Source organism: Pantherophis guttatus, chromosome 9 (assembly GCF_059756535.1).
Source record: "Pantherophis guttatus breed Tessera chromosome 9, ASM5975653v1, whole genome shotgun sequence".
In the NCBI taxonomy this organism is placed as follows: Eukaryota; Metazoa; Chordata; class Lepidosauria; order Squamata; family Colubridae; genus Pantherophis; species Pantherophis guttatus.
Genome location: NC_142071.1, coordinates 4414145 through 4558323, shown reverse-complemented (window position 1 = coordinate 4558323; position 144179 = coordinate 4414145). Strand labels below are relative to the sequence as shown.

Below are 144179 nucleotides of genomic sequence, written 5' to 3'. Positions count from 1 at the left end.
GGACACTATCTCCTATTTGCAGGAGACACTGGACAGGACTCGGAGAGGTTATATATGTTGCAGCCACGCTGGGCCAGATTGCACCCTTTATCTTCTTTATCCTCAAACTGTCTAGACTTCAGAGTCCGAGCACATGTTCAGTTAGATTACATTCCTTTTTGCGCCCGATTTCTGGGATCGCAGCATTTGCAAGAAAGGAGCAGCAGATTATCTGCTTCAAAGCTTCCCCAGCTCCAGGAAGAAGATTTGACAGGGTGAACGATTTGCTGTCATTTCCCGCCCCCCCCCCCGTCTTTCATGGTTAAAAATAATGGAGGGGGGGAAAAGGGAAATTGCTTTGCTTTCCGAAGTCTCCCGCTGAAAAAAAGTTGTTACGGGTAGAACTTGAAAATGTCTTGGGTAAAGCAGTACAGGGCCAAACAGTAATGAAATTATTTCTATTTCGTAGGAAAGCAACGGAAGGGAAGTTTTGCAATTTTTCCTTAACCAACTCCAGGTCTGAATGAATGAACTTTCCTATTTTTAAAGAAATATCCGCGAAATGATATATTAACCCTGTTGTTATTGTTGTTGTTAGTCGTGTCCAACCCATCGTGACCCCATGGACGACGTCCCTCCAGGCCTTCCTGTCCTCTACCATCCTCTGGAGTCCATTTAAGCTCATGCCAACTGCTTCAGTGACTCCATCCATCCACCTCATTCTCTGCCATCCCCTTCTTCTTTTGCCCTCCATCGTTCCCAGCATTAGACTCTTCCTTCCAGGGAGTCCTTCCTTCTCATTAGGTGGCCAAAGTATTTGAGTTTCCTCTTCAGGATCTGGCCTTCTAAAGAGCAGTCGGGGTTGATCTCCTCTAGGACTGACCAGTTGGATCACCTTGCAGCCCAAGGGACTCTCAAGAGTCTTCTCCAGCACCAGACTTCAAAGGCCTCCATTCTTAATATTAATAATATTAATCCTGTACTACAATATTTTATGGATTTTAATAGCAAGAGTCATTAGGAACATCGGACAGATTTCACCTTTACTCCTAGATATAACTACCAATTTCCCTCATGAGTAAATGGCTAGCCATAATTCCTGTAGAGACTCTCTTTATCTATCCATCCATTCTCACTTTATTTATTTATTTATTTATTAATTATTTTTATTTGATTTATATGCCGCCCTTCTCCGGAGACTCAGGGCGGCTTACAATGCGTTAAGCAATAGCCTTCATACTTTTGTATATTTATACAAAGTCAGTTTATTGCCCCCACAATCCGGGTCCTCATTTAACCTACCTTAGAAAGGATGGAAGGCTGAGTCAACCTTGAGCCTGGTAAGATTCGAACCTGCAGAAATTGCAGGCAGCTGTGTTAATTACAGGGTGCGTTAAACCACTGTACTACCAAGGCTCCTCTTATTTTTGTCTTTCTTCCAATTATCTTTCAATAGACGAAATGGATTTAAACGGTGAATTGTGTTATCTCTTTTATTCGCCGCAAGGTTATTGTTATTCCCTGTTATCCCTGGCAATTCTTCAAATTATAAGGAAACAGACGAAAAGCCTTTTGAGATAACGATTGTGACAGAGCCCCAAAGCCAACAAAAACGAAGAAACCAGTGCGTAGACGGGTTCCTCAGAATCTCTCCAGATAAGGAGAGGATTGTCCATATATATATATATATATATATTGGACATCTGTTCCTCATGAGGAGACCCCACAATAGCAGTTGAAGTGCCAAGATAGGATGGGTTTGGTCATCTTGTTTGCAACGGTGGTGGAGACATTGAAAAGACTCTTAAGTTTGCAAACCTCACTTCGCAATCACTTTACAAAATTGCCTATCAGAATAACAGAGTTGGAAGGGACCTTGGAGGTCTTCTAGTCCAACCCCCTGCTTAGGCAGGAAACCCTACACCATTTCAGACAAATGGTTATCCAACATCTTCTTAAAAACTTCCAGTATTGGACCATTCACAACTTCTGGAGGCAAGTTGTTTCGCTGATTAATTGTTCTCACTGTCAGGAAATTTCTCCTTAGTTCTAAGTTGCTTCTCTCCTGGATTAGTTTCCACCCATTGCTTCTTCTCCTGCCTTCAGGTGCTTTGAAGAATAGCTTGACTCCCTCTTCTTTGGGGCAGCCCCTGAGATATTGGAAGACTGCTATCATGTCTCCCCTGGTCCTTCTTTTCATCAAACTAGACATACCCAGTTCCTGCAACCGTTCTTCATATCTTTTGGCCTCCAGGCCCCTAGACCACCTTAAAGCTTTTAGAGACCATTCAATGACAAGTCATCGGGTGAGCTTATCTTCAACTCCGAAAAAAAGAAAAAAAATAATTAATTGCAAGCTTAAGAACGCGGAGAACTTGAAGTAACTGTCAGATGTTCTGGTAACCTGTAATGCTAGGTAGAAATGACATTGGGAAACAGGAGAATGAGATGGAACTAAAGAAACAGTCAGATAAAAAATCAGATTAGAATGGAATGGAATGGAATGGAATGGAATGGAATAGAATAGAATAGAATAGAATAGAATAGAATAGAATAGGGGAGGGGAGAAAAAGAGGGAAGAGAAGGAGAGAAGGGGGAAGAGAGGAGAGGAGAGGAGTGGGAGAGGAGGGGAAAGAGAGGAGAGGATAGGGGAGGGGTGGAGAGAATGTAGAATAGAATAGAATAGAATAGAATAGAATAGAATAGAATAGAATAGAATAGAATAGAATAGAATAGAATAACAGAGTTGGAAGGGACCTTGGAGGTCTTCTAGTCCAACCCCCTGCTTAGGCAGGAAACCCTACACCACTTCAGACAAATGGTTACCCAACACCTTCTTAAAAACTTCCAGTTTTGGAGCATTCCCAACTTCTGCAGGCAAGTTGTTCCACTGATTAATTGGAATTATTAGCCCACAGCAGTGATGGGGGTAAGTGGGGGGCAAGAGGCTCAAAAATGACCCTCCCTATTTTGGGGTTATAAAAAATGTGGGCTGAGGCAGAGAAATGCTCCCAGACTTGCAAGATTCTGTTAATATTACTTGACAATAAAACAGAATTAGCTCAACTGCTCATGTTTACTGTCCAGTTTATCTCATAAGGCAGACACAACCCATTAAGGATTTCTTTTTATTGAAAAGGATTGAAAAGTTGATATTTTATGGATTTGCTAAAAGATCAGGGATGGGTTACAGGGATGAAGAGATAGCTATTTAACCATATAGGGATGAAGAGTTGTTAAATTTGTTTATACTCCTTGTGATAAAGGTTGGGAGTCCCTTCCTGATATATTTTCGTTTTCTTTTCTCCTTGGAGAAAAAAAATTCCAACAAAATACCCACAAGAACAGGAGTGAAATCCAGCAGGTTCTAACAGGTTCTGGAGAACTGGTAGCGGAAATTTTGAGTAGTTCAGAGAACCGGTAGCGGAAATTTTGAGTAGTTCGGAGAACTGGCAAATACTACTTCTGGCTGGTCCCAGAGTGGGGTGGGAATGGAGATTTTGCAGTATCCTTCCCCTGCCACACCCTCCAAGCCATGCCCACCAAGCCACACCACGCCCACCAAGCCATGCCCACAGAACCGGTAGTAAAAAAAATTGGATTTCACCACTGCACGAGAAGGTAGAAAAAGGGGAAAAAAACCCACTCCTCTTTTGTAAGGAAAGAAAATTGTTGGGAATACAGGCAAGATGCAAATTCAAAATGTAATCTTATGTGCAATATTCACTTTTATTTATTTTATTTTTTATTTTATTATTCATATTTCTATGCCGCCCACTCTCCGAGGACTCTGGGCGGCTTACACCAAAGACAGTATACTAAATAGCATATTGCCCCCAACAATCTGGGTCCTCATTTTACCCACCTCGGAAGGACGGAAGGCTGAGTCAACCTTGAGCCGGTGAGATTTGATCCGCTGATCTGCTGAACTAGCAGTCAGCTGAAGTAGCTGCAGTACTGCACTCTAACCACTGCGCCACCTCGGCTCTTTTATTGCTTTTTGCTGGCTAATGGATCTTCTTTGCAGTAAAGTTTTGCATTTATGATTCAGGTTATTTGGATCCAGAATATTAAATAAGCCGCCTTCTTCCTCTCGCATATTAAAATCCAGTCCGTATTGATTTTTTTTTTTTGTCCCTTTCAATGACTTCTGAATCCTTTCGGTTAATTTCAAAGATGTTGAGAAGGCAATTCCCCAAACGGCATTAAAAAAAAAAAAAAGCGACTACCAGAAAGACCCCCTGGAAAAACAAACTTTATTACGCAACGATAACAACAGTATTGAAATGCAGCCAAACAGTAAAGCCGCCAGCAGTGACAAATTGAATGCACACTGTTTACATTAGGGCTATAATGTAAACCATGCATATTTTAATAAACTTATGATACGTTCAGATATACAAATATTTTAACTTATAAGGCCTGCTTTTTTCTTTCCTCTGGGCAATCCAGAACTACTGTTGACAGACATGGTAGCTTCCCTCCCTCCCTTCCTTCTTCCCCCTCCCTCCCTTCTTCCCTCCCTCCCTTCCTTCTTCCCTTCTTCCCTCCCTCCCTTCTTCCCTCCCTCCCTTCCTTCTTCCCTCCCTCCCTTCCTTCTTCCCTCCCTCCCTTCCTTCTTCCCTCCCTCCTCTCTTCCTTCTTCCCTCCCTCTCTTCTCTCCCTTCTTCCCTCTCTTCCCCTTCCCTCCCTCCCCTCCCTCCCTCCCTTCTTCCCTCCCTTCTCCCTCCCTCCCTCCCTTCTTCCCTCCCTCCCTCCCTCCCTCCCTTCTTCCGCCCTCCCCTCCTTCTTCCCTCCCTCCTTCCCTCCTTCTTCCCTCCCTCCCTTCCTTCTTCCCTCCCTTCCTCCCTCTCTTCTCCCTCCCTTTTTCCCTCCCTTCCATCCCTCCCTCCCGTCCTTCTTCCACCCTCCCGTCCTTCTTCCCTCCCTCCCTCCTTCCTTCTTCTCTCCCTCCCTTCCTTCTTTCCTCCCTCCCTCCCTTCCTTCTCTCCCTTCTCTTTGCTATAATAACCTGAGTTGGCTTAGCATTAAATTGTTTTTATTCTGTTGTTATTTTGTGGATTATTTATGATGGTCCAATGGATCGTATGAAACTAGAAAAGTATGTTAATTTAGGAATCAGGTAAATGTGTGGTGAAATTATAACCATGGTTACCCAACATCTTCTTAAAAATCTCCAATTGTGATATCGGAATGCTGCTATCATGTCTCCCCAAGTCCTTCTTTTCATTAAACTAGACATTCCCAGTTCCTGCAACCGTTCTTCGTATGTTTTATCCTCCAGTCCCCTAATCATCTTGGTTGCTCTTCTCTGCACTCTTTCCAGAGTCTCAACGTATTTTTTACATCGTGGCGACCAAAACTGAATGCACAATTACATGCACAATTATTTATCTTTTAATTGTACCTTTGTAGATATATTTTTATGACTGTAAGCCGCCCGGAGTTACCCTATGGTAAGATGGGCGGCCAATAAATAAATAAATAAAATTAATTAATTAATTAATTAATTAATTAATTAATTAATTAAATAAATAAATAAATGGCCCTCAGGAAGCATCTAGTGGTCAACCTTCCTTGATTTTAAAAAAAAAATGATACAAATCATGCACGGGTGAAATTCAATTTTTTTTTACTACCATTCTGTGGGCCTGGTTTGGTGGGCGTGGCTTGGTGGGCGAGGCCGGGGGAGGATACTGCAAAATCCCCATTCCCTCCCCACTCCTGGAGGAAGGATACTGCAAAATCCCCATTCCCACCCCAGTGCAGGGGAAGGATATTGCAAAATCTCCATTCCCACCCCATTCCTGGAGGAAAGATATTGCAAAATCCCCATACCCACCCCACTCTGGGGCCAGCCAGAAGTGGTATTTGCCGGTTCTCTGAACTATTCAAAATTTCCGCTACCGGTTCTCCAGAACCTGTCAGAACCTGCTGGATTTCACCCCTGCAATCATGTCACTGTGATAAGTATCCTGAAGCAGAACTATGACTTCAGGGTTCCTGACATGGCACAGATGGGCTCGAACCATCTGAAGACTCCCTGCTCAGTGTCAAACATCACCATATGTTTGTCATCCCTTTTATCATATGCATTAAGTGAGAGCAGAGAGCAGACAAAGCACTTTACACAGATAAAGAGCGATAGGCCGTGGCCTGAGGTTTATCATCTGAGAAAAGCTAGGCCTCAAAATAGAGTAAATAGATAAATAAATAAATAAAGGAGATGGAGAAAGGGAAAAGTTCTCCCCCTGGAAATAGATCCAGAAGGAGCTGGATACAGCATATAGCCTGAGAATTCAGATTAACCGAGTTGGAAGGGACCTTGTAGGTCATCTAGTCCAATCCTCCTCCACCCAAGCAGGAGACCCTACACCATTTCTGACCGATGGCAGTCCAGTCTCTTCTTGCAAGCTTCCAGTGATGAAGCTCCCACAACTTCCGAAGGCAACTTTGTTCCATGGGTTGATTGTTCTCACTGTCAGAAAATTCCTTATTTCCAGGTTGAATCTCTCCTTGTTCAGGTTCCATCCATTGTTCCTTGTCTGGCCTTGGGGTGCTTTGGATAATAGCTTGACCCCCTTCTTCCTCTCTGTGGCAGCCCCTCAAATATTGGAAGACTTGCTCTCCTGTCTCCCCTGGTCCTTCTCTTCACTAGCCATGCCCAGTTCCTGCAACCGTTCATCATATGTTTTAGCCTCCAGACCTTTGATCATCTTAGACTGGTTCAGATTAACAGAGTTGGAAGGGACCTTGTTGGTCATCTAGTCCAACCCCCTGCCCAAGCAGGAGACCCTACACCATTTTTGACAAATGGCAGCCCAGTCTCTTCTTGAAAGCTTCCAGTGATGAAGCTCCCACAACTTCTGAAGGCAACTTTTGTTCTATTGGTTGATTGATCTTACTCTCAGATAATTTTATTTCCAGGTTGAATCTCTCCTTGTTCAGTTTCCATCCATTATTCCTTGTCTGGCCTTCGGGTGCCTTGGAAAATAGCTTGACCCCCTTCCTCCTCTCTGTGGCAGCCCCTCAAATATTGGAAGATGCTCTCCTGTCTCCCCTGGTCCTTCTCTTCACTAGACCAGCCAGGCCCAGTTCCTGCAACCGTTCTTCATATGTTTTAGGAATGAGAAGTGAGAAATATTCTTAGCTCAGAAGGACAGTTCCAGGGAACGGGAAAAAAAGAAACAAAGCATAGCAACTTCAGTACAACAGCAACAACAAAGCTTCACTATTCGGTAGATAAAGATTAAATTACTCTTGACGTTATTCGTACAATTTAGCAACCAAGTAGATATAACAGATCCAGAATGAGATCTGTTGGAAGAAATATCCATCTGGTTCAGTTCCAAGCCAGGAAAAAGACACTGGAAACATGGAGGCTGATTGGAAAGATGGTTTAATGGAGTGGTGAAATGTAAAATTTGTTACTACCGGTTCTGTGGGCGTGGCTTGACTGAGTGGGCGTGGTCAACTTTTTTTTTTTTTAACTTTTATAACCATTTTTTCTACAACCTCTTTGGCTGAAGAGGTTGTTTAAAAAATGCTTTTAAAAGCCTCTGATGATCCCAGCTGAGCTGTGCAATCATCAGAGGCTTTTATTTTTTACATTTAAAAGCATTTTTTTGGCCGAAGGTTTTTTGTCTTGTAGATAGGCTGGGCCAGGCTTTCTTAATGGACACCAAATATCTTACTGGGGGGCAGGGAGTTGGAGCTTTGAGTTTCTGTCTCCCTTAGGATTTTTATTTTATTTCTCTTTTAGGGGAAATATAATATTCTGGCTTTTAAAATATTTCTCAAAATATGTCATTCTTCTGGGAGAGGGGTGGATTCTAACTTGTAGAAAGACAGAAAGAAAGAAGGGAAGGAGGGAGGGAGGGAGGGAGGAAGAAAAGAAAGAAAGAGGGAGGGAGGGAGGAAGGAAAAGAAAAGAAAGAAAGAAGGCAAGAAGAAAAAGAAAAAGAAAGAAGGGAGGGAGGGAGGAAGAAAAAGAAAAAAGAAGAAAGAAAGGGAGGGAGGGAGGGAGGAGGGAGGGAGGAAGAAAAAGAAAAAAGAGAAGAAAAGAAGAAAAAGAAAGAGAAAGAAAGAAGGGAGGAAGAAAAAGAAGAAAGAAGAAAGGGAGGAAGGGAGGGAGGAATAAAAAGAAAAAAAGAAAGAAGGAAAGAAGAAAAAGAAAGAAAGAAAGAAAGAAGGGAGGGAGGAAGAAAAAAAAGAAAGAAACCGAGAGATAGGGAGGAAGGAGGGAGGGAGGAAGAAAAAGAAAAAAAGAAAGAAGAAAAGAAGAAAAAGAAAGAGAAAGAAAGAAGGGAGGGAGGGAGGGAGGGAGGAAGAAAAAGAAAAAAAGGCGAAAGAAAGAAGGAAAGAAAGAAAGAAGGAAAGAAGGAAAGAAAGAAAAGAAAGAAAGAAAGAGAGGGAGGGAGGAAGAAAGAAAGAAAAAAGAAGAAAGAAGGAAACAAGAAAGAAAGAAAAAGAAAGAAAGAAAGAAAGAAGGAAGGAAGGAAGGAAAGAAAGAAAGAAAAAGAAAGAAAGAAAGAAGGAAGGAAGGAAGGAAAGAAAGAAAGAAAGAAAGAAAGAAAGAAAGAAAGAAAGAAAGAAAGAAAGAAAGAAAGAAAGAAAGAAAGAACGACTTCTATTCAGGAACATATCTCTTCAGTTTGCATGCAAATGTCTCAATATTTCAACCCAAATTTCTGCTAGTTCTCAAAATGTGCTAATGGATCCTAGAAAAACAAACATCTGTGACTCCTCCAGCTGCGAGTGTTTCCCCCCCCCCAGAGGTCATCGTCGTAAGTCTGACAACAAGAACAATTTCTCCCGACACAATTAGAAGCGAAATGCTTTGCTGCAGAAGTCAGGCCATCACATCTCTCCTGAAAACATCAGAACTATGCTTTGATTGTCCTCTCGGTTATATACAGGAGCTTCCTTTCCAATATGCCTCTTTGGGTTTTTTTCTTTTCTTCCAGAGCTCAGTTGCAGAACGCAGGACTCGCCTCTTCCACCGCTGTGAGGATTCTTTTGAAGGGGAAAAAAAAAAAAGTTTCTAGTCCTTGTGGTTGCACACGAAGGCTTCAAAGAGTGGGAACTGTGCCCTGATGGAAGGAAGCATTGTGAAATTCCAGAAAAAAACGGGGCGGGGGGTGAGGTAGGGTGGAGAAGCAGGGAGGACATAGAAGCATTCCAGAGAAACATGGGTAATTCATTCCTGATTTTAGAGTCGGCTTCTTCCTACTGTGACCTGGCAGAAAGAGATGCGGTGAACCAATGGAAGGAAGGAAAGTATTTGTTTCATGCATAAATCAATCCTTGATTCCCCAGATAGAAATATCTTCTTCCTAACTGATATTTCTTCTCTACCTTCCATCCAGATTCTAGGCATTGGCATCAACCTGGAAGTTGAAGACTCCTTCCCTCCCTCCCTCCCTCCCTCCCTCCCTCCCTCCCTTCCTTCCTTCCTCCCTCCCTCCCTCCCTCCCATCCTCCCTTCCTTCCTTCCTTCCTCCCTCCCTCCCTCCCTCCCTCCCTCCCTCCCATCCTCCCTCCCTTCCTTCCTTCCTCCCTCCCTCCCTCCCATCCTTCCTTCCTCCCTCCCTCCCTCCCTCCCATCCTTCCTTCCTTCCTTCCTTCCTTCCTCCCTCCCTCCCTCCCATCCTCCCTTCCTTCCTTCCTTCCTTCCTCTCTCCCTCCCTCCCTCCCATCCTTCCTTCCTTCCTTCCTCCCTTCCTTCCTCCCTCCCTCCCTCCCTCCCATCCTCCCTTCCTTCCTTCCTTCCTCCCTCCCTCCCATCCTTCCTTCCTCCCTCCCTCCCTCCCATCCTTCCTTCCTTCCTTCCTTCCTTCCTTCCTCCCTCCCTCCCTCCCTCCCATCCTCCCTTCCTTCCTTCCTTCCTCCCTCCCTCCCATCCTTCCTTCCTCCCTCCCTCCCTCCCATCCTTCCTTCCTTCCTTCCTTCCTTCCTTCCTCCCTCCCTCCCTCCCATCCTTCCTTCCTTCCTTCCTTCCTCCCTCCCTCCCTCCCTCCCTCCCTCCCATCCTTCCTTCCTTCCTTCCTTCCTTCCTTCCTCCCTCCCTCCCTCCCTCCCATCCTTCCTTCCTTCCTTCCTTCCTCCCTCCCTCCCTCCCTCCCTCCCTCCCTCCCATCCTTCCTTCCTTCCTTCCTTCCTTCCTCCCTCCCTCCGTCCCTCCCATCCTTCCTTCCTTCCTTCCTTTCTTCCTTCCTTCCTTCCTCCCGTCCTCCCTCCCATCCTTTCTCCCTCCCTCCCTCCCTCCCTCCCTCCCTCCTGTCCTTCCTTCCTCCCTCCCTCCCTTCCTTCCTTCTCATTGTTGATTCTTAGAGACCACATATCTACAGACCCTTCACATCCTGGGCATAACTTGTTTCAACTTCTACCCCCAAAACAACAGGCACTGCACACCAGAACAACTAGACACAAGGACAGTTTTTCCCCTCATGCCATCCCTCTGCTAAACAACTAATTCCCACAACACTGTGAAACCATTTGCATTGCTATTATTTTTCTCATCCTTCCTATTAACTATCTCCTACCACTTATGACTATAACCTTGTTGCTTGTATCTTTACAATTTATATTGTTTTGTTTAGTTTCCTAGTACGATTTATGTTGATTGCTTATTTAGTATCCTATTTTAGAATAACAGAGTTAGAGGGCACCTTGGAGGTCTTCTAGTCCAACCCCCTGCTCAGGAAGGAAACCCTACACCACTTCAGACAAATGGTTATCCAATCTCTTCTTAAAAACTTCCAGTGTTGGAGCATTCACAGCCTCTGGAGGCAGGTTGCATTCTTTATATGCAACCATATAAAGAACGGTTGCAGGAACTGGATATGTCTAGTTTAATGAAGAGAAGGACCAGAGGAGACATGATAGCAGTCTTCCAATATCTCAGGGGCTGCCCCAAAGAAGAGGGAGTCAAGCTATTCTCCAAAGCACCTGAGGGCAGGACAAGAAGCAATACTAGTAAGGAAGAGAAGAATAATAGTAATACAGTCTTAGTAAATTGTTTGACAGTATTGTGGGAATTAATTGTTAAACAGAGCGATGGCGTTGGGTAAAAAACTGTCCTTGTGTCTAGTTGTTCTGGTGTGCAGTGCTCTATAGCATCGTTTTGAGGGTAGGAGTTGAAACAATTTATGTCCAAGATGTGAGGGGTCTGTAAATATTTTCCCAGCCCTCTTTTTGACTCGTGCAAAAACTCGTGACTGTTTTTTCTGCAGTTCTAATTATCCCTTGAAGTCTGTGTCTGTCTTGTTGGGTTGCAGAGCCAAAACCAGACAGTTATGGAGGAACATACTCTTCCATCAGTATATGGCTTTGAAAAGTTGCAGTCTTTTCCCTTTCTCTTGCTTTTCGTTAGCCTTTCTCACTGCATCGCTACATATGGTTTATACGAACGGCTGTATTCTTCCCAACTATTCCATTACGCTCAAAGGAGCATTTACTGGTTTGGCAAGCACGTCACATACTCGGGAGAGCCGGTGCGTTCGACGAGTTCCATTTGGCGAATGAACTAATTCATTATCAGAGTTTTCGCAATAAACACCAAATGAACCACCAGGGTTTTTTTTCTTACACCAAACGCTAAGTCACAAAAGAGATAACTGCCAATTCAGGTAAACCCAGCTTTTGCATTTTGTAGAAAAACAGCAATTTGGTGAGAGATCAAGGCAGTGGTGAAATGTAAAATTTGCTACTACCGGTTCAGTGGCCGTGGCTTGGTGGGGGGGGGTAATGTGACTGGGTGGCCGTGGCCAACTTTTTTTTTTTTTAACTTTTAAAAGCATTTTTTCTACAACCTCTTCGTTTTTTAAAAAAATGCTTTTAAAAGGCTCTGACGATCAGGCAACTCAGCTGGGATCGTCAGAGCCTTTTAAAAGCATTTTTTCTACAACCTCTTCATTTTTTAAAAAAATGCTTTTAAAAGGCTCTGACGATCCCAGCTGAGCTGCGCGATCATCAGAGGCCTTTTTTTTAAAGCATTTTTTCAGCCAAAGAAAAAATGCTTTTTTAAAAAAAATTAATTTGATTTATATGCCGCCCTTCTCCGGAGACTCAGGGCGGCTTACAATGCGCTAAGCAATAGCCTTCATTCTTTTTAAAAGTAAAAGTAAAAAAAAAAAAAAACCTCTGATGATCGCACAGCTCAGCTGGGCATGGGGGGGGAGGGATTTTTGCTACTGGTTCTCCGAACCAACCGCTGCCATCGTTACCGGATCGGGCGATCCGGTCCTAACCGGGATCATTTCACCCCTGGATCAAGGGTATTGGGAGAATACTGTCCCAAACAAGGATCACATTTTTATGTTGAGCCAAACTGGGTTTTAGTTAAATTAGGCTTAGGGTAATATCTAAGCCTAATTTAACTGGGATGCGGTGGTTCAGTGGCTAAAATGCTGAGCTTGTCGATGAGAAGGTCGGCAGTTCAGCGGTTCGAATCCCTAGTGCCGCGTAACGGGGTGAGCTCCCGTGACTTGTCCCAGCTTCTGCCAATCTAGCAGTTCGAAAGCAGGTAAAAAATGCAAGTAGAAAAATAGGGACCACCTTTGTTGGGAAGGTCACAGTGTTCCGTGCGCCTTTGACGTTGAGTCATGCCGGCCACATGACCACGGAGACGTCTTCGGACAGCGCTGATTTCACCACTGGTATTATAACCACAGTTGTCCCTAGACTCCACTGCCTAGTAAAAAAATTAGGCCAGGTAGGAGCTTCCCTCCCTTCTCCATCCCTCCCCAAGCCTAACCCTCATCCTGGGTTTTCTTGTGAGGTTCTCTTCGTTGGATCAGCTCCGCCAAAGCAAATTAACACCTGCAGCCCAAGGCTTGAAGCAACGAAGCCGAGTGAAAACTGCTGGCAAAACAGCGCGGCAACATTTGGAGTTTCTCAGGGCCTGCCTGATCTACAACCGTTAAATCTCCAGCTGGTTCAGCTTTAACAAATGAAAACTTGTTCTGTTGGCTTCTCACCGATACCGGTTCAGGTTACTGGGGTGAGGAGGCCTTGATCGGCTCATGGCTGAGTTGGGGGTAAATACACCATGAAGGAAGGAAAAACAGGACTTGGAAAAAAGAAAAGCAGAACGGACAACTTTTCCTGGCAGTTAGATTTGCTGCATTTGTTTTTACTTGGCGGGTTGGATTTACACATCGCCCTAATCCAGAGCATGGTTGATTTGGGTAACGGATTGAAGAAAGATACTGTTGAAACTCAGTCATTGCGAGTGTTAAGGATATTGTTGTTGTGTTACCAACCAGCAGAGCATAGAGCACAGAGAAACGTTGCTGAGAGCAATGAATAAGAGATGTGCAAACTGGTTTATCAAAAGTTTACTTTATAGTGAAAAAACAATCTCATAGTCTTTAAATCAATTCCAAGTCTTTGCCAGTTAAATCAGTCCAGTGATATAAAAACTCTTCTTACCACACAAACAGTAGTTGGTTAGAATAACAAACTCACTCTGGGTCACAAACCACGATGGTAGCAGATCCATCCAACGATGATAGCACAATGGTAGCAACTCCACACACTACGGTAGCATATCATCAACTGAATACGTTACAGTACCTTACTTAAATACGTTTACAACTAGTGATTATCTAATTACAGCATGACTCAGCATTACAATGAATCAGCAGGAAAACTTTAAAGTCACACAATACATATCCATATTAAAGTTACAGAACACATATATTGCCTGGACAACTTGTTAGGCTCAAACCATATCCTAACAGCGAGTTTGATCCACGCTATGTGGATTAAGTGTGTATCGAGAAGCCAACCAAGTGCATTTGTCAGAAATGGTGTAGTAGGGTCTCCTGCTTAGGCAGGGGTGCGAGAGGGGGTTGGACTAAATGACCTTCAGAGGTCCCTTCCAACTCTGTAAATCTGTAAATCTGCATTTTATTCACAAAGTGGCTTGTGAACTAGGATCTGTTGCCTAGTATGCTGAATGAACTAAGTGTCAGGTTTCGATGTCGTCTCAAATAAAATAAATTGCATTTCCAAACAAATAGTCTTTGAAGAAATCTTTCATTTTATTAAGCACGACAACCTGTCCCTGATTGTGGTGTAGCCAACACTGACTTCCTGACCCCAAACCTTCCCTTTCCGTTCCCCAATTCTCTGCATCTCATTGGCCCTCTTCCAAATCACTCTCCCCATATCTACTACTTCAGCTCCCAGGAATGTCCCCCCTCCCATCTCATCCCCTAGGGGATATTATCTTCAGGGAAAATAAGTAGGTGAGAAGTCAAGCGTCCTCTTGCCAGCTGCCCCCTCTTCTTCTTCTTATGTCAGCACTAGAGTAAATGCAGGTTGAAGTGCTGACACTAAGTTTATGACGGTACAGTAAAAAAATATCTGAAGGCAGATACCTGGTAGATTAATCTTTGAGATAACAACAGACTCGGTCTGTTGATGTTGGGAGTGATCGAAAAAGTTAAGATCCTAGGGGTTCAAGGGTGACTAACTATGACAACTTTAGAATAGAATAGAATTGAATAGAATAACAGAGTTGGAAGGGACCTTGGAGGTCTTCTAGTCCAACCTCCTGTTTAGGCAGGAAACCCTACACCACTTCAGACAAATGGTTATCCAACATCTTCTTAAAAACTTCCAGTGCTGGAGAATTCACAACTTCTGGAGGCAGGTTTCTCCACTGGTTAATTGTTCTCACTGTCAGGAAATTTCTCCTTAGTTCTAGGTTGCTTCTCTCCTTGATTTACAACCTATGGAATTCAGCTCCCAGAATTCCTGAGCCAGCCGTCTATAATTCTTCTAAATAATTCTGTTCCGTTGCAGTTCACCACTGCAACGGTGAATGCGTTATCCCATTCCCTTTTTGAAATGGCAAAGTCTATTTTAGACTTGCAGATTTATCATTTCACAAATGTGGAAGATTCTGAGGTAAAACTGGACTGCAAGCTATGTGCTTCTGGATAATCACATGATAAGAGGACAGAACATTATTTGATCTGACACTTTAGTGAGATGAATGATTTCTTGACTCGACTCAGAGAAAAAATTAAATTTGTACTTAACATGGAAGAGCATCTGTCTTCTTGGTTAGGTCACACTGATTTCTACTGCTCCACAAGTCTCAAGTCTTTGCATGAAGGGCCCAATCTCAAGACCTAAAATGGACACCTAACATCAAAAAACGTCATCAAAAAAGCACAACAAAGAATGTTCTTTCTGCGCCAACTCAAGAAGCTCAAACTGCCCAAGGATGTGCTGATTCAGTTTTACAGAGGAATGACTGAGTCTCTCATCTGCACCTCTAACTGTCTGGTTTGGTTCTGCAACCCAACAAGACAGACAAAGACTTCAGAGGATAATTAGGACTGCAGAAAAAACCATGGCTACCAACCTGCCTTCCATTGAGGACCTGTATACGAGTCAAAAAGAGGGCTGGGAAAATATCTACAGACCCCTCACATCCTGGACATAAATTATTTCAACTTCTACCCTCAAAACGATGCTATAGAGTACTGCACACCAAGACAATTAGACACAAGGACAGTTTTTTCCCGAATGCCATCACTCTGCTAAACAAATAATTCCCTCAACACTGTCAAACTATTCACTAAGTCTGCATTACTATTAATCTTCTCATCATTCCTATCATCCCATCTCCTCCCTACATCAACTCGTTGCTGTATCCTTACGATTTATACTGATTGTTTCCTAGTATGATTTGATTGCTTATTTGTTCCCTATGACTATCATTAAGTGTTGTACCTTATGATTCTTGTCTTTTTATGTACACTGAGAGCACGTGCACCAAAGACAAATTCCTTGTGTGTCCAATCACACTTGGCCAATTAAGAATTCTATTCTATTCTATATTCTGTTCAATCCTTGTACCCAAAGAGCCTTGATAGTACAGTGGTCTAAGCACCCTGTTATTAACACAGCTGCCTGCAATTACTGCTGGTTCGAATCTCTCCAAGGCTCAAGGTTGACTCAGCCTTCCATCCTTTCTAAGGTAGGTAAATTGAGGACCCAGTTTGTGGGGGCAATAAGCTGACTTTGTATAAATATTCAGAAGTATGAAGGCTATTGCTTAACGCATTGTAAGCCGCCCTGAGTCTCCGGAGAAGGGCGGCATATAAATCAAATAAAAAAAAAATAGCACAAAGGCACTCCAGTCTCAAAAAAACCTCCCTTCTGGCTTTTGTTTCAGTCTTTAGGATTGAAAGGACAAGCCTGAGCCTCTTTCCAGTGGCATCTGTTGAAAGAGAAGCTGGGTTCTGTTTTTGCAGGGTGTCACTCCTCCCTCAAGGTGATGTTGGGATTTTGCTGGGGCCTTGTTTTCGCAACCTCCTAATGAGAGGCAGGGAAGGAGGCTGGGACTGAGCTGCTGGTTTCCAAATTAGGCCTCCTCTTATACCAGCAGGAGATCCAGCTGACGGCCGCTTCACTTTTCTTGCAAAATATTGGTGTTTCGGGGTTGAAGAGCTGCTGCATTGGAGCTCATAAAATCCAGACCGGGTTGCTTTAAAAAAGGAAGGATGAGGCACATCAAGATGACTGTTCCTCACTCTAGGGACCTCTAGATCAGGGGTCTCCAACCCTGGCCAGTTTAAGCCTGGTGGACTTCAACTCTCAGAATTCCCAGCCAGTTGGCGCCTTTTGCGACCTTCTAACCAGCAACGTCAACGGGGAAGCGAGATTCACTTAACAAACGTGAGACTCACTTAACAATTTCAACGATTCGCTTAACAACCCGTGTGACTCGCTTAACAATTTCAATGATTTGCTTAAACCACCAAGATTGTAAAACGGGATGGAACTCACTTAACAAGTGAAATGTGGGGCTCCATGGTGGCCGTACATTGAGGACTACCTATACTGAATCTTGGGAAACTGCCAGATGAATTTCCCTTCCTCGTTTATAGTGACTTTGTTAAGGATATTCTTGGCTCATAACCGATGTTATGGTTAATTGAGCAGAGTACCCCTTGAGTATGCACATGAAAGCGGCTGAGAGTGAATAACCACAGTTAATATACTGACACACTGAGTTGTGGTAGTCTTTTACTTTTTAGAAAAAAGTAAAGCAAAGTCCAATAACAATCCAAGTCATACACAGATAAGGCGATAGTTAAAGTATCAATTCAGGGATATTCCAAGTACAAAGTCTTCTTACCAGTTGTTGTCATTACACAATAAAAGAGTTCTTGAGTTTCAAACAGGAACAAGTTCAGTATTAAAACATTCAATAAATAGTAGAAAGCAACAAGTAGCAATGATCAAACAGTCATCATACAGAGAGAACAGGTAGAGAGTAACAACAAATAAGCAGATAAAATGGTGTAGTGTCCCCAAGCCATGATTCAGGCTTCCCCTTAAGTACATTGGCTACAGAACTTAGCCAATCAGGATACAGGATGATGCAATACAGTCTTAAAGCAATATAATACCTTTTGAAAATATGTATTGATAGTTTATATATTGCCTGACCAACTAGTTAGACAATAGCCATTTCCTAACAGACTTTATTAAGGTGGGACTTTCATGGAGTGATCTGAAATGTTTCTTTCCAGATTTCTCCCCACCTGGGCTAAATTGCCTTTCGTGTAAAATAGGCTGCCAACAGACTCCCCATTTTATCTCTTGGTTATTTATGTCTGCTACATCTGGAGGCCCTTTGATCCAGATCCTGAACGAGACGGAGAATTTGCTTGTGCAGCCAAATGAGAATTCTCTAGATTGGAGGACATATTTTCGCTTCCCCAAAATGTGCCATCCATCAACCATTATCAGGCCTACCTTGTGCTGCAAAGTTTTACGAGACTTTTCTTCAGGCTGCATGTTGTTAAACCAAAAAAGAAGAAGAAGAAGAAGAAGAAGAAAAAAGAGAAACGGGAGATTAAAAGAAAAAAAGGTCAGATAAGAGGGCACCGATGTAATTTCAGACAAGTTTTTTTTTTTTTTTTAAAGTATCATTAGACGTGTTTATCTCATCGCTGGTGAGATTTTATATATGGAGTGGGTGGATGGCAAGAGACATGTGAGATTACGCTGAGGTTCCAGAGATATGAAAAAAAAAAAAATCCTGTCATCTATTCCAGCAGAAGAGAAAAAACAGAGATATTTTTCTTAATGGGGTGGGTGGGCTTCATAACAGCAGGTACTCATTTGTCTCAGATCAAGCAAGGAAGAGGAAGGGAGGGGAGGAGAGGAAGGAGGGAGGGAGGAAGGAAAGGAAAAAGAGGAGGATCAGTAGTAAGGACATTTTTTGAAAGAATTTACGTGGGGGAATACGCGTTCCAAATGTGCTTCAGAGAGATGGTTTGTCAAAGGACACAATCAGAGTGATGGGAAGGCTGAAGTGGTTTAATCCAGGGGTCTCCAACCTTGGCAACATTAATCTTGGGGGATTTCAACTCTCAGAACATACTCAAAACCGTAGAAATGGTGGTGGACTTTAGGAGAAACCCTCCCATACTACCACCTCTTGCAATACTAGACAACACAGTATCAACAGTAGAGACCTTCAAGTTTCTAGGTTGTACCATATCTCAAGATCTAAAATGGACACCCAACATCAAAAACATCATCAAAAAAGCACAACAAAGAATGTTCTTTCTGCGCCAACTCAAGAAGCTCAAACTGCCCAAGGAGCTGCTGATCCAGTTCTACGGAGGAATGATTGAATCTGTCATCTGCACCTCCATAACTGTCTGGTTTGGTTCTGCAACCCAACAAGACAGACACGGACTTCGGAGGATAATTAGAACCGCAGAAAAAACAATGCCTACCTGCCTTCCATTGAGGACCTGTATGCATGAGTCAAAAAGAGGGCTGGGAAAATATTTACAGACCCCTCGCATCCTGGACATAAACTGTTTCAACTCCTACCCTCAAAACTATAGAGCACCGCACACCAGAACAACTAGACACAAGGACAGTTTTCCCCCGAACGCCATCACTCTGCTAAACCAATAATTTCCTCAACACTGTCAAACTAGTTACTAAGCCTGCATTACTATTAGTCTTCTCATCATTCCTATCATTCATCTCCTCCCACTTATGACTGCATGACTGTAACCTTGTTGCTGGTATCCTTACGATTTATATTGACTGTTTCCTAATATGATTTGATTGCTTATTTGGACCCCATGACTATCATTAAGTGTTGTACCTTACGATTCTTGACGAATGTATCTTTTCTTTTTATGTACACTGAGAGCGTATGCACCAAAGACAAATTCCTTGTGTTTCCAATCACACTTGGCCAATAAGGAATTTATAAAGAATTCCCCAGCCAGCAAAGCAAAGCTGGCTGGGGAATTCTGGGATTTGAAGTCTTCCAGGCTTAACGTTGCCAAGGTTGGAGACCTCTGGTTAAATCCACATGCCTACTCTTGGTGGGGTCAGTAACAATCAACCCACTGGTTGATTGTTCTCACTGTTAGAAAGTTTCTCCTTAATTCCAGGTTGTGTCACTCCTTGATTTGGTTTCCATCCATTGTTTCTTGTCCTGCCTTCTGGGGCTTTGGAGAATCATTTGACCCCCTCTTCTTTGTGGCAACCCCTCAATACTACTGTCACGTCCCCCCGGTCCTTCTTTTCTCTAGAGTAGCCACACCTAAATCCTGCAACTGTTCTTCATATGTTTGGGTTTCCAGGCCCTTCATCATCTTTCTTGCTCTTCTCTGTACGTCTTCCAAAAAGGGAGCCTGGATAGCTCAACAGACAGAGCTCTGTAATTTAACACCAGCTGTCTGCAATTAAAGTAAGATCGAATCTCGCCAGGCTCAAGGTCGACTCAGCCTTCCATCCTTTCTAAGGTAGGTAAATTGAGGACCCAGTTTGTGGGGGCAATAAGCTGACTTTGTATAAATATACAAAAGGATGAAGGCTATTGATTAATGCATTGTAAGCCGCCCTGAGTCTCTGGAGAAGGGCGGCATATAAATCAAAATTAAAAAAAAAATCTCAATATGTTTTTTGCGATGCTATGATAGAACTGGATGTAATATTCCAGGTGCGGTCTTACTAAGGCTTTATAAAGTGGTACTCTCACACTTCGTGTGATTTTGATTCTGTGTCTCTGTTTATGCAACCAAGGATCGTATTGCTTGCTTCAATATCCTGCCAAACCCTAAATGCAACCTCGAGCCATCAATGTGTCCTGAGTTACAGCTCCCATCATCCCTGGTCAGCAGCCAGCCTAGTATATAGTATGTAGCAGTGGTGAAATCCAATTTTTTTTACTACTGGTTCTGTGAGTGTGGCTTGGTGGGCGTGGTGTGGCTTGGTGGGCATGGCAGGGGAAGGATATTGCAAAATCTCCATTCTCACCCCACTCTGGGGCCAGCCAGAGGTGGTATTTGCCAGTTCTCCAAACTACTTAAAATTTCCGCTACCGGTTCTCCAAACTGCTCAAAATTTCCGCTACCAGTTCTCCAGAACCTGCTGGATTTCACCTCTGGTATGTAGTCCAAATGCCTTTGAAGGGCACTAGGTTGGAAACCTCAATCTGGAGGCCTTGGCTGTCAATTCTGTCTGTTTCAGCTCCAGGTTGATCCAGACCAACATTGCAGCCCTCTTGTCATCCAAGGGTCATCTCAGCAACCTTTTAATAGCCAATGTTTCCTGCAGACAGACATTCAGACTCCAGCCGAAGAAGCTCTAGGGAATAAGAGAAGAGGGTTCTACAGAAGGTTTGGATCATATTACACAGTGAATTTTGGCTGGGGGGGGGGGGGAAGAGATCTGCAATTGTTTGGTACAACAAGACGAAGGGAGAGTAGGAAAACTCCACCAAGAGCAGAGTGCCTGAATGTTAACCTTCTCTGCAGGCCGGGATAATGATGGGTGCATCCGATGATGGGTGCTTGATATGACAAATATATCTGCAAAACAGCTGTGTTTAAAAATCCAGGGAGGAAAAATGAAATATGGCCTCTTATTTCCATGTCAATATCTGGAGCCTACAGAATAAGTCCAGAGATCCATCTACCTTCTCAGGTGTGCTAACCAAAAGCACTGGAGAACTCATGATCACGGTCTCTTTCCCTCTTGCTACCTAATAGGTAAAGGTTCCCCTTGCACATATGTGCTAGTCGTTCCTGACTCTAGGGGGCGGTGCTCATCTCTGTTTCAAAGCCGAAGAGCCAGCGCTGTCCAAAGACGTCTCCGTGGTCATGTGGCCAGCATGACTCAACGCCAAAGGCGCACGGAACGCTGTTACCTTCCCACCAAAGGTGGTCCCTATTTTTCTACTTGCATTTTTTTTTTTTATGTGCTTTCGAACTGCTGGGTTGGCAGAAGCTGGGACAAGTCACGGGAGCTCACCCCGTTACGCGGCGCTAGGGATTCGAACCGCTGAACTGCCGACCTTTCGATGGACAAGCTCAGTGTCTTAGCCACTGAGCCACCACGTCCCTCTACCTTGCTACCTAATAGATGGTGGTATTTAAGGAACGGTGCCTAGAGATCAAGAGGAAGAAGGGAAAAATAAAACCCCAACAAAAGTTAACAGCTGTTGATTCTTTTTGGATTTGCATAATCCCCTTTACAAACCATCTAAATTAGAAGATAACCCCCACTTTGGGTGCCTGCAGATTTCACACTTTAACTAGGTGTTGGGTTAACAAAGGCCTTCCTTTCCCCCTGCCCCCTTCTCTCTTTCCTGAATGTCCCTGCCTTTGGTCATAATGGATATACAGATCTCTAACATTGAAGGAGAAGGAAAAGAAAAGAATTTTCTAACCATACTGCACCAGGCAGGCTTCGATAGGTTAGAGATTTACAGATTAACAGAGTTGGAAGGGACCTTGTAGGTCATCTAGTCCAACCCCCCGTCCAAGCAGGAGACCCCACACCATTTCTGACAGATGACAGTCCAGTCACTTCTGGAAAGCTTCCAGTGATGAAGCTCCTACCACTTCCGAAGGCAGCTTCTGTTCCATGGGTTGATGGTTCTCACTGTCAGAAAATTCCTCCTTATTTCCAGGTTGAATCTCTCCTTGGTCAGTTTCCATCCATTATTCCTTGTCTGGCCTTTGGTGGCTTTGGAAAATAGGTTGACCCCCTTCCTCTCTGTGGCAGCCCCTCAAATATTGGAAGACTTCTATCCTGTCTCCCCTGGTCCTTCTCTTCACTCGACTAGCCATGCCCAGTTCTTGCCATCACGTCCCCCCTAATTCTTCTTTTCTTTAGACTAGCATTGCAAGCATGAAATAAACACAAAAATCATTTTGATCATTGATAAAATGCAGTCATGGCAGACACTGCAATGCAATGTGGCCTTTTTGCACACATGCTGTTTGCCACATCAAGATTCGGAAAATTGATATTTCGTTGTAGCGGAGCGAGGAGATAACCAAAGATTGTGCATTTTCCATTCTTCCCTTCAATGATGAATTGCCTTCCAAGGGAAGCCTGAGGGAAAACTTGTAGCACACCTTCCATTCCCAGCCATGGGGGAAAAAAAAGCAGAAAAAGAAAGAACATTTCAAAAGGAATGCTCCAAAACACTCAAAAGAGAAAAGCAGCTTGGGAACAATACAGAGGAACAAAGCTCCCAAGAGAAAGACAGATAAATTTAGGCAGATGTGGAGTAATCATTTCCCTTAATACCTTCAAATATGATCTGTTCGTCAGGATTGGCTTGCAGCTTTGTGGCATTTATTTATTATATTTGTATCCTGCTGCAAGGCCAAGGATTCTCTTTTTATATATATATATCATTTTCTTATTTATTTTCCATTTTTTTAAAAAAATATATAAATATTTCATCTCTCCTTAAGCAGTCTGTCGTCTGGATACCAATATTTCTGTGCAACATCCTTCCACATATCATATACACTGAACAATTATACCTGGTGTAACTCTTCATTTCCTTCATAACATATCTTCTAATAAAAGTACAATAATAACATTAAACATAGCTATTCTCATCATACACACATTATCAATTACCATTTTAGTCTTCTCTCTATCTTAATATATTTTCTATTCTTATTGTCTTCTTCCTTTATTTCCAATTTCCTTTTCTCCCCTCTAACCATTGATAAAATGCTTCCCATATCATATAACAATCAGTTTGTTCTTTCTCTTCAATTGCTAGCGTTAGTCTATTCATTTCTGCACATTCTAATATTTTCCTAATCACCTTCTCTTCAGTAGGAACCTCTTCACCTTTCCAATATTGTGCAAATACAATTCTAGCTGCTGTTAATACATGAATAATTATATATATATATATATATATATATATATATATATATATATATATATATATATATATATATATATATATATATATTTTCTTTGTTATAAGTTTCAGGTAAGATCCCCAACAAGAATATTTCTGGTTTAAACTCAATATGTTGTTTTATCATCTTTTCCAACCATCTTTTCCAAGGCAAAGGATTCTTTTGGGCAACGGTGACCTAGTGTAGGAAGAAATATCCTTCTGGGTTCAGCTCCAAGTGGAGAAAAAGACACTGGAAACATGGAAACTGCTTGGAAAGATGGTTTAATGGTGGACAGGATCACATGGCTTGAGTTCCTGAACAGAAAAGGGCCGAGATACAGCGAGTCCCCGGGTTTTATGCCCTCTCTGGCTTTGAACTTCCTGGGGCCCCAAAAGAATATCCTGATTGGTTGTCAGACTCCCAGGGGGTGGGGGTCTTAGCTAGCCTTGTTGGCTGATGTAATCTTCCCAGGTGCCATGTGATGAGTTTCTGTCCTAGATGGGTCCCATTGTGTTAGTTTCTGTTGCTATTGTGTTGCAGATGGATCCTATTGTCAAAGATTGAGTTTCTGCTTCTGGCCCATTAACAAAGGGGGTGGGGAGGCAGGAAGGAAGGTGGGAGTTACTTTGTCTTTAAAACATGTTTCTCCATTTCTCAACCAGGGAAACATAATATTCTGCCTTTTTAATATTTCCTAAAATATTTCATTCCTCCAGGAAAGGGGTGGGTGCTAACTTCCTACAATAGGAAAACACTTGAAAAACATTCATCGGAAGCCCGTCTCCTCAAACTCTTGACTCTTGGGATAAGACCCTATCGGCACAAAATTATTGGCAAAAATTCACCAGAATGATAAGACCCATTTTTCTGCTCAAAATGATCTTCTTTGTGTTTATTTCTGCACAACGATTCTGCGTGCAATCATTTCTTAGTGCCAAGTGGCATTTTTTGTGTGATTGCCAGGATGAACTGTCAACTCACACAACCAACCCCCCAAACTCCGCTGAAAATTTGGCAAGAAAATTCCTCTGGAACAAAGTCTAATTTTTGTTTAATAGTTGGTGTCAAAAGAGAAAAGGAACGATTCTAAGAAAAGCTTCGAGAATGATTAGCTGGGGACCTTATGTAGAAGCTAAATAAATGCAAAGCAGCCCCTCTGGGATCTTTTGCGCCCTTCCATAATGTAATCTCATTTGGGCACACACAATTATGGGGATGAGAAAAGAGAGAAGGGGAGGAGGAGGAGAGAAAAAAAAAGCAAGCCAAAGAAAAGAATAATTAATTTCTGCTTCCTCATGCAAATCCTTTGACCAATCGTTTAAGGATCAGGAAACGATTCAAGACTGAACACTGAAGGCCCCGGAGAGAGAGAGAGAAAAAAAAAAATAGAAGAATGGGAGAATGGGAGAGAGGTGGTGTTGGCGAGAGGATAAAGTGAATGAATTTACTCTTTCTAAAAAGGAGAATTAACAAAGCGTCCATTTTCCACGGTTATGGTGTCTGGCTAGACAGGTCTTGCTGACAAGTCCTCAAAAAAAAAAACCATGCGTTGAGCCCATTGAAAAGGGGCTCCACTGTTGACTGATGGACAATTGAAGTGACAAATTGTTTCATTGTCCCGGGGAACGGTGAAGAGCTGCTGCAGAAGATAATTATGGAGACCAGGGAGGCAGAAGGTCGGAGGTCAAAAGACATGCCTGACCCTATTTTCTAAAAGGCCTGAATGGAGCCAGCTCTTGGAGCCCAGAATGTGACACAACCGCATTTTCCCATTCTAATGATTAAGAGCTAAAGAATATGGAGTCCCACACCTAACTCAGTCCGCCAGAAGCCCTGCCCATGCTTGGCTTCGACTCGTCTAGAAACTTGCTTTCTTGAAAATGTCATTTCCTCAGTTCCAATATTAAAAGTCTGATGTTCAGGATAAGGCAGTTTGAGGGGATCAAGCTGATGAATCTTTGGTTCATGTTGCGAGGGAGAAAGTCCATCAGAACGTTTTTAATTGAATCCGCAAATGTCCCTTCTGGGAGGGATGCTGGCTTTTGCAATTTCTCCTCAGAAGAAAGGAACAAAAAAGACCAAGAGATATCCTCAACCATTAGCCCACGCTCAGATAAGCGAGGATTAACACCAGATAAACGATCGAGCAGAAGACAATACCCTAATCAAAAGGACCCACCATGGAGAAAATCACATCGCCACTAACAATGGCAGGGCAAGCTACTGCATGTAAACAGGGAGCAAATCCCACACTCTTCCACCCCCCCCCCCAAAAAAAAAGTGGAAAGAAGAGCAAGTAAGATGGTTAAAGACCTGGAGACCAAACCATATGAAGAACGGTTGCAGGAATCAGGCATGACCAGTTTAGAGAAAAGAAGGACCAGGGGAGACATGATAGCAGTGTTCCAATATCTCAGGGGCTTCCACAAAGAAGAGGGAGTCAAGCTATTCTCCAAAGCACCCGAGGGCAGGACAAGAAGCAACGGGTGGAAACTAATCCAGAAGAGAAGCAACTTAGAACTAGAGTTGCCTAGAGTAGACTAGAAGATCTCCAAGGTTTCTTATAGCCCTATTCTGACTGATAATAGCACTGATAATGTTACCAACTCAGGTAATGAAATGTCTGTAAGCAAACACCCAAGCTCAGAGAGCACCAAAGACATTCTCTCTCTCTTTCTTTCTCTCTCTCTCTCCCTCCCTCTCATAGTGAAATGAGTCGCATAAATATTTAATAAATAATAATATGTACATACATACATTCCTTTCTCACCACTATCGGTGGTACAGTAGTGGCCAAAATTGTGGAAACCTTTTGGGGAAAGTGTATTTTCTAAAACTAGCTAATAATACCACTTTTTTTTTGGAGTAGTACCATAAAATTATATATCAATGGAAAGATAATTTAATCAAGAATGTCAGCTTGGTGGGCGTGGCAGGGGAAGGATACTGCAAAATCTCCATTCCCACCCCACCCCAGAGGAAGGATACTGCAAAATCTCCATTCCCACCCCATCCCAGAGGAAGGATATTGCAAAATCTCCATTCCCACCCCACTCTGGGGCCAGTCAAGAGGTGGTATTTGCCGGTTCTCTGAACTACTCAAAATTTCCGCTACCGGTTCTCCAGAACCTGCTGGATTTCACCCCTGTTCTTAGCCATGAAATCTGTATGACTCCTAGAAGAGTTAGCGTTAATATTGATAATCATAGCAGAGTCTGAGAGATTATTATTACCAGTTTTATGGACCCCTTGCATCAAGAAGGCCATTTCATTTAACGCCAGGATGAAGAGGTTGAACCAACGTCTTTTGCAACTTTTTGTCCTGAGAAGATACGTAAAACCCCCGAAGATGGATTCTCCCGATCTCTCAAATTTTTGCCCCCGTGATTTGGGCACTGTGTGAAGCACCTATTTCTCTGGGGAGAGCCTCCCTATAGATTTTATACCGACCCCGTTCTCCAACTTTAGAGTTACTCCGAGAGCACAATAAACAAACAGCTCAGAAAGGCTTCCTTTGTGTCGGGCTTAGGTTGCTATTTTTTTAACCCCATCTCATTAAGATGGATGAGGGCTATTTGCCGATTAGTAATTTGGCAAGTCCTTCTTTGTATAACTCCCCTGTGCTTTTGCCTAATGACACTGTGCTCCAGTGATTTCCAAAAGAACTTTGCTGCCTGGCCCCAGGAAAACACAGCCATTCACTTCAGGGGCACTCAGATGGAAATCTCATGTCCCGGGAGGCAAATTTCCCCCCAAGATAAGGAACAGCAGGGAATCCAGGGTGGGTGAAAAAGGGAGAGAGGAGAAAAACAATGGCCATCTTAAAATCTACTTTGGGAATTCAAATCTCTTCCACCCACACAGCTAAAATCTGGGCAGATTTCCTACGGGGTAGCAATCTATTATGAACCTATGAAGAAGGAAGTTCTTTGGTGTTACATTTTGGAAGTCTGCTGCTGTTATAAGGACAGCTGCTTAGATTTATATCTGGCCATTAGAAGATGTTTACAGTAGAAACCTTTAGCATTTAAGGAGTATTTGAGAAATTGTTGGTGGAATAGATTAATTTTCTCACGTTCCCCTCCTCCACTCCTCCGAGGTATTTCTAGCTCCCGGTATTATTTATTTGTTGTGAGTGAAATCGCCCGATAAGAAGCCAAGTTGGAGCTTCAGGTACAACACACACCTGGAAAGTTGGACATCTGTCTCCAGCGTCATTAGACTGGGGATGGAGATAATGGGTCATTTTTTAAAGTCATGGTTTGTATTTGCATTTTCAGATTGGGCCCCGAGGAACTAGTGACTAGTGACTAGTTGTGGCTGTCACTTTCTTTGCATGCTTAGCCTAGGTCTAAAGTTCACAATGAGATATAATAATAAAGAGGAGGAGGAGGAGAGGAGGAGGACGATGACGACAAGTAGTTGGAAGACCATCTAGTCCAGGGGTGCCCTATCTTGGCAACTTTAAGTAAGCCTGTGGACTTCAACTCTCAGAATTCCCTGGCCACATTGATGTCCACCAATATTAAAGTTGCCAAGAATTGGACACCCTGATCTTGTATGGTCAGTAAGCCACTGGAAAACACTCACAGAATAACAGAGTTGGAAGGGACCTTGGAGGTCTCCTAGTCCAACTCCCTGCTCAAGCATGTTATTTCATGTTTCAAGAGCCGAAAGAGACTGGCACTGAAAAAAAAAAAGATTATGAGTCTTAAGCTTGTACTAGGACTAATCTGTAATAAACAGAAACATGCCAAGCTTTGAATTCTTTGAAAATGGAAGAATTCCTCCATCTGCAAATTCAATGCTTGCTCCTTTTCCCCTATCTCTTATTAATTGATCCCCAAAGTCTAGTTTGGATTTAAGTTGGAGAGCGACCAAAATTTTTATATCCCAAGAAATGCACAAGAATGATTCCATGGAGTCTCATCACTTTAATATAGTATCGTCCTTAATACGGTGCATAAAATGTTCATACGGAGTTATCTTGTAAAGAAGTATATAACATCCAGGTCCATTGCAAAGTTGAAACAGCTCACAAGCTCTTGGGTTGAACTGAGAGAAGGAGGAGGAGGAGGAGGAGGAGGAGGAGGAGGAGGAGGAGGAGGAGGAGGAGGAGGAGGAGGAGGAGGAGGAGGAGGGAGAAGAAGAAGAAGAGGAGGAGGAGGAAGAAGAGGAGGAGGAAGGAGGGAGAAGAAGAAGAAGAGGAGGAGGAGGAGGAGGAGGAGGAAGAGGAGGAGAAGGAAGGAGGGAGAAGAAGAAGAGGAGGAAGGACGAGAAAGAGGAGAAGGAAGGAGGGAGAAGAAGAAGAGGAGGAAGAGGAGGAAGAAGAGGAGGAGGAGGAGGAGGAGGAGGAGAAGAAGAAGAAGAAGAAGAAGAAGAAGAAGTAGTAGTAGTAGTAGTAGTAGTGGAGGAGGAGGAGGAGGAAGAGGAGGAGAAGGAAGGAGGGAGAAGAAGAAGAGGAGGAGGAGGAAGGAGGAGGAAGGAGGAGGAAGAGGAGGAGGAAGGAGGGAGAAGAAGAAGAAGAAGAAGAAGAAGAAGAAGAAGAAGAAGAAGAAGAAGAAGAAGAAGACAATCAACAAGTATAAATTCTTTGATGACTCTCCTTTAAATTCAAGTGAAATAATGGAATCAATAGGTAAACTGATAGAAAAGCTAGAAAATGAATTATTAACTTTGCTGAGTTTTCGAACAGCTGCATTTCATTCTCTATAAAGATCAGAATGAATGGTTACCTCTGGCAGAAGGAGAAGCCTTATAAAATAAATATTATCAGTTACTTGGCACACATTAAAGGCAATGTATAGGAAAGATGTTTATTTTAATCATCCAGGTGGGTGGGTGACTTGGAAAGTTAGCGAAGGCTTCAAAATTTTATCCTTGGATGCTTTATCTTCCAGGCAAAGAAAATGCAATACAGAGACGATCCTTCTTTAAAAAAACAAAACAAAACCTTTCTACATTTTCCCTACTATTTTTCATTACATTTGAAGAGCGTTGGCTTTTGAAGTATCTCCTCGAGGAGAGTTTAACATTATATATATATATATATATATAATGTAATAGAGCTACCACTTATTTTGCAAAACAGCCACAGGGTGGTAAACAGAGCATTAAAAAAATAGATAACAGAGCATAGTGTTTTTAAAATACAGGACTATTGTTGCAACGTATTCTTGAGGCTTTAAAAATTGGCCAAATTCACAATCTAGAAATTGTGGAGAAATTTCCTGACAGTAAGAACAATGAATCAGTGGAACGGCTTATGGGGGCTTCAACACTGGAGGTTTTTAGAAGAGACTTGGACAGCCATTTGTCTGAAATAGAATAGAATAGAAGAACAGAGTTGGAAGGGACCTTGGAGGTCTTCTAGTCCAACCTCCTGCTTAGGCAGGAAACCCTACACCACTACAGACAAATTGTTATCCAACATCTTCTTAAAAACTCCCAGTGTTGGAGCATTCACAACTTCTGCAGAAAAGTTGTTCCACATATTAATTGTTCTAACTATCAGGAAATTTCTCCTTAGTTCTAGGTTGCTTCTCTCCTTGATGAGTTTCCACCCATTGCTTCTTGTCCTGCCTTCAGGTGCTTTGGAGAATAGCTTGACTCCCTCTTCTTTGGGGCAGCCCTTGAGATATTGGAAGACTTCTATCATGTCTCCCCTAGTCCTTCTTTTCATTAAACTAGACATACCCAGTTCCTGCAACCGTTCTTCATATGTTTTAGCCTCCAGTCCTCTAATCCTCTTTGTTGCTCTTCTCTGCACTCTTTCTAGAGTCTCAACATCTTTTTTACATCGTGGCTACTAAAACTGGATGCAGGATTCCAAGGGTGGCCTTACCAAGGCCTTATAAAGTAGTATTAACACTTCACGTGATCTTGATTCTATCCCTCTGTTGATGCAGCCTAGAACTGTGTTGGCTTTTTTGGCAGCTGCTGCACATGGCTGGCTCCTATTTAAATGGTTGTCCACTAGGACTCCAAGATCCCTCTCACAGTTACTACTATTGAGCCAGGTATCACATATACGGTACCTGTGCATTTTGTTTTTCTTCCCTAAATGTAGAACCTTACCTTACCTTTTTTCACTATTCAATTTCATTTCGTTAGATAGCACCCAATGTTCAAGTCTGTCAAGATCCTTCTGAATCTTGAGCCTTTCTTCTGGAGTGTTGGCTATTCCTGCCAAATGGCACAAGGTTTCTTGCTTGAGCAGGGGGTAGGATTAGAACAGGGATCTCCAACCTTGTCAACTTTAAGACTTGTGGACTTCAAGTCCCAGAGTTGGCTTCACTGTGCTTTGCAGCCTTCTCTAAGTGGTTTACAATGTCAGCCTCTTGCCCCCCAACAATCTGGGTCCTCATTTTACCCACCTTGGAAGGATGGAAGGCTGAGTCAATCTTCAACCGGTCAGGATTGAACTCCTGGCAATGGGCAGAGTCAGCCTGCAATGCTGCCTTCTAACCACTGTGCACCATGGAGGGAGGGAGGGAGGGACGGAGGGAAGGAAGGAAGGAAGGAATAGCACTTAGACTTATATACTGCTTTGCAGCCCTCTCTAAGCGGTTTAGAGAGTCAGCCTCTTGCCCCCAACAATCTGAGTCCTCATTTTACCCACCTCGGAAGGATGGAAGGCTGAGTCAACCTTGAATCTGGTGAGATTCGATCTGCCAAATTGCAGGCAGCCGGCAGCAGAATTAGCCTGCAGTACTGCACTCTAACCACTGCGCCACCGTGGCTCAATGATATTAATATCATTGTTTAACTTTTTGGGCATTGGTGGTGACAAAAGTTACAGTGAAAAACTGTTTAAAAAGGTACTTAGGTATATATAAGCAAAAGGAGTTTGGCATTGGTGACAAAAATTACATAGAAACATATAGCAATAGCATCTAGACTTACATACTGCCCCATAGCGCATTCACAGCACTCTCTGGGTGGTTTACAATGTAAGCATTATTTGCATATCACCCCCAACAATCTGAGTCCTCATTTGACCTATCTTGGAAGAATGGAAAGCTGAGTCAACCTTGAACCCTGTCAGGATTGAATTCCAGGCTGTGGACAGAGTTTGCCTGCAATACTGCATTTTACCCACTGTGCAACCACGGCTCCTGTAGACAAAATATACGTACATTTTTTTCCCCACCCAATGCCGAAAAAGTTAAACAATTAATGTGGCCTCCTTCTTCCTATTTCTCCTCCTTTCCAATTGTCTGCGTCCTCCTTTGCTTGTCCCTCAGCACTGTCAAACTATTTACTAAGTCTGCACTACTATTAATCTTCTCATCGTTCCCACTACCCATCTCCTCCAACTTATGACTGTATGGCTGTAACTTTGTTGCTTGAATCCTTACAATTTATATTGATATTGTTTTCTGATTGCTTATTTGTATCCTATGACTATCATTAAGTGTTGTACCTTATGATTCTTGATGACGTATCTTTTCTTTTACGTACACCGAGAGCATATGCACCAAGACAAATTCCTTGTGTGTCCAATCACACTTGGCCAATAAAAAATTCTATTCTACTCTATTTACAAGTGAATAGTCAGTATAAATCGTAAGGTTACAGTCATAAGTGGGAGGAGATGGGTGATAGGAACGATGAGAAGATTCATAGTAGTGCAGACTTAGTGAATAGTTTGACAGTGTTGATGGAATTATGTGTTTAGCAGAGTGATGGCGTTCGGGAAAAAACTCTCCTTGTGTCTAGTTGTTCTGGTGTGCAGTGCTCTATAGCGTCGTTTTGAGGGTAGGAGTTGAAACATTTGATGTCCAGGATGTGAGGGGTCTGTAAATACTTTCACAACCCTCTTTTTGATTCATGCAGTCAAAAAGATGCTGGAAACATGGAGGCTGATTGGAAAGATGGTTTATTGATAAAGCAGAACCATATGGGTTTGTGGTTCTGGACAGCTGGCAAAATGGAGTTGAGAGTGGGTGGGTTTTATACCCTCTTTGGGCTTTACATTTGAGCTTCCTGTTCCTATGCAAGAATGTGTCCCTTAATATTCTATTGGCTGTTGTCAGATTCCTATGGTGTCATGTAGGGGTTATATAGGGGTCATAGCTGGCTCTATAGGCAAAAGGGGAAACGCAAATCCCAGGAGCTTGTCTGAGCTAATTTTGTCAGTCTTTTGTTTGTTGCTTATCTGGAGTTTCTGTCTTGACCCAATCTTCCTGAATGGATTACCAAATCTGCATTTCTAAAAGCTGGCCTCCTCAGTTTCTGCTTCGGGGGGCAGGGAAACTGGGGCTGGTTTCTGAATAGGCTTTCTCAATGGGCACAAAAAATCTGCTGGGGACTATTAAGAAAGATTGAATCTGTTTTCTGTCTTTTTTTTAAAAAAAGCATGTTTCTCCAACAAGGAAATATAATATTCTGTCTTTTTAATATTTCCCAAAATATTTCATTCTTCTGCGGGAGGGTTTCCTGACTTTCTGCACTGCAACTGTGTAAAAACTCTGCCTTTTAAATATCTATATGTGAAGATGGGGACGAATTTCAATTACATGCTCACCGCTGCCGTTTTGACTTTTTTTTTTTGGAGACGTCTCCCAGATCCCCCTGTAATGGTGGCCACTCTGAACTGGTCAAGAGTTGCAGATCAAGAGTTTTGCTTAAAAGTGCCCTTAGTCCAGATTAATTTCCTGGACATGCAGCAGATGTTAAGGAAATTAAACTATTTACTCCAGATTATTTCAGGAGCATAATTAGCTGCAGCTTTCCAGTGGCTCCTTTTCAGAAATCTTCATTTTTTCCAACCAGACTAATAAGTCATCTTAGAGAGTAAGAGAAGAGGACATCCAACTGAATTAATGCTTCCTCTTTCAAATGAAACTTGCGTTCTTCCTTTTATAGAAAAGACAGAAAGTTTAAGTGAAGGCAGGAAAACCTTTTCTTTTTACTGCATATAAATGCTAAGTAGAAATTCACAAAAATACACACACAAAGGCTAGAGAGCAAAAGTAATATTGCCCTCCCCGTTGTTGTTAGTTGCAAAGTTGTGTCCGAATTATCGCAACCCCATGGACAATGTTCCCCCAGTCCTTCCTGTCCTCTACCATCCTCTGGAGTCCATTTAAGATCACGCCGACTGCTTCCGTGACTTCATCCAGCCATCTCCTTCTCTGTCGTCCCCTTCTTCTTTTGCCCTCCATCGTTCCCAGCATTGGGCTCTTCTTCCTTCTCATTAGGTGGCCAAAGGATTTGAGTTTCCTCTTCAGGATCTGGCCTTCTGAAGAGCAGTCAGGGTTGATCTCCTCTAGGACTGACCGGTTGGATCGCCTTGCAGTCCAAGGGACTCGCAGGAGTCTTCTCCAGCACCATCGTTCAAAGGCCTCCATTCTTTGATGCTCAGTCTTCCTTATGGTCCAACTTTCACAGCCATACATTGCAACTGGGAAAACCGTAGCCTTGACTATATGCACTTTTGTTGGCAGGGTGATGTCTCTGCTTTTTAGTATGCTGTCTAGATTTGCCATAGCTTTCCTCCCCAGGAGCAAGCGTCATTCATTCATTCATTCATTCATTCATTCATTCATTCATTCATTCATTTATTGGTTCGATTTATATGCCGCCCTTCTCCGGAGACTCAGGGCAGCTTACAATGCGTTAAGCAATAGCCTTCATACTTTTGTATAAACCTGCTTAGTAGGGCTTTTGGCCCCCCCAAGCGGTGTTCTTTTTTATACAAAGTCAGCCTATTGCCCCCACAATCCGGGTCCTCATTTTACCTACCTCGGAAGGATGGAAGGCTGAGTCAACCTTGAGCCTGGTGAGATTTGAACTCGCAGAAATTGCAGGCATCTGGCAGCTAAGTGCTACCTAACAGCACTTTAGTCCGCTGCGCCACCAAGGCTTGTTAATTTCTTGGCTGCAGTCCCCATCTGCGGTGATCTTGGAGCCCAGGAAAATAAAATCTGGCACTACCTCCCTTTCTTCCCCATCTCTTTGCCAGGAATTGAGAAGGCCGGATGCCATGATCTTAGTTTTCTTAATGTTTCCCTCCCTGTAAAGAAGATTGAAACATTCTGTAGATGGGCCGTACTGTATTTATACAAGCAGCTCAATGGAAGATGGGTACTAGCAAAAAATTCTAATAATATCCTCCCCTTCCCCAGATTACGTCTGCCCGACATTCAAACACGCTTTGCCCCTTGCTAAATCTAATTCATATGTAAGGTTGGCAGAGAAAACCTCCGGCAACCAATATTATTTATGGACCTGCCCTAAATCAATCTTAAACCTTTACAGAAGTTGCAATTCTTCTGGTAAATTTCAGCAAGTTGCAAAGGTCAGGTCAATTGGTGCTATGGGTTTGTAAGGCTCAAGGCTCATCTGTTTTGAATTATTGGTGATATTTAGTGTAACTGTTTTCCATGGCCAGTCACGGAGTGGATCTTATTTCGAGGGCAGAAGGCAATTTCTGCTTGTTCTTATGTGGAGCTGGATGCAGGCTGGGGCTCTGGAGGCTTTCCTTGAGCCTCCGGGAGGGTGAAAATGGCCTCCCCAGTCTCCGCGTGTGCCCTGCGCTTACCTGCATCCAAAACGGGCCACGTGGGGACTCCTGGGAGGGGAGGGGTGGGGTGGGCGGGGCCAGCCAGGAGTGGGATTTGGGGGTTCTCCGAACTGCACAGAATCTTAGCTAGAGGTTCTCCCGAAGTTCCAAAAGTGCTTTTTCAGATGGCAACTGGAGTTTCTTGTTTTTTTCTTTTTGTTAAGGAATATGCGCAGAGTAATCCTTGAGTAGCAAGGTTGTGCACATAAGAAAACGGCTGAGAGTGATTGTGAATAAGCACTGTCAATACAGACACACTAAGTTGTGATATTCTTTTACTTTTAGGAAAAAGCAAAGCAAAGTCCAATAAACAATCCAGGTCATACACAAGATAAAGATAGTTAAATTGTCAATCCAGGGATATTCCAAGAACAAAGTCTTCTTACCAGTTGTTGTAGTCATATGCAATAAAACCGTTCTTTTTGGAGTTGCAAAGAGGAACAAGTACAGCAGTAAAACTATCAGTAAAACAGTAGAAAACAACAAGTAGCAATGATCAAGCAGTGATCATGCAGAGAGAACAGGCAGAGAGGAGCAGAGGTAGCAATAATAATGTAATCAGAAAAATAAGCCATGATTCAAGCTTCCTCTTAAGGACATTGGCTACAGAGCTAGCCAATCAGAATACAGTATGATGCAATACAGCATTACAGTCTTAAAGCTATACATTACATGTTGACTGCAAACATGCATTGATGGTTTATATATATTGCCAACCCAACCAGTTAGGCAATAGCCATTCCCTAACACTTTTGAAGATGTTTCGCTTCTTATCCAAGAACCCTGTGACCCCGAGCACACAGATAAAACCTCCAAGTGCTTCACCGACCCTCTAAAAGAATGCAGATGACCAGCAGTCTTGCGAGGAACATAAATCCGTCCATTTCCCCACCATCCAGTCAGAGCTGAAGAAGCTTCTTGGACGAGAAGCAAAACGTCTCCAAAAGAAAAAAAACAAGGAAGTCCAGTTAACTCCTGAAAAAAGCACATCCCCATCTTAAGAGCCTTCTGAAAATCTGCAAGGCTTGGGGCCAATCAAACCTTGAGTTTGCAAAAGGGCAGGCAATGCAACAGCAAAGGACCACTTCTTGGGTTTTCACTCTTTGACCGAGAGGCCCGCTCTCCATGCTTCTCTAACGGGACGGATGAATGCAACGGGACAGTTAGCTATTTTGGATTCCCTTTCCAATCCCTTGCCAAAGGAAATGCTGGTAGAAGCTGACGGAAGACGATGTCCCAAAAGCTTGGAACTCAACTGTATACCCCGATTGAAGCTCAGGGATGGAATGCATGTTGGCATGCAAGAAGTCCACAAGTTCCAACCTTTGTATTTCCAGAGGACTGGAAAATTCCTGCATAAATTCTGGAGGATCGCTACGGCCAGCCAGATGGGACCCAAACTCCTCCATCGCGCTAAGCCTGGATTTGTCTTAGCAGCTGGGTACGTACAGCGTGCCAAGCTATAAATTCTTTAACCGCATTCTATTGAATAAGCCAGAGTTGGCTGGGTACATGTCAGCTAGCTAAGCTCCCTTGCCCTTTCCCTCTGTTGGAAAAAGATGAATTCAAACGCTAGCCAATTGGAAACGACTGACGAACTGCTGCTGCTGCTGTAGATTTACCCTCGCAAAATAACACAGCAATATTTGCACGCGCATACACACACACACACACATGCGCGCATGGTGGCTCAGTGGCTAAGATGCTGCGCTTGTCGATCGAAAGGTCAGCAGTTCGGCGGTTCGAGTCCCTAGCGCTGCATAACGGGGTGAGCTCCCGTGACTTGTCCCAGCTTCTGCCAACCTAGCAGTTCGAAAGCATGTGAAAAAATGCAAGTAGAGGAAGAAATAGCTACTATTGAAGAATGATCATTAAAAGTAGCTAATCTGGCGGAGATGGCTAAAATTTCTGCATATTCGAAGGACCGTTCGAATGAAAGATATGTACTGGCATGGAGAAGATGGATTGACTATACACAAAACAAATACGGGACTGAAAAGTTGCAAATAGCTTATGAATGAAATATTTAGATGTTTTTTTTTTTCCTACTTTGATATTTTAGTACCTATGGCGGAGTTAAAGAGTAAGGGGAAGTTAAGAGTTTATCGTTAGTTTGCTTATGTTAGATTATGTTTGTTAAATGCAATACCCTGTATTTTGCTCTGGGAAGTCGGGGAGGGGGGGGAGGGAGAGAGGAAGGGGTGGGGGAAGGGGGCAATTTGTTTGTAAAACGTTTTAAAACTTTTCAATAAAAAGAAAAAAAGAAAAAATGCAAGTAGAAAAATAGGGACCGCCTTTGGTGGGAAGGGAACACCGTTCCGTGCGCCTTTGGCGTTGAGTCATGCCGGCCACATGACCACGGAGACGTCTTCGGACAGCGCTGGCTCTTCGGCTTTGAAACAGAGATGAGCACCGCCCCCCAGAGTCGGGAACGACTAGCACATATGTGCAAGGGGAACCTTTACCTTTAAACACACACATACCCCTGAGATCATTCCCTGCAGCTCCCTCCTTGCCTTTCTGCATTTCTCTGCCTGATACACAACAGATTTTTTTTGCCACCAATGCTGTTGCAGGAGTAGCAACAGAAAGCAGCAGCGTGTCTGCTTCTCACCCCTTGCCAATTCTTGGATGCACGACAAACTCAAGCCAACTTTCCCAGATGCGTCCGGAAGGAGCGTTCCAAGCAGAAGCAGAAGCGGAAAGTTGGTGCTGTGGGGTGCGAGGGGAAGGGAGACGACCTCCCAGCTGGCTTGCGAATCCGGGAGGGGCTAACACTCTGCCTGACACTCCCAGGACTGGCTGAGTGTCAGGACCTCACAGAGATTTTGGAGAAGCTGGGATGGGCAGCTGCTGAACGGATTGACCTTTCCCTCCCAAAGCTAGCCAGCAAACACAAAGCAAAACATCCCTTAAAGCAGGAGCGTCCAACCTTGGCAACTTTAAATACCTGTGGGTTTCAAACCCAAGAATATGGTTTGGGCGTAACGAGTTGTCCAGGCAATATATGTGTACCGTAACTTTAATGTGAATATGTACTGGGTGACTTTAAAGTTTTTCTTGCTGATTCATTGCAATGCTGAGTCATGCTGTAATTTTTTTTTTTTTAATTTGATTTATATGCCACCCTTCTCCGGAGACTCAGGGCGGCTTACAGTGCGTTAAGCAATAGCCTTCATACTTTTGTATATTTTATACAAAGTCAGCTTATTGCCCCCACAAACTGGGTCCTCATTTCACCTACCTTAGAAAGGATGGAAGGCTGAGTCAACCTTGAGCCTTGGAGAGATTCGAACCAGCAGAAATTGCAGGCAGCTGTGTTAATAACAGGGTGCACTAAACCACTGTACTATCAAGGCTCTTGATTAGGCAATCACTGGTTGTGAGGGTATTTAAGCAAGGTATTGTAACGTGTTCAGTTGCTGCTATGATATGCTGCCATTGTGTATGAAGCTGATGTGATATGCTACCAGAGTATGATATGCTGCCATTGTGTGTGGAGTTGCAACCATTGCGCTGTCATCGTTGGATGGATCTGCTCCCATCGTGGTTTGTGAACCAGAGTGAGCTTGTTATTCTAACCAACTACTGTTTGTGTGGTAAGAAGAGTTTTTGTATCACTGGACTGATTTAACTGGCAAAGACTTGGAATTTGTTTAAAGACTATGAGACTGTTTTTTCTACTATAAAGTAAGCTTTTGATAAACCAGTTTGCATATCTCTTATTCATTGCTCTCAGCAACGTTTCCTTGTGCATTTACTGGTTGGTAACACAACACCAATATCCTTAACACTCTCATGCTGGCTGGGGAATTCTGGGAGCTGAAGTCCACAGGTCTTCGAAGTTGCCAAGGTTGGGGACACCCCTGCCCTAAAGAATCTGCTCCTCGCAAGGAGTTCAATCAACCTCCAACTAACTTTCCAGGGGTGAAATCCAATTTTTTTCCCCCTACTGGTTCTTTGGGCGTGGCTTGGTGGGAGTGGCAGGGGAAGGATATTGCAAAATCTCCATTCCCATCCCGCTCCAGGGGAAGGTTGCTGCAAAATCCCCATTCCCTCCCCACTCCTGAGGGAAGGATATTGCAAAAACTCCATTTCCACCCCACTCCAAGGGAAGGTTACTGCAAAATCCCCATTCCCACCCCACTCCAGGGGAAGGTTGCTGCAAAATCCCCATTCCCTCCCCACTCCTGTGGGGAAGGATATTGCAAAAACTCCAAGAGCCTTGGTGGCGCAGCAGACTAAAGCACTGCTAAGTAACACCAGCTGCCTGCAATTACTGCGAGTTCAAATCTCACCAGGCTCAAGGTTGACTCAGCCTTTCATCCTTTCGAGGTAGGTAAAATGTGCTCGCCTCGGCAGCACATATACTAAAATTGGAACGATACAGAGGTAGGTAAAATGAGGACCCGGATTGTGGGGGCAATAAGCTGACTTTGTATAAAAAAGAACACCGCTTAGGGGGGGCCCAAAAGCCCTACTAAGCAAGTATATACAAAAGTATGACGGCTATTGCTTAACGCATTGTAAGCCGCCCTGAGTCTCCGGAAAAGGGTGGCATATAAATCGAACCAATAAATCGAACCAATAAACTCCATTCCCAACCCACTCCAGGAGAAGGATACTGCAAAATCCCCATTCCCGACCCACTCCTCGGAGAAGGTTATTGCGAAATCTCCATTCCACCCCACTCTGGGGCCAGGTGGGAATGGAGGCCAAGTGGGAATGCCGGTTCTCCGAACTATTCAAAATTTCCGCTACCGGTTCTCCAGAACCTGCTGAAGTTCACCCCTGCTATGACGTAATTCTTCCCTTTTATTTTGAATGTAGAGGGATTCACGTTGCTTTGTGTCCTGAGCTTTTCATTTAGAATTTAGAATAACAGAGTTGGACGGGATCCTTGGAGGTCTTCTAGTCCAACCTCCTGCTTAGGCAGGAAGCCCTATACAATTCCAGACAAATGGTTATCCAACATCTTCTTAAAAACTTCCAGTGTTGGAACATTCGCAACTTCTGGAGGCAAGTCGTTCCACTGATTAATTGTCCTAACTGTCAGGAAATTTCTCCTTAGTTCTAAGTTGATGACTGCATAAACATTTTAAATTAATAATTTAAATTAAATTAAATTGAAATGAAATGGAATTTAAATTACGGGCCATCAAGTTATTGTTGACACTTAGCAATCGCAGATATAGTTTTTCCCCAGAGATAATCTGTCCCTAATTTGTCCCTTCAGATCTTCCAGTGATGCCCCTGTCACCATTTTTTTTTTTAAAATTTGATTTATATGCCGCCCTTCTCCGGAGACTCAGGGCGGCTTACAATGCGTTAAGCAACAGCCTTCATTCTTTTGTATATTTATACAAAGTCAGCTTATTGTCCCCACAAACTGGGTCCTCATTTAACCTACCTTAGAAAGGATGGAAGGCTGAGTCAACCTTGAGCCTGGTAAGATTCGAACCTGCAGTAATTGCAGGCAGCTGTGTTAATAACAGGGTGCATTAAACCACTGTACTACCAAGGCTCCTTCCCTTCCCTTCCCTTCCCAACCCTAACCCTTCCCTTCCATCTTCTCTTCTCTTCTCTTCTCTTCTCTTCTCTTCTCTTCTCTTCTCTTCTCTTCTCTTCTCTTCTCTTCTCTTCTCTTCTCTTCTCTTCTCTTCTCTTCTCTTCTCCTCTCCTCTCCTCTCCTCTTCCCTTCCCTTCCCTTCTCTTCTCTCTACTCTATTCCCTCTTTTCTTCCCTTCCCTTCCCTTCCCTTCCCTTCCCTTCCCTTCCCTTCCCTTCCCTTCCCTTCCCTTCCCTTCCCTTCCCTTCCCTTCCCAACCCTAACCCTAACCCTAACCCTAACCCTAACCCTAACCGTAACCCTAACCCTTCCCTTCCCTTCCCTTCCCTTCCCTTCCCTTCCCTTCTCTTCTCTTCTCTCTCCTCTCGTCTCCTCCCCTCCTCTTCTCTTCCCCTTCTGAAATTGTATAGGTTCTCCTACTTGAGAAGGGGGCTGGACTAGAAGACCTCCAAGGTCCCTTCCATCTTCTCTTGTCTTCTCTTGTCTTGTCTTCTCTTGTCTTGTCTTCTCTTCTCTTGTCTTCTCTTGTCTTCTCTTGTCTTGTCTTGTCTTCTCTTCTCTTCTCTTTTCTCTCCTCTCCTCTCCTCTCCTCCCCTCCTCTTCCCTTCCCCTTCTGAAAGAGCATAGGTTCTCCTGCTTGAGCAGGGGGCTGGACTAGAAGACCTCCAAGGTCCCTTCCATCTTCTCTACCCTTCCCTTCCCTGGGCTGACCTCCGAGGCAGCCAGCTGTGGAGGAAAGAGAGAGCTCGCGCGGAGGAGAGGGGGGGAGATGGGGGTGGGCAGGCCCGCCTATCCTCCCCACGCGTGGAAATCTCGCTGGAGGAGAGGGAGGAGGAGGAGGAGGAGGGGGTGAATTTCTTTCCTTGTCATCGGACGCTCCCCAAACCCCGCTCCCGCATACCGCAGGGGAAAGCTCGAGCGGAGCCTCCGGCCGGGCTGAATCACTTTCGGCTTTCTCTCTCTCTCTCTCTCTCTCTCTCTTTCTCTCTCTCCCCCTCCCCAGTCCTCAAACACCCCCCCTCCCTCTCTCCAGCGCCGGGGGGAGGGGTCCCATCGGATTGGCTAATTGAGTGACACTTGTAGCCCGGGGTGGAGGGAAGGAGGGATGGAGGGAGGGAGGGAAGGCTGGAAAAAAAAAAAGAAAAAAAAAAGAAAGGAAGGAAGAAAGAAAGAGTGGGGAGTTTTTAGCTGGCCGCGGATTGGCTGGCGGAGGAAAAAAAAAAGGGCTTCCGAAACTCCGGGAGGAAAGAAAAGTCTTCTTCTTTTTTTTCGGTTGCATCGGGATCCCGCCGGGCAGGGAGGCTGCAGGCTGGGCTGGGCTGCCCCCCGACCGAAGAGGGAACTGAAGAGGCGGCTTTGGACTCTCTCTCTCTGTCGGTGGACGCTTTGGGTGGGGCTCCCCCGTTTGCTCCCATTGGGGTTCTTGAGGGTCCCCCCCCTTTTTTTATTTGCAGACCTCCCCAAGAAGAAGCCACAGGCGGGCAGAGTCTGGACCCCCCCCCCCGCTTCTTTTTCCATCTTCTCTCCCTTCTTCCAGCATGGGCATCCTCATCATCGCTTGTCTTCCTCCGCCAGGTTCCAGTTGGGATGCCCTAAGGATGCTCTGGGCAGCCTTAGGCTCCTTCTTCTTCTTCTTCTTCCTGCCCGGCTTGGCCGGAGCCAACGAATACGACTATGTCAGCTTCCAGTCGGACATCAGCTCCTACCAAAGCGGACGCTTCTACACCAAGCCCCCCCAATGCGTGGCCATCCCGGCTGACCTGCGCCTCTGCCACAGCGTGGGTTACGACAAGATGGTCTTGCCCAACCTGCTGGACCACGAGACCATGGCCGAGGTCAAGCAGCAAGCCAGCAGTTGGGTGCCCTTGCTCAACAAGAACTGTCATTTCGGCACCCAGCTCTTCCTTTGTTCCCTCTTTGCCCCCATCTGCTTGGACCGGCCCATCTATCCATGCCGTTGGCTCTGCGAGGCCGTGCGCGACTCCTGCGAGCCCGTCATGCAGTTCTTTGGATTCTACTGGCCCGAGATGCTCAAGTGCGACCAGTTCCCCCAGGATGATGTCTGCATCGCCATGACCGCCCCCAACGCTACCGAGGCCTCCAAGCCCCAAGGTAAGATTTAGTGGTTCCTCGCAGCCGTCTGTCTCACTTAATGGTCAACTCAAGAGATGGCCCTGCTTGGGAAGGCGAGGTGAGATGATAGCACCTGGTGGCCAACTTCGAGCGAGACCCAAGAAGGCCTTCTGAATGTTGAAGGAGAAGCCAGAATATCTTGATCCAGCTGGGTCTCCCCCATTGTAGAATGTTGTATTGTAGGCTAATTCTGCCAACTGCAGGAGTTCGATCTTGACTGGCTCAAGGTTGATTCAGCCTTCCGTCCTCCCGAGTTTGGTTAAATGAGGACCCAGATTGTTGGGGGAAAGAGGATGACTCTGTAAACCGCTTAGAGAGGGGATGTAAAGCACTGTGAAGTGGTATATAAGTGTAAGTGCTATTGCTATCTTCCTTCCTTCCTTCCTTCCTTCCTTCCTTCCTTCCTTCCTTCCTTCCTTCCTTCCTTCCTCCCTCTCTCCCTCTCTCCCTCCCTCCCTCCCTCCCTCCCTCTCAGTGGTTAGAGTGGTGCATTGCAGGCTAACTATGCTCCTTGCCAGGAGTTTGATCCTGACCGGCTCAAGGTTGACTCAGCCTTCCATCCTCCTGAGGTTGGTAAAATGAGGACCCAGATTGTTGGGGGACAATATGCTGACTCTGTAAACAGCTTAGAGAGGGTTACAAAGCACTGTGATATATAAGTCTAAGGGCTGTTGCTATTTTCCTTCCTTCCTTCCTTCCTTCTTTCCTTCCTTCCTTCCTTCCTTCCTTCCTTCCTTCCTTCCTCCCTCCCTCCCTCCCTCCCTCCCTCCCTCCTTCCTTCCTTCCTTCCTTCCTTCCTTCCTTCCTTCCTTCCTTCCTTCCTCCCCTCCCTCCCTCTGCCCACTGCCAGCAGTTCGATCCTGACTGACTCAAGGTTGACTCAGCCTTCCATCCTCCCAAGGTCGATAAAATGAGGACCCAGATTGTTGGGGACAATATGCTGACTCTGTAAACCACTTAGAGAGGGCTATAAAGTACTGTGAAGCGGTATATAAGTCTAAGCGCTATGGCTATTTCCACTTAAAGTTCTTTAGTAATGAATAGAACAGTGTTTCTCGACCTTGCAACTTTAAGACGTGTGGATTTCAACTCCCAGAATTCCCCAGCCGGCCTGTGCACGTGTCTTAAAAATTGCCAAGGCTGAGAAACATTGGAATAAGAACATTCTTCCAGAACTTCACCACTTTCTGATTATTTGGCCTTTAGTTCCCAGAACTGTCAGCAGTGGTTACACCAAGTTGGTCTACATCTCTGAAGCACATCAAAGTTGGAAGGGGGATGGAGAAGACTCTTCTGGATTGAGTAACCCAGTAGCCCACCCATTCTAAATTAAGTTCAGGTGTGTATGTTGAGGTTAAGAAGGGGAACAGCTAGAGCTGCGTGATTAAGGACAGATTCTGCTTGTTTGAGGATTTCAGCATCGGTCCTGGACGTCTGCAGGGCAATCAGAATTTCTGCTCAAGACTCCAGAAAGCTGATGATGTCAATACTATTTGTAATTATGGCAGACATTGCTTAATAGTAACAGGATTAATTTATTTGACTTGGCAGCTTCCTGAGAATTCTGCTGAACGAGGTTCAGGCAGTTCTGTTCCCCCAAAGCAGGCGGGAGGGGGAGAAAAGAGCTTTGAAGAAACCATTTCCCATTTCTGTACAAGTGTCTGTGTAGCGATTGAGTAATTTTGGAATCTTAGTAGCTCTCGGGGACGTCTGCAAACATTCCTCTTCTCCTTGGCTCCGTTGCCGTTTTGCGCGTTGCAGCTTCTCCTTGTGTTCTCAGAATGCGAGAGCAAAACAAAACAAAAACGAAATAACAACCACCAGCAACCGATTGTGTGGCCCTTATTTATTAAAGACAAGATTTTTTTTGCTCTCTGTGCCCAACCGCTCCAGCCATAGACAAGGATTTAGGCTAGTCTGCTAATCAACCCATTGGCTGTAATACTCAACCTTGGGCTAACAAAGCATAATTGCTTTGTTTATAATGCCTCTGTGCCCCCAGACAAATCAATCCTATTTAGCATCATGTGATGACCTGGCTTATACTACATGCTGAAATCCATGGCTGGCTTCCTACAGGATGCTGAACCAGAAATGACCCTGATCCTTTGGAGCCTAGATGCTGGCAAACTCAGCATGATTTGTGCATCTGATTATAGTATATCTTTGCCCTTCCCGAGTGGTAGACTAGAAGGAGAAATCCTGATTGGCTTAAAGTTGCCTCTCTGGGGTGAAAGAAGATTTAAGCTTCAGCCTCTCAATTCTGATAAGCGCTATTTTTTTGTTGTCGTTGCAGAAAAAAGAATTTATTTCAAAGATAAGGACAATAACGCAAGCCCCTGTTGCTGGTTTCCTTCTAACTCTACTGTATTATTAATGGGTAAAGAAAAAAATGAAAAAAATTGGAGGGAGGTGGTGGCTCAGGGGCTAAGACACTGAGCTTGTCAATCGAAAGGTCGGCAGTTCAGCGGTTCGAATCCCTAGCGCTGCGAAAGGGGGTGAGTTCCCGTTACTTGTCCCAGCTTCTACCAACCTAGCAGTTCGAAAGCACGTAAAAAAATGCAAGTAGAAAAATAGGGATCACCTTTGGTGGGAAGGTAACAGCGTTCCGTGCGCCTTTGGCGTTGAGTCATGCCGGCCACATGACCACGGAGACGTCTTCGGACAGCACTGGCTCTTCGGCTTTGAAACGGAGATGAGCACCGCCCCCTAGAGTCGGGAACGACTAGCACATATGTGCAAAGGGAACCTTTACCTTTTTAAAGAAAAAAATCCCTACTGAGTATTTCAAACTTGAGTTCCCGGCTCTATGCTCTTGCCAGTCCAGGTGAGGATATTTTTCGGGATGCTAATTTAGGCTTCCTCCTAAATTATAAGTCCTGGGCCTTATCCCTGAAGGCAGTCCCTAAGACCAACTGCTTTCGCAGCTGGAGGTTTTATTTGGCTTTTAGGATGAGCAGCTGCTGTTGAGAAAACACCTTCAGTGTTACAATGGTTGTAAGTTCAAGGACCGATGGCGAGTCACTTTTTTCAGGGCTGCTGTAATTGGAACTGTTGCTAAACAAGTGATTGTAAGATGAGGACTACCTGAATGCTCTTGTAGCAGAAGAGATGACCATTATATGTGTGTCTGTGTGTGTATGTGTGGGGAAACAGCTTTTCCACCCTGACACTCTCCAAACAGGAAGGACTTCAATTCCCATAATTCCCTATTAGCATAGACTGAGACTGTCTTCTTCTTCTTCTTCTTCTTCTTCTTCTTCTTCTTCTTCTTCTTCTTCTTCTTCTTCTTCTTCTTCTTCTTCTTCTTCTTCTTCTTCTTCTTCTTCTTCTTCTTCTTCTTCTCCTTCTCCTTCTCCTCCTTCTCCTTCTCCTTCTCCTTCTTCTTCCCTATCCATCATCGGATGTTGGCGATCATGTTGGCAATTCTATTTTCATCAACAGCTGCACGAAAAAGCATTGCTGAGTTTTGTCCAAACCAGTCCCTTAGATTTTGAAGCCATGATGTTCTTCTTCTGCCTGGACCTTGTTTGCCATCAATCTTTCCCCGGAGGATTAAATGAAGTATTTTTCCAGGTGTCGCATCACATGTCCAAAATATTCTAACTTTCGCTTCTTGATGGTATTGATGATTTCCCATGGCTTTCCCAGGTGGCTTATCACCTCCTCATTTCTGATTCTGTCGACCCAACTTATACTTAACAGCCGGCTGTAAATAAACATTTCAAACGCTTCTAGTTTCTTCAAGTGGTTTTCTGTCAGAGGCCAACTCTTCACTCCATAGAGCAGGATGGAAAAGACGTGGCATCTGACAAGCTTGAGTTTCAATTTTAGGCTTATGTCATGACTGCAGAAGATCCTTTTCATTTTGAAGAACGCTGTTTGAGCTTTCGCTATCCTTGTCTTTACTTCAGAATAGAATAGAATAGAATTTTTATTGGCCAAGTGTTATTGGACACACAAGGAATTTGTCTTTGGTGCATAGGCTCTCAGTGTACATAAAAGAAAAGATACGTTCATCAAGAATCATAAGGTACAACACTTAATGATAGTCATAGGTTACAAATAAGCAATCAAATCATACTAGGAAACAATAAAAACAGAAATACAGAATAGAACAGAACAGAACAGAACAGAACAGAACAGAACAGAACAGAACAGAACAGAATAGAATAGAATTTTTATTGGCCAAGTGTGATTGGACACACAAGGAATTTGTCTTTGGTGCATATGCTCTCAGTGTACATAAAAGAAAAGATACGTTCATCCAAAATCATAAGGTACAACACTTAATGATAGTCATAGGGAACAAATGATACAATTCAGGGGTTCTGTCCCAGCTTTCATGTAAATTAGAACCGAGGTACGTAATCCTTTCGACTTTTTCTAGTGACATTCCTTCCGAATTTATCGGTGGTAATTTTTTTTAAAATTTGATTTATATGCCGCCCTTCTCCAGAGACTCAGGGAGGCTTACAGTGCGTTAAGCAATAGCCTTCATCCTTTTGTATATTTATACAAAGTCAGCTTATTGCCCCCACAAACTGGGTCCTCAATTTACCTACCTTAGAAAGGATGGAAGGCTGAGTCAACCTTGAGCCTGGCGAGATTCGATCTTACTTTAATTGCAGACAGCTGGTGTTAAATTACAGAGCTCTATCTGTTGAGCTATCCAGGCTCCATGGATATCCAACCCAAATTAATGGCTTGTTTGCCGACGACCATGATCTGGGTTTTTGAGGTGTTAAGCTTCAAGCCATATTTTTCAGATATTTCTCTGACTCTGTGGATGAGGAGCTGAAGATGAAGGCCAGGACAACCCTTATGCAAATTTCCTTGAACCTGGGATTTTGACTCCTCAATTTTACACGCAACTTTTTTTTTTTAAATCAGCGTGTTAGGGTATGTGTAAAAAGTATTTGTTGCTTGTGCAACGAGCAGAGCAGAAACACACAGAGAAGGAGATAAACGTGTGAGAAAAATACTTTATATACAAGATAATAAGCAGTCTCGGTGTAGGTAAAACAGTCCAAGGTCATAAACAGTAATATCAGTCCAGTAAGTATCTTCCCTTACCAAAGCAAACAGACTTTAGTAATTCTTGGTATACAGTACCATATAACAATTCAGTCTAACACCAATCAGCAGAAAGACGCAGGAAGCAACAGGAACAATCAGGAACAAAGAACGCTTCTCTGCGCTGCTTATTTATGCACTGTAGCCTAATTACAGGGTTCAGCAAACCCTGATTACGTGGCTCAGTTGTTTCTTAAAGAAACAGATATATTGCCTGACCAACAAGTTAGGAGTAAGCTACAAGCTGAACCTAACACAGCGAGTTGGGAAAAGTGGTTGAAGAGAACATCTTCACAATCGGCCTCTTCGTTTTCCCCATCAGGCATGAAATCTGTGCATCTTTAAAAAGTTAACATTCCTAAACCATCCAAGGTTTCTGAATAAGCTGACATCAGGGTCCAAATGTAAAATAATACTTTGGCACTGAAGAGTTGCCCTCTCCTTTAAAGCTTCCCCCCACCCCCCACTCCTTTCCTTGCATTCCATAGTAGAAGGCCCGTATTTAGACCTACTGCTACTTCCCCCCCCACCCCCAAACTAATCTCTGGGGAGGAAAAAGTTATTTTCATAACTGCTCCGTAGCTGGAAACCAGGAGTTGATTGACAGGGAGTTTTGCTTTGGCTGTTTGTCTCAGCCGTAGAGGCACTAAAATCTCCTTTAAAACAAAACACACACACAAAAAAACGTGCAAAGGCTCCACCAACTCCTCCTCGCTCGTATTGGTTTTCAGGTATAAGCTGCCAATTTTTACAAATCCAGTCCTTTGAGAGAAGGGAGATATTTTTCCCTGATTAAAATTTTGGTGCCAAATTAGAACAGGATACGACGGGTAAGGCAATAGTTTGCAAAAGATGGAAAGGAAAGGACTGTCGCAGGCCTCATCCAGCGTGTTTCATGGGGAAGAAACACAAATTGTGATGGGGGAAGGGGTGGGGGGAGGCATAAAAGAAATCAGGGCTTTCTGTTTTTTTTTTCCATGGCTTGGATAACATTTGGAGGGCTTTTTTCTTTTGAAGGGGTAAGTTATTTATGCTTCAATTTATTTTGCTTCGGCATCTAGCAGACCAGAAACCAAGTTAGATTATGATTCACTCCCTTTTGGGTGGGAGAATCTCAGGGCTTTCCTTTTTTTCTTTTTTAATTAAAATAACATTTATTAAATTTCCAAAGATTAAAATACACAAAAAGAAACATAATACACAAAAAAAGCAAGAAACACACACACACACACAAACAAAAAACAAAAGATATAAACAAGCAAAAACAAACATCAAAATTTCAATACTAATAACAACTTTTCTGCATCGGTATCTCTAGCCTATTTAACCTCTTTACACAAATTCTACTTCTAAATATCTTAAACTTACATCTTTATTTAAATTATCTTGATTTCTATTTACAATTCGATCTCATAACAAAAACATCCCTTAAGTTTTATGTTTACTCTCCAGCCAGGAATACCATTTATTCCATATTAAATAGTACTCGGTGTCCTCCCTCTCCTTCAATTCCATAGATAATCTGTCCATCTCTGCACATTCGTATATATTTTTTACTATTACATGATCCGGACGGATGTCTGGTTGTTTCCAATTTTGTGCTATCACAATTCTACTTGTTGTTAGTATGTGTAATATGATATATTGTATACTTTTCTGCATTTTCCCTTCCAGAATACCCAGGAGAAACAATTCCGGTTTTCTTTCTATCTTCTGCCCTTTATTTCATCCAGCCATTTTTTAAATCTTGCCCCCAAATTTCCTAATCTTAGGAAAATCTCAGAGCTTTTCATGGATGTGGGTTTGAGTGGGAAGTCCTGGTGAGCCAGTTATTTATTATTAACTATGAAAACTGTCCTATTTTATTTTCACTTTTTTCTTTTTAATCTACTGTGTTGAGGAGGGGATGACCCTCCTGAAGGCAGGGCAAGAAGTACTGGGTGGAAATTTATCAAAGAGGGATCCAACCTAGAATTAAAGGAAAAAAATTTGAACTGACAGTAAAATCTGTTCAGGGGAATCGCCTGGCTTTCAGAAGTTGTGATTGCTCCATCACTGGAGGATTTTAAAAAGGGACTGGAGGAGGACAGCCATTTCTCTGGAATAGTATAAGATCTCCCGCTCGAGTAGGTTGGACTAGAACAGCCACTGGTGGACCACTGGTGGTCTGGTGGTCTGTGAGAAAATTTTGGTGGTCCGCAGAAAAATCATTTGCATTTTTTATGTTGCACTAAATCGGGGTCCTCAAACTATGGCCTATGGATCTACGACATCAGCAAGGAAGCTGAGGACCGTATGGGTTGGAAATTTGCAGAAGAGGCCTTCGTCTTGTAGTGGATAGGCAATGGCTGAAATGATGAAAAGAATAAATTAAAAAAAGAAAGAAGAGAGAGAAGTGGAGAGAAAAAGAAAGAGAGAGAGAGGGAGAGAAAAGAAAGAAAGAATAGAGAGAAGTTCCCTGAAGATGGGCTCCCGCACGAGTCTGAAAGCTTGGAAGACAAAACTTCTGGTCCTGTTGACCGACCCACATTGGATCCTGCAACATGATCCTGGGACACGTATATATTTTCCTTCATTCATGAAAGAAAGAATACTCCATGAAAGGGAGGAGACTTATTTTTAAAAAGTTTCATTTTAGAAAGATTCCATTGCAAAACGGGAGGAAATCACATTGCTGATTTTCTGCCGTAGTGGTTGAAGTGAGGTCTGAGGGCTGTTGACTCCCCTCAAACTGTCTTGTAGAATAGAATAGAATAGAATAGAATAGAATAGAATAGAATAGAATAGAATAGAATAGAATAGAATAGAATAGAATAGAATAGAATAGAATTCTTTATTGGCCAAGTGTGATTGGACACTCAAGGAATTAGTCTTCGGTTCATAAGCTCTCAGTGTACATAAAAGCTATCAGTGATAAATCATGATCATAGTCATCCTAAAAATACATTCATCATAAATCAGGAGATACAACACTTAGTGATAGTCATAGGATACTAAATAAGCAATCAACATAAATCGTACTAGGAAACTAAATAAAACAATATAAATAGTAAAGATACAAGGAACAAAGTTATAGTCATAAGTAGAGAAAGAGATAGTTAATAGGAAAGATGAGAAGATTAATAGTAGTGCAGACTTAGTGAATAGTTTGACAGTATTGAGGGAATTATTTGTTTAGCAGAGTGATGGCATTCGGGAAAAAACTGTCCTTGTGTCTAGTTGTTCTGGTGTGCAGTGCTCTATAGCATCGTTTTGAGGGTAGGAGTTGAAACAATTTATATCCAGGATGCGAGGGGTCTGTAAATATTTTCCCAGCCCTCTTTTTGACTCGTGGAGTAGACAGGTCCTCAATGGAAGGCAGGTTGGTAGTCATTGTTTTTTCTGCAATTCTAATTATCCCCTGAAGTCTGTGTCTGTCTTGTTGGGTTGCAGAACCAAACCAGACAGTTATGGAAGTGCAGATGACAGACTCAATCATTCCTCTGTAGAACTGGATCAGCAGCTCCTTGGGCAGTTTGAGCTTTCTGAGTTGGCGCAGAAAGATTCTTTGTTGTGTTTTTTGGATGATGTTTTTGATGTTAGGTGTCCACTTTAAATCTTGAGATGTTATGGAACCTTGTAGCAAGGGAGTAAGACAGAAATTCAAGATGGAGCACAAATACGACAGACAAGAACACGGTGGAGTTATTGGGCATTAAGCTTATGCCCGAAACCTTTATTGGAGAGCAAATAATTAAATGCATATTGCAGTTGTTTATTAATGCCATAGTTAGGTTACATGTAAAATTTAAACAACTTACCGTATCAACATTAACATTTTACAGATCATAGCTAATGTTGATATAAACTGCTTCTTTATTTCTAAAGGTTGAAGTTATTCACGCATTAGAGTGTTAATAATCTCCAGCCAGCTTTGTGTAAATAGCATTGTATCCATTCAAATAATTTTAACATTTAATAGAGAAAAAACAATAAAAGTGCAATCAATCAAATGAGCAATGCAAAACTATCCCCTAACAAGAACTATTAGCAAACCATTTGTGGGCGAAGCTTATACTAATGTATAAGAAAATGTTGCTCCTTTTAGAGAAATATGTTTATCTTAGTTATTTAACAGGTAATGCAAATAAAAGCGATCAGAGTGCGGAGAAATTTAAATAAAAGAGGAATAATCAACTGGTGGCCAATGTCCCTATAGGGCTGGCAATACAGAAGTGTGGTTTGTTTGATACAGGGAGACCTGAATTTACAACAGAGGTGGGTTTCAGCAGGTTCTGACCAGTTCTGGAGAACCGGTGGTGGAAATTTTGAGTAGTTCGGAGAACCAGTAGTAAAAATTCTGACAGGCCCCGTTCCCATCGATTCTCTGCCTCCCAAGTCCCAGCTGATTGGGAGGAAATGGGGATTTTGCGGTAACCTTCCCCCGGAGTGGGGTGGGAATGGAGATTTTACAGTATCCTTCCCCTGCCACGCCCACCAATCCACCCCCACAGAACTGGTAGCTTGCAGCTTTCACATGATTTCCCCTATCGGTTCTCCAGAACCTGTTAGAACCTGCTGGTTTTCACCCCTAGATTAGCTGTTACATCTGCCACAAAATTGTGCTAAACGAAAAAGTGATAAATCTGCCCTCTGCCCTCCTCAACAGGAAGAACATCTATTTATATTTACTTACAGACTTAAGTGTGTGTGTATGTATGTATGTATGTATGTATGTATGTATGTAAGTGTGTGTGTTTTTCTCTTTCAATTCCCATCAGCCCAGATCAGCACAATTTGTGGTCAGGGCTGATGGGAATTGTAATCCAAAACACCTGGTAGAGGCCAAGCTGGAATGAATGAATAAGTGAATTTGAACACTGACCCATCCATCCATCCATCCACCCACTGACCGATCCATCCATCCATCCATCCATCCATCAATCCATCCATCCATCCATCCATCCATCCATCCATCCATCCATCCACCCACTGACCGATCCATCCATCCATCCATCCATCCATCCATCCATCCATCCATCCATCCACTCACCCACCCACCCACCCACCCACCCATCTATCCACCGACCTACCTACCTACCTACCCACCCATCTTAGCCGCCTGCAAACACGCACGAAGAAGGATTCAGATATAAGACTCCATTCTCCACTCAACTCGCTGGAGGTGGAATGCGAAGTTTTCAATTAGGAAAGGATGTTTTCTTTGGAACTCCTGCCTAGCAAACCTCATAGCTTCCCACTACATTTCTTATGGCTGACTTCAGGTGCTATGTAAACAGCTTAGGAGGAATGAAGAAAGATGAAAGCCAAAGACGAAAGGGGAGTGAGTTGCGGAGAGGGGAAAACTATTCCAATGTCAAGAGGCAGATGAAAAAACAACAACAACAACAAAAAAAACCTGATTTAGCTTTTGGAATCCTGTTGCTGATCTTGGCAAAGTGTTCAGGAGGGAAGGGAGGTGGCAAGCATCTGGGTTTTGTAGCTGAAGTTCAACAGAACAAAGATCTCGGTTTTGGATGTGGCATATCCAGGTTTCCCGCGAGCCTGAAAGAATTCCACGTTGGGTAATCTTTTGCAGTCAGTGATGGATCTCGAGTGTTGAGAGACCATGTTGTGGGCACTGTCACGCAATGGCTGTGGGGAAGCCCCCCCCCCACTCACCAGATGGCTGCTCTATTGGCCGGAACTAGCTACGAAACCCTCATTTTACCTCTGATATCATAAAGGAGGGGATTGCATTACAACATACTTATTATGTTTCCCAACACTGCTCCTATCGGTGTCCTTTTTGGGGGGCAGGTGCAATGACAGCATTGTATTGAAGCTGGACTTCATTACTTACGTACAAAATAACGAACTCTGGTTTAAACATAATGCGCTCATTGCACCTGCCCAGGGCACCGATTAGCAGAGGCCTCTTGGAAAACGAATGAGCATGGCTTATTAGCAGTTAAAGGTAAAGGTTCCCCTCGCACATATGTGCTAGTCGTTCCCGACTCTAGGGGGCGGTGCTTATCTACGTTTCAAAGCCGAAGAGCCAGCGCTGTCCGAAGACGTCTCCGTGGTCATGTGGCCGGCATGACTCAACTCCAAAGGCACACAAAATGCTATTCCTTTCCCACCAAAGGTGGTCCCTATTTTTCCACTTGCATTTTTTTACGTGCTTTCGACCTGCTGGGTTGGCAGAAGCTGGGACAAGTCACGGGAGCTCACCCCGTTAGACGGCGCTAGGGATTTGAACCGCTGAACTGCCGACCTTTCAATTGACAAGCTCAGCGTCTTAGCCCCTGAGCCACCGCGTCCCCTGTATTAGCAGTGAAATGTAGTATGTTGGCCTATATGGGCCCTTGTTCTTCTTTCATGCTGTTGTTACTTTCCCTTGCTTGACCTGTCCTCCTTCTCTTGTCAGGCACTGCGGTGTGTCCCCCTTGTGACAACGAAATGAAGTCGGAGGCCATCCTGGAGCACTTGTGCGCCAGTGAGTTTGGTAAGGAAACTTTTTCTTTCCCTTTTTTAAAATACACTTCGAATCGGAAGTTCTCGATGACCCAAAGTAGTTGACCCTTCTCCATTTTGTCTATGGTTGAAGAGTAGACCGAACACATGGCTTGTGCAGCCTTTGTGTATATATTAGGAAGGGTTGGACATGGGACCAGGTCTTGTAGGAGATTGATAGTTCCATGCCCAAACCAATCTCACCTCTTCAAAAAGCATTAGAGTGTTCCCTTGGATTTACTAGGCTGGTCCTGTTTGCTATCTGAAGTTCAAGAGATACAGAAGCTCCCAGGATGAACCTAGCTGAATAGTACCTCTGATCCAGATCATGGTTGCTTTCAAGAGCAACTGGACTTTCTGGTTTTTCTTTGAAGATGTTTCGCTTCTCATCCAAGAAGCTTCTTCAGCTCTGACAGGATGGTGGGGAATGGAAGGATTGATATTCCTTGCAGACAGTTGGACATTTTGTGTTCTTTGAGGGAGTCATTGAATATCAATCCTTCCATTCCCCACTATCCTGTCAGAGCTGAAGAAGCTTCTTGGATGAGAAGCGAAACGTCTTCAAAGAAAAACCAGAAAGTCTTTTTGAAAAAAGAATCTTTGGGACATCTGCCCCTGAGATTGCTGAGTTGCAGAAAACCTCAATCATGGGAACAGCCCAACCTGTGTCACTCAAAGTCACTCTGAGCATCTCCGGAATGCAAACTCCCATCAGTGTTTCAGTTGATCTAAAGTGACCCAGGCTAATTGAAAAATCCAGAGGAGTCTGGCATCCCTCCTTCTGACTCACCCGTTTTATTAAAAGGTGTAAGATTTTATGATCTGAAACTTTTAGGCCTTCTTCTTTTTTTAAAAAAAAGAGTAATTTTATCAAAGATTCGTCATTGCAACGGTAAAAAAAAAACACGACTTTATAAAGATAGAAAAATCGAGACAGTAAAAAGGGGAAAAAGGAAAACATAGAAAGAAAAAAAAGAAAAGAAAAAATATAGCAAAGAAAAAAGAAAAGGGTTGACTTTCCAAAGTTCACCTCCTCTTCAATGACAACCTGCATCTAACTGCCTGAAGCCTGTATTATTTTTTGATGTTTAGTCAACAGCCATTTCGAAGTATTAAATAAAAGCATCAAATAAACCAGCTTTATATTCCTTCTAACTGTCTTAACTTTTAGTTATGTCGTAGAACCAGGGGTGGGCTTTGAAAATTTTAGCAAGGGATTCTCTGCCTGGTTGCTGGGGTGGGCGTGGCCATGGTGGGCGTGGCCTAGTTGGCCTCCTGCACCACGGTGGGGGTGGGGCGTTTTTGCCCTCCCCGGGCTCTGTAGGCTTTCCTAGAGCCTCCGGGAGGGCAAAAACGGCCTCCCCAGGCTCCGGAGGCCCTCTGGAGGCTGGAAATGGGCCCGTTTCCACCTTCCTAAACTTCCGGTAGGCCCATTTTTCACCTTCCCCGAGCCTCCACGCACACCCTGCACTTACCTGCGTCCAAAACAGGCCGTGTGGGGACACCTGGGAGGGGCGGGGTGGGTTGGGTGGGGCCAGCCAGGAGTGGATTTTGGGGGTTCTTCGAACTGCACAGAATCTTAGCTAGAGGTTCTGCCGAACCCCTGCGAACCCCCAGCATAGAACTTATTTTTTCCCATTTCATAGAACCCACCCCTGCGTAGAACTTATTTTTTCCCATTTCTTCTTTATTCTTTCTCACAAGATTCTTCAAAACTTGTAAAAGGTCTCATTTGTAAGTCCAACAAGGTGAAATTATCCAGATCCCTTTCTTGATTTCTTGTTTATATTTCCTCCTTAATTATTAAAACATCAGCCAGTTTCTTCCAACACCCAGTATAACACTTTTCCCCCCATGTCATTCTTGTGGCCTGTCATTTATAAATCCACCTTCAGCTCAGTCTCTGTCTTGCATAGTAAAATGTGTTCCTCTTCCATAACATCTTTTAGAGTGACACATTCTATCCATAGAGCCAGAAATCGCTATTGACATTGTTAATAGTAACCTTTGACTCCATTTTTCCAAAGGGTTTTTCAATAGTTCCAGAGTTAGAATATTTTGCGCCATTCTATAACTGTTATCCAAGTTTATGAGTTCTCTTTTAATTGAAATCTTTAGTTCCCTCTAGTGTCCAATTTTTAAAATCTTATTATGTTTTTTTTTTAAAAAAAAATCAAAACAATTACCCGGAGCCCTTGTGGGTTATCTCCTATCCTGTCTTTGTCCAGAGACTTTTAAAAAGATAGTCTACTCACCAGCTGTTCATTCTTTGCCATGTTGTCAGCTCCATTTTTCATGGAACCATCTCTTCCTGCAGAAGTGACTTATGCCTTCTACCAGTGGTGAAATCCAATTTTTTTTTACTATCGGTTCTGTGGGCGTGGCTTGGTGGGTGTGGTGTGGCTTGGTGGGCGTGGCAGGGGAAGGATACTGTAAAATCTCATTCCCTCCCCACTCCAGGGGAAGGATATTGCAAAATCCCCATTCCCTGCCCACTCCTGGGGGAAGGATATTGCAAAATCTCCATTCCCACCCCACTCTGGGGCCAGCCAGAGGTGGTATTTGCTGGTTCTCCGAACTGCTCAAAAGTTCCACTATCGGTTCTCCAGAACCTGTCAGAACCTGCTGGATTTCACCCCTGCCTTCTACTACAAATGCTACCAGACTCTTAATTTTTTGCTACCATAGATTAACATGACTCTCCTCCTCCAAGTCTAACTGAAGATGCCTTGCATTATCTCTTCCCTTGTCTCTATTAACAGTGAACATGTGGACACTGTTGAGGGTAGAGTCAACTCTTGAATGCCTAGCATATGCCCAAAATTGACAACATCTGGAAAAGGTTCTGATCTTTCATCTCTGCATTAAGTGGAGAGTAACTCAGAAGGAAGTATATTTGTATGTGTATACGAGTATATGTAGAAGTATATATGGCGTCATAGATACTGCTAATGAATAGGGAAGATTGAGGTATCATAGTTGTTTGTAGATGCACATAGATTACTAGTCAGTTTGAGAAGAGGCATGATCAAAAAGGTCAAATAATGGAGGATGGAGTTAATCCTGGAAGTTGATGAAGCTCTCTAAGGGATATGTCTCAGAATGCTGCAAACTAGCTCCCATTCAGATATGTGAACTGCAACTTCCAGAGTTCCCTAGCTGGTAGAAGCTTTGCAGGAAATCTTACACACTGAAATTTGGAGAGAAGCCCAAAAGGGTACTTTTAGGAGTAAGGAAGAAGGGTACAGTTTTGGATTTTCTATCTCAAACACAAAGCTGTCTCAACCTGATTCAGAGAAACAAAAAATTCATTCAACAGGCATTGGGTTAACACAAATACAGAGAGAGAGAGAGAGAGAGAGAGAGAGAGAGAGAGAGACAGACAGACAGACAGACAGACAGACAGACAGACAGACAGACAGACAGACAGACAAAGAGAGAGAGGGACAGAGAGATAGAGAGATAAAGAGAGAGACAGAGAGAGACAGAGACAGAGAGACAAAGAGAGACAGACAGAGAGAGAGACACACACAGAGAGACAGAGACAGACAGACAGACAGACACACACACACACACACACAGAGAGAGAGAGAGACAGAGAGAGATACACACAGAGACACACACAGAGAGAGAGACAGACAAAGAGAGAGAGGGACAGAGAGATAGAGAGAGAGACAGACACAGAGAGAGAGAGACACACAGAGAGACAGAGACAGAGACACACACACACAGAGAGAGAGATAGAGAGAGAGACAGAGAGAGATACACACAGACACACACACAGAGAGAGACAGACAAAGAGAGAGAGGGACAGAGAGATAGAGAGAGAGACAGACAGACAGAGAGACACACACACAGAGAGACAGAGACAGACACACACACACACAGAGAGAGACAGAGAGAGATACACACACAGACACACAGAGAGAGATAGACAAAGAGAGAGAGGGACAGAGAGATAGAGAGAGAGACAGACAGAGAGACAGAGACAGAGAGAGAGACAGAGAGACAAAGAGAGAGAGACAGACAGATAGAGAGACACACACAGAGACAGAGACAGAGAGAGAGAGACACACAGAGAGAGAGACAGAGAGAGATACACACACAGACACACAGAGAAAGACAGACAGACAGACAGAAGGACAGAGAGAGGGACAGAGAGACAGAGAGGAAGACAGAGAGAGAGACACACAGAGAGAGACAGAGAGAGAGAGAGAGAGAGAGACAGACAGACAGACAGAGAGAGACACAGAGAGAGAGATGGAGAGGGTTTGGGATTAATCCAAAGGAAAACACCAAGAAACATTATCCTCTCTTTCATTAAAGTACATTTGACCAGGGCAAAAAGAATATGCAAAGAAAGGGCACATTACTTCCTGGAATGAATCAGGAAGGCAATGTATGATGTAATATCAGTGTTTCCTGCAATTGGGGCAAGGAAGAAGGTGAACTTTGGGAAGTTCACCCATTTCCTTGACTTAATCATAATCGTAAGTTTATTTGTCAAGCATATATAACAGGTAAAAGTATAAACATAATTTGAATACATGAAAAGAGTAAGAGTAAAAAGGAATATTAGGACAGGGACGGAAGGCACGCTGGTGCTCTTATGCACGCCCCTTACAGACCTCTTAGGAATGGGGTGAAGTCAACAGTAGACAGTCTAAGGTTAAAATTTTTGGGGTTTGGGGAAGAAACCCCAGAGTCAGGGAGTGCATTCCAGGCGTTGACCACTCTGTTGCTGAAGTCGTATTTCCTGCAATCGAGTTTGGAGCGGTTTACCTTGAGTTGATCCAGCTCTCCTATTTTCCATGTAGCTTTGGCACAACACTTCTCCACTTTAGCAACTTTTAAGCCATGTGGACTTCAACTCCCAGAATCCCCCCCCCCCCCGGCCCCCCAGCTAGTATGGCTGTAGAGCAAAGGCACCTCAGCGGCCAAGTCATCTGCTGATGGTTTATGCAGGACCTTGGCGAAAGGATCCAAGGAGCCAATTTTGCGGGCATGGCAGACTAAATACTGGGAGAACTCGTAGGACCCAAGAGTCTGGATTGCAAGAGCGCCGAAAGACATCTCAATCCCAGCCCTGCCGGGAATTTCAATATTGGCTCATCAAACAAAAGGGAAGATGAATTAAATACATTTTGCAGCCACTTATTCATGTATTCCGTCATAGGAGCGTCCTGTTCCTTTTCTTTCCATTGCCTTCAGCTTTCGTTTAAAACTTTACCCAACTCTTCCTTCATGGCCGCACAAATCTGCATCTCAAAATGTACATCCTTAAAACAAATTTTCCCTCCCAAGTTTTGATGCTTTCGCAGGACCTGAAAGCAGCAACGTCCAAAGGGCAGCCTAGAGAAGCAGGGAAGCGGAATTGCTCCAGATATCCACACTCTTCGTATTCTCGCTGCTTTGTTTGACGTCCCAGGCTAGTCTGCAGCCCTGGGATTTCCTACAGGAGCTGTGGGGGCGCAGTGGTCAGAATGTAGTATTGCAGGCTCATTCAGCTCACTGTCAGGAGTTCGATCCCGACCGGCTCAAGATGGACTCAGCCGTTTATCCTTCCGAGGGTTGGTAAAATGAGGACCCAGATTGTTGGGGGCAAGAGGCTGACTCTGTAAACCGCTTAGAGAGGGCTGTAAAGCACTGTGAAGCGGTATATAAGTCTAAGTGCTATTGCTATTGTCCTTCCTTCCTTCCTTCCTTCTTTCCTTCCTTCCTTCCTTCGTTCCCTCCCTCCCTCTCTCTGTCTTCTCTCTCCCTCCTTCCCCCTCTCTTTTTTCTCTCCCCCTCCCCCTCTCCTTCCCTCCTCCTCTCTCCTTCCTTCCTTCCCTCCCACCCTCCCTCTCTCTGTCTTCTCTCCCTCCCTCCCTCCTTCCCCCTCTTGTATCTCCCTCACTCTCCCTCTCCTTACCTCCCCCTCTCTCCTTCCTTCCTTCCCTCCCTCCCTCTTCTCTCTCCCTCCTCTCTCTTCTTCCCTCTCTCCCTCCTTCCCTCTCTTTTTTCTCTCTCTCTCCCTCCCTCCCTCCCCCTCTCCCTCCCTCCCCCCTCTCCTTCCTTCCTTCCCTCCCTCCCTCTCCCTCCTCTCTCCCTCCTCTCCCTCCTTCCCCCTCTCTTTTTTCTCTCTCCCTCCCCCTCTCCTTCCCTCCTCCTCTCTCCTTTCTTCCTTCCCTCCCTCCCTCCCTCCCTCCCTCCCTCTCTCTGTCTTCTCTCCCTCCCTCCCTCCTTCCCCCTCTCTTTTCTCTCCCTCCCTCTCCCTCTTCTTACCTCCCCCTCTCTCCTTCCTTCCTTCCCTCCCTCCCTCTTCTCTCTCCCTCCTCTCTCTTCTTCCCTCTCTCCCTCCTTCCCTCTCTTTTTTCTCTCTCCCTCCCTCCCTCCCCCTCTCCCTCCCTCCCCCTCTCCTTCCTTCCTTCCCTCCCTCCCTCTCCCTCCTCTCTCCCTCCTCTCCCTCCTTCCCCCTCTCTTTTTTCTCTCTCCCTCCCCCTCTCCTTCCCTCCTCCTGTCTCCTTCCTTCCTTCCTTCCTTCCTTCCTTCCTTCCCTCCCTCCCTCCCTCCCTCCTACAGCTGAAAGAACAGCAACTCCAGAGTAATGTTGCCACTGGGGAAGGCGAGGAGTTGGGGGGTGGGCAGCTTCATCATGAGTGAGTTGAGGATTGAAGCCAAATTATTCCTGTTTGTCAGGATCTGGTGGTGCTTCGGCCCGTCTTTGCTTCTAATTGCTCTTGGCCCGAGCCTTTTCCAGACAGGGCTGTTCGGAATTATTCGGCAATTCTGCTCATTGTTTTTCTTTTGATAGCTCCTATTGATTTTTGGTGAGGGGAAGCAGCAGTCCCCTGCTAAGCCATGCATCAGACAATGGGCTTCCTTCCATGCTGTGTTTTTCTCTCCAGCTTTGGCCAGGAATCATAGTTTTAACAGTTGTGAGCTTGCCAGCAAAACCCAGCATGTGCCTGCAAATCCGGAAATGCTTCTTTAATTAGTTTAAGGTATCTGGACATTGGTAGTTTGTCATTCAGGGAGTGTGCAGGTTGCCAGATCCAAGATTAGAAAGTAGAGGCAGTTAATTTGCAGGTCATGGAGCTTTATGTAAGTGGATCTCCGACTTTTCATTGCGAAAAGAGGCACGATTTCTCCGCCTGAATTAAAATTGAGAGGCACACTTTGCTTTTGGGGTAGTTGCACACAATGAAGTCCAATCAAAGTGGGGTGGATGGGAGGCCTCCTAATCCCGACATAGGCTGTTGTTTTTCCTTTAAAACCAGGGGTGTCCAACCAGTCCAATTTTTTTTACTACCGGTTCTGTGAGCGTGGCTTGGTGGGCGTGGCAGGAGAAGGATATTGCAAAATCTCCATCCCATCCCCACTCCTGGGGGAAGGATACCACAAAATCCCCATTCTCACCCCACTCCTGGGGGAAGGCTATTGCAAAATCCCCATTCCCACCCCACTCTGGGGCCAGCCAGAAGTGGTATTTGCCGGTTCTCTGAACTACTCAAACTTTTCGCTACCGGTTCTCCGAATTGCTCAACATTTCCACTACCGGTTCTCCAGAACCTGCTGGATTTCACCCCTGTGTCCAACCTTGGCAACTGTAAGACTTGTAGACTTCAACACATTGGCTGGGGATTTCTGGGAGTTGAGGTCCACAAGTATGAAAATTGTCAAGGCTGGACATTCCTGGTTTAAACCCTACTGAAATTACATTTTATTTGACACATATATATTAAATGTGTTTGTGAGAGGGCATCTCCACATTATCTAGCTTTCATCTATTGTCATTTACCCCCCCTTTTTTTTATCATGGTTAGGTGCCTCAGTAGTTGGAAGGGACCCAGGCCTTACAGCTAAGCAAACATAGGTTTGGAGCTTATCATTCACTGTGTTATAACAACCCAACTGTTGACTTTACTATGTTGGGTGAATCAGACCATCGGATGATATCGTCAAGGGGCTGTTCTGCTGGGAAACCATTGTTGTAGTTAGTTAGTCCAATTTTTAGATGTAGTACAGTGGTCTAAAGCACCCTGTTATTAAGAACAGCTGCCTGCAATTTACTGCTGGTTCGAATCTCTCCAAGGCTCAAGGTTGACTCAGCCTTCCATCCTTTCTAAGGTAGGTGAAATGAGGACCCAGTTTGTGGGGGCAATAAGCTGACTTTGTATAAATATACAAAAGGATGAAGGCTATTGCTTAACGCATTGTAAGCTGCCCTGAGTCTCCAGAGAAGGGCGGCATATAAATCAAATTAAAAAAAAAAAATAGCACTAATTGAGTCTATTGAGATTGTCTGGTCAATATAGGATTCCCCCATGTCAATTTATTTCCATAAAGTAAACCTTGGCTTACCAGACTCGTAGGAGAGAAAGGGGCATCCAGATTTTGTCTTCTTGCATCCAAAATCTATTCAACGGTGCTCTTGTAAATCGAGAGTTGGTGTAATTTGGTTGGGAAACCTGTTAGAGATCGGCGTCCCTTTGAAGGAGGTGCATCTGAGCTGGGGGCAGGGCTGGGCTGCTGGGGGTTTGCAGGGGTTCAGGAGAAACTTTAGCTAAGATTCTGTGCAGTTTGGAGAACCCCCAAATCCCACTCCTGGCTGGCCCCGCCTAGCCTGCCCCTCCCCTCCCAGGAGTCCCCACATGGCCTGTTTTGGATGCAGGTAAGTGCAGGGCGCGCATAGAGGCTCAGGGAGGGTGAAAATCGGGCCTACCTAATCTGGAAGGCCAGAAACGGGCCCATTTCCAGCCTCCAGAGGGCCTCCAGAGCCTGGGGAGGCCATTTTCGGGTTCCCAGAGGCTCGAAGAACGCCTCCGGAGTCCGGGGAGGACAAAAACAACCCCTCCCCCGCCATGGTACAGGAGGCTGACTAGTCCACGCCCACCATGGCCACGCCCACCTGGCAACCAGGCAGAGAACCCCTTGCTAAAATTTTTGAAGCCCACCCCTGGTTGAGGGGGCTTATATTGTGCTTATTGCAGTCACCAAACACTCAGTCAGGCTGAGTTGCGACGGATGGCCTCCTTCGTTGCATGGAGCCTTTATTTCCTTGGGGCGCCACAGCTGTTTTCTCCTGCTTGGGATCACTGCTTTCTCTCACCCCTGTGTTATATGTCCATCTGGCTCTTCCTCCTCCCCTCCTTTTTAAAATTTCCGTAATATCCTGTCATGTAAGAATGTACGTCCAGAGATATTTTGCAAAGGAAACTTCTGTTGTATGTCCAGTGATGCCCCAGGAGTTTATTTTGTGGCTTTTCCAACGCAACGGCTGAATTTAAGCCGACGAGAACCAAATGTAACCGCGTGTTGATCCTTTGTGGGGAATTGACCGAATTTCTTTTGCATTACGAATGCACGAACTATTTTTTTTCTCCTCCGAGGAATAAATAGGTGTGAGTTAACAGACTTTTCCTGTGAATTGCAGTAAATTGTGGTAAATACTAACACATGAGCAATCCCGATCCTCCTACCATCTGCACTGACCGTCTTCTCTTCTCTTTCACAGAGTGCTCAAAAGAAGAAGACATAATATAGCAATAGCCCTTAGACTTATATACCGCTTCATAGTGCTTTTACAGCCCTCTCTAAGCGGTTTACAGAGTCAGCATATTGCCTCCCAACAATCTGGGTCCTCATTTTACCCACCTCGGAAGGATGGAAGGCTGAGTCAACCTTGAGCCAGTCAGGACTGAACTGCTGGCAGTGGGCAGAGGGAAGGAAGGAAGGAAGGAAGGAAGGAAGGAAGGAAGGAAGGAAGGAAGGAAGGAAGGAAGGAAGGAAGAAAGGACAATAGCAATAGCACTTAGACTTATATACCACTTCACAGTGCTTTCACAGCCCTCTCTAACCGGTTTACCGAGTCAGCCTCTTGCCCCAACAATCTGGGTCCTCATTTTACCCACCTCGGAAGGATGGAAGGCTGAGTCAACCTTGAGCCTGGTGAGATTTGAACTGCCAAATTACAGACAACCGGCAGTCAGCAGAAGGAGCCTGCAGTACTGCACTCTAACCACTGCGCCACCATGGCTCAGGAGCCCTGTTGCCAATAGCAATAGCACTTAGACTTATAGTGTGACTGCTTCACACTGCTTTTACAGCCGTCTCTAAGTGGATTACAGAGTCAGCCTCTTGCCCCCAATAATCTGGCTCATCATTTTATCCACCTCGGAAGGATGGAAGGCTGAGTCCATCTTGAGCCTGGTGAGATTTGAACTGGCAAATTACAGACAACCGGCAATCAGCAGAAGTAGCCTGCAGTACTGCACTCTAACCACTGCGCCACCACGTCTCTTATCTACTCACAGTCGTCCCCAGGGAAAACTTTTAACAGTCCATGTGTTGACTTCCACTATTGTGAAAGATTGTCACTATTTTTTCTGGTCTTCCTATCCAAACCTTTTAGTCCTACACTATTCCAGTCCACTCTTCTAACGACTGAAATTGCCCAGGTCTTGATGGTTTTTTTCCTTCACTGAGTTTGTCGTTAAGATCTCCTTAACTCTCCTGACTTCACTTCTAACCTTCTGGACTTCGCTATGCTTGATAATTCAGCTTGGAAGGTATTTGTAATGATCTCCTTCATCTAGTCTCCTGATTTTATTTCCATAGGGCAGGGGTGTCAAACTCGCGCTGGAGGGGTGGGTTCTACTTACCTTTACTACCGGTTTGCAACGGGGCCGCGCGCGTACACTTGCTTCGCTCACGCGCGTGCACACACTTCTGATGTTGTTGGGGTCGATGGGCAGAGCCTCCTGCGGGTTTTACTACTGGTTCTATAGAACCGATCTGAACCGGGGGCAACCCACCACTATTGCGCTGTCATGGCGGCATCATGTGACGTACTGGGACTTTCCCCCCCTTCGCTAAACCGGGCGGGGTCGGGGCCAGCACTTGACTCATCTGGGCCGTGGGCCGCGAGTTTGACACACCTGCCATAGGGCATCTTGATTTTTTTCAGTTTTCACTATTCTTCCCCCACCCCCATTTACTATTCACAAGTAAAGTACTACTATTCACAAGTAAAGTACTACTATTCATAGTAAAGGTAGCACATTTGTTCTGTTCAAACTCCATTGCAATACCCTGGCTTCCGTGTTGAGCAGCGATTCTGTTTCCTATGGTGTTTTTCCATATGGCTTCATGATAATTTTTACAGAAGTTCCAATGAATCATTTTGGCACCTGTGTTATGCTGTTGTTTATCACCAGTTTGCGTGATCTTCTTGCACGAGCTGAGTGTATGACCTGCTGTTTCTTCTGTTTCTTTGCACAATCTGCATTTTGAGTCATTTGATGATTTTTTTTTTTCCAATTCTGGCCTTGATCGTATTAGTTTAAATTAGATTGCTGTTGTGCAGCCAAAATCAAGCCTTCAGTTTCTTTTTTTTTTATGTTCCAGCAATAGCTGGGTTTTATCTTTATCTTTTTTTCCTCTAGATCTTTTATAGAAACTGATTATGTAATGCTTTTCCTTGCCAGGATTCTATTCATGTTTCCAATACATTATTATAATAATCATGTTTTGCTTCCTGTGCATTCAATAAGCTCCACTTTTTAACTTGCATCAAAGTTTGTTCTTAGCTGTCTTTTACACAATCAGCCAAAGCGTGCATCCCATTTTCATCACAATCTCACTCTTAATAACCCAATATTTTCCAAATTCTCCCTCCCAAATCCACCTTACCTTCCTATAACATCACGTGGCAGCCCTTCAGTTGGTCAGGATAGGAATTTGGGCTTCCTAAGTCTTTAGAAAGTAAGTTACATCTTTTGCAGAGATGAAATCCAGCAGGTTCTAACAGGTTCTGGAGAACTGGTAGCAGAAATTTTGAGTAGTTTGGAGAACCGATAGTGGAAATTTTGAGTAGTTCAGAGAACCGGCAAATACCACCTCTGGCTGGTCCCAGAGTGGGGTGGAAATGGAGATTTTGCAATATTCTTTCCCTGCCACGCCTACCAAGCCACATCACAACGACCAAGTCATACCCACAGAATTGGTAGTAAAAGATTTGGATTTCACCACTGTTCTTTTGTATTGGGGAAGGTGCTGATACTTTGGAAGATTGAAGGTGGGTAATGTTCTCAGGTTGCGGTAAACCAATCAGTAGAATAAGAAGAGGAACTAGATTAGATGGTTTGATAAAATCTGCTTGTGAAATTTAGCTGAGAATGGCTAAAAAAATTCTAAGATGGTGACAGGAGCAGTGTTAACCCTGATTTAGATTTCTCTGATGGGTTTATTAGGTAGAAATGGAATATCTGTTTTGCAGGCTCCATCAAATGTACAGTAGTGGGCAAAAGTGTGGAAAACTTTTGCGAAAAAGTGTATTTGTGAGGTTTGATGGCTAATAACACCACTTTTTTTTGGAGTTTCATTATAATCCTATTCCACTGCTGGAATGGCCTGGGAATAGCCCAGATCTTAACCCAAATGAAAATCTATGGAGCCGACTAAAGAAACTTGTTAGTCAGAAGCGACCCAGCAATAAAACCCAGTTAATAGAAGCCATCATTCAATCTTGGTTTCACATTATAACAGCTGCAGAATTAAAAGACTTGGTTCACTCCATGGGAAGACATCGTAAGGCCATCATTCATGCTGAAGGTTACCCAACTAAGGATTAACTGATGTGGTGATAATTTTTATATATCTCGGTTTTTTTTATGGTGATCATTTTTGTATATCGTTTTTTCCATGTGTTTCACTTTTCTTCTTTATACTGTAACTGCTTTTCTAATAGCAAATCCTTCCTAAAAGTGATTGCATTACATTCTTGATTAAATTATCTTTCCATTGATATATCATTTTATAGTTCTACTCCTAAAAAAAAAAGTGGTGTTATTAGCTAGTTTTAGAAAACACACTTTTCCCAAAAGGTTTCCACAATTTTGGCCACGACTGTACAGCACAAGAAAGACAGATGGACGTTTGCAAAAGAGAATTAAACTAAGAGAAAGAGAGAAAGAGACAGACAGTGTAGCCTACCACAACAATATTGGCAGTTGTGGAAAACACACAACCTTAGTAGCAGAGATGCTTGGGCTGATGTACAGAATACATTTGACTATTGTGCTGCTGAAGAGCATGGGACTGTCACAGTCACAATGATAAAAAGGAGCTCCAGTATATAGACTGCTGTTGTCTCTGCCATGTCTTCTTCACCCCACAAACAAGATTGTCTTCAACTTTAGGGGGGGTGGGGAAGGCCATACAGGAAGACTTGTCTAATTCTTTTGTCACATCTTTAATCAAATGATATCTCCTGACAGGAGTGTAATTAGGCAAAAAATTATGTCTGGCACTGCCTGGAATTTTTAATATATCCAGGCTCGCAACTCGCATGAATTTCCACCAAGGTAAACAATGTTAACTGGCAGGTAAAAAAAAAATTTCTGGGGGAAAAGCCAAATCAGTGGAACGAGAGATTACATTGTTAGGAACGGGAAAGGAGTTGGCAAGGTGGGGGTGTATTTTGTCTGCCTCCCCTGTTTCCTGTCCTCCTTCGGAGAGTATCCCCAATAATGAGTAAAATGGACTTTGCCTTCTTTTTGAGGCCGCTCAAATCTGATAGTGCTTAGTGCAGTGTTTCTCAACCTTGGTAGCTTCAAGATGGTGGACTTCAACTCCCAGAATCCCCCAGCTGGGGGATTCTGGGAGTTGAAGTCCACCCATCTTCAAGCTTCCAAGGTTGAGAAACACTGGCTTAGTGCCTCTTGGTTTGGCTTATGATGGAAACCACAAGACCTCTTTCAGACAAAACATTGAGGTATCTTTGCCTGCTGTTGGAAAGCAGCCGTAGCTCTGATGGACAAGAGAAGCCAAGATATTTTGGAAAGGATAGGATTAAAAATATATATATATAACGTGATTCGTCAATACGCAATGCGTCCCTTGTAGAATTGTCTTCCCCATCTGAGGCCTTCCAGATGTGCTGGACCCATAATTCACATCATCGCATAATTCACATCAAATTTTCAGGAGGTGGCTGATAAAAGGTCAGGGGGTGAGAGAAGGATCAGGGCTGTTTTTCTCGACATGAGTACCCCCACAATTTTAAGTGTCCTGTTTCTGGGTCTTTTGGTTCGCTCACTTTCTTGAGGGGCTCGTTGGCTAATGGACTGGGCCAGTGGTGGGACCCTCCCGGTTTAACAACTGGTTTGGTGATCGCGCCAGGGATGAAATGCTCCCGGTTCGGACCGGATCGCCCGATCCGGTAGCGATGGTGGTGGGTGGTTCGGAGAACCGGTAGCAGAAATCCCTGCCTCCCCCCCCCGTGCCCAACTGAGCCGCGCGATCTTCAGAGCCTTTTTCCTTTACTTTTAAAAGCATTTTTTTCTACAAATGCTTTTAAAAGTTTTTTTTAAAAAAGCCTCAGACGATCAGGCAACTCAGCTGGGATTGTCAGAGCCTTTTAAAAGCATTTTTTCTACAACCTCTTCAGTCGAAGAGGTTGTAGAAAAAATGCTTTTAAAAGTAAAAAAATAAAAAAAGTTGGTCACGCCCACCCATTCACATTACCCAGTGGTGGGATTCAAGTAATTTAACAACCGGTTCTCTGCCCTAATGATTTCTTTCAACAGCCAGTTTGCCAAACTGCTCAGAAAGTTAACAACTGGTCCTCCCGAAGTGGTGCGAACTGGCTGAATCCCACCACTGACATTACCCCCCCCCAAGCCACGCCCACAGAACTGGTAGTAACAAATTTTACATTTCACCACTGGATCGATGCGCACTGCATGCGTGTGCATAGATTGAAGAAATCTTCACTTCCTCGTTTCTTCGGAGGAGAAACACAGCTGAGACGCGGGAATCTGCTCTGCGGTGCAAATCAGCTGAGAAGATAAAGGTAGGAAAATAGCGTGGGCCCATCTGATCATCGGATCGAACCGGTTTGCTCGCAGCTGATCATCGGAGCTACCAGTTCTCCCGAACTGGTCTGAACCGGTAGACTGGACTGGGCATTGATTTGGTCCTCTGATGCAGCAGTTGGGCAGACAATTTCAGAACATGTAAATGAAAGGAACAGTATGAATTCTTAGGATGGACCTCAGGGCAGGGGTGAAATCTAAAATTTGTTACTACTGGTTCTGTGGGCGTGGCTTGGTGTGGGGGGTGTAATATGATGGGGGCATGGCCAACTTTTTTTTTTTTTTTTTACTTTTAAAAGCATTTTTTCTGCAACCTCTTCAGCCGAAGAGGTTGCAGGAAAAAATGCTTTTAAAAGCCTCTGACGATCAGGCAACTCAGCTGGGATCGTCAGAGGCTTTTAAAGGCATTTTTTTTCCTACAACCTCTTCGGCCGATAGAAAAAATGCTTTTAAAAGCCTCTGACGATCCCAGCTGAGCCGTGCGATCATCAGAGGCTTTTTTTTTTACCATTAAAAGCATTTTTTTCAGCCGAAGAGGTTGTAGAAAAAATGCTTTTAAAAGCCTCTGATGATCAGGCAACTCAGCTGGGATCGTCAGAGGCTTTTAAAGGCATTTTTTTTTCTACAACCTCTTCGGCCGATAGAAAAAAATGCTTTTAAAAGCCTCTGACGATCCCAGCTGAGCCGCGCGATCATCAGAGGCTTTTTTTTTTTACCGTTAAAAGCATTTTTTTCAGCCGAAGAGGTTGTAGAAAAAATGCTTTTAAAAGCCTCTGATGATCAGGCAACTCAGCTGGGATCGTCAGAGGCTTTTAAAGGCATTTTTTTTTCTACAACCTCTTCGGCCGATAGAAAAAAATGCTTTTAAAAGCCTCTGACGATCCCAGCTGAGCCGCGCGATCATCAGAGGCTTTTTTTTTTACCGTTAAAAGCATTTTTTTCAGCCGAAGAGGTTGTAGAAAAAATGCTTTTAAAAGCCTCTGATGATCAGGCAACTCAGCTGGGATCGTCAGAGGCTTTTAAAGGCATTTTTTTTTCTACAACCTCTTCGGCCGATAGAAAAAAATGCTTTTAAAAGCCTCTGACGATCCCAGCTGAGCCGCGCGATCATCAGAGGCTTTTTTTTTTTACCGTTAAAAGCATTTTTTTCAGCCGAAGAGGTTGTAGAAAAAATGCTTTTAAAAGTAAAAAAAAAAAAACCCAGCCTCCGATGATCGTGTGGCTCAGCTGGGCATGGGGGGGGGGGGGCGCAGAGATTTTTGCTACCGGTTCTCCGAACCATCCGCCACCATCGCTACCGGATCAGGCGATCCGGTCCGAACCGGGAGCATTTCACTCCTGCCTCAGAGGAATCGGACTTGGAGCTGGGGAAATAATCCTGCATCCAACAAGGCAGTAGAACCATTTTGATTGAATTACGCAGCCACAGAAACAAGCCCCAGTCTTAATGTCTCTTCCAACTGGAAAAGAGCCCTGGCTATGTTCATACAACACACTCAATTGAGCCTGTTAAAGAGCAGCAGCAGGATTTGCATAACACGTTAAATCTGATCAGGTTTGGTTAATGATTGGTTGCACATCCAGTTTCATTTGTTAGGGCCAAAACAGTGTACAAATCCAGAAGAATACGACGATTTAGTGCATTAGGTGAGCATAACCATGATGTGGTTGGTTTGGTGTAGGATGCCATTCTGATATTTGGGAATGTAACCCGCTTAGCGAAGCCTTGAAACTAATAGTAGGTTTGATGGCTTTCAGGCATGTTGCTCCTAGTTCCGTACTCAATTCATTAGATTAGATTAACAGAGTTGGAAGGGACCTTGTAGGTCATCTAGTCCAACCCCCTGCCCAAGCAGGAGACCCTCCACCATTTCTGACAGGTGGCAGTCCAATCTCTTCTTGAAAGCCTCCAGTGATGAAGCTCCCACAACTTCTGAAGGCAACTTTTGTTCCATGGGTTGATTGTTCTCACCGTCAGAAAATTCCTCCTTATTTCGAGGTTGAATCTCTCCTTGATCAGTTTCCATCCATTGTTCCTTGTCTGGCCGACTGGAAACAGAGTTAGCAACGTGGCTTTCCTGCAAAAGGCCCCAAGTGCCTTTGTTTCTCTTTTAAGCCTTATGGGAGGGGCCAATCATCTCCTGGCCTTACTCCTGAGTCGTCCCTTTTGCTTTAGTTGCTCTTGCCTTCTGGCAGCTCTGTGCATGCGTGCACTAGGAACAGGCTCCTCCTGTTCCTCTGCCTCTCTGCTGTCCGACTCCCAGATGGCTTTAGTCCGTGCATTACTCCCAGATGGCTTTGGCCCCATCTCTGCCTCTGACTCAGAGCCCTCATCTGGGCCTTCCCCTGACTCCAGGACTGGCCCATGTTCCTCCCCAGCCTCCTCACTGTCCGACTCACAACACTGCTTGTGGGAAGAACCTCTGTAGCTTGGTCCTTTTGGAAGGGGGTTAGCGGGAGAAATGTGTGAGGGAGCGGGTTGTCCTTCATCTACTACAGCAACCCGAGTTTTGAGATCTAATTTCTGCCACTGCCCCCCCTCCCCCAACCAGGAGAAGGCGCTTTTTCATTTTGTTCCTGCCACTCAGCTGGAGTTGGTGGGCGATTTCTCCTTCTCCAGTTTCCAAGGAAGCTGAAAGGGAAATCAATACAAGGTTTTGTTTTCTCTCTTCTTTGACCGCTTGCCTGGAGCCTCCTTATCTTACAGATCTAATGGATCTCTTGGCAGCTTTCTTTCTTTCTTTCTTTCTTTTTTTGGGGAGGAGGACGAGTGAAATTTGCTCCAAAAAGCGTTTCTGTTTTGACTTTTCTCTCGATCCTGTACGAGGGGTTTGGGGGACATATCACCCCATGGGGGCTGAGACTCTCGCTTCTAATCTCGGCAGCTCCTGCCCTGAAGTCCAGATTTTCTCTCCCCCTCTCAGCCCCTCCCCTCTCCTGTGAGTAAAATTACTCCACTTGAGTAATCCAAGATTCCTCGGCCAAATTTACCTTGCAAGTCAGTTATAAAGGTAAAACTGAAACCTATTTTTTTCTCCAGGGGAAAAAAAAAACCAAAACAGTAATTTTAAAAAGATTCTCAGTCATCCAGGTCATGCTTGTCCCAAAGGTGCTTTTTCAGGAGGCAACTGGACTTTCTGTTTTTTTTTCTTTTGAAGAGGTTTTGCTTCTCATCCAAGAAGCTTCTTCAGCTCTGAGTGAATGGTGGGGAAGGAAAGGATTTATACTCCTTGCAGACAGCTGGTCATTTGTGTCCTTCAGTGTCCCTCTAAACGGTGGGATTCAAATGATTTAACAACCGGTTCTCTGCCCTAATGACCAGCTGGGTAGGTGTGGCTCGGTGGTCATGTGACCGTGTGGACATGGCCAACTCAACATCACTCATGTCGATGTGTGCTTCGCCTTAGCTGTTACAATGTACTAAGGGTTAAGCACAGAGGCAGTTTCTGTAAGCAGGGCAATAAAGATTAGGCTAGAAACACCACCAGAATGTTTCCTTCCTGCCTTCCTTACAGGATTAGCCCTGTAAAGTGGGGAAAAAAACAAAACAAGATTTCTTCCAACAATTGGTTCTCCGAACTGCTTAGAAAGTTAACAACCAGTTCTCCCGAATAGGTGCGAACTGGCTGAATCCCACCACTGCCTCTAAAGGGATGCAAATGACCAGACTCAGGGCGGCTTACAATGCGTTAAGCAATAGCCTTCATACTTTTGTATATACCTGCTTAGTAGGGCTTTCGCTCACCCCCCACAAGCGGTGTTCTTTTTTTATACAAAGTCAGCTTATTGCCCCCACAATCCGGGTCCTCATTTTACCTACCTCGGAAGGATGGAAGGCTGAGTTCAACCTTGAGCCTGGTGAGATTCGAACTTAAGAAGACTTAAGCCAAGAAGACTAAGACTTAAGCTTAGTCTTCTTGGCTCTCCAGAAAAATCCTGAAATCTCTGAATGAGTTGGTAGCTTTCCAAGGTTGTCTCTCCTGATCTTCAGCAGAGACGTAACCTGGTAAAGTTTCTCTGAAAGCAGATGGATCTCCAGAGCGGAGGCAACTGTGAGGTGTGCAGATGTTAATATCTCTGCAAACAAAGCGATGCTCTTTTTTCCCCCCACATATTCTGCACATGAAGTTGTGGTTAACATTCTCTCCCTCCCTCTCTCTCCCTCCCTCTCTCTCTCCTTCCCTGTCTCTCTTCTCTCTCTCTCTCTCCTTCTCTCCTTCCCTCTCTTTCTTCTCTCTCCTTCCCTCTCCCTCCCTCCCTCCCTCCCCGTCTCTCTCTTCTCTCTCCCTCTCTCTCTCCTTCCCTGTCTCTCTTTTCTCTCTCTCTCCTTCTCTCCTTCCCTCTCTTTCTTCTCTCTCCTTCCCTCTCCCTCCCTCCCCGTCTCTCTCTTCTCTCTCTCTCCCTCCCACCCCTCTCCCTCCATCCCTCCCCCTCTCTTTCCTTCCCTCCTTCCCTCTCTCTTCTCTATCCCCCTCCCACCTCCTCTCTCCATTCCTCCCCCTCTCTTTCCTTCCCTCTCTCTCTTCTCTATCTCCCTCCCACCCCCTCTTCCTCCATTCCTCCCCCTCTCTTTCCTTCCCTCCTTCCCTCTCTCTCTTCTCTCTCTCTCCCTCCCACCCCTCTCCCTCCATCCCTCCCCCTCTCTTTCCTTCCCTCCTTCCCTCTCTCTTCTCTATCCCCCTCCCACCTCCTCTCTCCATTCCTCCCCCTCTCTTTCCTTCCCTCTCTCTCTTCTCTATCTCCCTCCCACCCCCTCTTCCTCCATTCTTCCCCCTCTTTCCTTCCCTCCTTCCCTCTCTCTCTTCTCTCCTCCAATTTTTTAAGATACGGATTTCATTAGTCTGTAGTTTTGGAAACTCCATGGTATTCCTACAGATCCAGTAGCTAGTAGTCCTAGATGTCATGCAGGCAAGTCAGAAAGAGTTGTTTTGCCTACCCTCTTGCCTTAAGACCCCTGTGGAGAGCCCCTGTTGAAATGCTGAAAAAAGTCCCAGGAATGGCCAAAGAGCATTCAGCAGGAAAAAAAAAAAAGAGATGGCTTTGAAAAATGTTCGTGTTAGGACCGGGTTGTGAAAAATGGCAGCAATTGCAGACTGTTTTCTCTGTGATGGATCATTCCAGGGTGTTAATGATTTTTCATTGATTGGATCTTGGTGGACAAGAAACTTCCTTTGAGAGAACTGGGTGTTTATACTGTACATCTGGAGATGGAAAACAGTCTTTCTCTAAGCAAGACGTTGAGGTTAGCGTGAGCAGAGTAGGGCGGCTTGGGACCAACTGGCTCACTATTCATTTGCTTTTGGACCATAGGTTTAAAAAAGGAATCTTGGACGGTTCCTCAAACTTGCAAATGTTGACGGCAAAAGCAAAAGGAGAGACGACTAGAAAAGTCAAACTTGTGGTATCCCAGTGATAGCTGTCAGGTTAAATGCAGATCCCCTCCTGGGCTGTTTTCAATTCGTGGGAAGCTTGAACTGTTGAAAATACATATATTTTTTTTCCATCCAAATTGGAGGTGTCCAACCTTGGCGACTTGAAGACTTGCGGATTTCAACTCCCAGAAATCCCCAGCCAGATGAGAAGAAATGGCTCGAATTTGCAGATCGGTTTCCTCTGCAGGGGTGAAATCTACTTACCTTCTTTATCAGTTCGGAAGCGCAAGCATTGTAGCGGAAGGTGCACATACCTTCTGCACATGTGCAAAACCTTCTGCGCATTTTACAGAAGGTAAAAAAAAACAACATTACTTCCTGGTTACACCAGGAAGTAATGACACCCCTGGTTAAACCAGGAAGTAATGACACCCCGGCAGCGATCACTACTGGATCCCCGAACCACAAAGAAAAATCGCTACTGGATCAGGTGATCCGGTCCAATCCAGGAGCATTTCACCCCTGGTTCCCTGTCTGGCAATATAATACTACTTTTTTTTTCCCATTGATAATGTTATAGGACAGTGATGACTAACCTTTTTGCCATCGCGTGCCAGGGAGGGGGACGTGCATGCCCACACCCATAAGTCTATGCAGAAACGGGCCATTTTTGGCCTCCGGAGGGCCTCCTGGGGGGTAGGGAAGGCTGTTTTCGTCCTCCCCAGAGGCTCTGGAGGCTGGGGACAGCAAAAAACGGGCCTTCCAGTCCCACAGGAAGTTGGCAAACAGGCCATTTCTGGCCTCTGGGGGGGCTCTGGGGGGTGGGGAAGGCTGTTTTTGCCCTCCCCAGACGCTTAGAGACATTCTGCAGGCTGGGGACAGCAAAAAAACAGGCCTTCCCCACCACCCCCAAAGGCCCACGGAGGCAGGAAACAGCCTGTTTCCCTACTTCTGGTGGGCCCAGAAGCCCCGAAAATGAGCTCGCGTGCCCACTGATATGGCTACGTGTGCCACCCGTGGCACGCGTGCCATAGGTTTGCCATCATGGAGTCTGTGATGGCTAACCTTTTTGCTGTCGCGTGCCAAAAGCGGGGGAGCGCGGAGAGGTCACCCATGCGCGTGCCACACCCATAATTCAATGTGCCCTGCCCCCGCGCATGTGTGCGCATGCCCCCCCGCTTTTAGCACACAATGGCACAGTGGGCCTGGTAGGCCCGTTTTTCACCTTCCCCAGACTCCAGAGGCTTTCTAGGAGCCTGGGGAGAGCAAATACAGCCTTCCCCACCTCCCCTGGAGGCCCCCTGGAGGCTGGACACAGCCCATTTTCCAACTTCCAGTGGGACCGGAAGGCCCAAAAATCAGCTGGCCAGTGCACGCATGCGCACTGGAGCTGAGCTACGGCAATGCTCGCGTGCCCACAGGTATGGCTCCGTGTGCCACCTGTGGTACCCGTTCCATAGGTTCGCCATCACGGGTATAGACTCTCCTGTTCATGCAGGGAGTTGGACTAGATGATCTCCAAGGTCCCTTCCAGCTCTGTGCTCTACGTCCATGTGAACATGCACAGTTTTTCTCGTCCTCTCATTCCACCCAGCTGGAAATTTCCTATACATTTATTTTGGGATGCTGTAAATCTGCTGACGTGGGTGAATAATGGCCAAGATAAGGGAGATGATTGAAGACTGGACTCCAGAGAAGTGGATAAATGGCCACACAGGTTTGAATGAGACCTGATCTATTCCATCACTTCTACGCTGGGTCCCACCTGGGAGACGTTGCTTGAGAACGTGGGTTGAACTGATGGGAAAGTTGGTTTCCAGCAGAAGGGAGATATTTGTTTTGGCAGCTGCAACTCCAGGCTAAATGCCAATTTCCAATCTCTGTTGATTGGATTGAAACCCTGTCCTGTCCCTCCTGAGATATGAATTGGGGGAGCGGGCTGTGGTATGTTTCCAGGACAAAGTTCCAGACTGTTTTCCATGGACGGTTGCTTAATGGTCCTTGGTGCCCCCCCAGTCAGGGGTGAAATGCTCCCAGGTCAGACTGGATTGCCTGATCCGGTAGCGATGGCGGCGAGTTGTTCGGAGCAAAAATCCCTGCCTCCCCCGCCCCGCCCATGCCCAGCTGAGTTGCCTGATCATCAGAGATTTCCTACTTGAGCAGAAGGCTGGACTAGAAGACCTTCCAAGGTCCCTTCCAACTCTCTCATTCTGTTATTGACGTCAGTTTCTTTTCCAGCTCAGACAGTTTTAAGCCCAATTTCATGTATTGTTTTGTTTCAAACCTGGCTTCTTGGGTTGATATGTTGCCATAATCTTCCTGGAGATGATGAGAGTGGAAAATGTAAGCCATTTGGAGGATACCTGATCATGGAAGTCCATTTTAAACAGACTTTCCTTCCCCTGTTGTAACTTGGCTGCAATCTACTGTATTTTTCAGAGTATAAGATGCATCTTTTCCCCCCCTGAAAGGGGATGAAAATTTGGGTGCGTCTTATACACCGAATGTAGCCCCACCCACTCACTGGCCCCCACCCTTTGGCCTCTGCCTCCCAGCAGTTTACCTCCTTGCAGCAAGCAGCAAGAAGAAACAGCCCATTTCAGCTTCAACACAGCCTAATTAGCACAAGCTCGCCAGGCTCAAGGTTGACTCAGCCTTCCATCCTTTCTAAGGTAGGTAAATTGAGGACCCAGTTTGTGGGGGCAATAAGCTGACTTTGTATAAATATACAAAAGGATGAAGGCTATTGCTTAGCATATTGTAAGCCGCCCTGAGTCTCCAGAGAAGGGCGGCATATAAATCAAATTAAAAAAAAAAAAGTTGATTGTCTGTTGGATCAGCCTCCCGACTCTCAGCTGTTTTGCTCTCAGCTGTTTTGCACAGGCCTCTGCTGCTTGCTGCAAGGAGGTATATTGCTGGGAGCAGGTTTTTTTTTTCCTTGTGCTAATCAAGCTATGCTGAAAATGAAAATGAAAGTAAAGCAGGCTATTTGCTGTCTGCTGCAAAGAGGCAAAATTTCTGGGAGGCAGAGGCAGATTTCTTTTTCTTGTTTTCCTCACCAAAAAAGGTAGGTGCGTCTTATAGTCCGGAGCGTCTTATACGCCGAAAAATACGGTAGTTTACTGCTTCCAGGTTGATATCTTTTTCTCTGTCACTGACTAACTTGGCTCCCCCGTTTATAAATGTCTTTTGCCTTCTAGCCCTGAAGATGAAAATAAAGGAGGTGAAGAAAGAAAACGGGGACAAGAAAATCATCCCCAGGAAGAAGAAGGCTTTGAAACTGGGCACCATCAAGAAGAAAGAACTGAAGAAGCTCGTCTTGTACCTCAAGAACGGGGCAGACTGTCCTTGCCACCAGCTGGACAACCTCAGCCACCAGTTTCTCATCATGGGCCGCAAGGTGAAAACCCAGTATCTGCTGACGGCCATCCACAAGTGGGATAAAAAGAACAAAGAGTTCAAAAAGTTCATGAAGAAGATGAAGACTCCAGAATGTTCCACATTCCAGTCTGTCTTCAAATGATCGGCTGGGGCTGGAGGAAAAGGGGACATGTTTTCATTTTATTTTTCATTAATAAAATTTTAATTTTTTTTTATATTTTATATATATATATATATATAAAACAAATATATATATATATATATATATATATATATAACAGGCCCTGAACTTGCACAGACTGATTGGGTGGTTCACGTAACATTTTGGCTTCTTCAACTTTTGTGGATACTGATTTTTCTGCCTTCTTTTCCAATTTGTGCCTTTAGAGTTTTCTCGCATTCTTCTTGCCTGTTTCTCTCTTTCCTGCCCCCCCCCCAATCCCCAGTTCAAGGGCATCCACTGGGGAAGGAAGAAGGTGGGCAAAGAAGTCAAGATGGCGTCCGTGATCATGTGATCAAAGTCCCACCTCTTTTTTGACGTACATTGTGTGACACGTTTTAAAAAAAAAGGGGGGGGGGGTAAGGCCAGTGGTGAAGTTCAAAAATTTTCTCTACCGGTTCTGTGGGCATGGCTTGGTAGTGGTGGAGTCATGTGACTGGGTGGGCGTGGCCACCTTTTAAAAAAAAAAAATTAACTAAAGAAGGTTTTAAAAAAGTTCCTATGATCAGCTGTGAAAATGAGCTGTGCCCGTGATCGTCAGAATGTTTTTTTAAAAAACTTCTTAAAGCATTTTTTTTTGCTACCAGTTCGGGGGAATACGTAGTAAAAAAATGCTTTAAAAAGTAGAAAAAAGGTTCCGACGATCGCACGGCACAGCTGATTGTCACAGCTGATTGTCACAGCTGATTGTCACAGCTGATTGTCGAAACCTTTATTTTTTTATTCTTTTAAAGCATTTTTTTTAACTAAAAAAGGTTTTTAAAAAGTTCCGATGATCAGCTGTGAAAATCAGCTGTGCCCGCGATCGTCAGAATGTTTTTTTAAAAAAATTTTAAAGCATTTTTTTTTTTTGCTACCGGTTCGGGCAAATAGATAGTAAAAAAATGCTTTAAAAAATAGAAAAAAGTTTCCCACGATCGCACGGCACAGCTGATTGTCACAGCTGATTGTCACAGCTGATTGTCACAGCTGATTGTCGGAATTTTTAAAAACTTTTTTAAAGCATTTTTTTTACTACCTATTCACCCAAACCGGTAGCATTTCACCCCTGGGTAGGGCTTCCCTCATATGGTTGCCGCTGCTATTTTTGATTTTCCTGCACCCCACCTCAATGTCTCTGTCTCGGTTATATCCTCATTAGGGAATGTTCAAAATATGCAAACATATTTATACACTTTTGGGGTGGGGGATTGTGCCCAGATCTCTCTACAACCAGCTAGAAAAATCAGCCAACTGCAGCACATCTATTGTAGCTTTCTGTTTTTATATATAAATATATATATATATATAAACCTGACTTTTTTTTTAAAAAAAAAATAGCATATATCACTTTTCACCTTTTTTTTTTTTCTTAAGGGACTATTCCCCAAGTTCTCCTTTTTCCTGGATTAGTTCCATGTAGATGGTCCATCTTAGTCAGCGAACATGTGATAGAAGGCATGATAACATTAAGAATGCTACGTAGCAGGTTGGATTTGGCTATGTAATGATGCCCCTGTGTGATAGTGAATACGATAACAAATGACAATGTACAGTGAATCTTCACTTATTTGATCGGTATTTTTTGCAAGGCATAGAATAGAATAGAATAATTTTATTTCTATACCGCCCTTCTCCCGAAGGACTCAGGGCGGTGTACAGCCTATTAAAAGCACAAGACAAACATCAATTAAAATAATTTAAAATTATTAAATAATTCGGCTCAATTTAAAACCCCAGAAATTTAAAACACCCAATTTAAAATTATTATGTTGATAGCCCGGCCTGACGGAACAACAGGGTCTTGAGTGCACAGCGAAATACCCGGAGGTCGGAGATCTTACGCACTTCCGGGGGCAGTTCATTCCACAGGGCTGGGGTTTCCACAGAGAAGGCCCTCCCCCTGGGTGTCGCCAGCCGACATAACTTGGCCGATGGCACCCTGAGGAGACCCTCTCTGTGGGAGCGAACTGGCCGGTGGGAGGCTATTGGTGGCAGAAGTCGGTCTCGAAGGTACCCAGGTCATAAGCCATGGAGTGCTTTAAAGGTGGTGACCAACACCTTGAATCGCACCCGGAAGACCACTGGGAGCCAGTGCAGCTCGCGCAGGAGGGGCGTCACATGGGCGCAACGAGTTGCGCCCATAACCACCTGCGCGGCCGCATTCTGGACCAGTTGGAGCCTCCGAGTGCTCTTCAAGGGGAGCCCCATGTAGAGAGCATTACAATAGTCAAGCCAAGAATTACCGAAAAGGAGGTGTCCGTCTACACTGTAGAAACGAAAAGAAATGGAAACAACACTAGATTGTTTCAACTCGGCTCTGAAGGATGCAGCAAGAAAATTACTAGGACTACCGAAGCATTCATTTATGTAATGCTAGTGGGTTTTACCCCCGGGAAGGTGGGTTTTTTTATTTAGATGAATGGCATTTTTGCCTGTTGAGCAGAAATTGCTAACATGAACCTGTAGGCAGAACCACTTGGAAATTTAGAGAGATCTGGAGGCAGATCATTTAATCCCTAATTCTTCTTTCTGCACCCTCAAATAAGGGAAGAGGGGAGAGAGAGAGAAAAAAAATTGAGAGGAGCATTCAGTTTCTTCAATAACCCAGAAAACAAAAGAGGAAAGTGTCATATAAGGACAGTTCAAGAGATTGTATTTCAACAGATTAATTTTAGAATAGCAGAGTTGGAAGGGACCTTGGAGGTCTTCTAGTCCAACCCCCCACCCAAGCAGGAGACCCTACACCATTTCTGACAGACGACAGTCCAGTCTCTTCTCGAAAGCCTCCAGTGATGAAGCTCCCACAACTTCCGAAGGCAACTTCTGTTCCATGGGTTGATTGTTCTCACTGTCAGAAAATTTCTCCTTATTTCCAGGTTGAATCTCTCCTTGTTCAGTTTCCATCAGTTATTCCTTCTCTGGCCTTCGGGTGCTTTGGAAAATAGCTTGACCCCCTCCTCTCTGGGGCAGCCCCTCAAATATTGGAAGACTGCTCTCATGTCTCCCCTGCTCCTTCTCGTCACTAGACTAGCCATGCCCAGTTCCTGCAACTGTTCATGTTTTAGCCTCTAGTCCTCTAGAAATGGGGGAGGAACGATCCATGGGGAGGGGTACCTGGTGATACTGAGACTTAATCAGTGGTGGGATTCAAATAATTTAACAACCGGTTCTCTACCCTAATGATTTCTTTCAACAACCAGTTCACCAAACTGCTCAGAAAGTTAACTACCGGTTCTCTCGAACCGGCTGAATCCCATCACTGGACTTAATTATATATAGACTCCAGACTACTTTCACACAACCAGATTCTGATAGATTCTGTAATTAATCTGGGATTGGGGGCTGTGTGAGTTGAAACAAAACCAGATTCTGATAGATTCTGTAATTAATCTGGGATTGGGGGCTGTGTGAGTTGAAACAAAACCAGATTCTGATAGATTCTGTAATTAATCTGGGATTGGGGGCTGTGTGAGTTGAAACAAAACCAGATTCTGATAGATTCTGTAATTAATCTGGGATTGGGGGCTGTGTGAGTTGAAACAAAACCAGATTCTGATAGATTCTGTAATTAATCTGGGATTGGGGGCTGTGTGAGTTGAAACAAAACCAGATTCTGATAGATTCTGTAATTAATCTGGGATTGGGGGCTGTGTGAGTTGAAACAAAACCAGATTCTGATAGATTCTGTAATTAATCTGGGATTGGGGGCTGTGTGAGTTGAAACAAAACCAGATTCTGATAGATTCTGTAATTAATCTGGGATTGGGGGCTGTGTGAGTTGAAACAAAACCAGATTCTGATAGATTCTGTAATTAATCTGGGATTGGGGGCTGTGTGAGTTGAAACAAAAAATGGGAGAGGGAGGAAAGAGTATATGGGTGGTCAGAAAAATAAAAGATGGACAATCCCAACATCTTTCTTCCTGCCCACTGCTTACCTGTCCTAACCCCACCTATAGAGTTACATAACATTTTCATGAAAAAGGTGGCCCTTGACATAAGCTTACCCAACCTCATCCTGGATTGGGTGGGTTAGCAGCAGAAATATAATTGCTTGCATAAACCTTCACCCTTTGCAAGGCGATCCATCTGGCATTAACACCTTCCCAGAAATGGAATACGTTGTGTGCCATAATGTGAAAAACGTAGGGATCCCAAAGGGCAACCTCAAAATAGGGATATTTCTCATACCTGGCAGTATTTTCATTTTTACTACAAATGCTGATATTTGGCCATAATTTGATTGAACTACAATGAGATTTCACATGGCTCATGACAGCCATCTCTGTTCAGCCATTTACTTACGATACAAATATTGTGCATTTCTATCTCTCTATCTATCATCTATCTATCATCTATCTATCTATCTATCTATCTATCTATCTATCTATCTATCTATCTATCACCTCTCTCTCTCTCTCTCTCTCTCTGTATCTCTGTATCTCTCTATCTATCATCTATCTATCATGTCTCTCTATCATCTCTATCTATCATATCTATCATCTCTCTCTCTATCATTTCTCTCATTATCTATCTATCTATCTATCTATCTATCTATCTATCATCTATCTATCATCCATCAATTACCTAACATCCATCTATCTATCTATCTATCTATCTATCTATCTATCTATCTATCTATCTATCTATCTATAAGGGACGCAGTGGCTCAGTAGCTAAGACACTGAGTTTGTCGATCGAAAAGTGGGCAGTTCAGTGGTTCGAATCCCTAATGCCGCGTAATGGGATGATCTCCCATTACTTGTCCCAGCTTCTGCCAACCTAGCAGTTCTTGAAAGTCCGTAAAAAAAATGCAAGTAGAAAAATAGGGGACCACCTTTGGTGGGACGGTAACAGCGTTCCGTGCGCCTTTGGCATTTAGTCATGCTGGCCACATGACCACGGAGACGTCTTCGGACAGCGCTGGCTCTTCGGCTTAGAAACGGAGATGAGCACCGCCCCCTAGAGTCGGGAACGACTAGCACATATGTGCGAGGGGAACCTTTACCTTTACCTTTTACTATCCTTCAGCCTTACATGGAGTTAGATCATAGAAAGGAACAAGATCCTTAGTCTTTTCCATTCCATGAATGACTCTATCTGGATTTTTTATTTGGTAGCTTCCTTTTTGCTCGATTTCTTGGTATTTCCATCCACCACTTGGTGTTTCCATGTGCCTCTTCCTTAGTGGATAATTTTGTGGGTAAATGTGAGATAATAAATCTCGAGAGATGCGAGTGGACTGGAGTTTGTGCCTTTAAGAAGTTCTGTTCTCTTCTGTTTTCATTTTTCTGCTGTTAACCATTTTCTCTAAAGATAGCCACACTGAAGAAGGAGGGGAATATATCCTGAAGGAATCTTGCATTCTTTTTAGACCATTCTGGTATCTTTGCACGAAGTTCTAAAATGACCACTGTTGAGGTTTTCAAACTCCAAAAGGCCATGGCAGCAAGTTAATCCTCTGCAGAAGGCCACTGATGGAATAATAATAATAATAATAATAATAATAATAATAATAATAACAACAACAACAACAACAACAACAACAACAACAACAACAACAACAACAACAACAACATAAGCTTTGTTTTCCAGTCTTATTTTGAAATACTGTCAGGTGCTATCCATCATGGATATTGGGGAAAAACAGGAAGTTGGCTCATAATTGAAAGCTGAGAAAGAGATGATCCAACATAACAATTGTTTGAATTATGTTTTGCTGCCAAATCCTTACTTTTGCCGTTTTCTCACTCCCTGCCAATGTCATGTTTCCCAGACAATGACACAATATTGCTTGTTATTTCAAATAAGCCACGATGTAGAAAAGTTAGTGCAGATGTTTCTGGCTTCGTCAATGTGTTTCCATCTTACAACTTTGCATCTTTGTTTGTGCTTTCCCTCTTAAATATTGAGATTCTAAAACTTGGCTAAAGCAATGGCTTTCAGACAATTAGGTGTGTGTGTGTGTGTTTGAGGATGTCGTGGGTGATGAGATGACCACAAAAAGGTGCAAAAAAAGATGCATTTCTGAAAGAACCAGAGAGCCCCTTGACAATTGAAAGGCAAGTCTATCCCCATTCTCAAAAGTTCTTCTCGTTTGTTGATGCATCAACAAAGCTTATTGCCCGATCGATGCTCCATTTTATAAAATTAAGAATGTTTCCAAATCCTTGCTTTCTTTTAAGAAAGTTTATTACTAGTCTTGTGCATAGTAGATTCACACAACTGCTAGACTAGACTAAAATGGAGCTCGATAGTAGTTGAGCTTACTTATGGGAATCTACCATTATTTGTGCTCCCTCAAGGTCCCTCAGACCATCTCAATATGCCAAATAATAGTTTCTTTGGGTATTACATATTAAGGATACACAACCAATGTGATTTGTTAACCAGGTAAAGATTTAATCTGTTGCATGGATGATATGGGTTAGAGAGTTGAATTTGTTTCAGGTCCGGTGGGAATGGACTGTTTTATTGGACAAATCAACCATCTGCATGTTGTCACATATAGGTTGGGTTCATACAACATGCAGTTCCCTAACCTGTCTGTGACTCAGACAAATGGTTATCCAACATCTTCTTAAAAACGTCCAGTGTTGAAGCACTCACTTCTGGAGGCAAGTTGTTCCACTGATTCATTGTTCTAACAGTCAGGAAATTTCTCCTTAGTTCTAAGTTGCTTCTCTCCTGGCTTAGTTTCCACCCGTTGCTTCTTGTCCTGCCCTCAGGTGCTTTGGAGAATAGCTTGACTCCCTCTTCTTTGTGGCAGCCCCTGAGATACTGGAACACTGCTATCATGTCTCCCCTAAGTCCTTCTTTTCATTAAACTAGACTCATCTCAGAAAGTTCTTCCAAGTAAAAATGAATGGGATTACATCCTTCAGGACTCCAATTTTCCTAAGAGATGCCATTGACAAGAGAGGAAATCAGCTTCTGGGATGCCATACCTGGCCTCCTTCCTTTCCTCCTGTAGTGCAAATATTGGGAAGTCCAAGTCTCCAGTTTACCTGGAAGATGTGTAATCGCTGACTCCCAGCACTGACTATCAAATGACCTTCAGAAGAAGAAAGACTTACATACAGCAATCTCATTTCTCCCAGCAAGCAACACAACACCAGTATGGTTAGTTCTGATGGCCTGCTCCCAATTGACTCCTTCCGGTTAATATCTATTAGGGGCTACGGATCTGCTTCAAATCATCGATCCAGCTAAAAATGCTGATGAGATCTAATCCCATCGTTTCAGCAAATGGTTCATACAAAGAGTTTATTTTCCCTGCCCCTATTCTTTGACCAAGCTGCTCTTCCTAAATCACTGCTATCTGATGAGAAACGTGAGTTTTTCCCTCACTTGATGGTCTCTCGTTCTCCTGATCCCAGGCCACTCACGGAAGGTCCCAGCAACAATATACATTTGAAGGAACCATACCTGAACTCCAAGATGAATCTATGGTTATTTTTCCCGACTTCTGCATGCCCAGATGAAATTTCGATCCTCTTGGCTTCTAAATAATCATCACCACAATATATTTTTTTTAACCCCTTCTGTGGTCGTGACAGTATGTTTCTGGGGTACACAAAGAGGTGTGAGATTGAAGGAGGCTTGGCATATTGAATGCAAATCAGACAGATTGTTCAAAGTCGTTGCTAAGAAAGGGGGTGACATTTAAAGGGGGACAGGAAGAGGACTTGAATAGAAAGCTGTGCTTGACTCTTAACTTGGCATTCAAGGAATCACACTTTCCGTCCGCGGAAATTCCAGGGGGAAAGGAGATATGAGCCAAGTTATAATGGCGGGATTCAATTGTTTTTACTACCGGTTCTGTGGGTGTGGCTTGGTGGGCGTGGCATGGCTTGGTGGGCGTGGCAGGGGAAGGATACTGTAAAATCTCCATTCCCTCCCCATTCTAGAGGAAGAATACTGTAAAATCTCCATTCCCTCCCCACTCCAGGGGAAGAATACTGTAAAATCTCCATTCCCTCCCCACTCCAGGGGAAGAATAGTGTAAAATCTCCATTCCCTCCCCACTCCAGGAGATGTTACTGCAAAATCCGCATTGCCTCCAGCTCAGCTGGGACTCAGGAGGCAGAGAACAGATGGGGGTGGGGCCAGTCAGAGGTGGTATTTACCGGTTCTCCGAACTACTCAAAATTTCCGCTTCCGGTTCGCCAGAACTGGTCAGAACCTGCTGAAACCCACCTCTGGGGTAGGTGCTTGATACCTACGGCTTGTGATTTGATTCGTTGGTTAACTTCTCTACCGTGCTAATGAAAACAACTACCCCAATTCGATTTCGATGGCATGTTTAGCTGCCAGCAAAGTCTGGATCAACTTCCTCTTATGTTGTGTCAACCCTGGGAAATAAAGCCCCTGCTTTTCATTTTCAAACAGGAATGCATATTTGTATCGAATTAAAACTGCTTATCTGCCGTTTCTGCCTACGACTTTGGAGAGAGCAAGTATGCGTGTTTGTTTTTCTAGAGTGTTTCCTCAATTATGTATTCATTTAACTAAAATTGCTGAATTAACCAGTCCCTTGGCCTGTATGAATTCTTTTTGGCGGGGGCGGGAAGTTGGATGGCTTGTTCGTTTTCCCTTCAGAGAATGAGATTTTCTATTTCAGGTTTGTTGTGTTTTGAACAACCTGCGTGGCCTTTGACGAGGGAGGGATTGAACCAGCTGTTTCAAAATAAATCCGGATAGCAACAGAACCAAACTGAAGATTGTCAACTCCCTGCCATCATTTTTTTAATATTAAAAAAAATAGTTTGAAAAAAAGAAAACGTCTGTGGATGGAATAGAATAGAATAACAGAGTTGGAAGGGACCTTGGAGGCCTTCTAGTCCAACCCTCTGCCCAGCCAGGAAACCCTACACCACTTCAGACAAATGGTTATCCAACATCTTAAAAACTTCCAGTGTTGGAGTATTCACAACTTCTGGAGGCAAGTTGTTCCACTGATTAATTGTTCTAACGGTCAGGAAATTTCTCCTTAGTTCTAAGTTGCTTCTCTCCTTGATGAGTTTCCACCCGTTGCTTCTTATCCTGCCTTCAGGTGCTTTGGAGAACAGCTTGACTCCCTCTTCTTTGGGGCAGCCCCTGAGATATTAGAAGACTTCTATCATGTCTCCCCTGCTCCTTCTCTTCATCAGCCTCCCCGGGCTCCGGAGGCTTTCCTCAAGGGCGAAAACAGCCTCCCCAGGCTCCGGAGGCTGGACCGAACTTCTGGTAAACCCATTTTTTGCCCTCCCCAAGTTTCTGTGCACGCCCTGCACTTACCTGCATCCAAAACGGGCCACATGGGGACTCCTGGGATGGTTGGGGAGGGGTGGGTGGGGCCAGCCAGGAGTGGGATTTGGGGGTTCTCCGAACTGCACAGAATCTTAGCTAGAGGTTCTCCCAAACCCCTGTGAATCCCTAGCAGCCCACCCTTGGTTTTAGAGCAAGTTGCTAGCACTTTGAGCTTCAAACTTCAAAAGAACTGTTTAAAAATACCTTTGTACCACTGAAGAATCCATCACTTTTGACTATCTGCTTTTCTGGGCTCGTTGGCTGATTGGATTGGCTCATGGACATGTTTAGCCCCTCAGAAGTATTTTATGTACTGCTCATACAGCCATTAAAAACAAAGATATGATTGTGTTAAGGATATTGTTGTTGTGTTACCAACCAGCAGAGCGTAGAGCACAGAGAAACGTTGCTGAGAGCAATGAATAAGAGATGTGCAAACTGGTTTATCAAAAGTTTACTTTATAGTGAAAAAAACAAATCAATCCAAGTCTTTGTCAGTTAAATCAGTCCAGTAGATACAAAAACTCTTCTTACCATACAAACAGTAGTTGGTTAGAATAACAAACTCCCTCTGGTTCACAAACCACGATGGTAGCAGATCCATCCAACGATGATAGCACAATGGTAGCAACTCTCACACAATGATAGCATAGTAGTACCAAGAGCACTGTAGCACTGTAGTACCAAGAGCCTTGGTACTACAGTGGTTTAAAGCACCCTGTTATTAACACAGCTGCCTGCAATTTACTGCTGGTTCGAATCTCTCCAAGGCTCAAGGTTGACTCAGCCTTCCATCCTTTCTAAGGTAGGTTAAATGAGGACCCAGTTTGTGGGGGCAATAAGCTGACTTTGTATAAATATACAAAAGTATGAAGGCTATTGCTTAACGCACTGTAAGCCGCCCTGAGTCTCCGGAGAAGGGCGGCATATAAATCAAATTTAAAAAAAAAAAAAAAATATCATCAACTGAATACGTTACAGTACCTTTCTTAAATACGTTTACAACTAGTGATTATCTAATTACAGCATGACTCAGCATTACAATGAATCAGCAGGAAAACTTTAAAGTCACACAATACATATTCATATTAAAGTCACAGAACACATATAGTGCCTGGACAACTTATATTCTAACAGATTGCATATAATATGTTTGCATTGTGTTAACGCGATGAAAAAAGGCTCACTTACTACAAATACTGTGGGTGTGAGAGATTGACAAGGAAATATTTTAAAGAAACTTTAACGCATTGTAAATCTGGCTGGAAATGTAATCTTACTTTTTTTTTTTCAAGGTTATCTGCTATCCCAGACTAGCATTGAAGATCCCTGTTTAAAAATCCATGTGGTTCTTCTTTGGTTGCTCAGCTAGATGGAACTTGACAGTATCGGTGGGGAAAAGGAGCATTTTTAAACTGGGGGAAGAATGAAAAGGATTGAAATGTGTTTGAAAGAGCGCATGGACTGTAGACAGGTTGGCTGCAGTTCAGCTACAGAGCAGCCTGAGAGATAAGGAATGATAAATATAAAAGGGTATGGCTTTAATAGAGCATCACACAAAACAGAGCAAACCAGGTGAGCAAAATTGCAGGAAAATAAATCTTTCTCCTCTCCCCCCCTTTCTCTTTTCAAAGTAATCCTGCCTAAACAAATTCTGAGATGCAAAGCAGAGACATTTTGAAGATGTCTAACCTGGTTTTTTAAAAAAGGGGATGTGGTGGCTCAGTGGCTAAGACACTGAGCTTGTCGATCGAAAGGTCGGCAGTTCAGCGGTTCGAGTCCCTACTGCCGCATAACAGGGGTGAGCTCCCGTGACTTCTCCCAGCTTCTGTCAACCTAGCAGTTCGAAAGCAGGTAAAAAATGCAAGTAGAAAAATAGGGACCACCTTTGGTGGGAAGGGAACAGCGTTCCGTGCGCCTTTGGCATTGAGTCATGCTGGCCACATGACCACGGAGACGTCTTTGGACAGCGCTGGCTCTTCGGCTTTGAAACCGCCCCCTAGAGTCGGGAACGACTAGCACATATGTGCGAGGGGAACCTTTACCTTTTTAAACCTGTTTTTAAGTGGGAGAGTGTCTTAAATTCAAAGCAATCTTCCCTTTTGGGCAAGTGGGATCATCATGACCTTCGTAGCCACAGCAGGATATTTGAAATACTTGTATATTTCTTTAAAACCACAGAAGTAGTCCCACACACACATTCCCATGTAGCTTTCCTGACTCTCTTTTGCTTATTTTTTTTTAATTTTTTTTTAATCTTGTGCTTGAATACTGATCTTGGTTTTTTGTGCATTTAATAAAAAGATGATGATAGCAGCAGATATTTCTCTCTCTGGACACAATGAGTAATTAGCTGCACTGAACTCTGCATTGGTAACAGGAAGGGCATCCGGCCAGTAAACACTCAGCTGCCCCGACTCCACCCCAATGTAAGGGATTACGGCAGGGGTGAAATTCAAAATTTTTCCCTACCGGTTCTGTGGGCATGGCTTGGTGGGCATGGCAGGAGAAGGATATTTCAAAATCTCCATTCCCACCCCACTCTGAGAATACCCCAGAGGTGGTATTTGCTGATTCTCTGAACTACTCAAAATTTCCGCTACAGGTTCGACAGAACCTGTTAGAACCTGCTGGATTTCACCCCTGGATTACGGGGTCATTAAAAGACACACATACACATATACCCACACACGTATATGTGTGTGTGTTTTACTCTGCTAGTTGTAGCTGACTTTACGGAGCAACGCTCATCTCTGTTTCTAGGCAATTGAGCCAACGCTGTCCAAAGACGTTTCCATGGTCATGTGACTGGCACAGGTTTCTATGGTCATGTGACTGGCAGACATCATGCCGCAGCTCAGAATGTGTGACAAAACACAGAGCGCTTTCACCTTCCCATCAAAGGGTACCTATTTATCTACTCGCATTTACATGCTTTCAACCTGCTAGGTTGGCAGGAGCTGAGGCAAGTGACTGGGGCTCACTCCATCACGCGGTGGTAGGACAGACCTTCTACAATTTCTTTTAAGCCATTGAGCCACCACGCCTCCACAGGCGATGGAACTGTACTGAATAATAATCAGTGGGATGAACTCCTTGCCAATAGGAGTGAAGAGAAGATTATAGTTGGATGAAGAGCACCCAATACCCATCGCCCACGTCTTTGACCTTAAAACATTCGTTGTAGACTAAACATCTACACTGATCTTGCTCCCTTTCCACATTAACATTCTCGGAGGAATGCATGTTTTGCAAAGTGTGGTGGTACTTCTCAAAATACTCCAGAGCCTTTGTAGCTTGGCAAAGCATCCCTTGCCCATAATTACTCTAAACCCCGAGTGCTGAAAAGTTTATGCTAGTTCTCCCTTTCCATTTCCTCCACCAGCCTTCTCGTTTTCTTGAAATGTTTATTTAATAATGCCAAAAAGAGCTATTAAAGCTTCCTGGGGTTAAATGTTTGCTAAACACTCTGTCAGTACTGCTCCGTTTGACAATGCCTGGGTGACAACAGGAGAGGCTAAAATTTTAGTGTCTCTGAGGACAGTGAGAAAATGGCTCTTCAGTTGTTCTCAGCACCTCTAAAGATGGTCCCAGTTGTTCCCCCAGTTGGATGGAGGTTTGGGGCCAGAATGATGGACATCAAAGGGATTCATCCAGCAGATTCAGTGCTGGTTAAAAGAGCAAGGTCACCAAGATGTCCTCTGTGGGCCCAACTGGTTTTAATTAAATCATTGGATGGGGCCCCAGAGAAGTCTGGATGGATTACACTTTGAGGGATAACCTCATACTTTGATCTAGTATGAATATCTCCATGCATCAGTTATGGGAGATGTCGCTTTAATATAATGACATAGCCCTGAGATATCTCAACACATCAACACAAGTTTAGAAGGGAGCAGGTTGGGGAAAATGGCTTTATCTAGCTTCGCATTAGATTTGTCCAGAGCAGGGGTCTCCAACCTTGGCAACTTTAAGATTTGTAGACTTCAACTCCCAGAATTCCTCAGCCAATTTGCTGGCTGAGGAATTCTGGGAGTTGAAGTCCACAAATCTTAAAATTGCCAAGGTTGAAGACTCCTGGTCCAGAGGGTACATTTGAACAAAGATAGCTGGGTCCTAAGAAGGTACTGCTTTCCTGGAAGAAGCTGAAAAAATCCAGAAGCAGTCTGCAAAGGACAATGAGTGTCCTATATTGTCAACTTCAAGTAAGGTTCACCTTAGTACCCCAGAAATATTTTGGAAGTAGCTGTGCTTTAGATTATAGCAAATATCTACTTTCCTCCATGCATGCTGAGGTCAACAGACCATAATTATAAACAGATAATTGGTCCATTAAAAGGGACGTGGTGGCTCAGTGGCTAAGACGCTGAGCTTGTTGATCGAAAGGTCGGCAGTTCAGAGGTTCGAATCCCTAGTGCCACGTAACAGGGTGATCTCCCGTTATTTGTCCCAGCTTCTGCCAACCTAGCAGTTTGAAAGCACGTAAAAAATGCAAGTAGAAAAATAGGGACCACCTTTGGTGGGAAGGTAACAACGTTCTGTGCGCCTTTGGTGTTGAGTCATGCCGGCCACATGACCACGGAGATGTCTTTGGACAGCGCTGGATCTTCGGCTTTGAAACGGAGATGAGCACCGCCCCCTAGAGTCGGGAACGACAAGCACATATGTGCGAGGGGAATCTTTACCTTTACCTTAATTGGTGCATTAAAAAGAGTCATTGAGAAACTTAAAGTCCAGTCCTGTTAAAAACATAAGGTAAAAGCTTTTAAAGTACACGGTGCTAAAGGAAAATATATATTTACAGCAAAAAGAAAAGAAAAATGGATGGGAAGGAAGGAAGGAAGGAAGGAAGGAAAGGAAGGACGGAAAGAAGGAAGGAAGGAAGGGAAGAAGGAAATCAAAATCTCAGTGTCCCCTTTTGGAAGGAGGCTGTACTTTTGTCAGAATTTGAAGCAACAAGACATTGAACATGTGTGTGAGTGTATAAAATTTTTATAGATTAAAAATCAAGTTTAAAAAAAAACCTATAAAAATTACAGAAATTTACAAGTTACAGGAAAAATAAGCCACACACAAAAATAAAAGGAAAAAAAGAAACAGTATTAACAGTCATGTTTTAAACATCTAACATTCCAGTAAAATATCTGCGAAGCAGCCTCAAGAGAGTTTCTGGAAATATAAAGCCACCCCACCCCAAAGATTTCCTCAGCTCTTCTAAGCAATAGCCAGAATGACTACGAATGACTGTTCAATCATCTTCAAAACATCTTCAACTCTTTTGTCCAAAATGACTAATTGAGATGACCGTATTTATCAACGCATAGACATACAATGGGCCAACGCAGTCCAGAAAGGTTACAATTCATATTGCGTCATTTATAGCAGAGTGCAAAAAATGCACGAATTATTTTATATACTTCAGTCCTTGATGATTTGCTGAAATGCTTCGAACCGAAATTCTGTGCCAGAGAGTTCCAGTGTAATGCATGCATGTGACTCCTTTCGCTGCCAATTTTCTTATTGACTGAATTTCAATCCCTTTCAGTTGATAGCAAAAGTCATTCTCATTCTAATTAGATACGTAGATGCTTTCAGAGTTTATTGACGCATTGTCCAAAATATTGGGGGAAGTCAACGCCTGACAGGAAAGAAATGCCCTCTTTTTTTAAAAAAAACCAGAAACAAAAGTCTGCTCTACTCCATTCTAGAGATTCAAGCTTCTTTATCTTCCCACAAGGGCTGACACATTGCATTAATTAAGGTTTTCTTAAGCTTTATTCCATTCAATTAATGATTGAATAAACTGCCTCTGATTAAGTTTGCACAAGGCATCAATCCTAACCTATAGCTTCCAAACCACAGAGGCTGGCTTCCTAGAACATACTAAAAATGTAACAATGACAATTAAGATGAAGCAAAAAAATATTGGAATAAAATTAAAACCTAGTTGGAAGAAATGACACAAATATGTATTGAATTTAAACCAGAGTTGTATTTATCGGGTACCTGACAAAATTAAGAATGAATATATTTATTTGATTATACATGTAATAACAGCTGCAAGAATTGTTTATGCACAAAATTGGAAATTAGAGACAACACCTTCGGAAGATGAAGTAACGAGAAAAATTTTAGATTGTGCTGAAATGAATTGATTAACTTTATTGATTAAAAATAGGGAAGAATCAGAATATTTTCAAACATGGAATTAGTTTTACTGTTGGTTGCAAAATGATTAATTATACAAATATGTATAAAAAGCCTGATAGTAAGAATATGACTATAGTAATCAATTCGTACAGTGGTTTGAAGATGACTTGAGACAGAAGAAACTGCTGGTACAAGAAGAATAAAATGAACGGAAGAATTTAACACCGAGACGTCACAGGGGAGGGCTGATTGATGTTTTAAATGTTTGTTTGTTTGTTTGTTTAAAAAAAAAAATCTTTATGTAAAAAAAAAAAGATGAATTAGGCTACCATCTCTGGGCTGCCAAAATTGAAAATGCATTTTAATTCAATCAAACATTGAACGGATTAATGAAGAGAAATAAACCAGAGCAAAAGTTGTCCATGAATGCTCTTTGGAATGTAAACCCCCCCCCAATTTTCCACTCCAGTGTTGAGTGACCCTAACTCAGAAAGGTTTTGCCCTCTTTTTTCTATGCAACATGAATGCAACCATATCATTTAGGAGGAAAAAAAAATTCTTACCTAAACTAGTATGCAAATTATTCTAAAAATTTGGTGTCCTAATGGGAATGGCTCAAGAAACTCCAACCAAAATCAACCAGGAAGACTAGCATCCTATAATGGATTATAATTAGTGGTGGAATTCAAATTGTTTTACGACCGGTTCTGTGGGCGTGGCTTGGTGGGCATGGCAGGGGAAGGATACTGCAAAATCCCCATTCCCTCCCCACTCCTGGGGGAAGAATACTGCAAAATCCCCATTCCCACCCCACTCCAGGGGAAAGGATACTGCAAAATCTCCATTCCCACCCCACTGTGGGGCCAGCCAGAGGTGGTTTATCCCTTAATATGATGACGGGAAATGAAACGGGCACAGAGGAACAAAAATAATTTAGGGTAAAAAAACCACCACAGACACACACCTCTGTTGTGACTCCGACCCCTGAGGCCGATTTATCGGAGGGAGAAGTCTTCAAACATGAAGGAGAGGAGTTGGCCAGGCCTCACTCTCCAGGACCCTCCTCTCTGGCAATGCCTCAGGTGTCTCCCGTAGGAGAAGAGATTGGCCAGGAGCCAGGTATCTCCTCACAGTTGGACAGTGATGGAGATAAGTCTTGGCTGGATCCACGCTAGCATTGGAGAGACAGGCGCACGCAGCAGAAAAGGAGGCATGCCAGAGATTAAGCTGAGTCACTGGATTACACCCCACAGGGGATAAAATGGGGAGAGGTGGCCATTCAGACTCTGTGATGGACAAAACTAACTACTAGCGAGTCACATTGTATCTTTGAAACAATGTTATCTGCCTTGGATTTAATATGGACTGGACTTGACAATTCTTGAACTGTGTGTATCTTGTTTGTGAGTTTATCTGTCGGAGGAACAACCCCTCCCTTTATGAGTAAAGTTCTTGGCAAGTAGCTACTGGGTTGCTGCCAATCCTCTTATTGAAAGAATTTGTTGTCTGCCAGTTTTATTTAACACCTGGCTATCTGTTTGTGTGCGTGTGTGAGATGGGGACAGAACAACCTCTAGTTTTCTTTTTCAAACAAAGCATCCTGATTCCCATATTTAACAATCAATTTTCAAGAACAAATCGGAAAAGTGCTAGAAATGTCATCAGACACCGGGCTCATATTACCATATGTGGTGTACATATGTAGAAGCCAAACAATATTGGACTAAAATCCACACATGGTTGGAAAAAATGATTAAATAGCACATTGATTTCAAACCAGATATTTTTTTTTATTAGGGATCATACCAGAAACATATAACAGAGAATTGAGTTACCTGATTGTGAATGTATTGACAGTGGCTAGAATTGTGTTCGCTAAAAATTGGAAAAATGAGGAAATACCCAAACGAGGAAATTATTATTAGGAAATTATTAGGAAAATGATGGAATGTGCTGAAATGAGCAAACTGACATTTGAAATTAGAGAAACAGGAAGATAAGCAATACTATAAGATGTGGGATTTATTTTATCAATGGCTAGATAATAAAACATGGAAATGAAATATGAAATGGATGTTATAATACAATTTATGGAAATGATTTTAATGGGATGAAAATGCCATTGTTAAATGAATGATAAACAAGTATAATGATATAAAGATATATGTTAGATTGATAAAACGAGAAATTAGAGAATTTGTAATGATGAATATGAGATGAAGCACAAAAGATTTGTAACCGACTGACACACTACTTGTAATTGGAATGGATGTTTTTATGTTTTGTTTAAAAAATAAAAAACTTTTTTCAAAACAACAACAACAATCAACTTTGGGGTTTTTTTGTGGCAAAAGAAGCCACCGAAAAAGAAAGAGGCTGGCCTTGGAAGGAGGGTGAAATATGGCTTAGCAAAGGTCAAGGTATCAAACTGACATCTTTTTTCCATTAGTGTCCTACTTCTCGGCAGTGACAAAGCAATGTTAGTTCCAGAGGTCTATATTAACATGTGCAAAAGAAACAAAACCTGAGAGCTACCACCCAGCAAGTTGTGTGTCAGAGCCAGACAACAATGACCCCAGGCAACTGAGCGATGTAAGAGAGGCCTCTTGTCCTAAATTATGTGGAGGTTTCAGACCTCCACTTCCCCCCCAAAAAATAACTTCCCAAAGCTGTAGATTTCTTTTGGGACAACAGCAGAGATCTCCAAGGGCCGCCTATATGTTGTTGTAGGTCTCGTCCTCCAGACCACATACCTCCAACATCCAGTAAAAAATTAAAAATAATTACATTTATTGGAGGAGGAATCACAGAAGCCTTGGGATTTCTCTGCTGTTCGATGTACAAGAAAAATGTTCTAAATTCCCAAGTCCTGGAATTGGAGAAATGTTTACTTCCATTTTTAATTTAGGAGTAAGCCGGCTCCAAACCATAGAGAACCAATTAAAGATTAGGTTGCAACACTAAGGTGTACTTAACGTAAAACGGAAACAAAAGGAATAGCTGCCCTCAAGATGTACAATATCTGGCCAGAATTTTATTTTCCTTTTTCAACCCAATTCAAAATTCTTACCCAAGATTGTAGTCCATTGGAATGCATTGAATTACGAGAAAGGTAGAAAGATTTACTACTAAGACGTTATCTCCCTTAAATAATTATCGAAAGAGCTTATTCTTGGAAGAGCGAAAATTATACATGTACATATTTTCTTAAAGAGAGCATACAAATAAGACATTTTTATTGCATTCGGTAATTGCTCTTCTACCCTTTCTTTTCCCTCGCTTCACAACAAACCTTTTTCTACAAATTAAATTAAAATTAAAACATCCCTATTGTTTTAAAACAAATTTAAAATTAACAATTAAAAGGAAGTTAGGCCAGGCCAGCCTGTTGAAATAAAATGGTCTTAAAAGTGCGGCGGAAGGTGCGTAGATCCGGGATCCTCCGTATCTCCGGGGGGAGCTCGTTCCAGATCGTAGGTGCCCCCACAGAGAAGGGCTTCCCCCAGGGGCCGCCAGTCGACATTGTTTGGCCGACGGCACCCGGAGGAGCCCCTCTCTATGAGAGCATAGCGGCCGGTGGGAGGCTATTGGTGGTAGCAGGCGGTCCCGTAAATAACCAGGCCCTAAGCCATGGAGCGCTCTAAAGGTGGTAACCAAAACCTTGAAGCGCACCCGGAAGACCACCGGGAGCCAGTGCAGCTCGCGCAGGAGGGGAGTCACATGGGAACGCCACGTCGCTCCCATAACCTAAGCATAGTACATAAAATTATTTGCCACAATGTCCTTCCTGTCAATGACTACTTCAGCTTCAACCACAACAATACACGAGCAAATAATAGATACAAACTCAAGGTAAACCGTTCCAAACTCGATTGCAGAAAATACGACTTCAGCAACGGAGTGGTCAATGCCTGGAATGCTCTACCTGACTCTGTCGTTTCTTCCCCAAACCCCCAAAACTTAGATTGTCTACTGTTGACCTCACCCCATTCCTAAGAGTCTGTAAGGGACGTACATAAGCGCACCAGCGTGCCTATCGTCCCTGTCCTAATATTCCTTTTTACTTACTCTTTTCATGTATTCAAATTATGTTTGTACTTTTTACCTGTAATCTTATATATGCTTGACAAAATAAACTTATGATTATGATATGATTCTTTTAGGAGAGGTGTGGGTGCTCTCTTCCTACACCTGAAACCACTTTACCTATTTTGTAATTATTATTAAGTGGAAAGAGAAATGGAAATAAACAGGTCTACATTCTGTGCTCTCGATGTTGCAAAAATAAATCTGGACAGATAAGTTTTGTTTTTTTTTTAAAAAAAAGAGGTAAAGCAATATTAATTCCTTCCAATCCAAGCTGTTTCCTCCTGTCCCAGACAGAAGAATCCTCAGTTCCTTCCATCAATCAAACCAGAGTCATCATCAGTCACCAGCATACTGTCAGCACATGATGAAATTGCAAATGAATTGCATTCGGTCAAAGCTGTAAAACAGGAAATTGGAAGAAAGAAAATTACAAGGGGGGAAAAAAAACCCACTTTATTTCATTATGGAGTAAACGTGCCTGTCGTTGTAGCTTGTTTGAACTTTCTGAAGTTTTTTGATTGGAAAAATATTATTTATACATCGACATTTTTTCCAGCCCTCCCTCCTTCCCTCTCTCTCTCCCTCTCTTTCTCTTTCTCTCTCTTTCTCTCTCTTCTACCCTCTCTTTCTCTTTGTTCCTCTCTCTCTTTCTTTCTCTTTCCCTCCCTCTCTCTCTTCTACCCTCTCTCTTTCTTTCTCTGTTTCTCTCTCTTTCCCTCCCTCTCTCTTCTACCCTCTCTCTCTTTCTCTCCCTGTTTCTCTCTCTCTTTCTCTCCCTCCCTCCCTCTCTTTTCTCTCTCTCTCTTTCTCTTTCTTTCTCTTTCTGTCTGTCTCTCTTTCTTTCTTTCTCTCTCTCTCTTTCTTTCTCTCTCCCTCCCTCTTTTCTCCCTCTCTCTTTCTTTCTTTCTCTCTCTTTCTTTCTCTCTCTCCCTCCCTCTCTCCCTCTTTCTTTCTCTCGCTTTCTCTTTCTCTCTCTCTCCCTCCCTCTCTTTTTTCTCTCTCTCGCTCTCTTTCTCTTTCTTTCTCTCTCTCCCTCCCTCTCTTTTCTCTTTTTTCCCTCTCTCTCTTTCTCTTTCTGTCTCTCTCTTTCTCTCCCTCCCTCCCTCTCTCTTTCTCCCTCTCTCCCTCCCTTCCTCCCCTTCCAGGAGTGAAATGCTCCCGGTTCAGCCCGGTTTGGTTGAACAGGTAGTGATGATGGCCGGTGGTTCAGAGAACCGGTAGCGATGGCAGCTTAACGCTCTGCCCATCCGCCCGGTCATTGTTACTTCCTGGTTTTAACCTGTTTTTTACCCTCTGTGCATGTGCAGAAGGATTTGCGCGTGCACAGAGGGTCGGCGTGTGCACATGATGGCACATGCACTTCTGAACTGGTAAGGAGGATAAGTAGATTTCACCTCTGCCTCCCTCCCTCTCTCTTCCTCTCTCTCCTCCTTTTCCTCCCCCTCTCCCTCTCCCTCTTTCCTTCCCTCTGTTCTGGAAGGATTCTTGCAGGCTGAAGCAACTTCTGTTCCTGGAGAAGGGCCTAGACTAGAACTGGCACTGAATTTAAATGTTGTCTGAAAAGGCTTAGTCATAACCTGTAAATGCAGGAAATTCTTGTTTGGGCTACCACGAGGATGGAGAACAAGGATTGTATTTGGATGTTTGAAGAGTTGAGACTGTCATGCTTTCTACTACTTCATGTGGTAGCTCTGTAGCATCCAAAGATACTTCTGTAGCCCACACACTAAAGTTGCTTTCCTTTGCAACATACCTTCTTTCTACTTATTCATTCTTTTTCAAGAACATTTTCAAAAAAGAAATCAGGTGGGGCAAGGAAACCCCTGGGCATCAAGGAAGCTATTTAGGGAATATTGTTTCTCATAGAACCATGTTACTTATTTATTTTATTTTGTCAGGCATGTATAAGATAACAGATATTTATTTATTTATTTATTTATTTATTTATTTATTTATTTATTTATTTATTTATTTATTTAATTCAATTTGTATACCGCCCTTCTCCTAGTGGACTCAGGGCGGTGCACAGCCAAAACTAAAACACATAACAATACAAAATTTAAAATTATTAAAAGAATTATATACTTTGGCCCAATTTTAAAACAATTCGAATTAAGATATAAGTATAAACATGATTATGAATACATGAAATGGGTACGAATAAATGGGGGACATTCGGAGAGGGACGGTAGACATGCTGGTGTGTTTATGCATGTCCTTTACAGACCTCTTAGGAATGGGATGAGGTCAACAGTAGAAAGTCTAAGGATAAAGTTTTGGGTGTTTGGTGAAATTCAAAAATTTTCCCTACCGGTTCTGTGGGCCTGGCTTGGTGGGGTGTGTCATGTGACTGGATGGGTGTGGCCAACTTTTTTTTTAACTTTTTAAAGCATTTTTTAACTAAAAAAAGTTTTTAAAAAGTTCCGATGATCAGTTGTGACAATCAGCTATGCCCGCGATCGTCGGAACCTTTTTTTTTTTTTTTACTTTTTTAAGCATTTTTTTTACTACCAGTTTGGGCAAATAGGTAGTAAAAAATAAGTAAAAAAAAAAAAGGTTCCGATGATCAGATGTGACAATCAGCTGTGCCACACGATTGTCGTAAGCTTTTTTAAAAACTTTTTTAAAGCATTGTTTCACTATTAGTTCTGGCAAACCGGTAGCATTTTTTTACTACTGGTTCGAGCGAACCAAACCTGTAGCATTTCACCCCTGCTGCCAACTAAGTCCAGCTTCATTACTTGATAGGAGAGTCAGTTTCCCATAAATATATATAATTTGATTGCTTATTTGTATGCTATGACTATCATTAAGTGTTGTACCTTATGATTCTTGATGAATGTATCTTGTCTTTTTATGTACACTGAGAGCATATACACCAAGACAAATTCCTTGTGTGTCCAATCACACTTGGCCAATAAAGAATTCTATTCTATTCTATTCTATTCTATTCTATTCTATTCTATTCTATTCTATTCTATTCTATTCTATATATACAATGCTTTAGAAGGGAATTTAAGAGGAGACCCATGTTAAAATAGAATAACAGAGTTGGAAGGGACCTTGGAGGTCTTCTAGTCCAACCCCCTGCTTAGGCAGGAAACCCTACACCACTTCAGACAAATGGTTATCCAACATCTTCTTAAAAATTTCCAGTGTTGTCCACGGTAGCCAAAAATCAAATGTCCAAAAGCACCTTTGCAGAATAACCAATATTGCTAAAAAGGCATATACATTTTTTAAAATTTTTATTTAAAAGGCATTGGATGAAGTGAGTTGTTGCTGACGAAAAACCTACACCTTGGAATAAAATTGAGTGTTCTGCAAAGGGGCCACCAGACGCCGTCTGAATCAGAGTTGGGGTTTCAGCAGTTCTAGCGAACCGGTAGCGGAAATTTTGAGTAGTTCGGAGAACCGGTAGTAAAAATTCTCACTGGCCCCGCCGCCATCTATTCTCTGCCTCCTGAGTCCCAGCTGATCAGGAGGAAATGGGGATTTTGCAGTATCTTTCCTCTGCCATACCACCAAGCCACGCCCACCAAGCCATGCCATGCCCACCAAGCCACACCTACAGAACCGGTAGTAAACAATTTTGAAACCCACTACTGGTCTGATTATTCTTAATCAGTCTTTAGCAAAGTCTCTTTAATGGCTCTGAAAATCCAGTTTGGAAAAGAACGAGGCCCATTTTCCCACCCACCCTTCCTTTCTTTCAAATTTTATAAAGACCCAACATGTGTTGTTTCTTGCTTCTTTCCCTCCAAGGAGAAAAAAAAAATAACCTGACTACGAAAAAGTTGCCGAGGCCTGCGAGCAATTCTTCTGGGTCATCTGACCTTGTGGCACAGAGTGCTCCAATTTCCCTTGGAGGAGAAACAAAAGGAAACTAAAGATTGCCCTGGCGACACCTCTGTGAGTAACCACATCTGTCCTGGGATGTGTTAAAATCCCCCAAGAAAAGATGAAATTTTACGTTCCCGGTTCAGGCATCCTCTGTTACACCACCATGGTCAAATCTGAGTAGAATTCAACCACACTCTAACTGCCAGATCCATTCCTCCTGAATTTAGAATAGAATAGAATAACAGAGTTGGAAGGGACCTTGGAGGTCTTCTAGTCCAACCCCCTGCTTAGGCAGGAAACCCTACACCACTTCAGACAAATGGTTATCCAACATCTTCTTTAAAACTTCCAGTGTTGGGGCATTCACAACTTCTGGTGGCAAGTTGTTCCACTGATTAATTGTTCTAACTGCCAGGAAAGTTCTCCTTAGTTCTAGGATGCTTCTCTCCTTGATGAGTTTCCACCCATTGCTTCTTGTCCTGCCTTCAAGTGCTTTGGAGAATAGCTTGACTCCCTCTTCTTTTATTTCCCTCCTTCCTTTTATCTTCCCTGTTCTGTTGTAGCTTGTATTAGTCCTCATTATTGCTATTAGATTTCCAATAAAATTATATTTTACGAAAGGATAAGAAATCTTTGATTTCTTGCATCTTCCAAGACCTGCCTGAGCTCTGAATGATTGACTCTAGCACGGCCTGCCTTTTACTTCTTGAGATAATTATACAATAAGTCCCTGTTTATTACTTTTTTTTTTTTACAAGCAAGGGCCTTTTCATCAACCCTTGTACACATTTTCGTTATTACAGCATTGACTCATCCAATGTTTTGGCCACTCTTTTGGAAAAAGTTCCATTTCCAGACAGGCCGGCCTTTGTCTCTCTCCATACTTCTGATGCATGGATGAAGGAACTTGTCTGTCAGGTGGTCCTTGCATCAGAGCTCTGGGCTCCATCCAGATGTTGTTTTTCTTACCTGAACAGGTCAGCTGGGAAAACTAGGCAGAATGAGTTACTCGGGATCAATCGAATGGCACCTGCAGGAGAGACTTCCCTTAATAATGAATTAAAGAGTTATCCAGATGTTTTTCAGTACGGATCGTCCTTGATTGAGGACCGTGGAGTTTCCATTGTACATCAATCATGACAGTCATAAGTCGAGGCAACTTTGAGACCAACCCAATTTTTATGATATTTTTTTGTACCTGTCACTAAGGGAACACAATGTTTGTAAATCAAATGCTTTAAGCAAACCCCACCATCATTAATCCATTGTTTGTAGTACTAGATTTATAAATGCAATTTTCTGGAGTAGAAAATGGTTCTACTAAGGTTTTTTTTTTTTTTTAATTTGATTTATATGCCGCCCTTCTCCGAAGACTCAGGGCGGCTTACAATGTGCTCAGCAATAGCCTTCATCCTTTTGTATATTTATACAAAGTCAGCTTATTGCCCCCACAAACTGGGTCCTCAATTTACCTACCTTAGAAAGGATGGAAGGCTGAGTCAACCTTGAGCCTTGGCGAGATTCGAACCCTGCAGTAATTGCAGGCAGCTGGTCTTAATAAGCTTAATAACAGGGTGCCTTAAACTCCTGTACTACCAAGGCTCTAGGTTGGACTAGAAGACCTCCAAGGTGCCTTCCAACTCTTTTATTCTGTTATTCTGACATCCAATGCAGCACCTCAGTTACATTCTGTTTACTTTTTATTTTACTTTATTTCTAACTGAAGCCTAATAAGTCTGCGCAAATCAGATTTCTCAGAAAGATGGTATTGAAGGGCATTGTGCCCTGCTGATTTTAACTTGATACCTTTCATCACCATAACATTTTGAAATAATCCCCTGCACCCCCCCCCCCTTTTAAGACGGAGGAATAAGGAAAGTGGAAAGGGTAACATGCTGACTTGCCCAACAGAGTTTTTTATATAGCACTTTGCAATCCATGCAGAAAGTTTACTATTCCATCTCCAAATAAAAAAAAAATGACTATGGAGTTGAAAGAGAGAGAGGATTCGGACTATTATGAAATATGGAATAAAATGTACAGTTGGCTCAAAAATAGAAATAAGAACAAGAAACGTTTAACTTAATATTGATGAAACTTAAAGCAACTGAACAACATTAAATAGAGAGGTAAATATAAATGAATATAAATGTGTGTATGTATATATATATATATATATATATATATATATATGTGTGTGTGTGTGTGTGTGTGTGTGTGTGTGTGTGTGTGTGTGTGTGTGTATATATATGTAGGTCTTTGGTTATTTGGGTTTTCTCCCGCGTAAAATTGGAAGTGTCTTGGCGATGTTTCAACAAAGTCTCATTCATCTTTGCTCCTAGAAGCACGAAGCCGAAAACACCAGCCTGAAGATGACGAATGAGACTTCGTCGAAACGTCGCCAAGATACTTCCAATTTTATGGAGGAGAAAACCCGAATAACCAAAGACCTACATACAAATACCCGCGAAAACCTCAGAATATATATAGCTCAGTGAAATCACATCCACTATCCTAGGCTTCTTCAGACAGCAAGCCAGCATTCTGTCTCCCAATAGGCAGCAGTCTCCCAATAGGCAGCAAAATGCTGGCTTGCTGTCTGAAGAAGCCTAGGATAGTGGATGTGATTTCACTGAGCTATGGCTAAAAACTTGATTTACGTAGGAAAATGCCCGGCTGAAGAAATATATATATATCTATTCTATCATTTCTATTTACTACTCAATAGTAGAATAATCACACTACTCCAACGTGTTATATGTACATATACACATTGGAGTAGTGCGATTATTCTACTATTGAGTAGTAAATAGAAATGATAGAATAGAGAACTACAAAAGCAAAGTACATAAAATTACCATTAATGTTATGTAATGTTCAATACATTATGACTTGACATGTTTTGCTTTTAAATATGTGCGATTGTTTTTTGTGTTGTTTTTTAAAGACAAACTGTTTAATAAAAATTATTTTAAAAATAAATAAATAAATAAAAGCAAGATTTGACCCCAAAATGGATAGCAATAGACTTATATACCGCTTCACAGTGCTTCCTAGCCCCTCTCTAAGTGGTTTACAGAGTCAGCATATGGCCCCCAACAATCTGGGTCCTCATTTTACCCACCTCGGAAGGTTTGAAATCTGAATCAACCTTGAGCCAGTCAGGATTGAAGAAATTGAACTTCTGGCAGTTCAATCAGCTTTCAGCCCAGACTGAGATTCCGGAGAGCTAAGCGGAGTTTTTGACAGTGTGGCAGGACCAGCCCAGGAGGGGTAATATTAACATAAGAGAGAAAAAGCAGCGTAAAGGCTGGGGGCTGACAATGTTTAATGAATTAATTAAAAAGATGGAAACTGAGAAAGTGAACAAAGCCAAAAGCAATGTTTGGCAAAAAGATTTCTGATAATCAAGGCATTTAAAGTGGGAATAAATCTCCTTGGCTGGCTTCTCGTCTCAATGTCTCTCCTCAGGCAGCTGCTCCATTTTTGGCATGTTCTTCAAATCTGCTGCATTCGTTGTGTGTTATCTGTTGCAATCTATGAAGTGACAGAAAAGCCACTGGCTCAGCAAGGCCTTTGCAAGTCTCGGAAAGGCTTGGCAATCCCCTGATTCTACTTACTTCATCCACTTTGCTTTTTGGGGAAGTAGGGAAGATAAGAATCCATCTTAAGTGCCTTTGAAGCTCTGCACAGCCCCCGAGTCTAACGTTGTGCTAAATCCAGTGGTGGGGTTCAAATAATTTAACAACCGGTTCTCTGCCCTAATGACCAGCTGGGTAGGCGTGGCTCGGTGATCATGTGACCGTGTGGGCGTGCCCAACTCAACATCACTCACATCGGTGGGCGCTTTGCCTTAGCTGTTACAATGTACTAAGGGTTAACCAGAGGGTCATCTGACAATTCTTTAGGATTTAGCAGAGATACTGGTCTACCAGGCTTTTAACTGCTTGCAGAGCTGTACCGGTCTACCCATTTGTTTTTGGAGGCACCGGTCTATTCATTTGTTTTTGGAGGCACCGGTCTACCCATTTGTTTTTGGAGGCACCGGTCTACCCATTTGTTTTTGGAGGCACCGGTCTACCCATTTGTTTTTGGAGGCACCGGTCTACCCATTCGTTTTTGGAGGCACCGGTCTACTCATTTGTTTTTGGAGGCACCGGTTTACCCATTCGTTTTTGGAGGCACTGGTCTACCCATTTGTTTTTGGAGGCACCGGTCTACCCATTTGTTTTTGGAGGCACCGGTCTATTCATTTGTTTTTGGAGGCACCGGTCTACCCATTTGTTTTTGGAGGCACCGGTCTACCCATTCGTTTTTGGAGGCACCGGTCTACCCATTTGTTTTTGGAGGCACCGGTCTACCCATTCGTTTTTGGAGGCACTGGTCTACCCATTTGTTTTTGGAGGCACCGGTTTACCCATTCGTTTTTGGAGGCACCGGTCTACCCATTTGTTTTTGGAGGCTCCCGTCTACCCATTTGTTTTTGGAGGCACCGGTCTACCCATTTGTTTTTGGAGGCACCGGTCTACCCATTTGTTTTTGGAGGCTCCCGTCTACCCATTTGTTTTTGGAGGCACCGGTCTACCCATTCGTTTTTGGAGGCACCGGTTTACCCATTCGTTTTTGGAGGCACTGGTCTACCCATTTGTTTTTGGAGGCACCGGTCTATCCATTTGTTTTTGGAGGCACCGGTCTACCCATTTGTTTTTGGAGGCACCGGTCTACCCATTCGTTTTTGGAGGCACCGGTTTACCCATTCGTTTTTGGAGGCACCGGTCTACCCATTCGTTTTTGGAGGCACCGGTCTACCACCACACTTCCTTTTAACACTGATCAGCTGTAGGGTGGCCCTTTGAAGTCCTGCGGCAAGAGTTTAAACAGTTTTTTTCCTTCTAGCTGATCAGCTGGGACTCGGGAGGCAGCGAATAGATTGGGGGTGGGGCCAAATAAAAGGTAAGAATAACGCAGGGAAGGGGCGGGAGGGCCCAGCTCCCGAACAAACAGAACCGGTTCGGTGACATCATATCGTCACCGCTACCGGTTTGGCCGAACCGGGCCGAACCGGGAGGAACCCACCACTGCTCCAAGGTCCCTCTCACAGACACTGCTTTTGAGCCAGGTTTCGCCTAATCTGTACTTTTAAGAAGAGATTGGACAGCATGTGTCCAGAATGGCATAGGGCCTTCTGCTTGAGTTTGGGGTTGGACTAGAAGGCCTCCAAGATCCCTTCCAACTTTGTTATTCTAAATTAACATACAGCGGGGGGGACGTCTCCACAGAATCCTTGCCAGCTTCCAGAAACATCTAGCAACTGTTGGAAGAGGGACAACCTTGGCCTGATGCAAGCCAGATACTTTAGTTTGGAATGTCAGATTGAATGAAAAAGAAAGTGGGGCCATTCTAATGTGGAAACGTTATTTTAATGTCAAGTAAAAGATCTGCGGCTTACCATCCGTCTTAATCATTCATCAGTCATTTTTTTTTCTTTCCATAAATGGGTTGGAACGGGGCAAATGGGGTGGGTGGGAGGGTGGGTGAATGGATGGGCAAGTCTGAAGTCTGAAAATATGGGCCCTGCGACACCATAAGGAGCCCTTGTTTCATGTATATTTATACCAAGTTAATAAGAGGCCATTTGAAATGGAACAAAATCCCCTCCAGAAAGAGGCTTTAGCTGATCCATTTCACAAAACTTGTCCAGTGGACCTCATCTGTGCCAAAACAACCTTCCAAAAACTAAACACACTCGGGCTGCAGCGGTGATTAAATCCAGATCCCCGTTTGTACGGGGAGGAGGAGGAGAAAAAAAAAATCCAACTGACAAGTTAAAACAACTATGGCAGGAAGAGGAGCTGTTTTCTTGAAAGCACCAGCGATGCAGCCCGAGGGAAATTTCATCTCGCGACCAGAAAGGAGATCTTCTCAGCTGGTGTGTGTTTCTGCGTTATGTGTGCATGTGAGCCGACTCTCCTGGCTGTGGCTTTTTTTTAAAAAAAAAATGATTGCGAACAGAGGCCTGCCAAACATCGAGCGTGTTTCGAAGGTGGCTTTTTTCTATCGGGGCTTAAAATCTTCACACGTGAAAAAGTAGAGAGACGGACAAAAAACGAGGGCCCTTCACTGAAGCCTTCTTCTCAGTGGCGGGATTCACCGGTTGTAGCGCGCACCTTCCGGAGGCTGGAAATGGGCCCATTTTTGGACTTACGTTACTTCTGGTAGGCCCGTTCTTTGCCCTCCCCAGGCTCCAGAAGCTTTCCTGGAGCCTCCAGGAGGGCGAAAATGGTCTCCCTCGGGCACCGGAGGCCCTCCAGAGGTCGCAAACGGGCCCATTTCTGGACTTCCAGTAGGCCCATTCTTCGCCCTCCCAGAGCCTCTGTGTGTACCCTGCATTTACCTGGCATCCACAACAGTCCACGTGGAGACTCCTGGGAGGGACGGGGTAGGGTGAGCGGGGTTAGCCAATCCATGGAACAACCGGTTCGGCTAACCAGATTAAAATTAACATCCGGTTTGCCTGAACCAGTGCAAACCAGCTGAATCCCACCCCTGCTTCTTCTCCAGGTGCAACGAGGGGGCAAATGTCCCAGTTCCAGGTGAGTGAATTCTGGGTGTGTCTGGAAGATGTTCAATGTTTGGAGAAAGCAAAGTCTACCAAGAGCCTTGGTGGAGCAGCGGACTAAAGCGCTGTTAAGTAGCACTTAGCTGCCAGCTGCCTGCAATTACTGTGAGTTCAAATCTTACCAGGCTCAAGGTTGACTCAGCCTTCCATCCTTCCGAGGTAGGTAAAATGAGGACCCGGATTGTGGGGGCAATAAGCTGACTTTGTATAAAAAAGAACACCGCTTGGGGGGGGCGAAAGCCCTACTAAGCAGGTATATATTGCTTAACGCATTGTAAGCCGCCCTGAGTCTCCGGAGAAGGGCGGCGTATAAATCAAATAATAAAAAAAATGATAAATGAGAATAATAATATAAAGATATACATTAGATTGATAATATGAGAAATTAGAAAACTAGTAAATTATGAATATGAGATGAAGCACAAAAAGATCTGTAACCGACCGACACACTGTTTGCAATTGTAATGGAAGAGGGATGTTTTATGTTTTGTTTAAAAAAAAATTCAAAAAAAAAGACTGACCCATAAGGAGAGGCCTGAAATTGATGGCCTTTATCTACGTTTTTTCATGCTTGAGTTTAAGGATTGAATGCATCCGTGCAATAAAATATATTAAAACCATTCAAAAAGTAACAAAAAGCCAGACTAGTTCCTGAAAAAAAAAAGAACATCCAGAATCCATGATTGCGTAGGAGAACATGTCCTGATTCTTGACATTCAGGAAGAAGGTAGCGTTTATAGTGTATCCAAAGTTTTTTTTCATTAAAAAGGGGAGGATTTGGATTATTTCTCAAAGAACAGCAATAAATACACCTGACACTTACACGGCCAAAAATCTGCCCTGTCGACACCATTTTATCCCCTTCCTAATCTTTGATATGATGTTTATCCCTCCCACCTACTGCATTGTTCTTCAGCCAGATGTGAAGCTCAACCAGCTGTAACTCCACTCAAAAACCGAAGCCAACCTCAAACCAAATGATGGGGTTGATGGTTATTAAGGTTCTTCTCTGCTTCACTTCCAGTTCTTTAGTTCTTTAGTGCAGTGTTTCTCAACCTTAACAACTTCAAGATGTGTAGACTTCAACTGAGGGATGGGCTGTTGGGGGTTCGTAGGGGTTCGAGAGAACCTCTAGCTAAGGTTCTGTGCAGTTCGGAGAACCCCCAAATCCCACTCCTGGTTGACCCTGCCCACCCTACCCTGCCCTTCCCAGGAGTCACCACGCAGCCCGTTTTGGATGCAGGTAGTGCAGGGCGCGTGCGGGAGGGCCAAAAACGGGCCTACCAAAAGATCGGGAAGGACGGAAACGGACCCGTTTCCAGCCTCCAGAGGGCCTCTGAGCCTGGGGAGGCTGTTTTTGCCCTCCCAGAGCCTCAAGGAAAGCCTCCGGAGCCTGGGGAGGGCAAAAGCCTCCCCGCTGTGGTGCAGGAGGCCAACTAGGCCACGCCCACCATGGCCACGCCCACCCAGCAGCCAGGGAGAGAACCCCTTGTTGAAATTTTTGAAGTCCACCCCTGGGTAGATGGTTATTAAGGTTCTTCTCCGCTACACTTCCAGTCCTTTAGTTCTTTAGCGCAGAGTTTCTCAACCTTAACAACTTGAAGATGTGTAGACTTCAACTCCCCAAATTTTCCTGGACTGCTGCAGTAGCTTTAGCTGAGAGAAGAAGAAAAACTGTTCTATATGGGATTGATCACACAGCCCAAGCTTTGGGCTCTGCAACTTTTTCCACTTTTATGTTCCCATGACTTTTTGGGATACAGGTAAGTCGTATTTTTTTACATAATGACTAGTGGATTAATTTAGCAACTCGGTCGTGTCTAGCTTTGTAATCAGTTTGTGCGATTTTGCTGCATTCACATCTTAAAATGTGAAACAGTTTCGACTTTGTGGTTGCCAAGTCGGCAGTTTGGATTGTCGGTGGATTTTTGTATCTTTGCTTTCATGGCCTTAGTTTGTAGGGCTTGTTCTTGAGCAGCGAGTATTAAACCTTCCATTTCTTTCTTGATCGTTCCCATCTTAAGCCATGCCCATGTAAAGATGATGATGATGATGATGATGATGATGATGATGATGATGATTACAGCGCTAGCAAAATATAGGAATGCTTCCATTTCCTTGCAAGGTATTGCTTAGAAGAGCTTTTCAACTGTGTTTTTTTGCTGCATTTTGCTGTGTTTTTTGGGGCTCAGATGGACCTGTTTCTTTTACTCCTCCCTTTTCTGTCCCTTTAACTGGCACAAATACCTCTTGGCAGAAAAGTCTAGACAAGTTTCAGGCCCTTGCTTCTGGAATGGAAGAGAAGCAGAGCAGCAAACCTGTCCTGTCAGAAATCAATTCTTCTCCCTCGTGCCAAAGTCAGCAGATAAGCTCCAATCAGGCTCAAGATGTATCTGCTCCAGCTGTATTTTCATTTCTCAAAATACAGCCTCTTGGAGGCTGTTTTTCAAAATTTGTTTCTCCAAATGCCAGCCTCTTGGAGGGAAAAAAAAAAAAAAAGGTACAGACTACACTTGCAGGTTTGCACCAGGGGTGAAATCCAGCAGGTTCTGACAGGTTCTGGAGAACCGGTAGCGGAAATTTTGAGTAGTTCGGAGAACCGGCAAATACTACCTCTGGCTGGTCCCAGAGTGGGGTGGGAATGGGGATTTTGCAATATCCTTCCCCCAGGAGTGGGGAGGGAATGGGGATTTTGCAGTATTCTTCGCCTGGAGTGGGGAGGGAATGGGGATTTTGCAGTATTCTTCGCCTGGAGTGGGGAGGGAATGGGGATTTTGCAATATCCTTCCCCCAGGAGTGGGGAGGGAATGGGGATTTTGCAGTATCCTTTCCCTGGAGTGGGGAGGGAATGGGGATTTTGCAATATCCTTCCCCCAGGAGTGGGGAGGGAATGGGGATTTTGCAGTATCCTTTCCCTGGAGTGGGGAGGGAATGGGGATTTTGCAATATCCTTCCCCCAGGAGTGGGGAGGGAATGGGGATTTTGCAGTATCCTTCCCCTGGAGTGGGGTGGGAATGGGGATTTTGCAATATCCTTCCCCCAGGAGTGGGGAGGGAATGGGGATTTTGCTGTATCCTTTCCCTGGAGTGGGGTGGGAATGGGGATTTTGCAGTATCCTTCTGGCTGACGCCCATGCTCATGCCAGAAAATGGAAGACCAGCTCTTCCGGTTTCCGGCACTGCCACATGCATAAAAGCCAATGATTTTCACCTGCGCATGTGCGCCAGTAACATGAAAGAGGAATGGATGACAGCTCACGTGCCAGGCGACATGGCTCCACTTCGGGCACGCGTGCCACAGGTTCGCCATCCCTGCCCTAAAGCAAAGACAAAATATATTATATTTATATCCCTCCTAAATCCCCCCAAAGTTGAGCAGAGTCTGACCCGATTTGTTTTTCAATGGGAGATCAACAGGAAATTCCAGGCTTGTAGGCTAGACAAGAAAATGTGCTTTTGGTGGTGGTGGTGGGGGGGACAGGACCTCTTGGGAGGAAGCCATGGCAGACCACTTCCATTGTGATGCCAAAAAAATCAGCATGGATGTGATTCATGAAGATGCCAGAAGCTGAACTCAACTCAAGAGAGATTTTGCTTTGTTTTTAGCCAGGCTTGATCTCTTCTTTATTGTTCCCATCACTTTCAAAGCCCATATTTTTTTATTTGTTCTTTCTACACCTCTACCAGTTTGTTTTCCTTTGGCCTCTACGTTGAGGCTGTTTTCAATAAGATTTTCGTTGTAGCTCGCCTAGGCTTACTTTGAGGTATCCATGTTTATATACAGTAGTGGCCAAAAATTGTGTAAATCTTTTGTGGAAAAGTGTATTTTCTAAAACTAGCAAATAACACCACTTTTTTCTGGAGTAGTACCCTAAAATGATATATCAATGGAAAGATGATTTAATCAAGAACGTAATGCAATAATTTTTATGAAGGAGTTGCTATTAGAATAGCAGTTACAGTAGAAAGAAGAAAAGTGAAACCCGTAGAAAAAAACGAGATATACAAAAATTATCCCCATGTCAGTTAATACTTCATTGGGTAACCTTTAGCATGAATGATGGCCTTACAACGTCTTCCCATGGAGTGAACCAAGTCTTTTAGTTCTGCAGCTGTCATAATGTGAAACCAAGATGGAATTCTGGCTTCTATTAACTGGGTTTTATTGCTGGGTCGCTTCTGACTAACAAATTTCTTGAGTCAGTTCCACAGGTTTTCAGTTGGGTGAAGGTCTGGGTTATTCCCATTCCAGCAGTGGAATAGGATTATCTTGAAATGTCCAAAAAAAAAAAAAAAAAAAAAGTGGTGTTATTAGCCATCAAACCTCAAAAATACACTTTTCCCAAAAGGTTTCCACAATTTTGGCCACTACTGTATACAGAGATCAGCTGAAGGATGTAAGGCTCTGATCAAGCCAAATTCTCACTGATGGAGGCATCTACTCATATCTATGAGTATACCATAAATTTTTACTGAAATGAGTCTTTATTACAACTTCTTTAAGTTGTGATGAAGAGGAGCCTGGATAGCTCAGCAGACTAATGCATTGTAATTTAACTCCAGCTGTCTGCAATTAGTAAGTTCGAATCTCGTCAGGCTCAAGGTTGACTCAGCCTTCCATCCTTTCTAAGGTAGGTAAATTGAGGACCCAGTTTGTGGGGGCAATAAACTGACATTGTATAAAATATACAAAAGTATGAAGGCTACTGCTTAACGCATTGTAAGCCGCCCTGAGTCTCCGGAGAAGGGCGGCATATAAATCAATTTTTTTTTAAAAAAAGTGTGTTTAGAAGATGAGTTGAGAATGAGGAATAATGGGTTGAATTTCTGAGGGGAAATTTAGTGTCAAGGAATGGCCAAGCAGCTGTCCAGATGAAGTTGGAGACACTGACACAAACTTGTGGCCTTTTAGATAAATATAAAGCAGAGGGAAGACCTGCACGGGTGCAAGGCCAGTTACCGACGCCTGGAGGCTCAACGGGCTGAGATGGTCGGCCAGTTTCAGGCCATGATGCAGTCCCACTGGAACGAGGCCCTCCGGCTCTTTGCCATCAGCAGCCCTGCACCAGGAGGCCGAAGCAGACCCCAAGTTGGAATTTCTGCCCCCCTCTGACCCTCACAAAAAGACCCCGAAAGGGGAGACTCTCTGCAGCAACACAAACGTTCATTGCACGTATCCGGCCCAGGGGCCGTAGTTTGAGGACCCCTGATTTAGTGCAAATGCAAATAATTTTTCTGTGGACCACCAAAATTTTCTCACGGACCACCAGTGGTCCACTGGACTAAAAGACCTCTAAGTTTCCTTCCAACTCTGTTATTCTCTTAAATTGTGGTTCTTCAGCTAAGAACTTGTCCAACTTCATCTATTGCACTGGTGAGGTACATGGAAGGTGATGGATGGATGGTCTCTCCTGGCTTGCTACCTAAAGAGGCCTTCCAAGAAACCGAGTTGCTGATTAGGTCTGGAAGGATCAACAAGGGAGGTCTGTATTGAGTACAGTCCTTCACCTTTCAGAAAGGAAATTCTGTTGGGTTTGGAAATAGATAAGCATCTCCCAGGCTTCCTACTCGTCACGCCTGATAGATGTGTAACAATAAACAATGTGTGAGGCTCAGAGCCAGAAAACCCTTCGGAGAAAAAAGAAAACAACTCGGAGTGACTTGGTCAGATTGAAAGCACGAAGCTCTCCCCCTGCATTGATCCTACCGGCCGAATGAACATTGAGATTGTGAAGTGTGGTTCTTAATTAAAGTGTGTAATGCTGGGAACCCGAGATAATGCACAGTGTTCCATGTAACGTGTGGTACCCACAGCCATAAATATGTCCTCAGTTCAGAGCTCTCTTGTTCTTTTTTCAGTCTTAGCTTCTCCAGTTCATGGGGCAGATTTAATTAAAAATGGGAGGAAATGTGTCCGTCCAGTTAGGGATAAATAATAGATGTATTGTAATCGTGTTTTTTTTTTTAAATTAGGAAACAGCCAGCACTGTTTTCTTCTTACAGTAGAAAATGCCCTGTGTTTTCATAGAAGCACCTTCTCAAAGATTGATGCTTCTTTGCAGCCCTTCCTGAAATGACTCCTCTTGACCTTGCTATTTCCAGGAAACTCTGCAAAAGAGGAGCCATGCAGGGGTGAAATGCTCCCGGTTTGGACCGGATCGGCCAATCCGTTAGCGATGGCGGTGGGTAGTTCGGAGAACCGGTAGCGAAAATCCCTGGGGCCCCCTGCCCATGCCCACCCAATCGCCCGGTCGCCCAGTTGCCCGCTTGCCGCTACTTTCCGGCTCGTTCACTTTTCTGGTCTTGCTTTGCCTGCTGCAATCCCTGCAATCCATTGCATCAGCTAGCAACTGAATCTGCCTGCCTGGATTCAATCTCATCGGTGAGCAACTGAATCTGCCTGGCTTGTGCCTTCAATTGGGTAAGTAACGGGTTTTTTTGGTGGTGGTGGGGAGCTTTGAAAAAAATAGTTAATTGGGGGGTTTTTTAGGAGGTTTTTTTTTTTTTTTAGACATAGCAATTTAAAGTTAAGGAAGTTTTAAATTTTAGCCGCTTTTATCTAAAAATATAAATCAAATAATCAAATAAAATATTTGTGCAGCTTTCTGAGATTTGGTGTGTTTCAGTAGTGTTTCATTTTGTGTGGAAAAAGTGTGAAAGTTGGTGTTTGAGCTGTTTGTGGCCGTGTGCGGTTCTTGCTTGCTGCAGGGGCCATTTTGGGTCAAGTGCAGCTGCTTTTACATTGTGTGTGAGTCAATTGTGTTGTGTTGTGTTGTGTTGTGTGTATGTAAAGTGTGAAAGTTGGTTTATGGTACCTCTTATTGTTTTGTACACTTTGTTTATTATTTTTATTATTTATTATATTGGCCACGCCCACCTGGTCACCTGAGCACCAAGCCATGCCCACTGGGTCACCTGACCACCAAGCCATGCCCATCAATTAAGCCACGCCCACAAAACCAGTAGGGAAAATTTTTAGATTTCACCCCTGGAGTCATGTCTTCCATAAAGTCCATCTCTACTTTTTCAACAAACAAAATACCCAAAAACCTGCTTTATTTTTTTTTTTTAAATCTTATCATGAGTTTTATTTTCTTTATTTACTTTGGGAAAAGGTTCTATAATAGAGGGATAGAATCAAGATCATGGGAAATGTTACTACTACTACTTTATAAGCCCTTGGTAAGGCCACACTTGGAATATTGCATCCAGTTTTGGTCGCCATGATGTAAAGAAGATGTGGAGACTCTAGAAAGAGTGCAGAGAAGAGCAACAAAGATGATTAAGGGACTGGAGGCTAAAACATACAAAGAACAGTTGCAGGAACTGGGCATGTCTAGTCTGATGAAAAGAAGGACTAGGGGAGACATGATAGCAGTCTTCCAATATCTTAGGGGCTGCCAAAAAGAAGAGGGAGTCAAGCTATTCTCCAAAGCACCTGAAGGTAGGACAAGAAGCAACGGGTGGAAACTAATCAAGGAGAGAAGCAACTTAGAACTGAGGAGAAATTTCCTGATAGTTAGAACAATTAATCGGTGGAACAACTTGCCTCCAGAAGTTGTAAATGCTCCAACACTGGAAGCCCTCCAGCTAAAATCTGGGATCTCTGCCTCTCCAAACATTCCAAAAGTCCCATCTCACATGGCCAGGTTTGAGGATGTTGGAATTTGCAATTCAGCAACATCTGAATGCAAACCTCAGCACCTCCAAGTCCAGCTTGATAGATCCTCCAAGACTTTTTTCTGCAGCCCAGTCAACATCATGGATCATGGTATAAGATTGTCCTTGTGCCAAGCCCCAGCCTCTTATATCGAGATAAGCTCTTATTCTCAGGGAAATGCAATCCTCAACAATTTCTAATAGCTTTATTTTACATGGAAAATTGTTGGACGCTTGGTGACTTTTATTGTGAAACCCAAAGAATGAGGGTTGATCCAGCATAGAAGCATTTCAGGAAGGCAATTTAAGCCAGGGCATTCCAAGATGTCCCCTCCCTTTGATCCCAAAGGCTTCTTGGAATGCCCAAGTTCTAATTGTTGTTGTTGTTAGTTACAAAGTTGTGTCCAACCCATTGCAACCCCATGGACAATGTTCCTCCAGGCCTTCCTGTCCTCTACCATCCTCTGGAGTCCATTTAAGCTCACGCCGACTGCTTCAGTGACTCCATCCAGCCACCTCGTTCTCTGCCGTCCCCTTCTTCTTTTGCCCTCAATTGTTCCCAGCATTAGGCTCTTCTCCAATGAGTCCTTCCTTCTCATCAGGTGGCCAAAGTATTTGTGTTCAGGTTCTAATAGACTCCCTAAAATACTATTTGGTGATTTGTTTAATGCAGGTTGTGATTGTATAAACAAGTATTTTCCGATCTTGGAAACTTTAAAATGTTTGGACTCCAGGATTTCCCCAAGTCCACATATCTTAAAGTTGTCAAATTTGAAAAACTTTTGGTTGAAATGTTTTCCGCAGAATGTTGATTCTTAAAACGGTTGAGGGTTGCCTTGTTTTAAACTTCATTGCAAAGGGGCATGTGTTCAGCACTTAAGAGTCGACTACGACTGAAGTGGCCTGCACCAGACCCAAGGAACAGTAATAATAATCAAACGAAGAAACAGACGAGCGTGTTGATCATTTGTGTCGATCACACATTTTGAGGGTTGGCAGGTCAGAGACCACGGAATCAAAACATGCCAAGCAATTTTCAGCCCTTAATCAAAATTGTGCTTTTCTGAGCTCATATCAGGGGTGCGTTCCTCCCGGTTCGGCCCGGTTCTCTCGAGCCGGTAGCGGTGACGATACGACCGGTTTTGCAGTTGCACAGAGATTCCAGTATTAAGTCCTCCTTCCTGCCAGTTTGGGTGCCTCTCAACATGTTTTTGTGCTTTCCTTTCTCAATAGGTCACGTTTCCCCAACCTTTTACTTTTTATTTATTTATTTAGTTTGTCAAACATGTACGAGATAACGGATATAAGCATAAACATGGATATGAGCACGGGAAATGGGTACGAATAAAAGGGGACAATAGGACAAGGACGGTAGGCACACTGGTGCATTTATGCATACCCCTTACAGGTGTACATTCTTAGGAATGAGGTGAGGTCAACAGTAGATGGTTTAAGGTTAAAGTTTTGGGGGTTTGGGGAAAGAAATCCCAGAATCAGGTAGTGCATTCCAGACGTTGACCACTCTGTTGCTGAAGTCGTATTTTCTGCAATCGAATTTGGAGCGATTTACCTTGAGTTTGTATCTATTGTTTCATCACCTGCTCGGGAGAACCGGGCTGAACCGGGAGGAACCCACCGCTGCGGTGAAACGGTAGCAACATAATGTGAATCCAGGGGTGGGTTCTAAATTTTTTTACTACCGGTTCTGTGGGTGTGGCTTATTTTGTGGGTGTGGCTTGGAGGTCATGTGACTAGGTGGGCGTGGCTAGCTGGTCAGAGTCATTTCTGGAAGGTCCTCGCACTTACGACCCAACTCATTCGTTTGCTTTTAACACTGATCAGCTGTAGGGCAGCCCTTTGAAGCCCCGGGGCAAAAGTTTAAACAGTTTTTTTCCCTCTAGTCATCAGCTGGGACTCAGGAGGCAGCAATAGATTGGGGGGTGGGACCAAATAAAAGCTAAGAATAACGTGGATGGGTAGGGGGGTGGGAGGGTGGGCGGGGGGAGAACCGGTTTGGTGATATCATATCGTCACCCCCACCAGCTCGGCCGAACCGGACCGAACCGGGAGGAACCCACCACTGTGTGAATCCCATCGCTGCTTCTTTCCCTTCCAGGAAAGAAAAAAATAATAATAATAGAAAAAGTAAAATGCTGATGGGTTTTCCAAAACTGAAGGAAAATGTAATCTGGTTTGTTTTTTTTTTTCCCAGCCCCTGGGATGGGAACCTAACCCAAATTCCTTTCCATATCGCCTTGACCTCCTGAATAGAAACAATGCCCTAGAACGACACTCCTGTCCTTAGAATACAACCCTAAGAGGAGTGGGGGAGGGGGAGGGAAACCCCCCACCCAACTTCCATTCTGGGAACCAGAGACTGACACTTCTTTTCAAAAGATCTTTCTTGACCTCTCTCTCTCTCTCTCTCTCTCTTTCAATGTGGCAGCTCTTTTACCCCAAAAGTTCTTTTCACCAGGATCGGCCAAGAAGCACACTTGCTAAGAGATCGAATCATCTAACGCTGCCTGGGAAAGAAGACAAAAGGGCTCTCATGGGTGTGGGGGAAGGCAGGGAATAAAACGGGAACGCAAGACCCCTGGGGTGGGGGAAAGGGAGAGTTGGAGCTTGCAAGATGCAAAGCTCTCCACCTGGCCGAACAAAAATGCAATTGTCCTGTTTGACGTGATGTTGTCAGACGTTGTGGGAGCTTCATCACCGGAGGCTTTCAAGAAGAGATTGGACTGCCATTTGTCAGAAATGGTGTAGGGAGGGTGTCGGCAACACGTGGCTCCCGAGCCGCATGTGGCTCTTTCGTCCTCCTGCTGCGGCTCCCTGCCGGCTGGCTTGCCCCACCCCTCGCCCTCCCCTCCCAGTCACTCCTCGCGTGGCCTGAGAAGGTAAGGGGTGACGGCGGGGATGGAGACTCACTCCATATTCCAGAGTGGGAGGGAAGCACCCCTGTACCTGCGTCTCATCTCACGGGTGCTTCTTCTGGTGCTTCTTGGTGATGCGTGCACCTCGGTCGCGTGATTTTATCTCTGCCCCGCGACACTAGCCTGGCCCGGCTGCAGCCAATGCTCCGTGTTGTAATCAGTGGTGGGTTTCAAAAAATTTTACAACTGGTTCTGTGGCTTGGTGGGCATGGCTTGGTGGGTGTGGCAGGGGAAGGATACTGTAAAATCTCCATTCCCACCTCACTCCAGGGGAAGGATACTGTAAAATCTCCATTCCCTCCCCAATCCTTTGGAATTTGAGGGCTCCAACCCTTTGAAATGAACTGCCCCCTGAGATACGGAATATCCCTGATCTCCGTGCTTTCCGCCGTGCCCTCAAAACCCTGATGTTCCAACAGGCGGGGCTAAACATACGAACATGTGAATGTTTTTAAAATGTTACCTAATTTTAGGTTCTATTTAATTGGGCCAAACTATGTTATAATAATAATTTTAATTAGCAATTTTATGATGTTTGTGTGTCTATATTTTTCTTGACTGTACACCGCCTTGAGTCCTACGGGAGAAAGGCGGTATAGAAATATAATAAATAAATAAATAAATAAATAAATAAATAAATAAATCAATCAATCAATCAATCAATCAATCCAGGGGAAGGATACTATAAAATCTCCATTCCCTCCCCAATCCAGGGGAAGGATACTGCAAAATCCCCATTTCCTCCCCATCAGGTGGGACTTGGGAGGCAGAGAATAGATGGGGGTGGAGCCAGTCAGAATGTTTTCTAATGGTTCTCCAAACTACTCAAAATTTCCACTACCGGTTCTCCAGAACTGGTCAGAACCTGCTGAAACCCACCTCTGGTCATAATGGGCTCCAGGAGGAGGAGGGGACGCTGTACCCCCATTGTGAAGCGTGCTAAATTTAAGTGTGCTGCACAGAGCCTTGATAGTACAGTGGTCTACGCACCCTGTTATTAACACAGCTGCCTGCAATTTACTGCTGGTTCGAATCTCTCCAAGGCTCAAGGTTGACTCAGCCTTCCATCCTTTCTAAGGTAGGTGAAATGAGGACCCAGTTGTGGGGGCAATAAGCTGACTTTGTATAAATATACAAAAGGATGAAGGCTATTGCTTAGCGCATTGTAAGCCGCCCTGAGTCTCCGGAGAAGGGCGACATATAAATCAAATTAAAAAAAAAAAAAGAGCAGTGAGCAGGCCATGGAGGCAGCGAGAGCAAGTTGCAAGTCTAGAGAACTGGCTTTGGCTGGGCCAGTGCGGCTTAAATTTAATGTGCAGATGGCCAAAGTGTTTAAGGATGCGGACCCCTGGTGTAAGGTCTCCTGCACATGGAAACAATGCCCAGAATTCTCTGGAAGGCTGAATCACAAACTACCCAATCTGGTCTAAGAGATTGTATTTCTGCAGGAGCCTGAGCCCCCTGCATTCATACAACAGACCGAACCTGGTTAGCACTAACCTTGCTTAGCATTTGTGGCTCAGAGGTGGCTTAATGTGCAGGGTGATTCCCTCTGGATCATTTTTACGCTTTAATGGCACAAAATGTGTCATTTGAAATATTTAAGATCAGGGACAAGTTATGTAGTTGTGCAAAGCTAAGCCCTAATTTAAGGGACGTGGTGGCTCAGTCGCTAAGACGCTGAACTTGTCGATCGAAAGGTCGGCAGTTCAGCGGTTCGAATCCCGAGTGCCGCGTAACGGGGTGAGCTCCCGTGACTTGTCCCAGCTTCTGCCAACCTAGCAGTTCGAAAGCAGGTAAAAAATGCATGTAGAAAAATAGGGACCACCTTTGATGGGAAGGTAACATCGTTCCGTGCGCCTTTGGCGTTGAGTCATGCTGGCCACATGATCGCGGAGATGTATTCGGACAGCGCTGGCTCTTCGGCTTTGAAACGGAGATGAGCACCGCCCCCTAGAGTCGGGAACGACTAGCACATATGTGCGAAGGGAACCTTTACTTTTTACCTTTAAGCCCTAATTTAAATCTAACTTGCTGGACCTCTCGGACAATGCGGGAGAGGCACTAGCTACATTTTCTCAGTGTCCTGTAAGCTATTAGAAAGAAAATGTGGAATCTTTTTGGAAATCCTCCCCAGCTTATTAAAATCAACCACTAGATGGAAGACTTCACTTAAAAACCAATGTGCGTGTTGAGGCTCTCCTTAAGAAAGAGTCCTAGGATATGTATGCCTCTCTGGATAATCACGTCCTTAAGAAAACTGCTCTGACTTCTGTGAATAAGTTTTATAAATATTTCAAAAGGAGAAACAGTGGAAGGAAAGCAGATATTGGAAAGTTTATCTGGATTTTTTTAAAACTTTCCTTTCCTTGGCCAAGTAAAGGTTATAAGACCCAATTTGTGGGTTGCATTAAGCTGTTATTTAACCAGGGTTTGTTGAATAAACTACGTACTTTGTACATGGAATTAAGCTATAGTTTGTAAAAGCATTCACAATTGGCTGGGTTCACACAACACATTAACCAAAATCTATACAAACTTTAGGAACGCGGTGGCTCAGAGGCTAAGATGCTGAGCTTGTCGACCGAAAGGTCGGCAGTTCAGCGGTTCGAATCCCTAATGCCATGTAACAGGGTGAGCTCCCATTCCTTGTCCCAGCTTCTGCCAACCTAGCAGTTCGAAAGCACGTAAAAAATGCAAGTAGAAAAATAGGGACCACCTTTGGTGGGAAGGTAACAGCGTTCTGTACACCTTTGGCGTTGAGTCATGCCGGCCACATGACCACGGAGACGTCTTCGGACAGCGCTGGCTCTTTGGCTTTGAAACGGAGATAACAACGCCCCCTAGAGTCGGGAACGACTAGCACATATGTGTGAGGGGAACCTTTACCTTTATGCAAACTTTATTATGGCTTACTGAAATGTGTGAATCCAGTATGTATGGCTATATTATATAAATTGAGCCCGGCTACATCTAAAGCGGGTTGGAAAGATTGAAGGAACAATGTGACAACCAGATTACATGTCACTGAAAATAGAACAAATGTGTCCCTAAACAAGAAAACTCATCCGGAATGTCCAGGGGAGTGAGTCAAAAACATCAAGATGGCAGTCACCACATGATGAAATCTCCAATTTTTTTTTCACTGTTTCCATGGCTAATTTTGACCTGAAAAAATGATATATATCCTAAATCAGGTTCTTATGGGAGGACACATCAAATTCAACTCCAGGATCCTTTTGAATAGAGCTGGGGGTCACCAACCTTTTGGACCTCAGGGACCTCTAAATTCATAATTTTAAATCCCACGGACCACTAATATGATCTGCCTAATGACTGGCTGGGTGGGCATGGCCAACTTGATGTCACTCATGTCGAGGGGCGTCTCGCCAGCCTCTACTTGCCCCTTCCTTCCCAGCCACTCCTCGCCTGCTCACCTGGGCCCCTTAGGGCCCCAACAGGAAGCAGTTGTTGGAGCTAAGCAGCCACCATGAGAAAGAGTTGGCAAAACAGCTCAGTTCAAATTGGATCTGACTGAGAAGGAGGCTCAGCAGAAGCACCTCACTGAGGACTAGGAGCATAGGCTTTCCAAGCAGAGGGAAGATCTGTGGGAGTGAAAGGCCAGGTGCCAGCGCCTGGAGGCTCAGCTGGCTGAGATGGTCAGCCAGTTCCAGGCCATGATGCAGTCCCACTGGAACGAGGCCCTCCGGCTCTTCGCCACCAGCGGCGCTTCCCTCCAGCCTTCGCCCAAAGCCCCACACCAGGAGGCCGAAGCAGACCCCCAAGTCGGAATTTCTGTCCTCCTCCAACCCACACAAGGAGACCCCAAAGGGGGAGACTCTCTGCAGCAACACAAACGTTCATTGCACGTATCTGTCCCAGGGACCGTAATTTGAGGACCCCTGATTTAGTGCAATATAAAAAAATGCAAATAATAAATAAAAATGCAAATAAAAAATGCAAATGTGGACCACCAAAATTTTCTCGCGGACCACCAGTTGGTGACCGCTGGAATAGAGGATTCCCATCTATGAAGCAGGTCACAGGCTCTTTTGCTGGCTAATGCAACGCTTCATAATTCAGATTCCCCCGTCAGGAATCCCCATTTGGCATCTCATTGCTTTGTCCTGGAATTAGGCTGTTTGGCAAATAACTCCAATCTTATTTTTTCCCAGCCTCTGGGGAAGTGCAGAAGCAAACCATTTCTCTTGACCGTGTTAGTCGGAGCTGATTGCATTGTTTTCGATAAATTACACGGCACGGAAGTGACTTTTGCATTTGAACCTGCCACCTTAAAACACAAAGGGGGAATATTTCATCCCTGCTTCTGACAACTGCATGGCATATTTCATTGATTCCGGAGACTCCCTGAGGCCTGAGAAAATGATTGGTCTTTTCACACTCGGGCTTTAGGCTGGCTTCCCTTAACTGACAGCAATGCAGCCCAACTGTTTAAGTTTTAGCCTAAACAAGCAATTGACCTCATTAGCCAGTTTGGTTGAGAGAGATGGGAACTGGGTCACTCATTACAGCTGGACGTAATGGAAATCCAAAGGCATTATTGGAAAAGGCTGATGTATGAGAACTGAGCCAGAACGTCAAGAAAAGGTAGGAAGGTCAGAATTTAATTCCTTGGGTCAAAATTGGCCTAAACCATGATTTCTCACATTTGAAGGTTTAGCTCAGGGGTCCCCAAACTTGGCACCTTTAAGGCTTGTGGACTTCAACTCCCAGAATTCTCCAGACAGCTATGCACATAAACAGAGGGATAGAATCAAGATCACGTGAGGTGTTAATATCACTTTATAAGGCCTTGGTAAGGCCACACTTGGAATATGGCATCCAGTTTTGGTCGCCACGATGTAAAAAAGATGTGGAGACTCTAGAAAGAGTGCAGAGAAGAGCAACAAAGAGGATTAGGGGGCTGGAGGCTAAAACATACGAAGAACGGTTGCAGGAACTGGGTATGTCTAGTTTAATGAAAAGAAGGACTAGGGGAGACAGGATAGCAGTCTTCCAATCTCTCAGGGGCTGCCCCAAAGAAGAGGGAGTCAAGCTATTCTCCAAAGCCCCTGAGGGCAGGACAAGAAGCATTGGGTGGAAACTAATCAAGGAGAGAAGCAACTTGGAACTAAGGAGAAATTTCCAGACAGTGAGAACAATTAATAAATGGAATAACTTGCCTCCAGAAGTTGTGAATGCTCCAACACTGGAAGTTTTTAAGAAGATGTTGGATAACCATTTGTCCGAAGTGATGTAGGGTTTCCTGCCTGGGCAGGGGGTTGGACTAGAAGACCTCCAAGGTCCCTTCCAACTCTTCTATTCTATTCTATTCTATTCTATTCTATTCTATTCTATTCTATTCTATTCTATTCTATTCTATTCTATTCTATTCTATTCTATTCTATTCTAAAGTCTTAAAGCTGGCATGTTTGAAGACTTCAGTCTCTTTCCTCTCAGTTTAGTCTTGAAATGGGAAGAATAATAAAAGGCTTCATATGTAGCTGAAACAATCTGTTAGCATGCAGTGTAATTTGGACAGATGCCAGACCTTGGAAAACCCATCCCGGGTTTCAGCCAGCTAGCTATATTCTTTTTAAAGGATACTCCATACACCAATCTCAGGTTATTATTACCTTTTTCCTCACTCAGCAGCCTCTCAAATTTCTGTGATTATTATACCCATTTGGATTCTTAAATTTAAAAAAAACAATAAAGTAAAAATCCGAGACTTCTACAATGTGCAAGTCCTTGTCTCCTATTTCTTAAAGCTATCTGGAGAAATGAAGATTCCAAACACAAAGCTTACTCAGAGTAGTAAGCCCTTTTGCATAATGGATGTGTCTTGGAGAAAGCATTTATTCCCCCATGCCTACTTTCCCAAAGGGCCCCAATTGTGTAATCCAGTGGTGGGCTTCAAATTTTTTTTTACTACCGGTTCTGTGGGCGTGGCTTGGTGGGTGTGGTGTGGCTTGGTGGGCGTGGCAGGGAAAGGATACTGTAAAATCCCCATTTCCTCCCCACTACCAGGGAAGGTTACTGCAAAATCCCCATTTCCTCCCAATCAGCTGGGACTTGGGAGGCAGAGAATATATGGGGGCGGGGCCAGTCAGAATTTTTACTACCGGTTCTCCGAACTACTTAAAATTTCCGCTACTGGTTCTCCAGAACTGGTCAGAACCTGCTGAAACCTACCTGTGATGTAATCCTAACATGTTGTTAGTTGATGGTTTAGCATGTCATGAAAATCCAGAGAAGTCTGGGAGTTCACACAACACATTAACCAACCCAGATTAGTCTTTTGGATTCTCTGTAGCCTAGAGAACTAGGTTAATCAAACTATGGTTGAGTTAATTACAGAGAAAGTTTGCGTCTTAGTCATATTCAAAGTATCCTTGACTTCTGCCACTTCATTTAACAAAAGAAATTGACTATAAGAGCTGTGATGGCACAGGGGTTAGAATATAGTTTTCGGGGCTAATTCTGCTGACTGCCAGGAGTTCGATCCTGACCAGCTCAAGGTTGACTCAACCTTCCATTCCAACCTGATCCTTCTTTTATTTCCTTCCTTCCCTCCCTCCTTCCCTCCCACTCAGTGCTTCCTCTCAGTGGTTAGAACACAGTATTGCAGGCTAATGCTGCCCACTGCCAGGAGGTCGATCCTGACCAGCTCAAGTTTGACTCAGCCTTCCATCCTTCAAGGTCAGTAAAATGAGGACCCAGATTTTTGGGAGCAAGAGGCTGACTCTGTAAAGCACTGTGAAGTGGTATATAAGTCTAAGTCTAAAGGTAAGGAAACTTGGAGGTGTTATTTTTCCCCCTGTATAGTGATTTCTTTTGTTATTTTTAGGGGTGCCATGTATCTGATTCCATGTCTTGTTTATCGCAATTAGACAAGCAGGAAAGGATGAGTGACTTGGACAGTTGAATCAGTTCAGTTCAGATTTCTAAATCCGTTTGGAAAATAAATTTTTCTCCATGCCCAAGCAGCTGTCAAATCATCAAACAAATCTCAAGCTTGGCAAAGAAAGTTAGAGGCATCTAATTGGACTCTCATGTTTCAAATGGTTTCACAACACATTTTGGAATTTGAAACTAAAGGAGAGGGGCCAGTCTCCTTTTTTTAAAATAATGTGAAAGTTATGGGATACCTGAGCTGAGAAGAGTGATTGACATAAAATCATTACAGGAAGCTCCAAGGTTCAAAGGGATTTTTACCTGGGTCTCCCCCATCCAGATCAAACATCTTCAGAATTTCATTTAGTGAGGCCACACCTAGAATATTGCATCTAGTTTTGGTCTCCACACTATAAAGATGATGTTGAGACTCTAGAAAAAGAGCAGAGAAGAGCAACCAGGATGATTAGGGGACTGGAGGATAAAACATACGATGAACGGTTGCAGGAACTGGGCATGGCTAGTCTAGTGAAGAGAAGGACCAGGGGAGACATGATAGCAATCTTCCAATATTTGAGGGGCTGCCACAGAGAGGAGGGGATCAAGCTATTTTCCAAGACACCTGAAGGCCAGGCAAAAAATAATGGATGGAAACTGACCAAGGAGAGATTCAACCTAGAAATAAAGAGGAACTTTTATAAAATTATAGGGAGCTCTCCAAGGTCCTGTTTGCTATTGTTCCCCCCCCAGTCTGATTTTAGTTTGTCTGCCCTGCTTGCTCTTCCTATCTTGAGGATTTGTATGGAATTCAATTTTTTTTACTACCAGTTCTGTGGGCGTGGCTTGGTGGGCGTGGCAGGGGAAGGATACTGCAAAATACCCATTCCCACCCCACTCCTGGGGGAAGGATACTGCAAAATAAGAGCCTTGGTAGCACAGTGGTTTAATGCACCCTGTTATTAACACAGCTGCCTGCAATTTCTGCAGGTTCGAATCTTACCAGGCTCAAGGTTGACTCAGCCTTCCATCCCTTCTAAGGTAGGTGAAATGAGGACCCAGTTTGTGGGGGCAATAAGCTGACTTTGTATAAAATATACAAAAGTATGAAGGCTATTGCTTAACGCATTGTAAGCCGCCCTGAGTCTCTGGAGAAGGGCGGCATATAAATCAAATTTAAATAATAATAATAAAAAAATATCCATTCCCTCCCCGCTCTTGGGGAAAGGATACTGCAAAATCCCTATTCCCTCCCCGCTCCTGGGGGAAGGATACTGCAAAATCCCCATTCCCTCTCCACTCCTGGGGGAAGGATATTGCAAAATCTCCATTCCCACCCCACTTTGGGACTAGCCAGAGTGATATTTACTGGTTTTCTGAACAACTCAAAATTTCCACTACCGGTTCTCCAGAACCTGTCAGAACCTGCTGGATTTCACTCCTGGTTTGTATGTGTGTGCATGTGTGCATATCCACTCTGATTCACGTTCCCTGGGAGTTTAAGGTACCAGCAGAATAGGAAAGATACCATTTTCTGGGAACTGAAACAAAAGAGGTGGTAATATGTCTGTGGTCTATACAACATGCTTAACTAGGTCATTTAAACGCTGCTTTAAATCAGTTGCCTAGCAAACTCTACATTTGGCTAGTATTCTCTGCATCCTACCATGTCATGCAAACTCAGCGCAACAGAGTTTGTGCATTGCAAAATCCTCCCTAAACGGGGTTAATCCCACAATCATGTTGTATGAGGACGTGTGCAAGCAGTCAAATTGGAATGGCATCCTGGTGAGTTGTTTTCCGGGTCTTTCTTTAGCTAACATAACAAAACCGTACAGAACCATGAACAATTGGATTAATATTATATAATAGGAACAATAATAGGACTTTCCCAATCTTAGTTATAGTGAGATTTATTTATTTTTTGAAGCTCTTTCCCCCTGATATCTCAGGAGCTGAGCTCAACTGACTTTCCTGAGGTAATCTTTCCACCGACTTGTTCCCAGCTGTCCCGCAATTTCCTACAGCCATTTTACTATGACATTCCAGCAACGAAATCTGTCTGACGGCTGTCTATTGGCTACAGCTTCCCCAAATCTGCCTTAATGATTTAAATCAGGAGTCAACAGACAAATGCATATCATTAGCCACATCTCGTAGCTTGTCTGGTTTTGTGCATTTAATCCCTTAATCTCCTTTTGCTATTGGTATGGTTTGTGACTGGGATATTATGGGTGGATCCTCCCAAGTCTGTGGAAAGTTTTACTATGGCTAGTTTTTTTGTTCCTGCTTTCGGCTGAGGTAAGGAGGAAGACATGTGGATTTTGCAAAATATTGTACGTTTTTGAAAGAACACATAAACTGACACGTGAAATCCTTTTAAGTTCACCAAATCATTCGGTACAGTTTATGGATCAAAGGTGCATGCAAAAGCTATATACTTATAGCTTTAAAATGTTCTGCCTTGAGGAAAATTGCTAGCAAAATATAGACAAATAACATATGGAGGTGTCGTAAGACATGGCTACGAAAATACACAGGAGTTCACTTGCAAACTTTATATATTTTAGGCTTACAAAGAAATGGGATAATTGGAATTTAATGCTGCAAAACTGAGAAGCTGAGAGAAACTGACTGTGAAGTGATAATTTTATTACATTATAATTGTAAAAATAATGAGAAAATTGGTTTTGAAATATGTATTTTGAGCACTGCAATGTTGAATATGTCTAAGCCTAAAAATCTGGCTTCAGTCCAACACCTGTGAGATTTCCCCCCCCCCCCCATAACTGTACTGATAAATACACTAGCAGTTATCTGATCAATGAATATGTGTCCTTCCTCCACTATAAAGCAAATTTCCAACCCATTTTGTCTGAAAATTTGGAAGAAATGAACAGGATTTTTGGTGCCAAAACCTGTCAGCATTAAGATATCTCCTTTGAAAGAAAGGTACTTGCTGAAATTGTGTGTATGTGAGAGTGTGTGTCAGAGGTGGGTTTCAGCAGGTTCTGACCAGTTCTGGAGAACCGGTAGCGGAAATTTTGAGTAGTTCGGAGAACCGGGAGTAAAAATTCTGACTGGTCCCACCCCCATCTATTCTCTGCCTCCCAAGTCCCAGCTGATCGGGAGGAAATGGGGATTTTGCAGTATCCTTCCTCTGGAGTGGGGTGGGAATGGAGATTTTACAGTATCCTTCTCCTGCCACGCCCACCAAGCCACACCCACAGAACCGGTAGTAAGAAAATTTAAAACCCACCACTGGTGTGGGTGGGTGTGCTGTAACTTTAACTGTTTGTACATTTTTCATCCTTGGGTTGTTTTGAATCTCTAGACAGCAATGTATCTTATAAATCTAAAAGGAAACTCTGCTAGTTAAACTGGAACAACTGGGAATGTGAAATAACTACCGTATTTTCCGGCGTATAAGACGACTTTTTAACACATGAAAATCTTCTCAAAAATCGGTTGTCTTATACGCCGGAAAATACGGTAATCCACTTTTTATGAACATCATTCATCCAAATGATAGGGAGGGCATTCACACAACTGCTATTTTTTTCAGTCATTCAGTGCACTTTCGTCTCTTTAGACCCATTCCTCCAAGATTATTAATAATAGCTCGAATTCTTGTAATCTTCTTTTGGGGTTTTGTGTGAATGGAAAACGGCCTCCCCTGGCCCTCCAGAGGCCAGAAACAGCCTGTTTCTGGATTTCTGGGAGGCCCATTTTCTGCCCTCCCAGAGCCTCCATGCGAGCCCTGTTCTTACCTGTCATCCAAAATAAGCTGTGTGGAGACTCCTGGGAGGAGACGGGCAGCATGGGCAGGCTCAGCTGAACACATGTGTGGTGGAGCTGACCTAAGGCAACAGCTCGCGTGCCCGGAGAGATGGCTTCGCATGCCACCTGTGGCACGCGTGCCATAGGTTCGCAATCACGGATCCAGACACACCCTATGTCCATGCTTGTGAAGATTCCTCTTAGATTTCTCCTGTGAGATTTCTGACAGTGCAGATTAGAAGCACCGAATGACCCAGAAGTCCATTTCTCAGCAAATATTCTAAAGTGCAGCAAAAATTTTGCATGCCAAATTTGGAAAAAAAAAGGGAAATTGGAATTCATGCTGTGTCTGCTGGGACATTATTGTTCAACATCGGAATTCTTGACGGATAATTTGTTTCTATGTTGTCTGATGACTGCCATAATTGGAAGATTTTCACAAAGCAGAACTATGATTGTTTTAAAAGGTTCCAGAGCCTGTGATGCATGATGATAAAAGCTGGAAAGTTTTCAAGTGACTTATTAAAAAGAAAAAATATACTGCTTTCCCTCCACTATTATCTCCATTTTGAATGAATCCTTAATTTCATTTCATTTCTCTCTCTCTCTCTCTCTCTCTCTCTCTCTCTCTCTCTCTCTCTCTCTCTCTCTCTCTCTATATATATATATATATATATATATATATATATATCTCCATCTCTCTATCTCTCCATCTCTGTCTGTCTGTCTGTCTGTCTGTCTGTCTCTCTCCATCTCTCTCTCTCTCTCTATCTATCTATCTATATCCATGTCTGTCTGTCTGTCTGTCTGTCTGTCTGTCTGTCTGTCTGTCTGTCTGTCTTTATCTTTATCTTTATCTCTCTCTCTCCCTCTCCCTCCCTCTCTCTCTCTCTCTCTCTCTCTCCCTCTTTCTCTCTCTCTCTCTCTCTCTTCTTTTCTACTAGAGATCTGGCTCTTAGCCTCTCCATTAAGCATGAAGTCCTACAAGCCCTCCTTTTAATGACAGAGGAAAATTAGAAAAGCCACTTCAGGTTGATGTGAAATTGGTAATTTGGCAGCTAATAAATCGTTCATGACATCTGAAGCCTCTCCTTTAATTTTTTTTTTTTTAGAAAAAAATTCAGAGCTCTTGGTTCTGAAACCTAGCCTATTTTTTTTTTTTAATGACTTCTTCCTAATATGGATAACATCCTGACAGGTGGCAACGACAAACATTTGGGTTTTTCATCATGAAAAGTGTGTTTGAAAAAAGGGTTTTTGAAACCAATTTTAGGACTGCGTCCAAATTGCTAAAGGCTTTTTCTTCGAAATAGAAGTGGGCCCTCCAGAAAAAATATTTCGACTTTTCCCAGTTGTTGCCTGCTCTTGCAACGGATCCTGTGACTGTACAACGTGATGCATAAAAGACGGGAATTCTTGGCAACTCAACAACATTTTTATTCCAAACTCTTTCCTCTTCTTGTGGTTATGTACTAGACGGGCCTGGAGAAGAAGGAATGGCTTGAGATTATTTAACTAGCTTTATTTAAACGGTTCCCACTTCTTAATTTCAAAATGGAGTACTTAATGAGGAAATTGTGTATCGGTGTTAATTAGCAGCGTGCAGATGTAAAGGCTTTGAAAGGCATTTTTGTAGAATTTTATGGGATTGGGGATTGTCTATATTGACATCTCAAGAGGCTTTCTGTCATGTTGGATTGTTAAAGTGTCTTCAAGAAGAACTACTACTAGTAGTAATACCAGCTTTGAGGGAATAGCAATAGCAATAACACTTATATACTGCTTCATAGGGGTTTACAGCCCTCTCTAAGCAGTTTATAGAGTCAGCATATTGTCAGATACAGATACACATTAACAGAGTTGTAAGGGACCTTGTCGGTCATTTAGTCCCAAACAGGAGACCTTACACCATTTCTGACCGATGGCAGTCCAGTCTCTTCTTGAAAGCTTCCAGTGATGAAGCTCCCACAACTTCCGAAGGCAACTTCTGTTCCATGGGTTGATTGTTCTCACTGTCAGAAAAATTATCCTTATTTCCAGGTTGAATCTCTCCTTGTTCAGTTTCCATCCATTATTCCTTGTCTGGCCTTTGGGTGCTTGGAAGGATTGAAGGCTGAGTCAACCTTGAGCTGGTCAGGATCGAACTCCTTGCAGTGGGCAGAGTTAGTCTGCAATGCTGCATTCTAATCAAAAGGAAGGAAGGAAGGAAGGAGGGAGGGAGGGAGGGAGGGAGGGAGGGAGGGAGGGAGGAAGGAAGGAAGGAAGGAAGGAAGGAAGGAAGGAAGGAAGGAAGGAAGGAAGGAAGGAGGGAGGGCAATAGCAATAGACTTATATACCACTTCACAGTGTTTTACAGCCCTCTCTAAGCGGTTTACAGAGTCAGCCTATTTTCCCCCAACAATCTGGGTCCTCATTTTACTGACCTTGGAAGTATGGAAGGCTGAGTCAACCTTGAACTGGTCAGGATCGAACTCCTGGCTTTGGGCAGAGTTAGTCTGCAATGCTGCATTCTAATCAAAAGGAAGGAAGGAAGGAAAATAGCATAAGCACTTAAGACTTATATACCGCTTCACAGTGTTTTACAGCCCTCTCTAAGCGGTTTACAGAGTCAGCCAATTCCCCCCCCCCAACAATCTGGGTCCTCATTTTACCCACCTTTGAAGGAGGGAAGGCTGAGTCAACCTTCAGCTGGTCAGATCAAACTCCTGGCTGTGGGCAGAGTTAGTCTGCAATGCTGCATTCTAATCAAAAGGAAGGAAGGAAGGAAGGAAGGAAGGAAGGAAGGAAGGAAGGAAGGAAGGAAGGAAGGAAGGCAATAGCAATAGACTTATATACCGTTTCACAGTGCTTCACAGCCCTTTCTAAGTGGTTTACAGAGTCAGCATATTGCCCCCAACAATCTGGGTCCTCATTTTACTGACCTCGGAAGGATGGAAGGCTGAGTCAACCTTGAGCTGGTCAGGATCGAACTCTAGACTGTGGGCAGAATTAGCCTGCAAAACTACATTCTAACCACTGCACCACCAAGACTTTTGGGCTAAGTCCTCCATTTCTGAGGTCCACTTCCTGTACTTCCAAGATATTCCTCTGTGGCACTCCTCAGGACCGTCTGAGGTGACTGCAATGTTGCCTGCAACTATACAGTTGTGGCTATTCTCTTTAGTTTTTCTTTCTTTCTTTTTTTTACCTGTTCTGACCTAGGTTCCCTTAAAAAGCAGGAAGCAGGAACTGGTTCCGGCAAAATCTCTTTTATTTACACGACTGTGAATTCCTTTCATTCGGAGTCAGCAAGGTTTGTCCAAACAGTTTTTCAAAGGAATATTTATCAACACAAACCTTATCTTGTTTGGCCAGCTGCCGTGTAACTTGTTTCCAAATGCAGTACAAGGCAAAACTTGGCACAGAGTCTCTCAGAGTCACGAACAGAACTTTCCACTCTTGAAACTACCAAACGAACGAATTGTTTCCTGCAAAAGCCCCCTCCCCGTTTGCTCCTCTTTTGTTTCCTATGGGAGGGGCCAATCAACTCCAAGGTGTGGCTTTACTCCCAAGTCGATCCTGCTTTCTGAGTTGTTCTTGTCTTCTGGCAGCTCTGTGCATGCACACACTGGGAACAGGCTCCGGCTGTTCCTCTTCCTCACTGCTGTTTAGCTCCCTTTCTGCCTCTGATGCAGAGCCCTCGTCCGAGCTTTCCCCAGCCCCCAGGACTGGCTCATGTTCCTCCCCAATCTCCTCACTGTCCAACTCACTGTCCGGCGAGCCACAACATTATCCTTTACTCATAGTCTTGCTATAACCATCTTGCCAATGTTGACCTCCTCCTTGTGTACACCACTGTACCCAGTGGTGGGATTCAAATACTTTAACAACCGGTTCTCTGCCCTAATGATTTCTTCCAACAACCAGTTCACCAAACTGCTCAGAAAGTTAACAACCGGTTCTCCCGAAGTGGTGCGAACTGGCTGAATCCCGCCACTGACTGTACCTAACAATCACTTTTGTACAACATGCTAAGTGTCAGCGTCCCAGCACTGACATATAAAGAGAGGAGAAGCTTGAACTTTTGCCTACTAAATCCCTTTGAAGATTCTGTCTCCTCGGAGATGGGAGAGGGGGGAGACATTCCTGTGATTTGACGAAGAAGAGATCAGGAAAGTGACTTGGAAGATAGCCAATGAGAAGCAGAGAATTGGGGATCAGAAAGGGAGGGATTGGGGGGCAAAGGTCAGTACTGACCGCGAAAGAGCCAGGGTCAGATCGCTGTGCTCAAATAAAGAGAAAATTTCCTTAAAGATCGGCAGTTTGGAAATTCATTTATTTTGAGATAGCATCGAAACCTGACACTAAATTTGGTTAGATTCTTCCTTGGCTTTTTCCCCCCTTTGGGATGCTGAATATATTGTACGAATTAATGCCATTTGTTTTAGATCATAGTTTAATGTATTGTGTGAACTCAGAAAAAGAGATATCAATCAGGTTAAGCTGGAAATCGCAATTTGATCACTTCTGGATGATGCCAGTTTGGAAAACATCCCTCTCAAGACTCCTGGTATTGCTAGGCTAAGAGATGTTTTAGCATAAAATATTTCTACTATGATAGGCAAAACTACTCTAAGAAAGTTTAAGAAAGAAGATATTGGTGGGAATTCCTAAAAATGATACCTAGATAAATTTAGTTCAGACTAGTGGTTATCTATGGGGATGCGGTGGCTCAGTGGCTAAGATGCTGAGCTTGTCGATCAAAAGGTCAGCAGTTCAGCGGTTCGAATCCCTAGTGCTGCATAACGGGGCGAGCTCCCATGACTTGTCCCAGTTTCTGCCAACCTAGCAGTTCGAAACCACGTAAAAAATGCAAGTAGAAAAATAGGGACCACCTTTGGTGGGAAGGGAACAGCGTTCCGTGCGCCATTGGCATTGAGTCATGCTGGCCACGTGACCACGGAGATGTCTTCGGACAGCGTTGGCTCTTTGGCTTTGAAACGGAGATGAGCACCGCCCCCTAGAGTCGGGAACGGCTAGCACGTATGTGCGAGGGGAACCTTTACCTTTATCTATAGTGGTATCTACATATCTTGGTATCTAAATCTTCACTTTGAAGTTCTCCATTTGCATATTTTTCTGAACTTTGATGCGAACAATTCTTCCGATTACACACACCTTGAAATGTTGCAATGCAGTCCTTGGCTCTGAAAACAGTTTAAGGCTAATGATAAAATACGTTCAGTTAGAAGAGACCTTGGAAATAGCTAAATGGTTTTATAAAAGCCATTTAGAATTCTTATTCTGTGAGATAAGGTTGAAATGTTTATTTTAAAAGCGGCTGAGGTTTTTTAAATACATTAATGTAGAAGTTAGGAATGCAACACCAAGGAGTCTATAACACGGGGGCTGAGAGAGCAGACAAAGAGAACCAGTTCGGTGATGTCACATCGTCACTGCTACCGGATCGGCCAAACCGGGCTGAACCAGGAGGAACCCACCACTGTCAGGAGGCCATCCAGGTTGAAAACGGGGCCTGGCAGTGGCCCTCCATGCGGCCCTCCCGAGCTCCATTTTCGCTGGCGGAGGCACCGTGTACAAGTCCTTCGCTGTTTCCAGGGCAGCCCCACCGGCCTTGAGTTGTTGTTGTTGTTGTTTTTGAGAATTTTTTTTTATTGTAAAACAAAAACAAAACATAAAACCATCATCATTCTAAACAATTACAGACAGTGAGTCGAACGGTTCATATTCTCTTGTGCATAAATCCATTTCTAAAATACCAATTTATAACAGAAACTTATATCTTTTATAGAAAAAAAAATCAGATATTTTATCTTTACATCAACCCCATATTTCATACTTCAATTCCATGATTTTTTTAAAAAAATTTGATTTATATGCCGCCCTTCTCCGGAGACTCAGGGCGGCTTACAATGCGTTAAGCAATAGCCTTCATACTTTTGTATTTTTTATACAAAGTCAGTTTATTGCCCCCACAAACTGGGTCCTCAATTTACCTACCTTAGAAAGGATGGAAGGCTGAGTCAACCTTGAGCCTGGCGAGATTCGATCTTACTTTAATTGCAGACAGCTGGTGTTAAATTACAGTGCTTCTGTCTGTTGAGCTATCCAGTCCCCTTATTTATTGTCTATCCATTGATAAAACAAATCCCATATCAAATAATACTGTTTATCTTCCTGTTCTCTAATTTCAAATGTCGATTTACTCATTTCAGCACATTCCATCATTTCCTTAATAATCTAACCATCATTAGGTAACTTCTCTCCTTTCCAATTTTTAGCAAATACGGCCCACGGGCTTTGAGTTTGATACCCCTGGCTCTAGCTAGTCAATTCCAGCCCTGCAAAGGTCACTACATAAGTAATATTGGTAGCTCTAGAACAGTGTTTCCCAAACTTGGCTATTTTAAGATGCATGGACTTCAATTCCCAGAATTCCCCAATCAGTATGCCTGGTTGAGGAATTCTGGGAGTTGAAGTCCATACATCTTCAAAGGGTCAAGTTTGGGAAACACTGCTCTAGAAGCAGCAGTGGATGATGGGTGAGATATCAGTTGCTGCAAGACGTAGCCATTTTGTCAGTAATGTATCAGCTCATCCACAGCACTCTCCCATAGTAAATTTACATTTCTCTTTCTCTTTATGTACCTAAGACGAAACACTTATCCTTCACAAGCAGGGCCATTACCGGGCAAGTGTTACATCCCAGCTAATGGCACATTTCTGAAATTAGAGGGATGAAAAATTCTCCAGCACATGATTAGCAAGTCATAATAATTACTAAAACAAGTGTGGGCCTGTGGCTAAGACCAGTTGAAACGAATGGTTGGGTTGCAGAGGAGGAGCTGAGCAAACACAGCGTTGTGTAGAAGTCTCTTCCTACCCGTATGCTCACAATTGGAAACAGATGGCTTGCGAATCCCTCAGCAAATACACTACATCCTAAAACTGGGTTAACCAAACGCCACTGCTATGGTCCCAAAAACCTTCTGACCACCACTGTCCAAAACACCTCTCTCTCTTTTTTTTTTAATTTGATTTATATGCCGCCCTTCTCCCGAGACTCAGGGCGGCTTACAATGCGCTAAGCAATCTCTTCTAAGGCAAGATTCTCATGCTACGTTTAATGGAGATTTATTGAGCTGAGAAGGTTGGGATGAAAGGGATGTCAGCCACGGAGTGATTACTCAGACAAAATTATTTTAGCCCAGGCTGTAGACTTCTTCCTTTCCTTCTCAACCGTTTTTCTGTGAAGTAGCAAGGAGGTGGCAGCCCTACAATATTTTTAAAATAAGCTTCTGGGACTTCTCTCATGATGGTCTGCATCAGGGCCTGTATTCACTTATTCTCTAAAGGTAAAAGTTCCCCTCGCACATACGTGCTAGTCGTTCCTGACTCTAGGGGGCGGTGCTCCTCTCCGTTTCAAAGCCGAAGAGCCAGAGCTGTCTGAAGACGTCTCCGTGGTCATGTGGCCGGCATGACTCAACGCCAAAGGCGCCCGGAACGCTGTTACCTTCCCACCAAAGGTGGTCCCTATTTTTCTACTTGCATTTTTTACATGCTTTCGAACTGCTAGGTTGGCAGAAGCTGGGACAAGGAACGGGAGCCAATGAGTCCACTCTGTATTGCATACCTTTGGCAATTCTATATCATTAGCCTTGATTATATATCGATTATATGTTTGATTCGGTGGTCAAAGCTATTGCCTTTTATTTGGCCTTTTTCGTGCCCCACGCAGAGTTACAAATCATGAGAGGGACAGCTTTATAAATCTGATTAATAATTGATTCCATAAATAAATGTTTTGAAAGGGTTTTGCTTCCAGGGAGGCACCAGGAATGCAGTTGATGAAGTGAGATTAAAAGATTTGATTTGATTTTTTTTTTAATTTGATTTATATGCCGCCCTTCTCCGGAGACTCAGGGCAGCTTACAATGCGTTAAGCAATAGCCTTCATTCTTTTGTATATATTTTTTTTTATACAAAGTCAGCTTATTGCCCCCACAAACTGGGTCCTCATTTCACCTACCTTAGAAAGGATGGAAGGCTGAGTCAACCTTGAGCCTTGGAGAGATTCGAACCAGCAGAAATTGCAGGCAGCTGTGTTAATAACAGGGTGCACTAAACCACTGTACTATCAAGGCTTTCCCCCCCCTCCACCCTACCCCCTGGCCACTTCTTGGTATTTTATGGAGAACCAGAAATGGTTCAGGCCAGGGGTGAAATGCTCCCGGTTCGGACCGGATTGCCCGATCCGGTAGCGATGGAGGCGGGTGGTTCGGAGAACCGGTAGCAAAAATCCCTGCCCCCCCCCCATTGCCCAGCTGAGCCGTGCAATCATCAAAGGTTTTTTTTTTCTTTTAGTTTTTAAAAGCATTTTTTCTACAACCTCTTCGGCCAAAAAAATGCTTTTAAAAATTTTTTTAAAAAAGCCTCTGATAATCGCGTGGCTCAGCTGGGATTGTCAAAGGCTTTTAAAAGCATTTTTTCTACAACCTCTGAAGAGGGGTGAAAGAGCCACATGTGGCTCCAGAGCTGCAGGTTGCTGACCCCTGCGCTAAACTGAATGAAACCCCCCCCCCATATAATAAGATCCAATCATATGAGCTTGCAGACTGGACCCAAATCTTCTTTTCTACTCATAATTCCTGGTTTGTTTGTTTGTTTAATGCTCCAAATTCATCCAGAAGCGTACATAATAGAATTCAATGTGAGAAGCTTGAGAGCAAATGCTTTCTCGGGTCTATTGCTAGCGAGAACAATGTTTTCAAGGTCATCTCTCAGTCTTTGTTTATAGGTATGTTTTTATGTGATTTTTTTTTTCTTTTAAAGCAAAACACGAATGGAGAAATGGGACATGATGCTCTTATAAACAAGACTATCGGAAAGCAATCAGGAATAGAAATAATGTGATCCACCAAAGCCAACATTTCGCAACATAGATATTGAGGTATTCAAGTTCTTTTCCTTGTGCAGTCAGGAGGCAGTGTTTGTATTTTGACAAGGCCTGTTTAATAAGGTAACCGTGTGAAGATTCATGCTGGGCTGGTGGTAGTCAAGGAGACTCAGCACTTTCGAATCCACTGGCTCTTTAGGATCTGACGCTATAATTAGCAGCCCAGCTTAACAGAAGGCATTTCTGGGGCTGATTTTCAACACACCTTTTTCTCTTCTTTTGTCCCATGGAGGGGGAAAGAGAAAGGAAGAAAGAGAGGGAGAGAGGGGGAGAGAGGGAGAGAGAGAGGGAGGGAGAGAGAGAGAGTGAGAGACAGAGGGGAGAGAGAGAAAGGGAGAGAGGGAGGGGGACGGAGAGGAGAGAGAGAAGGAGAGAGGATATGGAGGGAAGGAGGGAGGGGGAGGGAGAGAGAGAAGGAGAGAGGGAGAGGGAGAAGGAGAGAGGAGAGGGAGGGAGGGAGAGGGAGGGGAGAGAGGGAGGGAGAGAAGGAGAGAGGGAGAGGGAGGGAGAGAAATGGAGTGAGTGAGAGGGAGAGAGAGGAGGGAGAGGGAGGGAGAGAAAGAGGGGATGGAAAGGGAGGAGGGAGGGAGAGGAAGAGGGAGAGAGGAGAGAGAGGAAGGGAGGGAGGAAGAGAGGAGAAAAAGAAGGGGAGAGGAAAGGAGAGAGGGAGAGAGGGAGAGAGGGAGGGGGAGAGAAGAGAGAGAAGGAGAGAGGATATGGAGGGAGGGGGAGAGAGAAGGAGAGAGGGAGAGAAGGAGGGAGAGGGAGGGAGGGAGGGAGAGAGACAGAGAAGGAGAGAAGGAGAAGAAGAGGGAGGGAGGGAGAGAAATGGAGTGATAATTTCCATAGCTCTAACTTGACTCTTCCATCACAACAAAGGTTTTGTTGAATCTAGCCTGAGGTTGGACAGGGAGGGGTTTCTTCAGGCAGCATCCATAGACGGAGGTAAAGTTATTAGGGTTTAAGAAAAAAGAATGGATGTGGTCCTAACCTCATACCATTCATCAGAGAGTCCCAGAGTTGGATCTGGCCAATAGGAGTGCATAGTCCGATCTCTTCATCAATTCAGTATCAAGGATGCAGCTGTAGAGGCGGTTAACAGTATTAAGTATCTGGGGATGCAGAAAACTAACAATCTGATCTGGTCACTCCACACGTCATCCTTAGTGAAGCGTGCAAACCAGCGTCTGCATTTCCTGCGTCGGATGAGGAGACCACATCTTCCTCCTTCTGTCCTGGCCACTTTTTACAGAGGCACAATTGAGAGCATTTTAACAAACCGCATCCCTGTTTGGTTTGGTGGCAGCAGTGCCCCAGATAGAAAGCCCTTACAGAGAGTGGTGAGGACAGCCGAGAAGAATTAGAGGAAGCTCGCTGCTTATAAGCGCTATTTGCTTAGAGCTCAAAGCATTGTTAGAGACCCCGCACACCCACTTCACGGTCTGTTTCTGTTGCTCCCCTCTGGGAGGAGGTTTTGAAGTATTTCTAGCAGGACTACCAGTTTCTGCTACAGCTTTGTTCCCTACGCCATCCGTCTGGTAAACTCACAAGATTTGTTTCTCTTGCCATGTACAAGTATACATCTGAACTAGAACGTGTGGCACAATTTTGTATCTATCTATCTATCTATCTATCTATCTATCTATCTATCTATCTATCTATCTATCTTGTCATGTTTACGTAGTGTATATTAGAAGTGGAGACCCTTCTGAGAGCTATATACAATGAAATTTCATTTTAATGTATGCCGGTTAGTGTACATTCAAAGTGACATTATTCTAAGTCTAAGTTCAGGAATCTAAATTAAGGCATCCCTGCCTGAGATTAAAAACATTTGGCCAAGCTCTAGGAAAAATACTACAAGTCGATTAAAAGAAGGTAAGTGGCTACCACTGGAAAGCTAGATTTTAGGAGTTCTGAACTGAGAAAGCAAGGATTAGGATGTTATACTGTGTTTTCCCGAAAATAAGACCCAGTCTTATATTTTTTTGAACCCTGCAATAAACATTTAGCCTTATTTTCTGGGAGGTCTTATTATTTTGGGGCGCGTGGGGCTCCTCTTGCTCCAGCTCTGTCTCCCTAACCCTAACCAGAGGAAATGGTGAGGACTAGCTGCGCCTGTGTTTAAATATTTGGCCACTTGGGGTTTATTTGTGTCCTCAGGGTCACCTGAGTAGTGCAAACGCGCATGGACCCTTCTTGGAAACTGCTCAAAATTATGTAGACTGGAGATAGATGATGTCGCATCGCATGGCTGGCGATCCTGGGAATCTGGAGAATTCTGAAAGGAATTCTGGGAGTTGAAGTCCACAAGTCATATAAAGGGGCCACAGTTCCCCACCTCTGCCTTGCAACATGGCTGTAAAGTCAGCTTGACTTTTTTGACCAATGAGGAGGAACGGTGGGTTCCCTTGGTGCAGGGGTGGGCAAATGTGGCCCTTTTACAACCTGTGGACTTCAACTCCCAGAATTCCTGAGACATTTGCCTACCCCTGCACTAAGGGAACCCACTGTTCCTCCTCATTGGTCAAAAAGACAGCTTGGCTGTCTCAGGAATTCTGGGAATTGAAGTCCACAGGTTGTAAAAGGGCCACATTTGCCCACCCCTGACCTAGAAGATACCTGATTTATTAGAATAAGGGAAATATACAGACTTAACGCTGGCCTAAGATTGCCCTTTCAGTCTCTGCAAAATACGATCATTCAAAATCAGGTCAGGTGGAAAAGTAATAAAAGCAAAGCATTTTTAAGCCTCCACTTCATGAATAAAACATTGCTATGATTTAAACCGTCCCCTGCCCTATAGTGTTCCAATAAAATAGTCAAAACAGGAAGTCAACAACACGGAAAACATATTGAAAGTGTGGAAGGGCTTCGAGGAGGTCACCTGTGGTCTGGAGATTGCCTAGACAAGCATTAAATATATTTGTTAGTTGCTAATCCCAGGTTGTTTGCAGCGATTGTTGGTCTCGTCAGCTTCCCTCATTCATTCTCATTCTCATTCTCATTCTCATTCTCTCTGTCTCTCTCTCCCCCTCTTCTCTCTCTCTCTCTCTCTCTCTCTCTCTCTCTCTCTCTCTCTCTCTCTCTCTCTCTGTCTCTCTGTCTCTCTCACACACACACCATAATGCAGTGGTGAAATCCAATTTTTTTTTACTACTGGTTCTGTGGGTGTGGCTTGGTAGGCGTGGCTTGGTGGGCGTGGCTTGGCAGGGGAAGGATATTACAAAATCTCCATTCCCACCACACTCTGGGGCCAGCGAGAAGTGGTATTTGCTGGTTCTCCGAACTACTCAAAATTCCCGCTATCGGTTCTCCAAACTGCTCAAAATTTTCTCTACCGGTTCTCCAAACTACTCAAAATTTCCACTACTGGTTCTCCAAACTACTCAAAATTTCTGCTACCGGTTCTCCGAACTGCTCAAAATTTCCACTACGGGTTCACCAAACTACTTAAAATTTCCGCTACTGGTTCTCCGAACTACTCAAAATTTCCACTATTGGTTCTCCAAACTACTCAAAATTTCTGCTACTGGTTCTTCGAACTGCTCAAAATTTCCGCTACCGGTTCTCCGAACTACTCAAAATTTCTGCTACCGGTTCTCCAAACTACTCAAAATTTCTGCTACTGGTTCTTTGAACTGCTCAAAATTCCCACTACCGGTTCTCCAGAACCTGCTGGATTTCACCCCTGCCATAATGACTTCAAAAACTGATAAAGCAATCCTCCCATCCTGACAATATGTGCTTGTGCATGGACAAAAGAGAATAGTCTCAATTGAAGATGTTGCAGTTAAAAACTGCAAGGTGATAGTACTGTCTTATCCAAGGTGTACCCCTTTTGTACATATGGATGACTTTCCCTCCAGCCATTATGGGTGAGAATATCTAGAACATAGAATAATAGAGTCGGAAGGGTCCTCAGAGGTCTTCTAGTCCAACCCTCTACTACACCATTTCAGACAAGTGACTGTCCAGCCTCTTTTTGAAAGCTTCCAGTGATGGAGCACTCTCAGCATCTGAAGGCAAGCTGTGCCATTGGTTGATTGCTCGCACTGTTAGGAAGTTTCTCCTTAGTTCTAGGTTGGTTAGTTTCCATCTCTTGTTTCTTGCCTTGCCTTTTGGTGTTTTGGAAAATAGTTTGACCTCCTCATCTTTGCAGGAGCCCCTCAAATATTGGAACACTGTTATCATGTCTTCCCTAGCTCTTCTTTTCACTAGACTAGCCATGCCCAATTCCTGCAACCATTCATATGTTTTAGCCTCCAGCTCCCAAATCATCTTGGTTGCTCTTCTCTGCACTCTTTCCAGAGTCTCAACATCTTTTTTTATATATATTGTGGTGTCCAAAACAGGATGCAGTATTCCAAGTATGGTCTTACTAAGGCGTCAGGTTTCGACATCGTCTTCAAATAAAATAAATTGCATCTCCAAACAGATAGTCTTTGAAGAAATCTTTCATTTTATTAAGCACGACAATCTGGTCCCGATCGTGGCGTAGCCAGCTCTGGCTTTCTGACCCCAAACCCTCCCTTTCCGTTCCCCAAATCTCTGCGTCTCATTGGCCTTCTTCCAAATCACTCTCCCCATATCTACTACCTAAGCTCCCAGGAATGCCCCCCTTCCCTCTCATCTCCTAGGGGATATTATCTTCAAGGAAAATAAGTAGGTGAAGTATCAAGCCTCCTCTTGCCAGCTGGCCCCTCTTCTTCTTATGTCAGCACTAGAGTAAATGCAGGTTGAAATGCTGACATAAGACTTTGTAAAGTAGAACTTCCTGTGATCTTGATTCTATCTATTTATCAATGCAGCCTATGATTGTATCGGCCTTTTTGGCTGCTGCTACACCCTGTTGGCTCATAAGTAAGTGATTATCCAAGATCCCTGTCACAGTTACTGGTACCCTGTTTTCCCCAAAATAAGACATCCCCTGATAATAAGCCCAATCGGACTTTTTTTTTTTAAAGCTTTTTTTTTTAAGACAAATAAACATTTAATACATCATTCATTTCTTCCATGTGACATTTCGGTGTTATCTCCAAAAACTTCTTCTCTTCTCTTCTCTCTTCGTTCTCACCAAGTCCATTACAAAAATTTTCCACTAATATAATATTCTAGTTACAACATTTTTTTCCCAATCTCTTTTAAAACTTATTTATATCTCTTTTCTAAGCGATAGTAAAATTGATTCCATATCTTGAAATATTTTGAATCTTCTCTTTCTTTTATTGTCATAGTTAATCTGTTCATTTCTTCTGAGCGCTGAAATAAGCCTGCCTCCAAAAATAAGCCCTCCCTGAAAATATTTAAACACAGACCTGGAAATCAGGTAAGATGGCAAGAGGAGTCCCACCTTGCTCCATGCACCCCCAAAATAATAAGACCTCCCTGAAAATAAGGCCAAGCGCTTATTTTGGGGTTCAAAAAGGAGGAGGCCTGGTGGCTCAGCAGACTAATAGCATTGTGATTAACACCAGCTGTCTGCAATTACTGTAAGTTCGAATCTCACCAGGCTCAAGGTTGACTCAGCCTTCCATCCTTTCTAAGGTAGGTAAATTGAGGACCCAGTTTGTGGGGGGCAATAAGATGACTTTGTATAAAATATACAAAAGTATGAAGGCTATTGCTGAGCACATTGTAAGCTGCCCTGAGTCTCCGGAGAAGGGCGGCATATAAATCAAATTTAAAAAAAAAAGATTTCTAACTAGGTGAATAACAATAAACTAGCCAAAAGCAACTTCACGCGTTGTTCTTGATTCTTTGGGTCTGAGAAGGACAGGACCTCCCTTAGGTCTTTAAGGAAAGAGTTTCAGGAATTCTTTTTTTAAAAATAAGCTTTTTAATTTTTTAACTTGAACATGTCATCTTCCATTAAACCGTTGTCTGGGTACAAATGTCTCTGTGCTATTACAGACCAAATTTACAGTGTTCATTACATTGATAATAATGCTCTAATTTTACAATAATAATAATCAGTATAACTCTATTCATTTCTCCCTCTTAACACATCTTCTGCTTGAAAATATAATATTATATTAGTCTTAACAATCATATTAATCATCATCATCATCCTGTTTACATCTCTATCTTAACATATGTTCT

General features: G+C 43.7%; 1 protein-coding gene across 1 annotated transcript; it reads left to right on the top strand.

Moving 5' to 3' along the window:
• The first annotated feature begins 41215 nt into the window (after nucleotides 1-41215).
• On the top strand, nucleotides 41216-86397 carry SFRP1 (secreted frizzled related protein 1). The gene is made up of 3 exons (XM_034422086.3): nucleotides 41216-42457; nucleotides 53964-54041; nucleotides 77483-86397. The coding sequence occupies exons 1-3, from the start codon at nucleotides 41884-41886 to the stop codon at nucleotides 77803-77805; spliced, it is 975 nt and encodes a 324-aa protein (XP_034277977.1). The 5' UTR covers nucleotides 41216-41883; the 3' UTR covers nucleotides 77806-86397.
• The last annotated feature ends 57782 nt before the right edge of the window (nucleotides 86398-144179 follow it).

What these genes read in the sequence shown, in the direction of transcription:
- SFRP1 (XM_034422086.3), top strand. Translation starts at nt 41,884, where the DNA reads ATGGGCATCCTCATCATCGCTTGTCTTCCTCCGCCAGGTTCCAGTTGG. An exon ending in CGAGGCCTCCAAGCCCCAAG is followed by an intron (nt 42,458 to 53,963) that starts GTAAGATTTAGT and finishes TTCTCTTGTCAG; the next exon opens with GCACTGCGGTGTGTCCCCCT. An exon ending in CTTGTGCGCCAGTGAGTTTG is followed by an intron (nt 54,042 to 77,482) that starts GTAAGGAAACTT and finishes TTTGCCTTCTAG; the next exon opens with CCCTGAAGATGAAAATAAAG.